The sequence below is a fragment of the Girardinichthys multiradiatus genome, chromosome 12 (assembly GCF_021462225.1).
Source record: "Girardinichthys multiradiatus isolate DD_20200921_A chromosome 12, DD_fGirMul_XY1, whole genome shotgun sequence".
NCBI lineage: Eukaryota > Metazoa > Chordata > Actinopteri > Cyprinodontiformes > Goodeidae > Girardinichthys > Girardinichthys multiradiatus.
Window position 1 is genome coordinate 10,037,051 of NC_061805.1, and position 144,179 is coordinate 10,181,229.

The window sequence follows — 144,179 nt, forward strand, 5'->3', positions numbered from 1 at the left end:
TGTATTAAGCACAAGAAACCATTTGAAGGAAAATATTGTTCTGGAACAGAAATTAGCTAAGAACTTAAAATGAGTCCAGAGCATGACCTTAACCAGGTTGTTCATGTTCAAAAACCCCTTAATCAGCTCAGTGGTGAAATCCAGCTTTTATCAACTTAGACAACTGGCAAAGGTGAAACATATTCTTTTAAAATAGGACTTTGAATCTGTGATCCACGCTTTTATCACAACATGCCTCGACTACTGCAACTCTCTGCATTATGGGGTATCGCAGACAGCCCTGTCTCGTCTCCAGCTGGTGCAGAATGCACCTTTAACTGGTACACGAAAGAGAGAGCACATAACTCCTGTTTTAGCCTCATTGCACTGGTTGTCTGTTTAGTTTAGGGTTCATTTTAAAATTCTTTCATTTGTTTTCAAATCTTTAAATTGTCTGCCCTCCTTGCTCCCATTACACATCAGTCAGGCCTCTTCACCATCTGTATTTTTAAATCTGCTCTGAAAACCCATTTTTTCTCATCAGCTTTTGATGTAGCATGACAGAGCTCACCTTATTCATTTCATTCCATTTTCTTATAATATCCTTTACGTGTTTTATATTGTGTTTTATTCAAGTTTACTGTAAACTGTGTAGGATTCTAGTTCTGTGTTTGTATTACAGGGATGATTGCAAAAGCAAAAAGTACTGCAACCATCTTGTTAGGTTTTTTTTGTTGTTTTTTTTTCAAATATTGCAGTGGAGACAGATGTTAGGCGATTGAAATAGACTACAGGAATATAGAGAGCAAAATACTGTGACAGATTAGAGAGCTATCTTTTCATGGCTTGATTGTGTGGTTTTTTAATATAGTTTCACTTTTTTTTGCCTGTTTATTTATTTATGTATTTATTTATCTTTGTTTAAACATCAAACCATGTTGTTTTTATTTTTGGGAAATAGACCAAACATAATTTAGACCTATTCTGATAAAGTGGTAAAGCAAGAGTTATTAAATTACTTCTGGAAGATTATTACAATTACTTCTGGAAGATTAGAGTACAGTTTTACAGGATTTCATTTTAATGGCCCTCATCCAATAAAGGATTGCAGACCTTTTGGACCAAACCAGAGTTTTAACATCCATCTAATGTAGAAATCTCCCACGAATGAAGATTTGTGGTACAACTTTGCTGCCATGCAGGCAACATCTCTCTGATAAAATTATTTAACATGCATGCATGAAAAAAGCTGCCCATATTTATGTATGTCTGTGTAAACTAGAGCCAGAGGAAAAAGACCAGCACTGTTTGTGACACAGTGTCAAATATAAGCCTTTGGCTTCAAGGTGGTGGTAACTAAAAAAGAAAACAGGAAATAAAGCAACATACTGCAATCCTGCCTTCATACAATATGAAAAGAATGTACAAATGTTTTTTTCAGTCTCCAAATTCTATCAAAAAATGTTTAATTAGTCCAGCAAATTCATGATTTGTGTAAATGTATGTAATAATTGTACAGTTAGGTAATTTCTGATGCCAATGCTTTTATCTCTCAGTAATTCAAGTAAAAGGATGAATTATTCCACTAATAGAAACATCTGGACCTGAAACTTGCTGTGTATAAATATTTCTGTCTCTCTGTCACTGATGTGCCTGCCTGCTGTAGCTGATGGCTTGTTTAGATTTGGAAGTGAGAACAATTGCTATGTGAAACTAAAGTAGCAGACTGCTGAACATAGTAGGTGACTTCGCATTGATGTATAATTATTGTTACTTGTTTTGTTAATAATATACTAAGACTGAGCAGATAGCAGGAAAAGATGTGCAAAATTAAAAACGAATACATGTTGTAGCGCAATGTTAGTGGATCAGAGCCAGTTTATTCAGGTTTAGGTAGCCCTTTCAGGCTCTGTCCTCTGCTTCATTGCATCCGTCAGAAAGCAGAACACAGGTTTGAGATTGTGGCTCAAGGTTTTGTGGGCATTTTGCTTATTTTTAATCCTTTGAAGGAATGTACAAATTGTTCACAAAGTTGACACAAAAATCCACACAAAAGGCCAATATTTTGCAGATTATCGCTTCAGTAAACATGCATTAACAGTCATGTTGTCATATCCCAGGTGTTTGTTCACATTAACACAGTTCTCTGTTTCTTTTTATTTGATATGATTGAAGGTGTGTAGTTTATAATCCTGATTACAGTGACAAATTCACAGTAAATGAAGAAACACAAATATGAATGCATATCACATTTTCACTGAGAAAGTGTTGGGGGGGGGTCATTTTAAATGTGTCATTTTATGTGCAAAATATGCATCATGCTTGTTACACTCATGGTCAAAGTTAAAGATACACTCTATGAGTTGGAAGATTATACATTTTAAGAATAAGAATTATACATTAGGGTCTCCATAGGATATACAGAAATTGAGCAGTCGTCTGGTACTGCATATTATTGCACCTAATGATTGATAATCAACAAGCATAAGGCTACAGTATTTGGTGGTGTGGGACATTTAGGTTTGGAGAAAAACAATGCCAGGAAGTAAAGACATCAGCAATGGTCTCAGATGGAAGGAGTTGTTGCTGCCCATCAGTCTTGGAGAAATTTGTAGCACATGATGCTAGAGGAAGAAAGGCTATTCAAAGTTTCTCAACAGCCTGAAGATGCTTTGAGGCGAGATTTCCTGAAAAGTAGCCAATCACAGTTACTTTCTCCAGTGGGTATCACACTCAAAATGACCAAGTTAACATGAGCGAGCAGAGACAGGTCCACACGCGAGTAAGACAGAGGCTACGGGTGCGTGCAAGGCTAGCCATGAGCACGCAGAGAAAGAGCATTATAGATGTGTTATATTGAGGCGTAAAACCTTCAAAATGTGCATGGAGAGAAGTTTATGTGCGTGTGAATTACATAAAACTGCTCATGTGAGTATTGCGTGTGTGCATTTTGACAGAATTCTAGCTTCATAAAAAAGCTGGTTTCCAAGAACCAATGTCCCATTTTCTAAATCAAATTGTTAAGTAAAATAAAATATGATAAAAGCACATAAATAGTGTATTTGTTTGCCATGCTATGCTGTTATCATACCAAGCTTGTATGTACATGTGTGACATGGAATTAACTACAGTACTGAGGGTACTTGTAGGACAAATAACAATTGTCCATCATGACTCATCTTTCTTGGGACCAAGACTGTATCTTGCAAATGTCCTTAAAAGCTGATGTCAGTACATGCTTATCAAAACCTGTCACAATAAATTAGAAAGGGGTCAAATAAATCACCAGGCAAAAATTCAAACATGACCCCTTTAATGATTTGTATATGAATTTAATTGATTTATTTATATTTTAGTGGCAACAGTTGAATAAAAATGGGTGGGAGAGTAAAGGGGAGTTAATAGAAAAGAAGACCGCACTTTTCAGATTTTTAGTTGTAAAAACCTTCAAAAAACATGGATTCTTTTTTTTTCACTTTGTAATACTTTGTGTTAATCCATGATGTAAAATCCCAATGAAGCCCATTGAAGTTTGTGGTTCTAACATGACACAATGTGGAAAAGTTAAAGAGAGGAATACATTCGCAGGCCATGTAAAATCTTTGAGTGGAGCTTTGGATTAATTTTGTGGGTTCACTGTGTTGCACAGGTTTTTGTCGAATGGCAACTACTGTGATGTTAATTATTTACAGATAGTACCTGTGTCACTATATACAGAATAGTCATTTTCTATCAAAGCATAAAACAGACCTATATTGTCATCGGTTTCTCATTATTAAAATCAGCTCAATGTCAAAACGTTTACATGACAAAACTGTCTGTCTGTATTTAAAATGAACGTATGCTTACTGCTGTGTCATAGACAAAGAATGTTTAAACCACAGTGGGCTTTGGTTTTGTTATTATCACTGTTGAATTTTCGTGAATTTATTATTGATGTCAAAATAGTCGTTTCATTTTACTTCTCTGGTGAGTCAGTGTTACCTGATGGAGTCTGTGTCTGTGACTTAAAATGCAAACCTTGACAGTGTGTACTGTGTTCCCTGAGCATTCTTGTGTTGTAAAACGTGTGTATAGTTTGCACTTCTGATTATATTTGTCTCAAACAATTCAACCTATGTGGTTTTCTCAGTGTTGCCAACAAGCTCCTTTTGTTAATCTTTGGGGTCATTGTTTTGCTTTGATGACAAATGCATTGAAGAACAAACGTTTCTTGACAAGCTGCAACGTTAAATAATACAGCGATGTTGACTTTGATTTAATTGTGCTTTAAAGTGAAACCTCCCTTACACACACACACACAAAATATCTGGCTACAGTACACAAGAACAGGAGCATCTCTACTTCTTCATTGTACCATCTTTTATGCTTTGTTGTGCACTAAAAGTTTTTAATCTGGACGTTCTCCTTTTGAAGCATGCTGCTATAATAAGAGCAGAATGCACATTTGTGTTGATTTGCATAAATGAACAAGGCCATGTTTGTGGCAGCATTCAGTATGTCACATCAAAGCCTGTGTATGTCTTTCAGCATTGTTGACGCCTTTACAGATGTTCAAGTAAGTCATGTGATGTGCTTTGCTGCATCCGCAAGCTATCACTGCTGAAATGTGTGAAGATAACAAGCCAGTTGGTCTTGCGACAGAATCCATGAATTTTAAATGCTGATTCTTCAGACCAAAGGATTTTTTCACTTTCCATCAGAGCTGCTTTCCAAACATTTCCTCTTACAAATCTGAAAGTTCGAGATAACATTTACCTGTGTAAAAGATAACACAGGTTATGAAACCTCCAAATAATACCAAGCATACTTTGAACCACGAGCACCTGGAAAGAGGCTACATCAAACAACTTACGTCAGAAACAAGTTTGCAGTATCAGTGGTCAGCATCAAATCCTTTGGGTTGGACGTATCCGGGATCAATTTCCTACAGTGAATATGTTGGTTAGATGAGACAACTAAGTAGCCTCAAACTTTTTTTTTAATTCTCCACTTAAAGGGTTTGAAGCTCTATTCAGACCAAAGGTCAGGGTGAAACAAGTCCAGAACAAGGATGGGAACTCAGTGTGCGAGAGGTTACAAGGGTGCTAAAAGTGTGGCCAGGGAGCCATATGTTCATTCATATAAAAGGGAAATTAAGGTATAAGCATTGTTTGACTTTTTCTCTGAGGCCTGCAGAAGCAAACTGTGTTCCAGAGAATTCCCTGCAGAGACGCTGTCTCTACGAAGCCAAGTGGAGCAGTTTTCCCAGTTTGGAAAGAGGACAACAGAGACCGCATCACCGTAGTAACGTGCAGCTTGGTCGGCCCGACAGCGCGTCACATTGCAAAATGGAAACAACATTCCTGTATTAATTATTTTTGGAATATGATGGCACTGAAAAACCGGAATGAGTTTTAAAAAGATGCTGATCTGATAACAAAAATGGAATGTCATTAGTTTATGCTGCTTGTAATAAAAGAAAGATCAAAGCCAAGAATTACAGCTTTATTGTCTGGATTATTTTTGATCTGGAGATGTTTTCCTTCACCTTCTCTCTTAAAGTGGTAAAGCTTTCTCCAGCTGTGATCCTGAAAAGATTCTATCTGTTGCCAATTAACTTGCATAACACATAGCTGCAAAATCACTTCAACTGTAACACCTGAGGAAGCAGCACAGTGATGTAACGAAATTCAAAATTAGTATTCTGTTAAAGTTTTTCACTTTTGTTGCATAAGCATATATGCTTTCATACTGCTACAGTAGTTTAAATTGATCAAATCACCAAACATTACATTGCAGTTCCTAATCTTTCTTGGAAATTGCTGATTAGTTACTTGGAATGTAAATGGAAAAAGCATCTCCACTTTTTCACTTTACAGTGCAATCATTCTTCTTCTCTAAGAGATAAGACAGGATGAGCAGCCGAAACATTCACTTTCAGCTAAAAGGATTTTAAAACATAATTGTTTTTGCAGTGTGGCACGCTTTCTGACCCACATGGAGAGCCAGCTCTGATTGTTTCAAAACTTCTCATGGTTCTGCAATGCAGCATGGTTCAACTTAGCATTCATACCTGTTGCTGGCCGTCATTAAAGCTCTATCAGAGAAGTTCTTTGTGCCCCCTCTCACGATGGCTGTCTTGGTAGCCTGCCGGAAATCATTTGATTTGGTTTTGAGGATACACTTCACCCAGAAAATCTCTCACTCCATCAGACATGGCAGATGTATTGAGAAATGTTTGTGCATAATTAGGGCACACCAACACTGCCAGCTCATTGCTTGAAGCAGTGCAGTGAAAGGCATGAGCCAGAATAGGAGCACTTAGAAAGCATCACTTCATCTACGTTTTTAAAGGCTCCTTGAGCTGCACATGTTTTCTTGTTCTCATGGAAATGAGTTGGTCTCCTGTTGCTCGGTCTCAAAGCATCTTACAGGGTGAGTAGATCATCAACTGATTAAGGATAATAGAAAAACATGACTCATGTGAAAGTAAACAATGAGATATTAAGAGTTGTGTTTGTAAAGAAAAGTGCAGGTAAACAATTATATTTCAAGCTGAATATGTGGTCATATATGTATATATATATATATATATATATATATATATATATATACATATATATATATATATATATTATGAATGCCAAGAGTGCGTGGAGCAGTAATCAAAGCAAAAGGTGGCTACTTTGAAGAACCTAGAATATAAGACATATTTTCATTTGTTTCACATTTTTTGTTCAGTATATAATTCCAAATGTGTTAATTCATAGTTTTGATGCCTTCAGTGTGAAGCTACAATATTCATAGTCATAAAAATAAAGAAAACTCTTTGAATGAGAAGGTGTGTCCAAACTTTTGGTCTGTACTGTAGTGTGAGAGGGGGCACATTTTGTATATATATATACATATAATGTGCCCCCTCTCACAATATATCATTATATATATATATATATATATATATATATACACTGCTCAAAAAAATAAAGGGAACACTCAAATAACACATCCTACATCTGACTGAATAAAATATTCTCATTGAATACTTTGTTCTGTACAAAGTTGAATGTGCTGACAACAAAATCACACAAAAATCATAAATGAAATCAAATTTATTAACCAATGGAGGCCTGGATTTGGAGTCACACACAAAATTAAAGTGGAAAAACACACTAGAGGCTGATCCAACTTTGATGTAACGTCCTTAAAACAAGTCAAAATGAGGCTCAGTATTGTGTGTGGCCTCCATGTGCCTGTATGACCTCCCTACAATGCCTGGGCATGCTCCTGATGAGACGGAGGATGATCTCCTGAGGGATCTCCTCCCAGACCTGGACTAAAGCATCCATCAACTCCTGGACAGTCTGTGGTGCAACGTGACGTTGGTGGATGGAGCGAGACATGATGTCCCAGATGTGCTCAATTGGATTCAGGTCTGGGGAACAGGCGGGCCAGTCCATGGCTTCAATGTCTTCATCTTGCAGGAACTGCTGACACACTCCAGCCACATGAGGTCTAACATTGTCCTGCATTAGGAGGAACCCAGGGCCAACCGCACCAGCATATGGTCTCACAAGGGGTCTGAGGATCTCATCTCGGTACCTAATGGCAGTCAGGCTACCTCTGGCAGTCAGGCTACCTCTGGCAGTCAGGCTACCTCTGGCGAGTACATGGAGGACCATGCGGCCCTCCAAAGAAATGCCACCCCACACCATTACTGACCCACTGCCAAACCGGTCATGCTGAAGGATGTTGCAGGCATCAGATCGCTCTCCACGGTGTCTCCAGACTCTGTCACGTCTGTCACATGTGCTCAGTGTGAACCTGCTTTCATCTGTGAAGAACACAGGGTGCCAATGGCGAATTTGCCAATTCTGGTGTTCTCTGGGAAATGCCAAGCGTCCTGCACGGTGTTGGGCTGTGAGCACAACCCTCATTTGTGGACGTCGGGTCCTCATACCATCCTCATGGAGTCGGTTTCTAACCGTTTGTGCAGACACATGCACATTTGTGGCCTGCTGGAGGTCATTTTGCAGGGCTCTGGCAGTGCTCCTCCTGTTCCTCCTTGCACAAAGGTGGAGGTAGTGGTCCTGCTGCTGGGTTGTTGCCCTCCTACAGCCTCCTCCACGTCTCCTGGTGTACTGGCCTGTCTCCTGGTAGCGCCTCCAGGCTCTGGACACTACACTGACAGACACAGCAAACCTTCTTGCCACAGCTCGCATTGATGTGCCATCCTGGATGAGCTGCACTACCTGAGCCACTTGTGTGGGTTGTAGAGTCCGTCTCATGCTACCACGAGTGTGAAAGCACCACCAACATTCAAAGGTGACCAAAACATCAGCCTGAAAGCAAATGTACTAAGAAGTGGTCTGTGGTCCTCACCTGCAGAACCACTCCTTTATTGAGTGTGTCTTGCTAATCGCCAAAGATTTCCCCCTGTTGTCTATTCCATTTGTACAACATCATGTGAAATTGATTGTTAATCAGTGTTGCTTCCTAAGTGGACAGTTTGATTTCACAGAAGTTTGATTTACTTGGAGTTATATCGTGTTGTTTAAGTGTTCCCTTTATTTTTTTGAGCAGTATATATATATATGTATATATAAATAAATTAGAAATTTTGACTGATTTTGTATGACAATGAATAAATGTAGGGGATGCCCCAATCTGATACCAGATCATAGTCCCCATAAAGCAATTTTTTGAATTATCAGAGTCCTTGACAAAAACTCGACACATGATGGACCTGTTGTTGGTCCACTGCCTGTAGGTATCTCAGCTGCACCCCCAGTAAGCCCAGTAGCCAATTTTTGCTTGGAATTTTCAACAATCATAACAATGTGCATTTTTTTGTTGAGCCCACAAATCTGAATTTAACATAATCTAAGTGTTTTTCTAACTTTGAAATGACCCTGATAATGAAAAAAAAGACTGCTGCCACTCTCAGTCTGTTTGTATCAGGTGACCTGCTTTGAGTGCTGAGCTCAGATATACCAAGCTGTCCTTGCCCCGCCCCCCTCTAGGTCAAAGAGTGTTCCACTTTAAACCGTTCAGCCATTTGTTTTGTTTGATAGCAGAGATACAGTAATCGAGCAAGACAAAAATGGCAAAAACAATGCAAAACTGTTAATGTAATAATACTGTTCAAAACACGCAGTATGGTTATGTCCTCAAGGAGCTAAAAACGAGAACAAAGCGCTAACATAAGCAGAAGGAACGATGCTACTATCACAATGGCCAGGACATCATATCAACACATAATAAATTCATGTCTAAAATAAAGTTTGTTATTTTAGTGTAATTTGAAGCTTACTGCTTTGCTGTGTCCATCGTTTCCAAAGACAGAAGGAACTGACCCCTTTAACAGATTAAGTCTTTCAGCAAATCCTTCTTGATACTGGAGGTTGCTGAAGGTTTTTGTCCTTGAAGTGGGGGAAAGAGGAATTTCCCACTTATGTGTGTAGATTTACAAGAAAAATAACATTTTAACAGGCGCTTTAAAGAGATTCTGATGCTGGGGGACGGTGGATTGTGTGGGTTAATACACCCGACAACTGATCATTTAGACTTATCAACTTGGGGCGTCAGTATACTTGAGCTTGGACTACTACTTGGACTACAAAATCCCAGCAAGAAATAAATAAAGACGTAACAGTTCAAAAAATGTAAATATAGAGAAAACTGAACAGACTGAAAAATATGACCCAAACAGAATATAAAGATATCTACGCAGAACCTGGAGAGACTAAATTAAACTTTTCTGCACTCCTACAGATTTTCCATTAAATGTCCCCTTTAAAGCTGCTACAGCTGCAGAACTTGGACCTCTGTGCAAAAGCATACAAGCAAATGGTTTTGGCAAATATAGTAAATGTTTAGAAATCAATTATACCCAAGGTGACCTTTCAGAAAATCATAGCTAAAATAACCAGCGCTGAAGTAGCATATTGAGGCTAAACATTATTTGTTGTTGGGACAAAATACCTGGGGCTGTCAAGAAAAACATACTGCAGCATCTGGAAGGTCACTGGTCAGTGAGTGCTACATGATCACAATACTAATGTAGATCATACACTATATGATGTTATTATATGATGGAACACAGTGGGTCATTTTACTGCATGTGCATGGAATTGATTTTACTGAAGCATCAAACTGAGACTGTATCTATAAATCCCTATTCTGAAATGACTTGGATCAGTGACAGGGACAAACATCCCTGATACTGATCCCCAATAACGTCACAAATAAGGTTCTAAAATCACCTCTCTAAAAAATCAATCAATCAATCAAAGACCACATTGCGTTAGTCATTGTATCTTTTTGGGTAGCCTAAGAAAGCAATGCCCAGAACACAGATGGTCATTTGGACCATGACAATCAGCAAACTTCATATGAATCTAACTTTACATTACTCTGTTTGATAAAGAAAGATTAAATAAGTAAATTTCCATAAATCTTTCTTATTCAGGTGATTTTAACAATGTTTAGAGGATGTACATAGATTCTACCAATAGAATCAAATAGGATTTAAAGCCTGTATGATTTATATTGGAATGATAAGTCATTGGGTTAAGATGATCCTGACTGGGGCCTTCTGACACAACACTAACAGAAAGACCAAATAGGTGGTTGGCAGCTTCTAATGTTAATCCACAATTTAGAAAAAGTTGGTAAAACAAAAAAAAGAAAAAGTTGTTATAGGCTGAAGTATAGGGGTTGGACAATGAAACTGAAACACCTGTCATTTTAGTGTGGGAGGTTTCATGGCTAAATTGGACCAGCCTGGTAGCCAGTCTTCATTGATTGCACATTGCACCAGTAAGAGCAGAGTGTGAAGGTTCAATTAGCAGGGTAAGAGCACAGTTTTGCTCAAAATATTGAAATGCACACAACATTATGGGTGACATACCAGAGTTCAAAAGAGGACAAATTGTTGGTGCACGTCTTGCTGGCGCATCTGTGACCAAGACAGCAAGTCTTTGTGATGTATCAAGAGCCATGGTATTCAGGGTAATGTCAGCATACCATCAAGAAGGACGAACCACATCCAACAGGATTAACTGTGGACGCAAGAGGAAGGCGTCTGAAAGGGATGTTTGGGTGCTAACCCAGATGGTATCCAAAAAACATAAAACCACGGCTGCCCAAATCACGGCAGAATTAAATGTGCACCTCAACTCTGCTGTTTCCACCAGAACTGTCCGTCGGGAGCTCCACAGGGTCAATATACACGGCCGGGCTGCTATAGCCAAACCTTTGGTCACTCATGCCAATGCCAAACGTCGGTTTCAATGGTGCAAGGAGCGCAAATCTTGGGCTGTGGACAATGTGAAACATGTATTGTCCTCTGATGAGTCCACCTTTACTGTTTTCCCCACATCCGGGAGAGTTACGGTGTGGAGAAGCCCCAAAGAAGCGTACCACCCAGACTGTTGCATGCCCAGAGTGAAGCATGGGGGTGGATCAGTGATGGTTTGAGCTGCCATATCATGGCATTCTCTTGGCCCAATACTTGTGCTAGATGGGCGCATCACTGCCAAGGACTACCGAACCATTCTTCAGGACCATGTGCATCCAATGGTTCAAACATTGTATCCTGAAGGCGTTGCCGTGTATCAGGATGACAATGCACCAATACACACAGCAAGACTGGTGAAAGATTGGTTTGATGAACATGAAAGTGAAGTTGAACATCTCCCATGGTCTGCACAGTCACCAGATCTAAATATTATTGAGCCACTTTGGGGTGTTTTGGAGGAGCGAGTCAGGAAACCTTTTCCTCCACCAGGATCACGTAGTGACCTGGCCAAGAAGAATGGCTTAAAATCCCTCTGACCACTGTGCAGGACTTGTATATGTCATTCCCAAGACGAATTGATGCTGTATTGGCCGCAAAAGGAGGCCCTACACCATACTGATAGGTGTTTCAGTTTCATTGTCCAACCCCTGTATTTCATTTGATCTTGGGCATTTTTTTTTTTTTATGGAGTTGACCCTAGCAGATAAAAACATTCAACCGTTTCTTGGCTCTTCTTGCTGCTCATTGGTTGTCTTCACAGCAGCAGGTTGGGGCAGGAAGAAAAATAGTTCTAAATGGCCTTATTGTTTTTAAGGGGATGATTTGGTGAATTGCTAAGAATTGAGAAGGGAGAATATAGTATACTCTATTTTAGTAATGTCAGCAGAAATTTTAACTGGTTTCACAGAGGAATGTGTGAAAAGGAATTTTTAAGCTTGAAAATATTTTTTTCAATGCAGCCAGGCTTGTTAAGTGCAAATCAGTCTGCCTTTTAAGGCACAATAACTCCTCCATGCTCAGTCAAACATTTGCTGCATGACAGATGGATAAAAGTATGACCTTTGGAGCCATGTTTATGATAATTGTGGTAATGGACCTCCATTACCATGAAACCCTCCTACTTGATTATTTGAATAGGAAAAAAAATAAATAAGAGGTTGTGCTTTTACGTTAGTGTAACATTTAATAATGAATTCAACTTTAAACGTAAAAAAATGAAAATGTTAAAACTCCAACACACTCATTTCTAAACAGTGAATAACTACCTGACACACCCATGTCTACAGTCCCCCTCAGAACTCCACACACCTTTAACGTCATCTGTTTTTCAATATTCATCTTAAAGATTCTGTCTAATGAGGTTCAGCATTTTATCATCCAACCATGGCTGCAGGCTGCAGTGGGCTTCAGTGATGGTCAGAGCTACACACTGAAAGCACCAACAGAAGATTAGGGGTGATGCTTTTATTAGGATTTTTACAGAATGCCAAAATTGTCTTAACTTCCTGTTTAGCTTTGGGTTTGCAGACAGCAACGTGTCAGAGTAACTCAGTGGCCAGGGGCACACTGATGAGAGGCATCTCAGTAATTTAATCGTCGGCTGCTGTCCTTGTGTGGCAAATGCCATTCAAAGGACCAAAGGCTCATTACAGAGGGTCTGTGCAATGACAATGAGTCAGAAAAGCCAAGTACATTAACACTAATTAGACTGCATGTTATGCAAATGCACAGTTGACATTTGTTAGCTGAGGGGAAATACTAACCACATTGTGTGTGGCCATACTGCTCTTTAAATGCTTGATGCATCTCTCTGTGAAGCGTAGCGCACTTAAAGCTGCATGGCTTTGGGGTCATTTTTACTTTTCTGCTGCTTACAGAGGTTATAAACTACAGATTCAGAGGATATTAAAGACATTTTTTTCTTTTTAAATTTAATCTGAAATGGATGCTGTGCTTTTTACAAAACATCTGAAGGAATAAAAAATTACCTCTGAATGGGTAAATAGTGAAAGCTGTGAATTTTTTCCAGACATCATGAAACTGATCACTGACTGAAACATGATCACTTCAAGTCCACTTCTGTTGCTTTAGTTCAATCTTCCACTGAATATTAGATGCAGCTTGTTTAATACAGGTCCTTCTCAAAATATTAGCATATTGTGATAAAGTTCATTATTTTTCATAATGTCATGATGAAAATTTTACATTCATATATTTTAGATTCATTGCACACTAACTAAAATATTTCAGGTCTTTTATTGTCTTAATACGGATGATTTTGGCATACAGCACATGAAAACCCAAAATTCCTATCTCACAAAATTAGCATATCATTAAAAGGGTCTCTAAACGAGCTATGAACCTAATCATCTGAATCAACGAGTTAACTCTAAAAACCTGCAAAAGATTCCTGAGGCCTTTAAAACTCCCAGCCTGGTTCATCACTCAAAACCCCAATCATGGGTAAGACTGCCGACCTGACTGCTGTCCAGAAGGCCACTATTGACACCCTCAAGCAAGAGGGTAAGACACAGAAAGACATTTCTGAACGAATAGGCTGTTCCCAGAGTGCTGTATCAAGGCACCTCAGTGGGAAGTCTGTGGGAAGGAAAAAGTGTGGCAGAAAACGCTGCACAACGAGAAGAGGTGACCGGACCCTGAGGAAGATTGTGGAGAAGGGCCGATTCCAGACCTTGGGGGACCTGCGGAAGCAGTGGACTGAGTCTGGAGTAAAAACATCCAGAGCCACCGTGCACAGGTGTGTGCAGGAAATGGGCTACGGGTGCCGCATTCCCCAGGTCAAGCCACTTTTGAACCAGAAACAGCGGCAGAAGCGCCTGACCTGGGCTACAGAGAAGCAGCACTGGACTGTTGCTCAGTGGTCCAAAGTACTTTTTTCGGATGAAAGCAAATTCTGCATGTCATTCGGAAATCAAGGTGCCAGAGTCTGGGGGAAGACTGGGGAGAAGGAAATGCCAAAATGCCAGAAGTCCAGTGTCAAGTACCCACAGTCAGTGATGGTCTGGGGTGCCGTGTCAGCTGCTGGTGTTGGTCCACTGTGTTTTATCAAGGGCAGGGTCAATGCAGCTAGCTATCAGGAGATTTTGGAGCACTTCATGCTTCCATCTGCTGAAAAGCTTTATGGAGATGAAGATTTCATTTTTCAGCACGACCTGGCACCTGCTCACAGTGCCAAAACCACTGGTAAATGGTTTACTGACCATGGTATCACTGTGCTCAATTGGCCTGCCAACTCTCCTGACCTGAACCCCATAGAGAATCTGTGGGATATTGTGAAGAGAACGTTGAGAGACTCAAGACCCAACACTCTGGATGAGCTAAAGGCCGCTATCGAAGCATCCTGGGCCTCCATAAGACCTCAGCAGTGCCACAGGCTGATTGCCTCCATGCCACGCTGCATTGAAGCAGTCATTTCTGCAAAAGGATTCCCGACCAAGTATTGAGTGCATAACTGTACATGATTATTTGAAGGTTGACGTTTTTTGTATTAAAAACACTTTTCTTTTATTGGTCGGATGAAATATGCTAATTTTGTGAGATAGGAATTTTGGGTTTTCATGAGCTGTATGCCACAATCATCCGTATTAAGACAATAAAAGACCTGAAATATTTCAGTTAGTGTGCAATGAATCTAAAATATATGAATGTTAAATTTTCATCATGACATTATGGAAAATAATGAACTTTATCACAATATGCTAATATTTTGAGAAGGACCTGTATTTCTTACGGGTCTCAACAGAAACAGATGAAGTGGAAGAAAACAATCATCGTTTTCTAAATCTGGTACTTAAAGCAGAAGAACAAAAGGGAACACTGGTCAGGGCTTTGATGTAAAAGTTTCATTTCCACCCACAGCTTTTATGATGTGTTGTAACATTTCTTGCAAACAGGCTTTGATGAACATTTCTAGTGGTTTGCTATGAGCCTGTTGATCAGCGCAGCCCATCTGTGAACCCGGACCAACAGCTGATGTTTGTAGGCTTGCAGATACCCTAATGTAAAAATAACACAAGGCTAGACAGTGACCCGCTGGTCTCCACGGCGATACATAAACAGTAAAAAAAAAAAAAAAAACAACAAAAATATGGCTGGGCAAAATTTATTCTGTTGGGTTTGGTTTGAAGAAAACAATAACACACTTTCCATGTGTTCAGGGTATTTCCCTTGTAAAAACATAAAATACATTTTGTGTTCAGAAAAATATTAATTCAACTGACAGGTCCAATAATTTAGGTGCAGATTGTTTTCATTCTCATCTTTATTGTCTCCACCTCCCAGCAACAAGTGTGTCCATGTTGGGATCATCTCGGTTTTCTTCCCTTTCAGGAAAGAAAGTAAAGACCCCATGTGATTTCTCACTCTATTTGGAGTTGTTTAGGACAGAGCATCAGAATAGGCTTGCAGCAATCAGTGCAGCACAGTTGGAATGATTTCTACTTCCAGTTATTTGCAGCCTCCTCAAAGATTCACAGTTTTCTATAGTTTTAAAACAGTTTTGGTTTTCAGAACATGTTTTCAATGTGTGGCTAATGTTAACATTTTAAACATACAAATATACCCATACAATGGTTTAAAAAACATTTCATTACAAGTTTTGATACTTTCTAAAGTTTTCTGTAACAAAATGACATTCCTTTAAAACTTTAAATAAAAATACTAATAATAATTAGATACCTGTTGCTTCATTGACCTGCTGCATGTCATGATTCTTCTGTCTTTGGTCTATCAATGTGTTTTTCTAGACTTGCCAGACTGTTAATGTGTGAGAAGTTCAACTATTCACAAGATTGACTTAAAATAGAACTGAAATCGGGGTATAAACATAAAAGACAATGAGGGAGTGTAAAACAATGAAGGCCTCACTGAAGGTGTAGGTTCATTACCACACACAGCCAGCAGAAATGTGATTTCTGAGCTTAATTTGCACCCAACCGAACCTCCGTGACAGCATCCCTTCATACCATAAAACACAGATACCCATATGTGCATAAACATACATAAAATAAAACTACAGACTACAGAATGATGACTGACTGCACAGTATGTGTTGACCCAAAGGAAGAAATTCTCTGCAGCTCTGCTCACGTCCTATGGATTCACTGCAGCTTCTCACTCTTGAACCTACAGGCCACGGCTGTGATAAGCGCTGCTCCTTTCCCACTGCCATCCTCTGACTTGAGGAAAGTCACCTCACACTGAGGGGCCAAATCCTGCAGGGTTTCCTGCATGATGCTCGAGAAGCTTCAGAATAAAGGAATGAGCAGAGAACAGAAAACACATTAGACTTTACAGAAGAGGTGGGAAACCTTGGTCCACGACGGCCAGTGTCCTGCAGGTTTTAGATGCATTAATTCCCCCTAGACCTGTCCAGTCAGGTGTGTTTCAAGTCAGGAAACATTGAAAAAAATGCAGGATACCAACCCTTGAGGACTAGAGCTGCCCATATTCAGAGCATATTATATAAATAACGAGCAGTGAGCTGATGTATCCAGCTCACAAAATAAAACAATTCTAAATATTTAGCTCGCAAGAACAAGATGAGATTTTAGAATCCCTTTCCTGCACTAACAAAATAAATGTCTCATACTCTTAAACTGTGTTTTAAAGAACATTTCTTGAGTGTAGAATAAGGCTACAAAGCATATTGCTAATTAAGAGTGATTGGGATTTAATGAGCAATATTGTAAAAACTGCTTGGATAGCAATAACTATAAGCTAACTGTATAAATGCAATCTCTTCCTGCTCTGTATTCCAGTATTATATCTAACGATGCTTGTTGTCTAAAGAGGGTGTTCAAATATTTTGCCCATCAAACTGTAGTGCCATGACAGTTTTTTACTGCCATTACAGCAGCTGCAATCAGATACAAGTTTTACAATAATGTCATATTGGAACAGAAAATATGCATTCAATTTTTTCCATTATGTAGACGGACTCACGCTACGAAGCAGATGGCAGCTTTAGCATTGTTAGCACGTTTACAATCATTTGTCTCTTGGATGTTTTTACTGAGCACCCAACATGTTGCCAGGTAAACATGTACAAAAGGTTTCCTTAATGCTTTTGGGTTGTTGACAGCTTGTTTTCCCAAATGCAACTAAAACATGTTCAACTGAGGTGAGACATGATTCATTCCATGGCCAATCAACAGCTGCATAAAAGCTTAAAGTTACTTAATCAGATGAAGTAACATGCTGAAAGCAGCTGGATAGCAAAACGCCAGGCAGACTATAACGTTTTAATATCTTGTAACACCTGAAAATATCTTCCTTCTACTTTTAGTAAATGTTGCAGATAATGTGCAATAACATACTGGCATATGCAAAACTTTAAGGTAAAAACATAAAAAATAAAACGGCAACAAAAACAGTGACATTAATCCTAATTCTACCTCGTTGAACACACGAGAGCGAAATAAACTGTTCCTTACTGAGGGTGTGTCTTGTAAAGGGTGCCGTCCACTCCCACAGTGATGGAGAGCTGGTTCAGGTTGCGGTTCTGCCGGATCTTGTCAACAAGAGCAGCTAAACCAGCGCCACAGAGCTGGGCTGCACGGCGAGCGACGACGCTGCACACCTCCTTCACCAGAACGCTGTCGTCACACGTGGAGCCGGCGAGGCCCAGGTGCTGCAGGATGGAGCGGACCTGACGCATGGCCAGGCGGTCGCTGTGGGAGCAGGAACAATCACACGTTCATGGACAGATTTAGGCATATTTATTCATTTTAGCTCCATAACAACATGACTTCTTGCTACAACCCTTGTTGTAAAGAAGCAGAAGAGAGACATTTGGAGGTTTCACCAACCTGTTGAGTTTTTAGTTGCAAAAACTAAAACTGTGTCAAATCAATTCTTTTTTTCATAATTGAACATGTATATTGTCATATACAATATGTAATAAATTATATCTAATATACATGAAAAACACAACCCTACATTTTTTATGTGCTATTTATATTAATACAAGAAAATAAAAAATGTATTCACGTTGTAAATTAAATTTAAACTTATTGAAAGACTTTAAACAGTACAATAAATATATAACCTGTTCTCAGTCAACTTGATCTACAGTTTATAACAAGTACAAAGAAAAACGAAAGACGATAAAAAGGGAAACGGGTAGAAAAAAAGACTTTGCTGGGATTGTAGTTTAGTAACAGTAAAATGAAACTGAAAGATGTCTGTGTAAAGAAAATATGCCCATTTTCTACCAGTTATCAAGGAAATAAGTAAAGAAATGCACAGTGGGGGAGACAGTGGTATCTACCTCAACAGTAAGTGTTCAGGTCAATAGTAAAATAGTGGCCACATTACTCAGTGTATGAGCTGAATGTACGTTCAGTGCGGTTTCATTTATTTTCAGGATCATAAGCCACCTTGCCATTGCATGAATTACTGTTTAACTCTCTTCAGGAGAGATGTATAAACTCACTACTGTGTCCATCAAACACCCAGATCTCAGGTGGACTGAAAAAATAAAGTAGAAACTGGAAAAAAGTCAGATCTGTTCAATAATCTGTTAGTAGCAAGGCTTCCTGACTAAGGTAGTGGTTTTTTTTCTTCCTTTTTTAGTTATTTATTTTATGAAACCTTTTTCAAAGGTGACACCTTTAGCTGTTAAATTATTGAATTTGTTTTAAATCTAAAATAAATATGCCAAAAATGCTAATGGACTAATGTTGGGCATATATGCCACACCAGTACCGCTTCCAGTTGCAGGAATAAAACAGACAACTAGAAAATACCCTTACAGGTTTAAGTCCATCCAGGGATAAAACGCTTTGGAATATTATTCCAACCCTTTGATCTTTTCAATTGTGTCACATTACAATAAAAAAAAACTCTATATACTTTATTGGGATTTTGTGTAATAGACCAACAAAGCATGAAGAAAAATAATAAATGGTTTAAAAAAAAAAAAAAAATTCTGAAAAGTGTGGTGTGCATTAGTGTTTAATCTTTTAGAATACACCTTTACCAGTTTCACACATCCATACACTGAAATTTTTAACCAGTTTTTGCAAAACAACATCAGTTCAGTGTGACTGGAGGGAGGGCGTCTGTGAACAGTCTTGCCACTGCTTCTTAAACAGACTGATGTATGAGCTTTGGACCATATTAACACATGGATATGCTATGATCTAAAGCATCCCATTGTACCTCTGGTTATATATTTAGTGTAATTGTGCTGTAGGAAGTCAGGCCCAGTCTCAAAACCTTTGCAGTCAGGAACAAGTCCTCTAGTTTTTATGGTGCTGGATTCCTTCCAGGATCCCTCTCCTCTGCATTTAGCTCCACGCATCTTCCCATTAACTCAGACCAGGTTTCCTGTCTCTACTTAAGAAAAGCATCCCCACCAAAGCACCTTTTTCCAAACATTTGCTGCGTCTCCTACATGGTTTGCAACAAACTGCAAACATTACTTTTCATTCTTTTTTTCCAACTACAACTTTCTTCTTGCCAATCTAATAGACCAGTCGTGTTCCAATGGGACCACCTCACTGACACCAACCTGACCCACCATGTTTTTCGGAAGCGAAATGATTAATGTGACCTTAAGACACCATCCCTGCTGTCCAGCATGGAGGTACAAACTGTATGCTTTGGGTCTATTTCTCAGCTAAGGCTACATAATGACTTTACCACACTTACCAAGTCTTAAGTACTGTTTTAATGAAAATAATGAAATACTAACCTCACTCCGTAAATGATTAAACTCAATGTGATGTTTTTCCAGGAATATTGACTGATGATCTGTAATTTTTATGAAACTAGGATTGGATTGTAAGATTGTTTTGCAGGAGCTACACAAATAAAATCTCATGTTTTAACTTTGACACATGCCCACAGAACTCAAAAGTGTGACTATGTTGATCACGCCAGCAACCAAAAATCTGTCAAGTGTTTTAATCAGAGCAGTTTGTATTTATGTCTTCAGTATTGACTGTCCTCCCACACCTGCAGTCTGTCGCACAGCACATCACTGATCATCTGCTGTACAAGATATCCTTCCCTGCTCCTCTGTGGACTCCAGCTGGAAACGCTGATGGCTAGTTAGGATCTGATGGAACATCTGATGTTCAGTAAGTGTTTCGGCCACTTTGGCTCACCCATTTTCCACTTTGTACCTGACCCTAGCGATGTGCATTTGCTTATGTACAGTCATATGAAAGATTTGGACATATTCAATTCTATTTCACATTGATGTAAATCTCTGGATAAGAAAGTGATTTAATTGGACTTAAAACCAAAAATCAACCTTGTTTTACTCATCAACAGCAATGTGTTTTCCAAGGAAAATGTTAGGACACCATGTCACCTCTTAGCTAGTCCTTTCCCTTTTGGCTGAAACACGTCTGTGAGATGCTTCGTGTTGCCATTTACCAGCATCTGAGGAAAGTCTGCCTCACTCCTCACTTTCAGATAGGCCATGTTTCATCTACAGTCACTGCACAGCAGAGGTGGGTAGTAACTACTAAAAAACATTTATCACTACTCTTAACTAGTACAAATTCTGGGTACTTTACCCACTTCTAGTTACTTCACTAAAAGAAGAACAAGCAGGTTTGAACAACAAATGCTCCAGATATAGACACACACTTACAGTTTGTGTTAGTCTTATTAGAAGACACAAGTTTTATTGTTTAAATGTTATTTTCTTTCTGCTGAACCATTTGAAGGTCCAGTGAATTTATTGTAAAGAGTACATAATGTTACTAGAACTACTTTATACTCTAACATAGATACATTACCTACTGTAAGTATTGGTTTCAAAAGGTTTATGGAGGGAAAAATCAATTTTGGACATACATGTTTCTTCTGCCTGGATTTATTATTATTTAACAATGCTAATTGTTTTTACTCAGAATTTGCACATAACTACAGGTACATCTCAAAAGGTTTGAATATTGCATGAAAAAGCCATTTTTTTTTGCCAGTCATCTTAGAAACTTAAACTAATACAGAATATTACAAATTAAGATGTATTCCAAGCCTTCCTTTCTTCTAATTTGGATGATTATGGCTTACAGGTCATGAAAACCCAAAATAATTAAGTGTCTCAGAAAATTAGAATACTGTGACATATCACCTTAGTCATCTAGTTAACTCAAAACTCCTTGAAAGGTTTCCTGAGCCTTTAAACGCTCTCTTATTCTGTGTCATAGGTTACACAATCATGGGGAAAACTGCTGACTTGACAGATGTCCAGAACAGTTATCAACAGCCTTCACAAGGAGGATACGCCACGGAAACTCATTGCTGAAGAAGCTGGTTGTTCACAGAGTTCTGTATACAAGCATATTAACAGAAAATTGAGAGGAAGGAAGAAGTGTGATAGAAAAAGTTGCACCAGCAACAGGGAGAACCGCAGCGTTGAGAGGACTCTCAAGTAAAATCCATTCAAGGATTTGGGGGAGCTTTACAAGGAGCGGATTGAGGCTGGAGTTGGTGCATTAAGAGCCACCAAACACAGATGAATACTAGACATGGGCTACAAATGTTGCATCCTCGTGTCAAGCCTCCTAAAACAGAGACAATGTCAGAAACGTCTTGCCTGAGCTAAGGAGAAAAGGAACTGGACTGTTGCTCAATCGTCCAAAGTTCTGTTTTCAGATGAAATTAAATTCTGCATTTTATTTGGAAATCAAAGTCCTAGAGGCTGGAGCAAGAGTGGAGAGGCACAGAATCCAAGCTGCTTGAACTGCAGTGTAAAGTTTCCACAGTCAGTAATCGTTTAGGGGCCATGTCATCTGGTTCTGGTCCACTGAGTTTCCTGAAGTCCACAGTCAACGCAGCCATCTAACCAGGAAATTCTAGAGCACTTCATGCTTCCTTCTGCTGACAAGCTGGATGGAGATAATATTATTTTCCAGCAGGACTTGGCACCTACCCACACTACCAAAGGTCCCGAAAAATGGTTCAATGATCATGTTGTTCCTGTTCTTGATTGGCCAGCAAACATCATAGACTATCTATGGGCTGTTGTCAAGAGGAAGATTAGAGACACCAGACCCAACATTGCAGATGACCTGAAGGCAGCTATCAAAACATTTTGGGCTTCCATTAGAACTACGCAGGCTGATCGCTTCTATGCTCCGGCGCATTGATGAAGTAATTCATGCAAGACGAGGACCAACCAAGTACTGAAAGAATAGAAATGAGAATACTCTGTAGAAGCTGGAAATTTGTGCTTAAATCATCCTGTTTTGATTAGTCTAATGTGATATTCAAATTTTTGGATAGGTTTTGCTATCAATTTAATCATCAACATTACAAGGAATAAAAGCTTGAAATGTTTTACTCTATGTGTTTTATTTGATTACCTTAATATAATTTTTTGTATTATTGATAATAATTATCCAGTCTATCCAAATATGTTGGCTGAAAAACGTACTGGCTTTGATATGGTGTCCATATATTTTCACATGACTGCATTGTGCTATGCTTGAGAACTATATGCTGGCTGTAAACACTGCTGGCACCTTGTTTGAGCATATCAGCAGGTGCCAGGTCAGCTTCAGTTTAGAGAAAGCTATTTTCAGCAGATTCATTTTGGAAGTGGGTACGGGTTATAACATTTGGTGGTCCTGCTTCCACTGTGCATTGTTCTGTTGTATTATATTGTGCTCCTAATACTATTCTCATGTGAAAGATGAAACAAGGCAGCAATCACTGCAATACAGGTCCTTCTCAAAATATTAGCATATTGTGATAAAGTTAATTATTTTCCATAATGTCATGATGAAAATTTTACATTCATATATTTTAGATTCATTGCACACTAACTGAAATATTTCTGGTATTTTATTGTCTTAATACGGATGATTTTGGCATACAGCTCATGAAAACCCAAAATTCCTATCTCACAAAATTAGCATATCATTAAAAGGGTCTCTAAACGAGCTATGAACCTAATCATCTGAATCAACGAGTTAACTCTAAACACCTGCAAAAGATTCCTGAGGTCTTTAAAACTCCCAGCCTGGTTCATCACTCAAAACCCCAATCATGGGTAAGACTGCCGACCTGACTGCTGTCCAGAAGGCCACTATTGACACCCTCAAGCAAGAGGGTAAGACACAGAAAGAAATTTCTGAACGAATAGGCTGTTCCCAGAGTGCTGTATCACGGCACCTCAGTGGGAAGTCTGTGGGAAGGAAAAAGTGTGGCAGAAAACGCTGCACAACGAGAAGAGGTGACCGGACCCTGAGGAAGATTGTGGAGAAGGGCCGATTCCAGACCTTGGGGGACCTGCGGAAGCAGTGGACTGAGACTGGAGTAGAAACATCCAGAGCCACCGTGCACAGGCGTGTGCAGGAAATGGGCTACAGGTGCCGCATTCCCCAGGTCAAGCCACTTTTGAACCAGAAACAGCGGCAGAAGCGCCTGACCTGGGCTACAGAGAAGCAGCACTGGACTGTTGCTCAGTGGTCCAAAGTACTTTTTTCGGATGAAAGCAAATTCTGCATGTCATTCGGAAATCAAGGTGCCAGAATCTGGAGGAAGACTGGGGAGAAGGAAATGCCAAAATGCCAGAAGTCCAGTGTCAAGTACCCACAGTCAGTGATGGTCTGGGGTGCCGTGTCAGCTGCTGGTGTTGGTCCAATGTGTTTTATCAAGGGCAGGGTCAATGCAGTTAGCTATCAGGAGATTTTGGAGCACTTCATGCTTCCATCTGCTGAAAAGCTTTATAGAGATGAAGATTTCATTTTTCAGCACGACCTGGCACCTGCTCACAGTGCCAAAACCACTGGTAAATGGTTTACTGACCATGGTATCACTGTGCTCAATTGGCCTGCCAACTCTCCTGACCTGAACCCCATAGAGAATCTGTGGGATATTGTGAAGAGAACGTTGAGAGATTCAAGACCCAACACTCTGGATGAGCTAAAGGCCGCTATCGAAGCATCCTGGGCCTCCATAAGACCTCAGCAGTGCCACAGGCTGATTGCCTCCATGCCACGCCGCATTGAAGCAGTCATTTCTGCCAAAGGATTCCCGACTAAGTATTGAGTGCATAACTACACATGATTATTTGAAGGTTGACGTTTTTTGTATTTAAAACACTTTTCTTTTATTGGTCGGATGAAATATGCTAATTTTGTGAGATAGGAATTTTGGGTTTTCATGAGCTGTATGTCAAAATCATCCGTATTAAGACAATAAAAGACCTGAGTTAGTGTGCAATGAATCTAAAATATATGAATGTTAAATTTTCATCATGACATTATGGAAAATAATGAACTTTATCACAATATGCTAATATTTTGAGAAGGACCTGTATAATAAAAACAAACAAGAACAGCCTCAAATAAAGCAATTCTGTCCACAGGTTATACTTATGAAGGTGGCACCCAAAAACCACAACAGAGCAACAGAGTTACTAAACTAGAAGCTACCTCCTCTGTATTGAATATGTAGCTCTATGAACTACACGGCCTCACAACTACCTTGAGACACGGGTCTGAGCAAAGGAAACAGAGTGAGACTGTTCGTTTATTTGGAGCACTCACCTTTCAATCTGCGACAGAAACTTGGTCTCAAAGATGCCCCGGGTCTTCAGCCGCTCTGATACTTTGCCTCTGAACAGCAGGCCCTTAGCAGTGTAATCCATTAGCACATTCCTCACTATCTCTCCGAGGTACATGCCACCAATCATCTTCTCATACCTTCAAAAAAAAGACATACATTAACAGACGTTTCACGCCTGCACAACATTATTATGTAGTCAGACATTTTTCTTCACAGTCATATTTTCCCACTGTCTGCTGAAACAGAAACAGAAGCATCCTTTATGTTAAAAATGGCAAAGGTGAGTTTAAACTGTTATTTATTAATTTCAGAGGAGTTAGTGCAGCACACAGATGTTCAGTTTTCAAAGTCAGGTAGGATTTTTGACCCATGAGCGCAGCTTATCAAGGCTTACACCAGCCCCGCCTGAAGAGCAAAGCTTCACCATCTGAAATAACACAGACCTTTAATAACAGAGATCCAAGCGAGTATTAGAAGCAAATGCTGCAGAGGTTTCTAACAGGTATTTACCTTATTATTGCACGTGTGTTTTATCATGACTGACACTTTCTGTAACTGACACCACACAAATCTGACAACAGATTAAGTTGATTAAGTTGATTAAGTAAAAAACTCGAATCATGATTGTTATGGTAAACACTGAAATTATTATTAATTTAAAACAATTACCAAGTAAAAAAATAAAGAATCTACTGAAGTTAAAGACAGGACAGAATTTGTCACAAAATTTCCTTGAACAGGAAACTTTTCCTGATGCTTTCTTGTCAAACCTCCTCTCAAAATAACTGTATTTATTCAAATGTAGGATATTAGCTAAAAATAATAACTGGAAATCAAAATGTAGTGTTCTTCAATGGCCACTGAAAGACAACATATTCAATTACTAAAAAGAATTTAAATAAATAAATATAAAAAATGTATATTATATATACATTATATGTCTATACATTTAAGTACATATATATATATGTATAAAATGAATAATGGGGTTAAAAAGTAAAGGTAACTGAAATACGTAAAGTAACTACAAAATAAAAGTGTCACAAAATAAAACTGCATTATAAAATAAATAATTAATATTTAAGTAAAGTAAATAAATCTTTAAGTAAATTAAATAAATCTTGACATGAATTAAATAAAATAAGATGAAAATTTCTTTTAACATAATTATTTTGTTTTACTTCATGGGGATATTTATTTATTTCATGGAATATTTATTAATAATTTATCAATAGCAGTATTTATTTAATTTTGAATGAAACAGCTCTCCATATATATACATGTCTTATAACAAATTATTTATTATATTATAAAAATATTTATATTTATTAATAATAAATAAGAAAAATATATTTTGACTAAACAAGTTTGCTAACATTTAAGTGCACTACTCCACTGAAAGAACATTTCCATGTATTTAAATCAGGCAAATTCTATTCAATAAATTTTCTATATTAGTTGAACAAAGGTAATTTCTTGTTTAACTTTCATGTAGTTTAACTCATTTGATGTTTTAACACAACAGAGTAGCACATCTAGCTAATCATGTGTTTTGGGGCTTAGAATCCAAAGGGTTTCCAGATCAACAAACTGAATCTATGTTTCTTGTTTCCTAAATGCTTCCTCTATTCCTGCTTCTCTTATTCTCCATCTTTTTGCCATCTTTACTAGCGCTGACATTTCAAACTATACCTGCAGGGCGCATGTGAGGTCAGTCTTTGAAAGCGGGGGTAACAGCAATCGCTCAATAGACAATGCAAACTGAGAGCATTATTACACAGTAGACCACCAGTTTTTTTTAGTTGCATTGTTTTGCAATTGTTTGGAGTCACAATTAAACTACAATCTGATTAACTGCCCAGCCCTACCTGACAAACGTACACATGTATTGTTGCAATGTATTTCTTTCAGATCATAACAAACTACAGTGTGGTTTTATTTACTCATGTGCAGAGAAAACCTACAGAAAAAAAACTTCTCCAGTTCTCCAGTTTCTAAAACATTGTGCTTTGCTTTGAATGTCAAACATGTTCCTGCTGCACTGCTGCCCAGCTCTCCTCTACAGACATTTGTCTGGGAACTACAGCGCAGAACAAACCAGATGATAAATACACAGGAAGCTGTAGCAGCCAATACCACTTTGTCTCTTTGTCATTGTAAAGGGTGAAAAACACCTAAATTATTTCCGGGCAGTGTACATAACTTTTCAAATTGAGGCCGCACGGCTCCCAGCGGCTGTGCTTGACATTTTATCTATGCCAACTTTGGCCCTGGCATGTGAAGTATTTCTACTCATAGGCTACCTAACTTCAACACCTTACTTCTGTAAAGTGTAAGCTTCATAACAGTTACTGTTGACAGGTTTTAGAGATCCACTGAAAACACTTTTAGCTTTTAAGCCAATTCTTGTTAATTATTATATATATACAGTGGGGAGTATTTGATACACTGCCGATTTTGCAGTTTTTCCAACTTGCAAAGCATGTAGAAGTAATTAATTTTTATCATAGGTACTCTTCAACTGTGAGTGACAGAATCTAAAACAAAAATGCCGAAAATCATATTGGGTGTTTTTTAAGTAATTATTTAGCATTTTATTGCATGACATAAGTATTTGATCACCTAATAACCAGAAAGTATCCCGGCTCTCACAGGCCCGTTAGTTCTTCATTAAGAAGCCCTCCTGTTCTCCACTCATTACCTGTATTACCTTGAATTCCTTATCTGTATAAAAGACATCTGTCCACACACTACAAGAAAATAGCCAAGCAGCTTGGTGGGAAAGCAACCACTGTTGGCGCCATTATAAGAAAATGGAAGAAGTTCAAGATGATGGTCAATCTGCGGCTCCATGAAAGATCTCATCTCATGGGGCATCAATGATCATAAGGAAGGTGAGGGATCAACCCAAAACAACAGGACCTAGTCAATGACCTGAAGAGAGCTGGGACCACAGTTTCAAAAAGGACCAATAGTAACACACTACGTCGCCATGGATTAAAATCCTGCAGCACACGCAAGGTCCCCCTGCTTAAGCCAGCGCAAGTCCAGGCCCGTCTAAAGTTTGCCAATTACCATCAGGATAATCCAGAGGAGAAATGGGAGAAGGGCATGTGATCTGATGAAACAAAAATAGAGCTTTTTGGTTTCCACTCGCAATGTTAGGAGGAAGAAGGATGAGTACAACCCCAAGAACACCATCACTACCGTGAAGCATGGAGGTGGAAACATTATTCTTTGGGGATGCTTCTCTGCAAAGGGGACAGGACGACTGCACCGTATTGAGGGGAGGATGGATGGGGACATGTATCAGAAGATCTTAGCCAACATATAATAAAATTTCCCATTGTGAAAGGTTTGTTGTGGACAGCAAAATGTTTGAATATCAATGGTGTAAACATACAATATGCCAGCTGCAAAGACAGAACTCTTTAAGTTGTTCGGCTGCTTAAGAAAGAAGCTGAAGTGAGTATTTGCTTTTTTTTTCCTGGATTGGTTCCTATTCTGATTGGTTGACATAACATGTTGATACCTCTGTTTCCCAGGGTAGTTGGAGCATTCATCGACAGCACGATCAAACTCTGTGCAAAAGTCATCCAGTTCACCATTTTCGCCAAATGCTCCCCACTCCACATTGACACACATGCGGCCCTCATTTCCCTCCACCGTTTCAATGTTGTGCAATTCCTCCATGTAGCAGGCATTGGTCCCTGTGCCTAAGGTAAGGACAGGGGTGTTAAAAAAATGCAGTTAAAAAAATGCAGATGATAGTAAAACATCAAGTTTAGAAGGTGAAAACACAAGAGAAACAGGCCACAGTGAACACTTGGAGTTTTGAAAATCAAAGAAGAAAGAACAGGAACAGACAGACTTACCAACAATAAGGCCCAGCTCACATTTGGGGTCCTCATAGGCACAGGTCATCATGGTCCCCACTGTGTCATTTACCACCGCCACAAAGTTCAGGTCAAATCTCTGGATGTAGAAACACAAAACCAATTTAAAGCTATGAACAACAAAAATAAAGAATGAAACTAAATGTTTCAAAAAGTAAAATCCCAATTAAGCCAAACAATTTGTGCAAAAATAAAGAGAATTAAATAATTAAGGTTGAATTGAGTTTTATACACTGCTCAAATAAATAAAGGGAACACTTAAACAACAACTCCAAGTAAATCAAACTGTCCACTTAGGAAGCAACACTGATTGACAATCAATTTCACATGATGTTGTACAAATGGAATAGACAACAGGGGGAAATATTTGGCGATTAGCAAGACACTCAATAAAGGAGTGGTTCTGCAGGTGGGGACCACAGACCACTTCTCAGTACCTATGCTTTCGGCTGATGTTTTGGTCACTTTTGAATGTTGGTGGTGCTTTCACACTCGTGGAAGCACCAGCAGGACCGCTACCTCCGCCTTTATGCAAGGAGGAACAGGAGGAGCACTGCCAGAGCCCTGCAAAATGACCTCCAGCAGGCCACAAATGTGGCTCCATGAGGATAGTATGAGGGCCCGACGTCCACAAATGGGGGTTGTGCTCACAGCCCAACACCGTGCAGGATGCTTGGCATTTGCCAGAGAACACCAGGATTGGCAAATTCGCCATTGACACCCTGTGCTCATTACAGATGAAAGCAGGTTCACACTGAGCACATGTGACAGACGTGACACAGTATGGAGACACCGTGGAGAACGATCTGCTGCCTGCAACATCCTTCAGCATGACTGGTTTGGCAGTGGGTCAGTAATGGTGGGGGGTGATATTTCTTTTGGGGGCTGCATGGCCCTCCATGTTCTCGCCAGAGGTAGCCTGACTGCCATTAGGTACCGAGATGAGATCCTCAGACCCCTTGTGAGACCATATGCCGGTGCGGTTGGCCCTGGATTCCTCCTAATGCAGGACAATGGTAGACCTCATGTGGCTGGAGTGTGTCAGCAGTTCCTGCAAGATGAAGACATTGAAACTATGGACTGGCCCGCCCGTTCCCCAGACCTGAATCCGATTGAGCACATCTGGGACATCAGGTCTCGCTCCATCCACCGACGTCACGTTGCACCACAGACTGTCCAGGAGTTGGCGGATGCTTTAGTCCAGGTCTGGGAGGAGATCCCTTAGGACACCATCCGCCGTCTCATCAGGAGCATGCCCAGACGTTGTAGGGAGGTCATACAGACACGTGGAGGCCACACACAATACTGAGCCTCATTTTGACTTGTTTTAAGGACATTAAAACGAATAATCAGGACTGCAGAGAGAATAATCAGGGCTGACCTTCCCTCCATCCAGAACTTATACAGGTCTAGGGTCAGGAAAAGAGCTGCTAAAATCTCTGCAGACCCCACACACCCTGCACATAAACTGTTCAGAGCTTTACCTTCAGGCCGTCGCTACAGAGCACTGTTTACTAAAACCAGCCGCCACAGAGACAGTTTCTTCCCCCAGGCTGTTTCTCTGTTGAACATTCAATAGAGTACAAAACAACAGCATACAGATGTTGCAAATGTACCTTTTTATTATATATGTGTATATTGTACATTGTAAATTTGTATATTCTGTAATGCAAAAACAAACCAAAGAGCAAACTGTACCGGAGTCAAATTCCTTGTTTGTATGTCCGAACTTGGCAATAAAGCTGATTCTGATTACATCAAAGTTGGATCAGCCTGTAGCGGGTAGTATTTTGTGTGTGACTCCAAATCCAGGCCTCCATTGGTTAATAAATTTGATTTCCATTGATGATTTTTGTGTGATTTCGTTGTCAGCACATTCAACTTTGTACAGAACAAAGCAATCAATGAGAATATTTCATTCATTCAGATTTAGGATGTGTTATTTGAGTGTTCCCTTTATTTTTTTGAGCAGTGTATAAAGCACACAATTAAGCACAAACGTACTAAATCCAGAAAAAAAAGAACCTTATCAGGCATTTGAAATTCAAGAAAAGGTTTAGTGTGTCTGAGTTGCTTATTGATGATATTCACGGATGCTTAAGCTACCTTCCACAAAGAAGGGCAGAGATTGCAGTCTCTTAATGTGAAAAGCTGGTAGAGGCATATCCAAAAATATTCACAGCTGTAATTGCAACAAAAGATGGTTCTAAAAAGTATTGAAACGTGTATCATTTTTCCTCCACTCTATCATGAGTTTGTGGTTATAATATGACAAAATGTGAACTAGTTCAAGAGGTTTAGCTGCTTTAGTTACCACAAGGCGAAATCTTTTCCAGCAGTCTACTGAAAAATAATCACATCAAGTATGGCTAAGCAGACTTTTAAAGAGGTAAACAACAACAGTGGGGTTACTCACTACAGGGTCCTTTTCAAAACTCCTTTTTGTCTTTTGCCGTTTCTTCCTTCTCTTCTGTTTCTTCTCTCACCGTTTCTTGTTTTTTTCATTTTGAATCTCAACTTACAACCAATGCAAATACCTGTAGCTTTTTCCCACTCTTAGCCTTTTGATCACAGTGTTATATTTCAAAAAGTTTAGGATTGAGACTCGGCATTTCCAAAAGCCTTTTCGTAAATGACATGGATTGATATTGAAACAAAAAATCTCATCCAGAAACTGCAGACCGACACTGAATTCAAGGGCAAGGCCACATGAAAAAAATCAAGTTTCAGCTGGTGAGTAAAAACAAGTTCGACGCTTCTTTTCTCGTTTAATCTTGATCATTTTTCTATACTTTAACCAGGTATTAGCTGGGGACTCCATTGCACCTCCACATGCTTCAGCTGCTCATTGCTGAAAAAAAAGGCATGAAAAACTTTTTCCCTGTACTCACCTCCAAACAATCACTACTTGTTATATTCTGCACCAACCTTAAAAAACAAACTGTTAACAATTTAACTCTTAAAGAGATAGTGCCCTGCTAACGGTCTCCAGGTCAAAGTTTTAGACAAAAGGTTAACAGATCTTTCATTAGATTTCATATTTTATAAATCTCTGTGCCTGGCTGCAGAAATCCAGATTAAAATCAAGCTGGCATCTCCTCTATGTGTAAGCTATCAGCAATGTTCAAGATGTTGTGGTGGCCTGAACATCCAACAGACTGAACTCTTGCTTCTTGTGAAGCACTTTAAAGCTTTAGGAGGAGGTCAAACTGGTCAAACTCTCTGCCATAGTTAAAGCCACTACTTTGGAGAGTAACAGAAGGCACGTTTCCCTTGCAGACTACTGTGTTGCAACAACATGAGTAGTTACCTGCTTCTTAAAAGAATGAAAGGGGACTGAAAGTGTTGGGACCACCGAAACGTTTCCCAGGTATAAACAAATAACACCAGTTGATTGACCATATTAAACCAAGTGGAAATGTGCTTGCTGCAGTAATGAAAATGTAAACAATAAACCCTGACATGGCTCTAAAAACTAGGTGGTTTAAACATGGCATGAGTAACAAAACAGAAGTCTGCGACTGCTCAGGCAGCGATATAGATACTAAGCAGAAAAGACTGCTTGTTTGTTTCCACAAAATGGTGAGATTAAAGTTGTTTAAGCAGAAATCCAAGCACACCGTGTGGTCTGTTAAGACAGAAGTAAATAAGACCAGAAGAAAAACGTGTGCCTTTTGCGGACACCTTTTTTACTGGGAATGCAACAAATCACCTCATAGTGTTTGGATTAATAAAAGCTTATCCAAATTCTGCTCCTCCAATTATTACATTTTAACTGACTGAAGTCAAACTGCCGGTGGCCCTACCCATTACAGTATGCTCCAATTAAAATTCAGAGCTGCCGCATGACAGAAAGACGTGGCATAAAAAAATCTCAAATAATCCTCACACTGTGGAGTCTAACAGGAACAAATAATGAAAAATAACATTTCTGAGTTGAGTTCATGAGGTTCCAGAAAGGTGAGTGGAAATAATAATAATTATAGAAAGACAGAGGTCAGTTTGAAATACTGATTACAGTTGGTAAGTTTGCAGTAACAGTTAGGCACATTGGAGAGATGACATTTACAATGAAACCATACATCTTCAGATATAATAAACTACAAGGGTGAGTATACACAGCGTCATATCACGGCGTTCTTCCTGGTAGCTGCTAAGCACAAATTGGGTGACGATCATTCCATTAATGGCGAGGAGCAAAATTACGGGCCTGCAGCCAGTACTAGCACTGTGTCAGTCATAGACAAAGACGTAATTTCTGCTGTTGGAGGGTTTAACAAGAAGAAGAAACAGGGGTCTGGCATTGATCCAGCATGGAAAGAAGCCTTACAATGACTGGAAATAACCACTGATGAAGCTGGTAGGCCTTCACATCGGGTTATTTGCGCTCACTTTTGAACCTTTGATTTTACTTAATGTTGCCTAGTCAGCAAATATAAATAAACTATCTCCGACTGTGTGCTGCCTCTTCAATCTAAGACTGCAGACTTGGTGATAGTTCCTAGAGGTTCTGAAAGTATAATGACAGATCTTCAAGTTACGACTCGGTGGAATCAGCTCCCAGTTTTTGTCTGTGAGGCAGACACTGTCTTCTTTTAAGAACAGGCTTTAAACCTTCCTTTATAGCAAAGTTTATAGAGTGGCTTTGATTCTCCTGAGCTATCGCTAGTTATGCTAGCATAGGCTTAGGCTGCTGGAGAACATAATGACCACTTTTTTCACTCTGCTACATTGTCCTACTACTCTCTGACTATGCAATATTTGCATATTTTAGCTTTTAACTTGTTGTATGTTCTCAATGTTTTTTCACTTAATAAAAACTACATTTGGGCCAGAGTTCTGTTTAGTTGTTACAGCTTCCTAGAGGGGGCCATTAGATGGGCTATTTCTGTCTATACCTTCATGTTCTTTTTCGATAGATGATACAGCTGACCTTATCTTTCTGTGTTTAACTCTTTCTCTCACCTTTACAAAGCTATTGAAGAAGCTATTGCTGTTACTATATGGTTGCCTTTAAGTTGATTCACTCAGCACAAAACAATGGGATATCATGCCACTGTAAGTCCTGGTTGAAACCACTTAATATCATGCCGTCTAGGCATATGATGCGATGACAGGACCGCCTGCACTATATACATGTCTGTCATCGTCATTAATCAGTTCTTATGCCCTAAGAACACCCTCAGAGGCTAGAAAGCTGCTGCTGGTTCGCTCTGTGTTTTGTGAGGCTAGTTGGAGTTAGCTTAACTACTTTTGTTAGAGCTGGTAAGCATGTCTGTCCTTGAGGCACTCATTTCAAGTATTCCGGTCTGGCTTTTGTGGTTCAGGATGAGCACGAAGCTAAAACAAATGAAGCAGAACTCTTCCCTGTCCTCAGGGGTGGGGCTTTTCACTTTATGACCAGAACGAGCACGAGGCTTGTCCTGTCTGTCTGGGGGACATTCACACTTGGAGAACGTTGGTGGAGCCTGTAGTGTGTTTACTCTGTCGCCAGCTTTGTCGCTTGACCCTAGTGAGGTGGGTGAAGAAAGTGTTGGCAGAGGCTGCTGTCTCACAGGAAGACCCACTACTCTCCACGTCAGAAAACCCGGTTTTCCCCAAGTCCGATGAGGGCGGCTTTTTGGTCCGAGTCCCCAATATCAGCTGGGCAGACCACACGAAACATGAGGAGGATGCTCGGTCTCAGCTTCAACTGCAACCCCTTCAGGGAGAGGAGGACATGCTGGACATCACCAAAGACATTCGTGGCATGTCGGAGGAGCAGGATGACAGGTCTTGTTTCTCTTTTTACGGGCGTGCACCTGAAAAAAACTGGATACGGCCCTCTTCCACTCCTGCTGAGAAACTGTCACGGTTCACATGTATTATCTCCCTGAGGAGATAGCTGCGGTCTGTTCCCAGACTTGGTCTTGAAACTTACGTTCTCGTAGAACAAGCCACTGTCCACTCGCATGATGATGCTTGGCTATGGACAGTATCTGGATTTGGAAGGTGCTAAACAAGTGAATATTCTGCCCAAGGTCCCTGGCAGTGTATTTGGCTCTGTCCCACAACCATGGTGTGGGTGGCCCTTCCATTTAAGACTTTCTGCCGCTCAGCTGGAAAAAAAATGTGCAGAGATTAAGCAACCGCTGCTTGTGCCCTGAGCTCCATCATCATGCTCCAGATGTACCAAGCAAGGCGCCTGGAGGAGCTCGGAACTCAGACACCACCGAAGAGCCCTTTGATACCGCTCTTAAATGAGGACAGTATCACATCCTTGATTTGCCCCGCTGTGCAGCGCTCAGTGAACTTTCAGAAAAGCTCGCTGACCCAGCAGGTTTCATTTCTTGGGCTCCATGATGAGCAGAGCACATATTTCACATATTTAACCGCTGCCTCATTCAGCTCAGTTGGGAAACTACGCTTCCAGACCATCTTAAAAACTGATATTGCGTGATGGCATCTATGATTGCAGTGGTACAATTGAGGGGTGGGTGCTCTAGCCTGCCCACTGCCCAGTGTACTCCTGATGCATTTCCCCCAGTGGAAATGATACTGCCTGTACTAAAGAGGGTGTGCAAACAGGGTTTGTCCCTGATTTTGGCCTTTGGCCAGTAAAGTCATGGTACGCTGAGAAAATAAGTCTGATGGTAGCAGAGCCCTGGCAACACCCTGACCTGTGGAAGCAGCATTCCTATCTGCTGAGAGTCCGGGATGTTGGCAAATGGTCTTCACCCTGCTGTGGTGGCAGCAATCCAGAACTCAAGCAAATCCTCCACTAGAGGCTTTTATGCCTACAATTGACAAGCTTTTGTGAGGAGAATCACATTGTTCCATTTTATGGCTCAATGGTGGATGTTTCAACTTTTCTACAGGAACTGCTTGATAAAGGTCTTTCCTTTCCGACAATTAAAGTATACCCGGCTGCTATTTCTTCCTGCCATGTTAGTTTTAATGGGGTGATTACAAGTGTTCAGACTCATGATTAAGCCCAGTATCCCTTCCTGGAATCTCACAGTGGTGGTTAAGGCTCTTTGGGACCCTCCATTTGAACCTTTGGAGTCAGATATAAAGTTATTTTTTTACAAGGTTGTTCTGCTTGTTGCTCTGACAACTGCAAAGGTGGTTGGGGACCTCCATGCTCTGTCTGTGAATCACACCCGAATACAGTTTTCATCTATTGGCTCCAAGGTCATCCTGCAACCCAATGCATCTTCCTGAGGTTATACCTTCGGAATACAGCCGTACTACAGAGCTCTAGTTTTTGTCCACCTCCTGTTACAACTAAGGAGCAAAGGAGATCCCACTCAGTGTGCCCTTTACATGCACTATGCATTTACATTGAACACGCACAGAATGTGAGGTTTTGTGATAAGTTGTTGTTGTGTGTTGCACACCCAGGCAAGAGGAAGGGTCTGTCCAAACAAAGACTCCCACTGGACAGTGGAGCCCATTTCTCTAGCTTACAACAGCAGCTGTATTCCAATGCCTAATGGTGTAAGAGCTCACTCCACCAGGGGTGTAGAGACCTCCCGGGCCCGTCTGAAGGGGTGCCCATGAGTGACAGTTGTGCTGCGCCCAGCTGGTCTTTGCACACATTTGTTTAGTTTTTTTGTTTCTGTATGACTTTGTTTCTCCTATTATTGTAGAAGGATTATCTCCCACTCTTCCTCTGGGAAAAGTTGCTTTAATTTTGTGGCTCACTCTGTTCTTTCTGCTGGGACTATGGTGCTGCACTAGCGTGCTGTGCTTGAACCAAGTTCGATGGCAGCTCCGCAGGGCTGTCTTGTACTAACTGAATCAGCTGAAAGGAAGTGTAATGTTGTGCATATAACTACTGTTCCCCGAAGGAGAGGAACAAGGTACAACACATGGCTGTCCTGCTGCTTAGCTGGGCTCGGCTGAGAGCAACTATCGAACCGTCTCCAAGAGGTGTTCTTAGAGCATAAGAACTGAGTAAAGACAGTGATGACAGATGGGTATATAGTGCAGGCGGGCCTGTCACTTGTAGTCATCCCGTAATTTGCCTAGAGGGCATGATTAGAGGTGGCTTTAGCCAGGACAAGCACGGGTTTGATATGCCATATTTCATGTGTAGTACCGCGTTCCTGTCCTTCAGGTAACAGTAGTTAAATGCACAACATTACATTTTCATCATATTTAGGTGTTTCTCTCCTTGATGTAGCCACTAAAGGAGCTTCTGCCATTACTCTTTTTTTTTTCTTGAACATAGAAAGTAGCCCTGGACCAGTTGTTTTGTGTCCGAATTGTCTTCTCAAACCCCAAGTCAGTCACGGCAGACAGCCACTCAAACTGAGCCAGATTTTACTGGTGGTCTCTTCCTGGATCCCATTATCACTGTCACCACACACATGCTCAGTGTGAGGGATTTCTAGAAAGTTAACGATTCCACGCTGTCAGCTGGAGTTTCTATAATAGAAAACCTTTTACCAAGAAGAACCCTGCAGTCAATTGAACTTGACTGCAGGGTTTTATCAGGGTTTGAATTGGTCTATATGTAAATAACTTTGAATCTGTCTATATAAATGCATTGAATTTATTATGTATTTCTGAATATAAACCTGATCTTTTTTTTACTGCAAATTCACTCTAAGGTAAGGCTGCAATGACCAGACAAACTGGAAGAAAAAAAACACAACAGCTCCATGTCAGACTGTCTTTAGTCCAATGTGCGAGGTAAGGTCTGTCAATTGAAACTTGGCTTAAATTAGACCACGGAACAGGACAGTGATCCACAAAAAAAAAAAAAAAGAAAATCTATAGAAAAATTGTGGAAAAAGAAAACAAAATTAAGAGTGAAAGGCCAAGTCAAGGTTTAGACCTCTTAGACCTCTAATCCATTGAAAATATGTGGTGGAATCTAGAAAGATCTGTGAGGAAACAAATGTGTATAAACCACAATAAAATAAGGCAAATAAAATAAAGCAATATTTTAGTGGGAGAAAATTCTTCTACAATGATAAGCGAAACAAAGTCTTAAAGAAAATTTCTGCTTTACATTATTCCTGCAACAGCTGGTTCTACAACCTACTGAAATTTAAGGGCTAAACGTACTTTTTCCCAAAACTGTATTGGAATATAGTTTATCTGCTCATGTCCAGTGGAAGTTGTGAAAGAGTTCACACATTCATGTTCACACAAACATGTTAGGTGGGAGGCGAAGCCTCTGTGTCAGTAATTACACTCTGGATGCTTAATAAAATAACACTTTTACAACCAATACTTCCTAACTTATGTTTTTACCTGGAACGTCTGGCTCAAACAGAGGTAGCCTGGACTATTTGGTTGCTCAGTGTTCAATACACATATGAAAACTATTTAGATAGATTAAATGCATTAAATGTGAATACTTTTTCTAAAGACATAAGCCTTTTCTTGCTAATTCATTTCAAATGTACAGACCTTTTTGCGCTGGACAGCCTCTTTAAGCAACATCACAACGTTTTTTCCCTCACAACCACTGGCTTTGAAACCCTTTGTCCACTTCAGAAGAATGCCCTGCACAAATGACAAAGGATTTATGAGAAATTGTGTCGCTCTACATGCTGAGCATTCCATGAAAAAGACATTTAGGGAAGAAAACAGCCCTGGAAACGTACAGAAATAACATAAAATGAGAATGTGAACTCTGTGGCAATTATTTTTCTTTTTTAAAGAAAATCCTCTCAGAAGCACCATGAAAAATTTTATTATTTTGTCGAGGTAAAAAAAAAAAATCTTACTCTTGTGGCAAACAACTAGCTAGGTCATATGGATTAATTAGAAGTGGTGGTTGGCTGTATAGTAAAAAGTCAAAAACACAATTTGTAATTTTAAATTGAAATCTCTAGTTCCCTTAATTGAAACATAGACCTTACGGAGGGCTGCACGGTGGCACAGTTGGTAGCACTGTTGCCTTGCAGCAAGAAGGTCCTGGGTTCGATTCCCGGCCTGGGGTCTTTCTGCATGGAGTTTGCATGTTCTCCCCGTGCATGCGTGGGTTCTCACCGGGTACTCCGGCTTCCTCCCACAGTCCAAAGACTGTTAGGTTAATTGGTAACTCTAAATTGCCCTTAGGTGTATGAATGAGTGTGTGCATGGTTGTTTGTGTGTTGCCCTGCGATGGACTGGCGATCTGTCCAGGGTGTACCCTGCCTCTCGCCCATAGACTGCTGGAGATAGGCACCAGCTCTCCCACGACCCACTATGGAATAAGCGGTAGAAAATGACTGACTGACCTTACGGAAAGACTAGAGTATTTAGACCAAATAACATCTCTTAAACACAATCTAATCAGTTTGTGAAATTCAGCTGGCACTAAAGTGTGTTAACATTTATTTGTTTATTTATTTGAAGCATATTTTTTATCAGACCTTACTCGAAGGGTGCATTTTTTATTTAAGAAGTGGAGCACAACATTTCTCAAAGTGCATTCTTACAAAGTAAAAGCTAGTTTTTCATTTCAGGTGGTTTTAAAAGTTTCCTTTTTTAGCCATTTTTAGCCAAAGTCATAAAACTGAAAAGAGCAAGCTAGAAAATGTGCTGCAGTCACTTAACGGTCACCTAGTGAAACAAACTGGTTATATTCTAAATACAGGCATACAGATGACAGACTTCTCTTGTAACTTCATCCTGTAGTTTGGTTAATTAATGTTTTCAGCTAAGCTGATTAGCTTAGCACCTAATCAGGCAACTGATTTTCAAGTCAAAGTACAATGATAAGGTTAAAAAGCTTTTTACATTTGCATCACATGTACTGGCCTCATGTGAACAATTCATTGCTCTGACAAGTTAGAGCCATGAGTTCCCCAGGCCTGGCCACACACTTTCCTTAAAAACAACAAACAGAAACATGTGATGGCTGTAAAAAGCACGACCGCTTGTTTTGATCTCTATGGGCCTATGTGCTTGTCCAACACTTAGTCTCTCTATCCATAAACTGGTTGTTCTTAGCTAACAAAAACACAATTCTTATTTTCACATGACTTAATACATGATGGAAAGTTGGAAGTTTTTCCATCAAAGCACAAGCTAAATGGTAAACATTAGGGTTCTGAACAACCACAGAATTTCTGATGAGTTTTCCAAACAAATCTTAAATCGTTTCTGACCTTTAATTTTTATGCAGAATATTGTCTTCAACAACTTATATAATCTCTCCACCAAAATGCTAGATTGTGTTTCTTTATATTTAGTTTGAGACTCTGTACGAATGATACCCTATTTTAGACATATTGTTTACAGACAGTGACACAGAGTTTACTTTTATTCTGTGGGGCTTCTAAATGTCGTCATCAGCTAAACGGCACCTCCCACAGTCCACTGATTGTTCAGGCTTCCAGCTGCGATGAATGATGGATTGGTAAGCACTTCTGTTTCAAGGTAATATGTTGTGGAAACTAAGCCTCTGTGAGGCTGGCTCTCTGTTCTCCCCCACCATTGTGTGATAGGCTTTTAAAACACAGCAATTCAGACTAACATCAGCCTGCTATAATCCTACTTTTGTGAGCAATAAAAAGGTGTTTTTTTTAATGCAATTTAATAACAAATTATCACCTTGTTCAGCAAAAAGCTCAACATAAATTCATGTTTTAAACCTTCAGCATACACATAATGCAACCAATATTTTAGGAAACAATTTAAAACACAGACAAACTTATTCGAATTCAACAAAAAAATACTTTATTAATCCAAAAAGGAAATTAAATAACCATACTTTGTGCAAAAGGTTTGGGTAACGATTATGATATGCAAGTAAAATCTAAAGAAAATGTTACCTCATCCAGTTTGGTTTGATCACATGGGAAGGAGAATGTAAATCCCAGAGGTAAGGATGCCCCTCTCATGCCCATGTAGTCCAAAAAGTCAGCAATGCAGTACACAATATGGTCGAAGAGCTAGGACACAGATAACAGAGTGAAATGAAAATAATTACTACAATATCCATTTTTGGATATAAAAAATTTACAAATGTTTTAAGAACAGCTTAAACACAAAGAATATGCATGAAAAAGCTTTAAATGGCTGGTGCAGGAAACGGCATAATTGCCCTGTAAGACAACCTAAGCAAGGACTGAGATTAAAACTTATACCACTGTCACACTATTGCACCTCTGAAAGCTTTTCAATAATATGACAGAGGTGCAATAGTGGGACAGTGCAAAGCTTTTCAACTGCACAGAAAAATAGGTTGCTTTAGGTAAATAATGTTGCTCTATGCATCCATCTTTCCTTTCCTTTCTACAGGCGAGCACATGCGGTTTAACATGCTTAGATACAAATGATCAGTTAAAATAATAATGGAAGTCCCAAAACATTGAGACGCCATAAACATTTACAGGTCCTTCTCAAAATATTAGCATATTGTGATAAAGTTCATTATTTTCCATAATGTAACGCTGAAAATTTAACATTCATATATTTTAGATTCATTGCACACTAACTGAAATATTTCAGGTCTTTTATTGTCTTAATACGGATGATTTTGGCATACAGCTCATGAAAACCCAAAATTCCTATCTCACAAAATTAGCATATTTCATCCGACCAATAAAAGAAAAGTGTTTTTAATACAAAAAACGTCAACCTTCAAATAATCATGTACAGTTATGCACTCAATACTTGGTCGGGAATCCTTTTGCAGAAATGACTGCTTCAATGCGGCGTGGCATGGAGGCAATCAGCCTGTGGCACTGCTGAGGTCTTATGGAGGCCCAGGATGCTTCGATAGCGGCCTTTAGCTCATCCAGAGTGTTGGGTCTTGAGTCTCTCAACGTTCTCTTCACAATATCCCACAGATTCTCTATGGGGTTCAGGTCAGGAGAGTTGGCAGGCCAATTGAGCACAGTGATACCATGGTCAGTAAACCATTTACCAGTGGTTTTGGCACTGTGAGCAGGTGCCAGGTCGTGCTGAAAAATGAAATCTTCATCTCCATAAAGCTTTTCAGCAGATGGAAGCATGAAGTGCTCCAAAATCTCCTGATAGCTAGCTGCATTGACCCTGCCCTTGATAAAACACAGTGGACCAACACCAGCAGCTGACACGGCACCCCAGACCATCACTGACTGTCGGTACTTGACACATGACTTCTGGCATTTTGGCATTTCCTTCTCCCCAGTCTTCCTCCAGACTCTGGCACCTTGATTTCCAAATGACATGCAGAATTTGCTTTCATCCGAAAAAAGTACTTTGGACCACTGAGCAACAGTCCAGTGCTGCTTCTCTGTAGCCCAGGTCAGGCGCTTCTGCCGCTGTTTCTGGTTCAAAAGTGGCTTGACCTGGGGAATGCGGCACCTGTAGCCCATTTCCTGCACACGCCTGTGCACGGTGGCTCTGGATGTTTCTACTCCAGACTCAGTCCACTGCTTCCGCAGGTCCCCCAAGGTCTGGAATCGGCCCTTCTCCACAATCTTCCTCAGGGTCCGGTCACCTCTTCTCGTTGTGCAGCGTTTTCTGCCACACGTTTTCCTTCTCACAGACTTCCCACTGAGGTGCCTTGATACAGCACTCTGGGAACAGTCTATTCGTTCAGAAATGTCTTTCTGTGTCTTACCCTCTTGCTTGAGGGTGTCAATAGTGGCCTTCTGGACAGCAGTCAGGTCGGCAGTATTACCCATGATTGGGGTTTTGAGTGATGAACCAGGCTGGGAGCTTTAAAGGCCTCAGGAATCTTTTGCAGGTGTTTAGAGTTAACTCGTTGATTCAGATGATTAGGTTCATAGCTCGTTTAGAGACCCTTTTAATGATATGCTAATTTTGTGAGATAGGAATTTTGGGTTTTCATGAGCTGTATGCCAAAATCATCCGTATTAAGACAATAAAAGACCTGAAATATTTCAGTTAGTGTGCAATGAATCTAAAATATATGAATGTTAAATTTTCATCATGACATTATGGAAAATAATTAACTTTATCACAACATGCTAATATTTTGAGAAGGACCTGTACTTCTCAGCCCTCTGCCCTCATTTTACATAATAACCAAAATTAATACAAATTATACAGTGCAACATATAAATCTGTGTTGCAAAGGTGGTTGGCTGCTCAGTCAGCTCAATCTACCTGTTGTGGCAGGTCAGACATGCACTGCTGCAGCCCCTCATCTGTCCAGACAACAGTATTAAAATTATCTTATTCGCTACAGGTTGGTCTTGAAAGAAAGCTATTATATGCTGCCGTGTTTACAGCTAGTGTTCCTCCCACTTCGCTGCCCCATGTCAGTGACCACAGTGACATACGTGTTTGACTTTTTCCATTTCCATTTGTCATATGTTTGTTAAATTCTTTCAGAACCGATGCATTAACTGTTTATAGTCAAAGCCTCATTCTTTCATCGAAATTTCCTACATACTTCATCTCCACACAAATGCATGGAGATGCATGGAGCAGCATACATACGTTATAGGGTTGAAAGAACTTAATGTTCCAGAAAATGCACTCTATTCTGATTCACTTAAAAATCCAAAGGTTTTAATCCCAAATGACATGTTACCTCCTCCCCTGTGCCTTGCATGGTCTCCTGATCAATCCTGTAGATCTTCTGGTGCATATCCACTTTCTGCTTCTTTTCACTTTTCAGCTTAACAAGAAGAACACGAAAACTGGAACCCCCAAGGTCCAAAGCCAAGAAATCTCCTTGTTCTAATAAAAAACAAAAAAAACACATATAACATAATTAAGATGTCCTATTTGAGCATGAGGTTACGGACATCTTTTCTCTTAAACCTACCTGTTCCGTTCAGGGTGGACTGAACATATGTTGGAAGCATCTTGACGCTTGTTTGGTCATGCGTTTGTTTTGACAGGCCTCGTGCCATCTCCTCGGTCATTCTCCTCTTCACCTCAAACAGTTGTTCACGACTCAAACGCAAGGTGTCAAGAATGCGCTGCCGCTCGGTGTGCTGAGCGGCGAGACGGTAGGCCACTGCTGTAACCATCGCCGCACCTTTCCCGCTGCCGCACTGTGACTGCAAAAAGCGCACGTCACAGTCTGGCACAAGGCGCCGCACCATTTTGTTGAGCCTCCTGGAAAATCTTCAGGAAAAAGACTAATTTTAATAAAGATTGTGTGAAACATAATCAGATTTATCGAATAGTCAATTGTTAAACAAGAATTTTCAATGTATGGTAACTGCTGCCTCAAACAAAATGCCTCTTTTTAAGATTGGTTGCTCTGATTTCCCAAAACACAAGATTAGAAATTATGCGTATAGTTTTTCTGTGGATTAGAGCCTTAGTCTCTGTTTGGGTCTTTGGGAGAGAAGAAGACGTTCACATTCCTAAAACTGATGAGCAGATTTGTGTTTACCAAAATCCATTTTGTTTCCCTACACACTCAAAGATAAAGGCTGACATTTCCCCCAGATACCACATCATCCCAACCTTTTACAGGACAATTATCTATTAACCCTTTTGTTGCACCAGCTTTGGTTTCAAGATTTGTTGAACTTTCAATGCACATGATGAAGAATGGAAACACATTGTCTAAGCTTTGCCTTCCTGCCCCATCCTTTTTTATAATATTTTCTGCAACTTACAAAAAATCTCCACAAATTTTGTGAAATATATATTATATATATATATATATATGTATATATATATTTGCTTGTGCCTGTGTGTATCAGTGAGGATAATCACGGCATGTTCAGTGGACTTGCCCAAAGCCTGTAGTTTAAATTCATTACCAAAGAATGCCTCGCATGTGTGTGACTGCGTGGCACGTGTCCTGTTATATTTTACTACACGATCACCAGGCTGGACAAATATTTTTGAAAGACATGGAAGTGTAGCAGGCAAATAAACAACTTTGTGAATTCTGACTCAAAGTCAGTCAGGCAAACACTGATGACAAGGGACAATAAATCCCCACTGTGTGATTGAGCTTTAAATATGTAAAGAGAGCTTAAACAACAAACATGTGGAGATTGTGCGTCTTTGTTGGAACAATTCAAATCCATTCTAGCTCAAATACACTGAGGTACATGCAGAAACACTGACAGATTAGTGAAGAAACACTCCCAATGCTCAATCCTATATGATCACTTTACCTTTCTTAATATTCTGTTTAGAATCTAGATTGAACATTTAAAGAGTGAGAGATAAACATGTAGGTGCTCTGGATCACTTACTCTGGATGATTCTTGTAAACCGATCCGTCTACTCCAATGGTGATACGCAACTTTTCAGCCGCTTTGTTGTCCCGGATTTGTCGCATTACCGCTGCCAGGGTGGAGGCACATAAGTGTGCGGCCCGAGTGGACACGATCTGACAAATCCTCCGAGTAGCTGCGCAGTCGTCAGCAGTCGGGTCCAGACCAAGGCTGCGGAGAACCTTCTCAGAACTTGCCAGACCTTCTTCATCGCTGCATGCAAAGCACAAAATGTACAATCAATCTCTACAGCTATAAGTATTCCTTATTAATTTCTGAACAGGTTTCACAGTCAGGTGCAACAATTTTTGTTCTTTAATTTGTGCTTAAATGTCCAAGATAATTGAACCTCCAACAAAACAACTGAAAGTGCTATTAAGGAGCACTTTTCCTCATCTTTGGTGTAATCATTAAATGCACTATAACACTATTTAAATAAAAAAGATTAGGACAAATATTAAGTCTACAGTACGCCTTTCTATTTAGTGTTTATTATAAAATTAAATAAAAACATTAAGACCAGTTTCCTCAAATCTTATAAAGAATAATCAAACAGGATTTATTAGCAAAAGACTCAGGATAATATTAGACGTGCCTTACACATAATGAGTTACATACAAAAACATAAAAGCAATGATTATTAGCTTAGACACCAAAAAGGCTCTCAGACTCAGTTAACTGGACCTACCTGTTTAAAGTGCTAAATACATTTCAAATAGGTGATTTAATAATAGATTATGGTTAGGCCCTTTACCCCCATCCGACATCCAACATAAGGACAACTACCTAAACAACTATCTAAAAGAGTCCCATTAGAGAGAGGAGTAAGACATGAGTGTACCTGGTGTACCTCTTTTTCGTAATGTATCTGGAACTATTAACCACCCAACATATTAGACAAACAAAAACAATCAGGGGTATCATAATGAATGGAATGGAACACAATCGCATGCTATGCAGATGACATAATCTTATTTTTTATCAGAACCCGAAAGCTCATTACCAGAACTGATGCATAATCTGGGAAAACTTGGCTCTATGACGGGTTACAAATTAAATATTGAAAAAAAAAAAAAAAACCCAGAAATTCCTGAAGATTAATCCTGTTAAATTTAATGTAAAATCTTTAAAATATCTAGGAGTAATATTACAAAAAGATATAATGGAAATTATGAATAAAAATAACCACCTTTACGTAAAGGTGAAAAATGGAACCAGATTCCACACTTACCTTTAACAGCAAGGGTCAAAAAATAGAAAAAATGTATATTATACCTAGATTCCTCTATTTATTCCAACCTCTACCAATATCCCTCACAAACTACCTTTTCACAGAATGGGACAAGACAATTTCCAGATTTAAATGTTACAAAACATTACAATTATCAAAGGAAAAAGGTGGTTGTAAAAACCTGGAGAGAAGTGGTAAACACAAATAAACTAAGCAAAGAAATGAAAACACCAAGTTGGTTTATATGTTAAAAGCTTTTTACCAAATACTATCGACTACAGATTTAAGACCTGGATAAAAGAAAAAGGTATAAAATTTAATTTTTCAGATTGTAAAAGAGAATCAAATGGAAAGCTTTGACAAATTACAGGAAAGGTTTAATTTAGAAAAAGAAGATTTCGATAAATACCAACGATTAAGAAATTATTCTAATAAGGAAATCAAACATAACACAGACCAATATAATCCACTGATTGAACTAATAAAACCTTATAGATCAAAACTTGCAGAAGGAATAATAAACAAGTTTATTGCCAATTTTAATACCTACTCAACTAGATATATCAAGGGTGAGTGGGAAAATGAAGCAGGACTTGTTACTGATGAAGAATGGAAACAAATATGTGCATCACTTTGGAGGTGCACAAAATCTTATATCTTGAAAGAATTCTGCTGGAAAAGTGTATCACGCTATTTTAATACCACCACATCAAAGTGCTAATTTTTTTTACAAGGAAACAGCTAATGCTGGAGAACTGTAGATGCCAGAGTGAACATCACTATCATGTATTCTGGGGCTGCCATATTATCCAAAACGTTTGGAAGGATATTAACAATACAGTTAAACATATTTTCTAACTTCTTTTTCATATTTTCCCTATCTATATCCCACTATATTTTCAAATCTGAGCCTGTTTCTGGGCTATAAACTCAAATAATGCAATCAATAGATGGTTATCTTTGGAATATACTTTTAGCAGCCAGGAAAAAAGCAATTACAAAAACGTGGAGGGTACAGAAGGAACCGACCATCCAGGAATGGGTTCATTTAGTAGCGGATTGAAAGACAAACATATTCTTTAAACACTGGAATAAATGGGAAAAGTATGCAGAACAAAAGATGCCGGAAATGATACTGAATACTTGTATTAAATGAATAAGAATAATACGCATAGACAGGATGCACTTAGAGTTGGGGTTTATAACTTATTAAGTTCTAATATGTCTCCTTGTTGAACCGTATCTTTATATAATGCTGTATCTAATATAGTTCACCTCTGTGGCTGTTCATTTGTTGTCTTGTCATATAAATAAAAATAAGAGAGAGAGACAGATGAAATTTTGTGTAAACTGTAAACACATACACATTTTAGTCTGTATTTTACTTCAACAGATTTGCTTGTACTGTTGTATCCATTGAATGGCTTACAAGAAATGTAAATGTCTCTATAAAAAAAAAAAAAAAAAGAACAAGAAACCCAGTTTCCTGAGACACGTGACCTGAAGAGGCATTAAATATAGTTTAATGGGACAAATAATATTATGAGATTTATTTAAAAACATTATCAACGATAAATAAAAAAGATAATTATACTTATATATGTTTATACATATCTTCCCAAGACCCTGAAACCAAGTCACATGACCAAATAAGTTTACGTGGTGCTTTGTGAGGCCTTTATTGTAGCTGTGCTCTGTGGTTTTGTTTCTATCCATTTTTAACCTTAATTAATTTACTAATACAGTGAAATACTGGTAATATTTGGCTGTGATCAGATGATTGGGGCACAGATTTTTCAACCATCTGAGGTCGGGATATGAAGGCCACTGTTCCAGGAGGAAAACTCAGATACTTCTCTTCCCAAAAACCCTCTTCAGCTCATTCAGCTCATGGTCTCCTTTCAGTGGGATGTAAAAACATGAAATGTATCAGGTACAACCAGAACAAAGTCTAATAAGGACAATAACTGAGGAGATTTAAAAAATGTTTTAATTGTCAAATAATTACACTTGTCATTGTTCTTTACTCAGGTTGCACCGTATTGTTCTTCTACTGAAAGGGTGTGCAGTGTATAAAAAGGATTATTGTAGGAAAACCACTATTAGGTTAGCTAGCACAAACTGACTGATTCATCTTTGTTGCCAAAAATATTTTTTTCTTTGCATGCAAACAACTTTATTATTACTGTTCTAAAATATATGATTGGACATTTTAGGTTATTTTAGGCCAATAGTCATAATTTTTCTCTTCTTTAATAAAAGTAAAAAATATTTACCCAATTTGTTGGGAAATCTTGTATATAGATACGTGATCAGACCACAGAACTTGGAAACTAGAGACAGAAGTTAAATGATGTTGAATAAACTTTGGAGGCCAAATGTTCAGCTCATCGCAGTGTTGTATGTTTTAAAGATAAGTCGTTCCAGACCTTTTCTTTTCATCAGACTGCCATGGTTTGATCTGTCAAAAGAATGGTGTTCCAGAACTGCCTTCTGCATTTCATGTCATTCCCTCCCCTATTTATAGTAGGCTGGGATAATGATGTGTCAGTCTCCTGGGAAGTATTCTTCACTTAGCGGGAAGTTTCTCACCAACACGTCATGTTTTTCTCAGCACATACCAAACTGTTTCATTGGCCTCTCCAGTCGTTTGCACTGCTTCACAGATAGATTAGTTGTGGTTTTGGTCTGGAACAGATGGCACATTTAATCTGAAACACAAACTCCTCCACTGCACTCTGTCTGTTAATACTAACAAGTTCAACATTTTTATTTCACACTTCGAACCTAATTTAAATATAATAATTGTTGAACTGCAGAGGAAATAATCAAGAAAAGCTGCGATTGGAAACTTTCCTCTTACTTCCTGTCAGATAAAGCTGAGTTGAAATTTGTATGCCAAAGTCACTGTGTAATGATGATGTTTAAAGAAAAAAGGAAAGTCGATGTCACATTGTTCACAAAGGTATCTTGTCCAAGCCAAATGCTGAAACGCTCACAATCTTTCTGTTTTCAGTCCTAAGGCAAAACTTTGGATTCTTCGTTTAGCAGCTCAGTACCATTAGAGCATTCAAAAATATTTCTTGCTTGTGACAGGAGGTTCCTGGTGCGTGTACCCACATTACAGCTTTTGGAAAGTCTAATTTGAGGAAAAGGGTTCCTAACAATTAATCTGGAAGTTAGAGTCGTTTTTTTAACAAACAGAATCCTCACTGTTTATTGAAAACAGAATTAAGAAGGAAAACTAGCTAAGCATTAGTGTTGGGAAGTAAAACGGTGTTTTTCTTTTGGCTAGCATAGATGTTGTTTTGATCTCACCAGTGTAATCTTTCATTTAGAAGAATAAGACCAGAGAATATGCTGTGCAGGATTAAACAGATAACAGCCACGAGCCCCTTTCAGATCACACCTAGCCACTAACCCTCCTTTATGGGTCATTTAGTCAATCCCTTTATCAAGTCAATCCACTCAGATTATTGGACCTGTGCACTTAACGTGGGACAGAAAAACCTATGACAAAAATCTAGATTTACACATCAGGAAGTTGAAGAAATAAAAGCAAAGTTTGGTAGATATTGGAGGAAACCTACAAACCGAAAGAAGTGTTTTTTAACTGGTGATGCAGTAGAGGTAGGTAAAACGGCAGAGGAAAAAGCAGAGTTGACTGTGTTTCATGGAGATATACCACTTGCCTTCTCTGGTTTGTTCAAGTGTTTAGTTAGAACGTTCGTAACCTGCTGCATCCTGAGCTCTAATCCAACACCAGTAAACTAGTAGTCAAAATTTAAGCAACAATATCTCTACAGATATGTTGATTGTGTAGCCTTAATGAACTTTTGAACTTTTGTGTTTGAGCCCTTATCTTTTTATTTATTGCTCAGTTAATTTTGTTCAGTGATAAAACTGCAATAACAAAAAAGCTCTGTCTTACATCTTTATTGCATGAGAGAGATTTGAAAGATTCATTGGAGAACGCCCTAAATTACATGTGGTAATAATACAGCATCATAAGCTTGTCTAAGCTTGAGATGTTGTTACTGCAGTGTGATCAGTGTGACAGAAATCCTGTGGTTCTCCAGCAGGATAGCAGAACCAACTGACCTGTCAGAGGCAGCTGCAGAAATCTGCATGAGCTGCCACTAGACCACTGCAAATGTTATTATCAGTAGAACAAGAACTGAATAGTAAAGTGGTGTTACCTTCATGGTGTGAAGCAGTTTCACAAGAGCAGCTAGGAGAGTGACCTAAAGGTTGTTCTTTAATTCTGGACAGCAGATGTAAAAATGGTGAGTTGCATGTATGGCTGATTTCCGATAACAGCGATGAGACAATGTTTTAGTCCCAATGTTGGGAACACATGCAGGTCACATCCTTGTCATTCAGTACTTTTGTTTTTTCTTCTGTCATTTCTTATTTAGTGTTTTCGGATATTTTAGACCCGTTTCAGACTATAAATAGATGCTGTAGTCTATTCATAGTCTGAAGCAAGCAAATGTGGTCATACGATTCCTCCAAATAATCTCTTCAGGATTTCACTCAGTTACTTTGGTATGGTTAGGGGTCATAACCTGACATATAACATAAGAGTAACCTTGGATTAAACTGATAATCAACAGAAACATGGTGTAAAATAGAAGTCTTAATTAATCTAAAATAATTCAATACTGAATTAAATCCTACAGTAGATTTTAATTTGGATATGACACTAAAAATACTTAAACTATTTGTACCTGTGTATTTAACTTTATTTTACTTTACAGGTAGGAAGTGGCAACACGCCATCAGCATGTTTAACCACACAAGGATGGATTGTTACATTACTTTGATAGTAAAGTTGTATTTACAGAATTAAGAATGACTCACCATAATATCTTTTGATTTTGATTTTTGTAACCAAGACACATATTACACAAAATGACGTTAGAAAGAATTACTGGCTTGAAATTTAAGAGTCACTACTCTCATTCGTTCACGTCAACCCCAATCATCATGCCGGATGTTTTATGGTTCTTTTAATTGGACATCATTTATGTGCATATAACAGAAATACTAACTTGTCACTCTCAATGGTGAAGATGTGGTTGGTGCTGAAGCATCCAGTGGTAAGAAGCTCTGGCGTAGTCTTGCCCTGGAACAACAGTTGATCTCTGGCCATCTTCACCAAGATGAGACGCACCAGCTCACCCATGTACATCCCACTTATCATCTTCTCAAACCTAGGAACAATAAAAAGGATCAACTTGATGACACCAAACCTTCTGTACTTTTCACTGTGTCCCCACATGCACTTTAATTGAAATTCAGCTTCCAAAAAGGCAGACTCTGCTTTGTAAGTCCCATTTTGAATCAGAAATATTTTATTGATGACACATGCTGCTATACATCTGCCTAGAAGGTTTTTAATAAGATCAGAGAATAAATGAAGATATGAGAACACAAAAATACCATCTGGATGAAATGTCTTGTCTGGATGAAATGATTAATTAAAACTTGTGCTTAATTTAAGGAGTGCTGTAGATTCACACGTACAAATTGCGATGGGGCACACAGGCCATGTCTTCATATCCATCCCAAGCTTGTTAGTCTACAAATCATCAGCCCTATTTCTGGTAAAAATAATTTAAATCAGCATTAAAGCTGCATGTTTCTCATGTTTCTTTTTTAATATAATACCAATTTTGAATTCCTTGCTTGTTTTACGTACTTTGGATACTTTTTAATCTCTAAGCCTGTGTGCAATTAATAAAATATTTTTTTATTTTAATTTGGGCTCCAAATGATCCCAGAAACAATAGTTTTTCTATCGATGTTTTGACATTTTTTCTCGTTTTATAATTTGTCTGATTCACACCAAAATTGACCTAAAACTAACAGAGAGTATGAGGTAAGACTTACAAACTGATGTTTGCAGAGCCTAACAGACTTATCAACCTCAGCTGGGCTTGTCTAGTCTCTAGACTGCAAAGCTGCTAAAAACTAAACCCAAAAGATTTACATCTGCAGTGTCCTGTACCCAAATCCACCCACTTCCTTATTATGACACTCAGAAGGGATGAATAAAAAACATGTTTACACACTTTTCAGATTCATATGAAAAAAAATTGTAAACCATTTTCCTTCTACTTCACAATAATCAAATTCACAACAGTCAATTTTATATCATAGAAAATCCTCCAATTTTATCCACACCTTAATTAATTTCAATTTTAATCCAAACAGACTAAAATGCAACAATTAGAAAATTTAGGAAAAGTTCAAATAAATACACTAAAAAGAAAACAATTAAAAGTGTTGGAACTGTACATTCATATACTTGTTGATGTGGTAAGATATTTGAAACTAAAACATATCTGAAATTTTTTATAATGATTAGCAAACATAATACACTTTAACTTTCACATTACAGCAATTATTCTATCATTAAAAAATTACCTGAGGAAATATTTTGATTATTCAGGGGAGCAGTTTCAACGTCTTTGTTTATAAGCATAAACAACATTTACTTTAGCACTGCCCCTGTTTAAGGGGTGGGGACACCCTAAAGGGTTAAGATCTAAGAGTGAGGGGCAAGGAGTGAAATGGGATTAAACTCAAATAATAAAAAAAACCTCACTGGGTTCTGAAGTTAAAACATGTGAAGATCAAAACTTTCTAACCGTTCCCTCAAGTAAAACGTTATCTCTGCTTCGCTTAATTTACTTGTAATGTGCGATAAGGATTATTGAGAATTGAGTGTCAGAGGTCCTTTCCAGGATGGAGCAGGTAGCATCATCAGTGTATCATATTCAGCTGGAGGAACTAGGAACATCTACACCAGCCTGAGGGACAGGGTCAGATGATAACAAGCCATGAACAGTTTCTAAGCACTGAAGCAGAGGCCTACAACACACACAACCCTCTAACCGAGAATTAACACCACAGACCTCTAAACAAGCTGCTGATTAACCATCCAAACACAAATTTACGAGACACAGTAACTCACTAATGTTTTGACCTCAGCAGCCAATAATATTACAGAGGAGGACCATGAGAAGAATAGTATCTGGGACTGAAGTGACTATGTTAATAGGAAAAGCAGTCAATACAGTTTGTAAGCCTAAAACCTGTAGAAGATGTCATCAAAACATGACAAGGGAGCAAATAAACAGTAGGGCAACGGAAAATAATAAATATAAATTATATTTATTATATCATAATAAATTATTAATCCACACTTATAAACAGTGGATTCTGGAAATGAACATTCAAATTACGTATATTTATTCTGCAGACAACACCAAGAAACTTATGACACTCACAACTGCTTGCCAGGGTTCAACGAGCCTGCATCAATTTCCCGGTCAATGTCCGTGCGCACGTCCTCCAGGCCGCCATCATCTCCAAAAGCTCCCCACTCTGTATTTACACACATCTGCCCCTCATCTCCATCCAGCAGCTGAAGGTTCCTCATCTGCTCCATGTAACAAGCATTGGTGCCCGTTCCTGGAGGGAAGTGGTTTTGCCAACATTGTTACAGATCAACAACATAATATACCTGAGGATAACATAAAGATCACTGCCTTCATTTACAGTAACTCCGACATGGTTGGAGCTCTATTTTCTGAACAGTTCTTAGTTGTGTCTGGACATAATAAGATACTTTTTGTTTAAATGTGGTTATTTTTTTATCTTTAGTGTGATCAGAAACTCAGATCAACACAGAGTTTTATTTTTTCTCCAGTCCTGGACTTGGGCCGGATATACCTTCACACTCATCTGCCAGTGTAGTTATGAAGTCAAAGCTAAAGGTTTAGGAGTGACAGAAATACTGTGTTTTGTGACTTTACATAACCAAGACATGTAAAAAGATTTTAGCTTTTATCGCAGTATCATATTTTCACTCAAGACACACAAACAAAAACAAAAATGTAGAAAATGCCAAATTCACATAATCCTAACTAAAGCACTTCATCAGTTTACTTCATAGATCAAACTAACTAGGAATTTTTAATTAGTTATGCGTGACTTCCTGTGTCCCTGAGGCATATAATGATCTCACACAGTGGCTCACTTTAAACCCCCTCCTAAGTTTATAAAGAGGTATATAATGAGTTAACACAATACAGGTACAAAGTGAATTGTCACTAAAAATTAGCTTGAAAAGCTTAAAGTTTACAGAACCCATCTTCTGTGTTACCTCCAAGGTTTTTGACTGGGACTCTACTTGATAAACATTTTAGAGCTCATAAAAAAACTACCAAGGGGAAAACAGTAAGATTATTCTTTTGATGAGAAAGTTTTTTGGGTAAAAGCTGTAAAGGCGGAAGTTAAGTGTGATGCTAACTGCAAAGAGTTGGTTAATTGATGACATTATGGAAAGCTAATGTTTCCCTTTTGTTACAATAGGATACAAATGCTCATAGACATACAGTACAAGGATAAATGGCCCAAGGTTTGTCATAAATGACCTGAAGCTGGGGCACTGGGTTTGATAGTGGAGCAGCCGGTATACCTGGGTTGATTAGAAACCGCACACTTAGATTAAGTATGGACACCGGTTACTACACAATCTAACAGATAGACACCACAATGGTGACACATAGTCTACTGATAATCACTCAAGGAGAGCACATCCATTGCATCGGAGTGCCAAATATAAAACTATATGTGACCTTCTATCGAGGCTCTTCGTCATCCTCTAACAGACTGCGACAGTCCGAGACGGGAGCCTCAGCGCTGATCTCTGTAATCATTCCTCTGCATTAATTTAGATTAAAAGAGCTAAAAGTTAGAAACTGTTTGAGAGTCGTTCATTTAAGAGTCAAAGTTAGATATAGTGTGTGATCGCTTCTGGGGTTCAAGTACCGAAGGAGCTCCAAGGCATCTGACCGCCAACAGGGTGTGGTAGGTCGGACAAATTGGTGTTCCCGCCAGCGCCCCGGAAGCGGAAACCACTTTTGGATAGGACAGAGTTGCCATGGAAGGACAACACATCACAACAGCGGTCGCAAACAGAGAAGGTAGGGAGATCCTATTAAAAAATCTCCAGTGTTTTTCCTGTAAAAACACTCTGGCTGTGTTGCTAGTTCTGAGTGAGTGGTTTTTGTAATTCTTGGAGGCAGAGAAATGGTTCAGAATAATTTTTGCGTACGCATTAATAAGTGATAAGACGTGTTAATAAGTGGTGCGATTTTAACGGTGACAGCCCAGGAAGAACGGTACACTCTTCCAAACTTAGGCTAAAATCTAAGGGTGTAGGTTTGAAGTTCCTTTATTGCATGCAAGGAAAGATAGTTTTCCCTCGCACACAATATAAAAGCGACCCCCTGAATGAGGCACGCAAACTCGGTTAGGGTCTGTCGGGTCCAGACGGTTCCATAAGAACGGTCAAAAGATACCACAGAGGGGAAGTATTAGGTTTCGATAGCTCCTTGGACTTCTTAAAAATCCTGAAAGCGGCTTACTTCCTTTTGAGTAAAACACGCAGAGATAGATGCGCATCCTCGGCATGGTTTAAAGGTCCTGCGGTTTTCTAAAATAACCCAAAAGCGGCGCAGAGAGGGGGTCTTGAGTTTCGATAGCTCTCTAATTTTTCCCTAAGAAAAATTTAAAAGTGGCTGGCTCCTTTTGAATAAACAGTTGTATAAATATAAAAGTGTAACATCAAACGGCCAGTATGAATGGGTGTGAGTCTATAACAGTGAGCGAAAGGAAGTGACGGGGGACATATTACACTGACGGACCTTGACTGCTACATGCTAAGCTAACAGACCCAAGCTCACTGAATAAACTCTGCTGTGAATAAACTTTGGTGTCTGAGAGATAACAGAATAGGCTCTTATGTGGACCAGTAAACGGTGCTGTACCGCCTGGTTGGCCAGAGTGTGTGAAAGTGTGTGAAGTGAGAGAATGACTGAGACGTCACTAGAAAATGAGCTCCCCGCTTGTTCTCTTGGAGCAATGCTTGGAGACAGGGAGGAGAAATATATTAGCAAGTTTCAACCACAAAAATGCTTTAACAAGTTAAAACAACAGTTTGATAGAGCTTGTTTGGGTCCTGGAAATAATTGTCAAGTCACCAGAAAAGGTTAAGAAATAATTTTAACCATTAAGTAACACAAAGTGGTTCCATTCTAAAATGCTGTATTTACAGGGTAATCAAATTGTTCATGTGGCCAATGTCTGTCCATTTTGTCTGTCTGTTTTTGTGAAATGAATGTCTGTTTCATGTTATGTAAAAATTAGGGTATATGTGGCAGGATACATTTAATTTAAATTGTTTTCTGATATGAAACTAATTGGAATTTTGAGTTTTTAGGTCTGGAGAAGCAGTCCTGACCATGGACCGCCTGCTTGAAAGGTAAAAACATTTTAAACTATCTGACACACTGATCCTCAGCAGTACCATAATAATATTAGGTCGGTTCTTTATAACACCAGAAAGGGACAACCTCTCCCCTCAAAACATGATTTTAACAGATGGTTTGACTTTTTCCGGTCAGAATGATCAAATAAGACTCAAATTTAACACAAGATGAAATGCACCTTAACAGAATTACTGGACTGGACTGAAATGGAGAAAACTTGAGTTAACTGAAACAAACTTTAGTTACTTGAAATAAATACAAAGTGTAATTTATAGCTGACTGAAACTATAGGGTGTGTTTATAAAACTGGGTAAGACAAACTAAGATTATAAGACACAACACGCGGAAGAAAAATAGAACATTCAGTAGAATAGAACATTCAGAGCCATTATAATCTTGCTGATGAATACCACAAAAATTGTTATGGAACCAGATGATTACAAGAGAGCAGCTTTATCAGGGCCAAACAGAAACATTTGCAGGGAAGATCCAATGTCCTTCGACCTGATTTTGACTTTATTTAACCCTATCGTGGCACATATTATGTATGGAAAGAAATAAAAGGTATAATTGGCAGCACTGACACCTGATTATTTCAAGGGTAACCCCTTGAGATGCACCATCTCATTTTTGAGAGGATCCTTGCAGAACAGGAAGGTAAACAACAGTAATACGACGTTCTCAAAGACCCACAAACACACACTCTCACAACCACAGAGTCACACACACTCTCACAACCACCAGCATAGCAAGTGCATGGCACATAGACTTAACATCAAGACACAAAATAAGACAACACATACAGATGCAGAGTTCATGTTCATATCTCTGTGAGGATTAAGTCCAGAATAAATGAACCTTATTCTTACTGAATGCAACAAAAAGATGTATTACAATAAAGTAAATATGAATAGCAGTGATACAGCAAGTAAGTAAGTGAGGCAAAGTATTCCAAGCTGATGAAGCTTTAAACTGAAATGCAAAACATAAAATTTTTTCTAATTCTTGGTGTAAAACACAAAAACATAACTGATCAGTATTGTGAATTAAATTGGATTAAGTATTTCTAAAAACGGAGTATTTCAAAGTTTGAGGGGATGAAGATTAGTTTCTGTGGCATGGCCATAAATAACATTGGCGTGTTCTAGGATTGGCAGCACCAGTTGTGGAAAACTCTTTTACGAGCTGGAAAGAAAAAACATTCTCAGAATGATAATGTGACAATTTTAAGGCAACAGGCTTTCAAACAATATTAAATTTAGGATTTTAGCTCGACCAGTTAGACTCAGATTTTATCTGACTCCAAAAGATTAGTTTTTCTCTAATGTCGGTATTCTCTATATGTGTTCAGATGCTCACAAGTTGGAACAATTTTCTGGGTTTTAGTTTCAGAGAGTGAAAACTTCAATTTCTTATGAATTTTCTTGAGGTGAAATTGGATCTAAATTCTCTTTGGGACGGGAACAGAACAGGACCTTCAAGATGGCGCCGACGATGGAAGCCTCAGAGCTTCGCTCTCTCTTTGTTTTTGTATTTTGTGTGTTTTTATGTTTTTTGAGCCACAATCCTGTGGTCTCATTCAGTAGAGAGGAACTTCTCAACATCAGAGAGTCCTCTCTTGGGTTTTTTTCACCATCTTTCATCGATCCGAGGTTCACTGAGCTCCTGGCAAGCGGAGCTGCGGCACTATACGGGATTCTGCGCCGAAAGCTAAAAGGGGAAAGCGCGCTGGCAAAGCTCCGCAAAAGAGGACTTCGCACACCACTGCCTTCAATCCACCTGGCAAATGTCCGCTCTCTAAACAACAACAACTCCGCGGATCAGCGGTTCTCTGCTTCACCGAGACATGGCTGAGCGAAAACATCTCCCACTGACCTAAACCAACTAACTGTTGTGGTGACATCATACATCAGTTTCTGTGAGGACATGTGTGTGCAAACCAAGACCTTCTGCACCTTTGGGAATAACAAGCCACGGTTTACTCCACACCTCAGGAATCTGGGCAGGGAAAAGGAAGAAGCTCACAGCAGTGGAGATTGGGCACGGTACAGGCAGGCCAGGAACAGACTAACAAAGGAGATCAAAGCAGCCAAGAGAAGCTACAATGAGAAGCTTAAGAACAGCCTTTCTACTGGTGACACTTCAGCTGTATGGACCGGTCTGAGAAACCTGACTGCCTATAGGAGCCCCCACACCCATCCTGAACAGAGTCGTCTCCTGGCCAACCGTCTGAATGGCTTCCACGGCAGACATGACAAGAAGCCATTCAACCCATCCCATTCACATCCCATTCAGAAACAAATTCCTCCCACAAAGCTACCAACCCCCTACCTTCAGATCCTCTGCCTGCACTAAAGATCTCCAAAGAAGATGTAAATAGGCTTGTTAGGGTTTGAAAACTTTTGTATTGTTTATCACTCATGTCTGCTCTAAGTGTCTTACATGTCACAGAAAGGGAGATGGTGAGAGGAATGAGTTATGCTTTTATCAGCAACATCTAGGGACTGGTACCGAGTCCGCACTCTCTCTCTCTCTGTTTATAATCAAGACACATGAACCCTAACCTTTCTGACCCCACACACACACACACACACACACACACACACATCCGTGTTTTACTATCTGTATAAGGACTTTTCAGTTACTTCCATTGACTTCCATTCATTTTCCTTGATTTGTAGTGCCTAACCCTGACCCTAACACTAACCCTAACCAGCTAATACCTAACCCTAACCCTAACAATAACTCTATTCATACCCTAGTCCTAAACCTAACCCCTGTCCCAAGAACGGAATTTGAAAAAGTGAGGACCAGGAAAATGTCCTCACTTTGCGATAAAAATACGAAAAATGGTTCTCACTCAGCAACAAGTACAAGAACACACACACACACACACACACCCTGAATGTTTGTTGAACTGTGTGTGAACCAGCATGTATAAATAAAGAGACAGGGGTGCCAACACTTTGTAGTCTGTACTGCAGAGCTACCCTTGCAAGTAAATTGACTGTATCGTTCTTTCCTCTGAGTTGACTAAATAATACCTAACATTAACTTGGTCCTTCGAAGCCGGATATTATAAGAACTAAACTGATCTTATTTTTCTTTGTAGTGACTGGCGGATCTCCGGGAACAGCCTGACGTCGAGTTAAGTGCTGCCGCACAGCCGCACCTAGGCCTGGTGCCTGAAAGTCCCGGTGTGTGACATTCGCATCTGGCCGGTGGGTTATGGTCTTGCTCGACGCCGGGTGACTCCGGGAGGTCCGACAGAGTCACCTAGAAGTCAACTCCGAGGTGAGATAGCTTTAAAATACAGTACATGAGATAAGAGTAAGTGCTATATAAATAAAAGAAGAAAAGTACTTAAAAGTCGTTGGTAGTGTGTCGCCGGTAAGGACACTGCATCGGATAGGTTTTATTTCGCCGCAAGGAAATAGCGATAAATTTAGGTAGGATCTCGCCGCAATGAGATCAGAAATGACTAGGTAATTTCGCCGTAAGGTAACTGGATAATTTGGTTGGTAACATTTCGCCGGAAGGAAATTAAATTAAATGTTGAATAATAAGGGAGCTCATAAACTAAGCTAGGTCGACCATATATATTGCTGAAGGGACATAAATATGTTAAAATACTAACTGTGTGAATGCTGTTGTGTGCGTTTGGAGGACCGAGCATTTTTGGAAGAATCATAGCAAGATTCTGTTGGTCCTGTTTTCTTTTGCCCAGAATAAAAAAACCTTTTATCTGGGACATTCATACTCTACAAATATATCTGGGTGAGAAGTTGCTCTGTATTATTATTATTTTTTATTATTATTATTATTACACATTAACCATCATCTCCTAAAACATTGAAGGAAAAAGTGGGGATGATTGTGTTAAATGTGCTTTAACTTGGGAAGATAAGTTTGGTTTTTCACAGAGTGGATGTTTGAGTGTAAATAAGTTAAATAGTTTCAAATAAAACAGTTGATGGATGGAGATGAGAAAAATAAAAATACATAAGAAAAAGATTAAAAAGCACAGAGTACATCAATTAAGGTGTTAAAGAGTTAAAACTTTCCTGCAGGAAGTTTCGTTTGTCTTAAATATTGCGATCAGTCAGAAAAGAAAGGAGTATAGTGCATGTTATGGTGGACAACTGACTGACTGATAATATTTCTGTGTGCAAAATCTGAACCGATACTAAACTTTTTCATCTGCCTCTCTCCCACACATACACACATGTATGCCAGCCAGCCAGCCAGCCAGCCAGCCAGCCTGCCTGCCTGCCTGTCTGCCTGTCTGCAAATCACAGTGTGAGTTTCCACCAGAACGAAACTCAGAAGAAGTCTGGCCCCAAACCCACTGAGATGGACAACTATCCATGCTGTTTGCCAGAGCCAGAAGAGCGATCCACTGGATTTATATTGAAAGCACATCTTATGCGGGCAGAAGAGAAACAGGCCGGAGCAAAGTTTCTTCTTTCTCCCTCCTGGAGAAGTTAAAGTGGACAAGGAGTGAATGTCCCACCAACAGACCTGAAAGGCTTGGGTTGTTTTTGGACTGATAGAGGACTGTGTGCCTGACAGTCTGACTGGAGCGATTTAGAAACTGATGGGGGTAACGTTCAAACACACACATATTTGCATAAATCTTTTCCTATTTTCTGCAACGAAGAACGCTTATTAACAGCTGCTCATGTGACACGCTGGCTTGACGTTGACAGATATAGCGGGTTAAAATATTATTTTAGGGTTAGAAAAGTATCGTCAAAAAGGTTGATAACGTAACTCATTTGATACTTTCCAGTTAATTCTTTTAGAGAAACAAGTTCGCTTTCGTCGTGGAATATTCAGGGTCAATTATTCTAGTTATTAAGTTATTAAAAAGCAGAGGAAGTGACAACATCTCCAAAATTCAGCAGTACCCATGTGTTTCTATGTCATTTTCAGGACAGATCTCATGAAGGAGCATTTTCAAAACCCATTGCATGTGTAATGCCTGATGGGCTTCTCTTTCAGGCATTATTTGCTATTGTCAGAGTTTGTATCGCATAAATCTAATGGTTAGAGACCTCATCAAAACTACTGCAGATGGTCTTCATACAGTCTCTGACACAGTACTTACAGTGGGGTGCAGTTTTTGTCCGTAAGTGCTGACGCTTGTGGAAGGTACAAATTCATCGTTTTTCACAGCAGCTGCTGGGAAGAGGTTATATTACTTTTTTTCTTTCCTCTTCTAATTCATGCAGCGTGTTGATTTACACTGTACCTTATCAGGTCCTGAAAAAAACTATGACAGGCTTGGTTCTGCAGGTTCTTTTTTCTCCCTTTGGGGAAGGAAAGGAAACCTAATCAGTTCTGTGCTACACAGAAATAATAAAACAATTGTTTTCTAAGATATCACCAGCTAAAACTTTTAAAACTTTTGAGAGTAATTGGTTTTGTTAAACACATTTTCCTTGGTAAAACAAACCTTTAAAATGAGAATGGGAAAAATTGGGTTTTGAAGATAAGAAAGAATCTGATTGGACAGTGGTACCACACAGAAATATTAAAACAGTTCTAAGCCAATGATAGGTTCCAGTCATTCGGTGGCTTTGAAATGCAATAATACTCAAAATTTCTACTCTGGGGAACACAGATTGGGGTTGAAGAGTTTTGTTTTGGAACCAAGGTTAGGATTTTTATAACGGAATAAAGAAAATCCTTCATTTTAGGAAAATAAAGGAAATAAAGGCTCTCTCAAAACTAAAGAGGATGGTAGGCTCAAACTCCAGTCTCCTTGTTTGATTTCTTAGGGTTTAAAGATTAAAAGAATACATGGGAGTACAAAGGTACACAAGGTAATTTCAGATTACTAAATCATAAAATATTGGAACATTTATCAGCATTTGGATTATTAAAGAGGGGTTCTAGTAATAATTTTCTCCCCAACTCACAAAATGTAAATAGCCAAATTAAGGAAAATTATATGTGTCCACCCTTTGAAACACTATGTGGACAAAAGTCCAGTTTGGAGTCAAGTTTCTTATCTTAATTTCTGATTAAGTCAAACACTGCAGTTTTTGTTTTGTTTGGGTAGACCATAAAAATGTCAACGCCGACTTAAAATACTTCTTTGCATTTAAACTGAGCAGAGAAATTCTTGAATGCAGCTGCGATCAAATTGAGCAAAACAAAAAGAGAATTATAACAATAACTCTCAGGATTGTAGTTATTATTATTACAGAGTTACAGTACAAAGAATTGGCAAAAGGTTTCAGCATCAGTAAATTTGGATTAATTTAAGAGGAAACTGTTGCTGTGCTTCTAAATAGTTTGAGATCTCTTTGGATTATGTGCACTCATCTTAAAAAGGATCCTGAAGATTGTCATAACAAGATTGATCAATTACAGCATTAAAAGATATGGCTGAGAAAACATATTCTGAAAAGAGATTGTTAAAAATTTATTTGAATTCTTGAAGCTTCAAATTTGGCCATTTGTCTGTCTTTGATGTTTTGTCTTTGTTTTGTTGGAATGAATGTTTGTTTATATGTTGCATGAAACAATAATCCATGTTTAGAATAATGTTTCTAAATCCCAGATTGATTAAAACTTTGAGTTTTCAGGAGAGTTAAGAAGCAGCTTGTTTCTGAGGTAGGTGCATGTTAACAGTTTTGCAGTTTAAGGTACACTAAGATGGATTGGAATGAAGAAACTGTGGGTCCGCCCATAGGCTGTCCATCAAAGGTTAATTCTGCCTGACTCCGCCCACCTACCAGGTTGGTTCATGTCTTCACTTTCATGGAAATGTTCAGCAACTCCCTTCCTGAGTTTTAACACTGTTTAAGAGACAATAGAATCAAAATGCTTGTAGTGATTGTTGCATTAAAAACATGTTTTTTGTATAATAATTAAGGATGTATCATGACATTTAGATTTGTGTGTTTTACTATTAAAAGGTTAATGAAATAGTTTAAACTAATTTGAAGAATTAGTTTTGCATGCAGAATCATTGGTGATTTATTAGATTGAAAGTTTTCCCTGGTGCCATTAAGCTAGCTGACAGTTCAAGACATGCCAAAAGTAAGGAATATATTCTTGACAAAGAATCAGAGTTATGATTTTATACTTGACAGGAATTACTTATTAGATAAAATTTGTAGATTGTATGCATCAACATTACATTGAATTTCCATTAATCTAATACTTATCTTCATACAAGACAAATCAGGATGATATGTGACTTATTTCTAAGTGAAATATTGATGAACTGTACAACGACTGAAGTTTGTGTTTTGTTGTTAATGGAACTGAGTTACAGTTAAAAACATCTGGATTTTATTTATGTTGCTTTCGTTAAATTCATAGAGACACATAGTTGTGTCAGAATTCATTTCTTTGGTTCTATGTAATGTGATCTTGGTTACTAGAATATTCTTGTTTAAACCTTTTGCTGGATTGTCGCATGTGTTGGACTCTGCGCCAGAATGTCAGAATAAAGTAACATGGGGATACTGCCAAGATCAATTTTTTCCACATCTTTGTGTGAAGATAAGATGTTGTTTTACAGTCAAAACCTGTCCACTGTGTTTTCTCAAGTTTCACAGACAGTGAAGGCTGCATTTCTAGAAACAGCCACTTCCACCCTCCAGTCTTTTATTCCTGGCGACTGGATTCTGATCGGAGATTCTGATCAGAATCCAGATTCTGATCTAAGGTAAAACTGTGTGAATAATGAACACAGTTTTATCTCACTGATTACTTAAATTATAAAGCTAAGAGGTTACATAAAAATACCCACAAGGAAGTAATTTAGGTTCCATTTAAAAGTATCCTCGATGGCAGCATTACTGCAGAAAACTAAATGTTTTGTCTCTGAAAGAAGAGGGTACAGCTACTGGTCCTGTCCTCATGCTGTCCTTATCTGGCCCAAAGAGAAGGGGTGTGGAGAGAAAGAGTGTGGTGGTGGCTACTGTAGCCATCAGGCTACTAGTGAGGGCAGAAAGTGGAAAGGTGTAAAAGCTAAAGCAGAAGAAAAGCTTGATGCTAAGGAATGCTCGTCCACTTTGTAATCAGCCACAAAATGTTTAGAGACAAATCTTTTGAATCATATTTCAATCCTTTTCATTTATTTCATTGCATGTTTAATTTTGAAAAAAAAAATCAAAGGAAAAGTGTTGAAGAAATAGAAAAGTCCATCACCCGGTTACGGGTGATGGACTTTGACAAATTATCTATAATCTTGCTAAATGCTGATATTATAAAGTCAATACAAACAGAACACTTGAAGCAAAATAGAGTGACCTGAATGCCTCCAAATGATTTTCTTTTGTTGAAAAATTGCCTTGGCCTTCCTTTCCGATTTTAACTTTCTTAACTCAAATTGCACTTACCCACAATAAGGCCAATTTCACAGTGACGATCATCATAGCCACAGGTCATCATGGTACCCACTGTGTCACTGATCACTGCCATGATGTCAGTATCAATGTCCTGCAATGAAAGTTTGTTTACAAAGAACAAGAAACATCTTCAAGTGAAATCTGTACACTTGAATAAAAAAATAAAAAAATTGAACTCATCTTGCTAAACAAAATTGAACTAACAGATCCAACCCCTTGACTTTCCAAACATTATTTTGCTGCCTTTGATGTAAATTTGGTAAACCTCATTCAGTTATGTGCCATCTGAAGCTGGAGTGATCGCTGACTGGGTTCCCAGCAGGCATTAGACTGGTCATCAGCCACCTGAACAGGATGCATGCAGAGACAGACCTCCTTCAGCTGTCAACACCGCTTGACTTTCACAAAAAATTTGCTTCGAATTTGTTCAGAATAAATCTACAGCCATTTAACCCCTGAGGTGACAGCTGTTCTGCATCTAATTTTGCTTTCTTCACAAATTTGAAGACATACCTCTACATTCATCTGTCAGGTTTGATGGCAGTATAGACCGAAAGCAAACAGCATGACTCGGACCCCGAGGCTCTCAGAGCTCGAACATTTGGTATGCCGTTGGATTGCTTGCTTTTCACTACATGGCTCTGTTCTGGAGTTTTCCAAGTTCAAAAGAAGTTCAAAGTCATTTCAGTGTGCTGCTCCACAGAGAATCTACATGGATGTAAAAAGTATACATACCCCTGGGAAAATGACTGTTTTGTGATGTTATTAAACTTAGAGCGAGATCTATAATGTCCACACTTTCAGCGATCTATAACCCTTACAAGAAAACTGGAAAACAAACTGAAATCTTTCAGGGGGGAAAAACTAAAGTTATGTGGTTGAATATTATCACTGGACCTGTGGCTGTATTCAGAGTTAACTGCCACTTTCAAACCTATGTTAGGAGCCTGTACACACTCACGTAAAGTCTTCAAATAAAGTTCAGGTGTTCTGGTAGGCTTTTCCTGACATTTCTTTAGTTACATCTTACACCCAAAGTCATGATTTGCAGAGAGCTGCCGAGCATCAGAGGGATTTCATTGTCTAAAGGTATCGGCCAGTAGGGGGATACTAACTAATTCCCAAACCATTAGTTATATAATGGAGCACAGTGAAGGCATCAAGTGGAGAAAAACAGTGACATCACTAAAACCTAAAAATCTCTAAAGGACTGATGAAAACACATGAAAATAACTGCTCAGGGAGACTGCCAAGAGGCCTACAGCAACATTAAGGGAGCTGTAAGGATTTAATACTGACTATGTTGTACATAAGACAACAACCCCCATATTCTTCATATGTCCAGGCTATGGGTTTGGGTGGCCAGACAGAAGGGTTATTCTTATGAAGAAAATCATCCAGGCACAGGTATTTTTAGCAAAAGCACATCTGAAGTCTCCCAAAATCAAATCATCTGGCAAAATGTGTTTTGTTCTGATGACACCAAGTTTGAACTTTAAGATTATAAAAGCTTAGATTTAAAAGCTCTCTGTGGCACAAAACATTACCACCATCATCGACCTGTCACTTGTGTCTTTTTGGTGGTGGCTCTCTCCTGACGGTTTCAACACTGTACATTATCAAAACAACAGCATACCTTCAGTGATGCATGGAGGTGGCAGCGTCATGCTTTGTGGGTGTTCTTCTTCAGCTAGAACTGGGGCTTTAGGGATGGAGGGAATCGTGAACATTTCCATTTAACAGTCAATGTTGGTGCAAAATGATGCAAAAATGAAGATTAAAGTTTTGGAAAACCTAAGACCGACACCAGACCTGAATTTGACTGAAAATCTGAGGGTTGATCTAAAAAGGGCGGCACTTACAGTCTAACAGATTTGGAGCGCTTTTGCAAAGAAACGTGGAAAGTCAAGATGTGTCATTCTAATGGACCCCAACCCAAACTCCAACCTTTCGTAACCAGTTTCTTTTAGATTGTTTATTATTTTCACCTTAAAACACTTCACTTTGTTCTATAATTAAGCAGTACAGGTTATAATTAACATTAAAGGTGAACAAAAATGATTTCTCTTGGTCCTTTTTTTACACATCACAAAAACAGGTATTTAAGCATGAGGGTGTTGGTTTTTATATTCACCATCACGATGAAACAGACGTGGTCAATAATACCCTGATACATAGTGTTTATAATGACTAACAGTTTGTGTACAAAAATGTCATTTTTTCTTTTTTTACCCCTCGTTTTTTGATAGACTTCCTCAGAAGGCTGACCACATCCTTTCCTTCCACTCCACTCAACCTGAAGCCTTTGGTCCAAGATATCAAAATGCTCTAAAGAAAAAAATAAAGGCAAAGCAGATTCAAGAGTCATTCAACCTTGCTTGAAACAACCTACACAATCAAGTGGTTGAACAGTAAACCTAAAGGATAACTCTTCTGTAAATATTTTCTTATATGTTTTAATGGGACAACACTGAAAATATGATAATTTGATATAATGTAGTCAGTGTACAGCTTGCATGACAGTGTAAATTTAAGTTGACCTTATAAATAACTCCACACACAGCCATTAACATCTGAACTGCTTAACTCTGATACTACTAAATAAAATCAAGTGCAACCAAGACAGGTCAGGGACAAAGTTGTGGAGAAGTTATAAAGAAGAAGTTATAGCAGGGTAAGGTTAAAGCTGTTTAAAGTTTTCCAAAGTGGCAAGAAGTGTAGCATAACTGCAAACATTCCAAGTCATAAACTGGCAGGCCAGGTAAAAAACAGCCAAAAGAGCCTTGAAAACTCTGAAGGAGCTGCAGTGATGCACTGCTCAGGTGGTGGATTCTGTTGAGAGGACAATAGTTAGCACTCCAAAAAGAGGAAAGCCATTGTTGAAAGAAAGCCATAAAAGTCTAATTTGCAGTTTGCCATATATGGAGAACCAATCCTGCCATAATTAAGAATAAATACAGAAAAGTAGCTAGAAATTAGTGTGCTATTAAATGCAACAAAATAATAAAAAGAAGAGATTTATTCAATTATTCATCAATTAATCTGATATAAATATACACTGCTCAAAAAATAAAAGGAACAATTAAAAAACACAATATAACTTCAAATAAATCAAACTTCTGTGAAATCAAACTGTCCACTTAGGAAGCAACACGGATTTGACAATCAATTTCACAGCTGTTGTGTAAATGGAATAGACAACAGGGAGAAATCTTTGGCGATTAGCAAGACACACTCAATAAAGGAGTGGTTCTGCAGGTGAGGACCACAGACCACTTCTCAGTACCTATGCTTTCTGGCTGATGTTTTGGTCACTTTTAAATGTTGGTGGTGCTTTCACACTCGTGGTAGCATGAGACGGACTCTACAACCCACACAAGTGGCTCAGGTAGTGCAGCTCATCCAGGATGGCACATCAATGCGAGTTGTGGCAGGAAGGATTGCTGTGTCTGTCAGCGTAGTGTCCAGAGTCTGGCGGCGCTACCAGGAGACAGGGCAGTACACCAGGAGACGTGGAGGAGGCCGTAGGAGGGCAACAACCCAGCAGCAGGACCACTACCTCCACCTTTGTGCAAGGAGGAACAGGAGGAGCACTGCCAGAGCCCTGCAAAATGACCTCCAGCAGGCCACAAATGTGCATGTGTCTGCACAAACGGTTAGAAACCGACTCCATGAGGATGGTATGAGGGCCCGACGTCCACAAATGAGGGTTGTGCTCACAGCCCAACACCGTGCAGGACGCTTGGCATATGCCAGAGAACACCAGGATTGGCAAATTTGCCACTGGCACCCTGTGCTCTTCACAGATGAAAGCAGGTTCACACTGAGCACATGTGACAGACATGACAGAGTCTGGAGACACCGTGGGGAGCGATCTGCTGCCTGCAACATCCTTCAGCATGACTGGTTTGGCAGTGGGTCAGTAATGGTGTGGGGTGGCATTTCTTTCGAGGGCCGCACGGCCGTCCATGTGCTCGCCAGAGGTAGCCTGACTGCCATTAGGTACTGAGATGAGACCCTCAGACCCCTTGTGAGACCATATGAGGAGATCCCTCAGGAGACCATCCGCCGTCTCATCAGGAGCATGCCCAGGCGTTGTAGGGAAGTCATACAGGCACATGGAGGCCACACACAATACTGAGCCTCATTTTGACTTATTTTAAGGACATTACATCAAAGTTGGATCAGCCTGTAGTGTGTTTTTCCACTTTAATTTTGTGTGTGACTCCAAATCCAGGCCTCCTTTGGTTAATAAATTTGATTTCCATTGATGATTTTTGTGTGATTTTGTTGTCAGCACGTTCAACTTTGTACAGAACAAAGTATTCAATGAGAATATTTCATTCATTCAGATCTAGGATGTGTTATTTGAGTGTTCCCTTTATTTTTTTGAGCAGTGTATATATTTCTATTTTAATGCATTATTTGTATTGAAACCACTAATTTTCAAATCTTATTTTATTATTATTATTTATTTTGTTTATTTAATACAAGTGGATTTCTTGCCGTTTTATTTTTCCTACTCCTTTAATTTCTTTCAAATTTATTACCTTATTTAAAACATTATGTTTTTCTTTAAAAATATATTACATTTCAAATTATTTTACTGTCCTTTCATTTCTTGACCACTGATATATTTTCCCCTCTAATATACTCCGGTTGTATGTTCTTACCGAATGGATTTCCCTGAGCCCATTTATTTCCATCTTTCTTTTTTCCATTAGTTGGTCGCTGTATTGTGTTTTCCTCCTCAACATGAGGAAGAGATGTAAATACAAACAGGGCGGGACAGAGACAGAGGGGGCGGTGTTTGGACCAGTGTGTGTAGTATGAATGACACAGCAACATGCGGATGAAGGTGATTTGTTTGTTTTGGCTTAAATGCAAAATGTTTTGTCTGAAGGAAAACTAATACTGCACATTATTAAGTCTCCTAATGGCCTTTCGCCAGCGTATTTGTCCAACCTGCTGCACCCCTTTGTCCCATATTGTTCTCTCAGGTCAGCTGACCTGATGCTGCAGATGGTTCTTAAATCACAGAGGAAACTGAGAGGTGATCGAGCATTTTCTGTTGTGGCTCCAAAGCTCTGGAAAGAGATTCCTCTGCACATAAGACAGGGTTCCTCAGTTAATGTTTTTATATCTTACTTGCAAACACACTTTTACTCTTTGGCTTTGAACACAATGATTACACTGTTTAGTCAGATTTTATTGTGCTATGTTAGTGTTTTTAGGATTTAATGTTTTTTATCTCTGTCTTGTGTTTTATTTGTGCAGCACATTGATCAACCATGTGTGTTTTGTTTTTTTAACAAGTGCTATATAAATAAACATGGTTGGTGCAGCTATGGTATGGTACACTGACCCTAAACATACAGCCCAACAATGGAATGGGTCAGATTATAAACATATTCATGTGTTCAAATTCCATACCTAAATAAAATTAAGAATTGGCGGCAATACATGAAAACTGATTTTCAGAGATGTTGTCAATCCAAGCTTTTTTGCAAATAAACTGGGCAACCATTTTAGTTTCTAGCTGTGCAGAGCGGGTAGAAACATATCCCAAAAAGACTTGCAGCATGTAGAAAAAGTAGTAGTCAAAGGGGTTGATTTTAATTCATGCCACAGTTTTAAGATTTAATTTTTCTTTATAAAACATGTTAAACCATGTGCCATTTTCGTTCTACTTTAAAACTATCCACTACTTTGTGTTGGTCTACCACATAAAATCCCTACAAAATAGATTAAGGTTTGCAGTTGTAGAGTGAAAAAATGTGGAAAGGTTCTATTGGTAGGAATGCTTTTTAAAGAACTGTATGTGATCCTTGCCCTTTCTTTATTAGTGTGTTAGCAGGATTAAACTGCAATATTGTCAAAGCAAAATTCCTAGAATTCATCAGCAAAACTGTAAAACCGGAGAAAAAAAGCCTCTGCCGTATTTTGTTTATACATAAGAAAGATGTTTACAATTAGCCTTCAGGTTTAGTTTCGCTCTTTATTTTTCTTCGACTTAGAATCCTCCAGCATCTCTTGCTGTTTGGGTTTTGTAGAAAGAGATGCAACAACAATCAGATTTTACTGCAGAAAACATTCAGACACATTAGTGAAAAGCGTTCCCAGACATGACACGACGGGATGTGTTGACATACTTCAGGATATGGACTACAATAACCTAGCAACATCAACACCTTTAGACAACATAATCTTTTGACTTAATTTGTTTGATTTTCTTAAAACTTCTTGACTAAAATTACATCTGTTTTCTCCAAATGTTGTGTGTGTGTGGAGAGTCAAATTTCTGAAGCAGTATGTGTGTGTGTTTGTTTTTGTGACATGATGAGGCTCCTTTCCTGAAAATATACTAGGTCGTGAGGACCCACTACTCCTTGTGGGGACAAAAACCTGTTCCCCACAGGGGAAAATGTTGATGTTGGATTAGGTTTAGGACTAAGTTGTAAATGAACTTTAGGTTAGGTTTATGTACTAGTAATGGTTAGGGTGAGTTTAGGGTAAAGGTCAGGGTTAGGCCATATAACTGAATGAAAAATGAATGGAAGTCAATGCAAAGTCCCCATAGGGATAGAAAAACCCAAGCGGGTGTGGGAGTGAGTGTGTATGTGTGAATATGTGTGAGTGTGCCTTTTAGGCTACGTTCACACAGCAGGTCTTAATGCTCAGATGCGATTTTTTCATACATTTTTTTTTTGTGATATTGTTCACATTACTTTGAAAATGTTGCGGCTCCAAACTGACCCGCATGTGCATAAGAACAATATGAGCGTCGTCATTAAACACGGAGAAATATGTGTTATGGTTTAAGTGCACAATAGAAGCAATTTGCTGTCAGCGGGTGCTGTGTGGGAAACACTTGAATAAAAGGAGAGTGAAACTCTTTATTGTGCAGTTTTAGGAAGATCTGACTGCCAATTCAGTACAACAAACTTTGGATGCGGAGACACAGCCAGCAATGGTGGGGCAGGGATGTTAACAACTTTACAGAGACCGAGTTTATTCAGAACTTTGACATGACGAGGGCAACTTTTAATCATATATGTCAGCGCCTCTCCTCTCAACTCCACAGGCAGAAGACTTGATGCAATCCAGTGTATCAGTGCAGCAGGGGCAGATCATCACATGCTCGGTAACCTCGACAGCAATTTAAAGTCCTCGGTTTGAACGGTTGTTTACGAATTTTACAACACAAACTATGTCCAAGTCACATCTAATCCGCCTTGGTCTTTCCCACTGGAGTCACATTCCAAAAGATCGGATACGAGTCGGATTCAGGACCACATATGAATGTGGCTCAAATTTAACATGAAAAAGTCAGATATGGGCCAGATATGAGCGTTCCCACTTGCTTTAAGCAGCCTGAAGAAAAAATATCAGATTTAGACCACATTTGCCTGCAGTGTGAATGGGGCCTAAGTGAGCCAAGTTCGGCTTTTGTCATTGGCTGGATGGAGCATCTGATGACTCCTGAATGAGTTTCAGTTTTCAAAAGCTGAAGTGGTCAAAAGTATGGAAGCAGTTCAAGTTAGGCAACAATAATCAGAGGACGGGACACACCAAGTTTCGCCATGAACTGCAGCAGCACAGGTACCACGAATACCTACAAACACCTACAAACACCAGCCCTGGGGCTGCTGAGGAGCCAGAAACAAAAAACACAACTAGAATTATTTTAAAGTTGCTTAATGCGCTTGGAGGTCAAAAAAATTGTCTATGCTACTTTTCCTCTATTCGTTTGACTTATTAGCTCCCCGCCTGTGTGTGTTAACGTGCAGACCTTGTGAAGATGTCCGAATGAAATTTATTTGTGTAGATCATGCACATATCTAAATGAATTAGATTTAAGCGAGACTAATTCCTATATATTACAAACAGTCATTTTAAATTTAGCCTCTCATTACTTTTTGATAAAAAGGTATATCAGAAACCCTATTTTATGACTGCCAGTTAATTCTTATATTTCACACTCTACTCAGCCTCTTTTATCTGTAAATATGTAGATATCAAGGGTTTTATTTTATTTCCCTTTGACAGTGTCACTTTCTACATATATTGTATACTTTCAGGTACAAAACCGTTCATAGCGGTTTTGATTTTGGCAACAAAAGATCACACAATCAACATAATCCTCTGAAAAAATGTTCCATGGGAACTCTTTAGATTTAAAAAGAAAAGAGCTCAAAAACACTAGATGAACAGGATTTGATACTTGTTGCTCATTTGATCTAGGTTCATTTTAATATATGTTATCAGGTATTTTAAGGAAAGAGCCAAAACGTTTTAGGGAACAACATCATGTTTCAAAGAAATAGATTGTTGTCCATGTAAAATAAATCTATTAATTTTCCATACCCGATATACCGTTTTAAATAATCGTGATTTCAATACTGACTAAAACAATTGTGATCTATATGTTTTCCATGCTCAAGTGGCCTTATTCCAGTGATGCATTTTTCTGTCAGCAACAAATGTACATTGACAATAAAAACACAGCTTGGTACGGATATAAGGTATGGATTTTCACAACAGGATTTCAGAAAATACCAAGAAAATGCTAATTTTGTATTTTAGTTGATGACATCACAGAAGGCACAATAAACATTAAGGTGGACAAACGACTTTTGACAGCTTTCTAGATAGACTGCCAAAGTATTTAAGCTATATTTTAGCACAACCTTATGTGTTTGACTACAAAGACCCCATAGACATATCCTGCAAAATCCACATTTTTGGCCCTTAAATACATTTTGTTGTGTACTTGGAGTCTGTAGAGTACAGAAAAGTTGAATTCAGTCTCTCCAAGTGCTGCATAGATATCTTTATATTCTGTTTGGGTCATATTTTTCAATCCGTTCAGCTTTCTCTATTCTCTGTTGCAATTTTTGAATTATTATGTCACAGTATTTGCTGCAGAACTGCTAAACAAGGTCATGGACTTCCATCTGATCAATACGCCTATCCGTCATTTTTATTTCTTGGAGCAATTTTGTAGTCCAAGCTCAAATATGCCGAAGCTGCAAGTGGATAAGTCTAAACGTTCAATTGTTGGGTGTAATAGCCCATTCATTACACCTTCCCCCAGCATCAGAACCTCTTCAAAGTTTCAGCTAAAATTAAATTTTTCATGGAAATGTTCTCACATCAGTGGAGAAATTCCTCTTTGTTTGCATGAAGCACTTCTAGGAAAAGTCCCCTTAGCAACCTCCACCAGTGTCAAGAAAGATTTGCTAAAGATTTCATCTGATTAAGTGGTCAGTTCCTTCTGTCTCTGGAAACGATGGACTCAGCAAAGTTGTAAGCTGCAAATAAAGCTAACATGAGAACAAACTTTATTCAAGACATGAATTTATTGTGTGTTGATATGACACCGTGGCCATTGTTTTGATAGCAGTAGCATTGTGCCTTCTGCTTATCTTAGCGCTGTGTGCTGCTTTTAGCTCAGTAAGGATATCACCTTACTGCGTGTTTTGAATAGTATTATTACAGCTTTGCATTGTTTTTGCCGTTTTGGTCTTGTCTCTGCGCTGCTAGATAATTGTATCTATGTTATCAAACCACAAAAATGGCCGAACGGCGTGGAGCGGAACGCTCTTTGACCTTTAGAGAGGCAGGGTTTGAATTACCTGGATAGCATTTAAAGAGTCTAGTCTGCACTTCAGACTAGGGCTAAAAGAAGGGCCTGAGGAGCTACAATAACAAGAAATTCAGACCAAAGCATTGAAGATCCATTTTATATAGACCAGAACTGAATGATTTTAGTGTGAAGTATTTAAAAGTATATGTTCTGTCTGCTTTAATATTGCTGAAATTCCTGCAGAATTCTGAAATATGATTAAGATATTTCTCTGCAGTCATAAAGAATACAAGTAAACACCTTTGAAAGAAGAAATAAATTAAAAACCACCCTTGAACCGCCACCTTAACATGGTGGAGGGGTTTGAGTGCTCAAATGATCCTAGAGGCTATGTTGTCTGGGGCTTAAATGCCCCTGGTAGGGTCTCCCATGGCAAACAGGCTTTAGGTGACGGGTCAGACAAAGAGCGGTTCAAGAACCCCTTAAGACGACTACAAAATCGAGGCACGTGACGCCGCCCGGTACGGCGGAGCCGGGGTCCCACCCAGGAACCAGGCCTGGAGTCGGGACTCGCTGGAGAGCGCCTGGTGGCTGGGTTGCTCCTAGTGGGACCCGGCCGGGCCAAGCCCAAACGAGAAACGCGAGACCATCCCCCAGTGGGCCCATCACCTGCAGGGGGAACCGTGAGGGACCGGTGCAAAGAGGATTGGGCGGCGGACGAAGGTGGAGACCTCGGCGGCCCGATCCCCAGATGGTTAGGCTGGCTCTAGGGACGTGGAATGTCACCTCGCTGGGGGGGAAAGAGCCTGAGCTTATGCGGGAGGTCGAGAGATATCGACTAGAAATAGTCGGGCTCGCCTCCACACACAGCGTGGGCTCTGGAACCCATCTCCTCGAGAGGGGCTGCACTCTCTTCTACTATGGAGTGGCCAACGGGGAGAGGCGGCGGGCTGGGGTGGGTTTCCTTGTCGCCCCCCAGCTCAGCCGTCTCGTGTTGGGGTTTACCCCGGTGGATGAGAGGGTCACATCCCTGCGCCTTCGGGTTGGGGAGAGGTCTCTGACTATCATTTCAGCCTACGGGCCGAGTGGTAGTGCGGAGTACCCGGCCTTCTTGGCGTCCCTGTCGGGGGTGCTGGATAGTGCCCCTCGTGGGGACTCTATTCTGCTGGGGGACTTCAACGCCCACGTGGGAAACGACAGTGACACCTGGAGAGGCGTGATCGGGAGGAATGGCCTCCCCAATCTGAATCCGAGCGGTGTTTTGTTATTAGACTTCTGTGCTAGTCACGGATTGTCCATAATGAACACCATGTTCAAACATAAGGGTGTCCATCAGTGCACTTGGCACCAGGATACCCTAGGCAGGAGGTAAATGATCAACTTTGTTGTCGTATCATCAGACCTTCGGCCGCATGTTTTGGACACTCGGGTGAAGAGAGGGGCTTAGCTGTCCACTGATCACCACCTGGTGGTGAGTTGGATCCGCTGGGGGAGGAGAAAGCCGGACAGACCTGGCAGGCCCAAGCGCATAGTGAGGGTCTGCTGGGAACGTCTGGCGGACCCCTTGGCCAGGGATGTATTCAACTCTCACCTCCGGGAGAGCTTTGACCAGATTCCGAGGGATGTTGGAGATATAGAGTCTGAGTGGACCATGTTCTCCGCATCTATTGTCGATGCTGCTGCCCGTACCTGCGGCCGTAAGGTCTGCGGTGCCTGTCGCGGCGGCAATCCCCAAACCCGGTGGTGGACACCGGCAGTAAGGGACGCTGTCAAGCTGAAGAAGGAGTCCTATCGGCTGTGGTTGGTTTGTGGGACTCCCGAGGCGGCTGACGGGTACCGTGGGGCCAAGCGTGCCGCGGCCCGGGCGGTGGCAGAGGCAAAAACTCGGACCTGGGAGGAGTTCGGTGAGGCCATGGAGAAGGACTACCGGTAGGCCCCGAAGCGATTCTGGCAAACCGTCCAGCGCCTCAGGAGGGGGGAGCAGAGGCTGGGGACTCGGGGTTGGATTCTTTCATCACCCAGGCTGAAGTCACCGATGTGGTTAAAAAGCTCCGCGGTGGCAGGGCTTCGGGGGTGGATGAGATCCGCCGTGAGTACCTCAAGTCTTTGGATGTTGTGGGGCTGTCATGGTTGACACGCCTCTTCAACATTCAAGATCCATTTTATATAGACCAGAACTGAATGATTTTAGTGTGAAGTATTTAAAAGCATATGTTCTGTCTGCTATAATATTCCTGAAATTCCTGCAGAATTCTGAAATATGATTAAGATATTTCTCTGCAGTCATAAAGAATACTAGTAAACACCTTTGAAAGAAGAAATAAATTAAAAACATTTGAACAAAAAAAAAAGAAAAATTCAAAACTACAGTACAAATACTAGCATCAAAAGATCTCAGATCTTCTGCCTTATTTATACCTAATGTGCTGTCAGCAGAGACATTTCTGCAGGGATTCTTGTTTTGTGGATCTTTTATCTTGTTAAAAAAATCTAACAATTTATAGCAAAAGAAATACAAAACCATGACCATGACACGTCTATAGGTAACAAACTACTATATCTATAGTAAGTTTGATTGATTTTACAGAAAAGTCAGGTTAGTAGCTGTAAGGATTACTTTTAAATTATTCGTTTTTGTTTCTTCAGGTAGATTACGTCACGTTCAGGTGCTTTTTATGCCTAAGTGGTTTAAAAAAAAAACACCTCCCCTGAAAACAGCCATTCAGACTCTGAATAAAAAAAGCAGCTAGGGTACAAAAAAAAGAAAACTTAAGAGAAGAACATTTTCAAATTGAAAGAAAGTCTGGCTGCTTTGAAGCAAAATCTAGATGGTACATAGACTTTTAGGCATAGCTAAAATGTTGAATAGGGTATGATGGTCACTTAAAATGACAAAAAAGGAGTGTAAAATGTCTCACCTCATCCAATTTGGTCTGCTGGCAGGGAAAAGAGAAGGTGAAACCCAGAGGGAGCTTTTTATCCTTTATCCCCATCTTCTCCAGAAAATTAGCCAGACAGTCAGCGATGTGGTCAAATAACTACAGGAGAGAAAAAGTTGTTCTCATTAAGCATGAGAGGAATCTGTTTGTAGGGCTGTAATTAACAACATTTTAGACTGCAAGGACCCCTGGGACAGTTTTATTCACTGTGAGCTTTAATAATGCATGAGTAAACAGAATAACACAGAGGAAAAGTATTAACTTATTTCTGAAATACAGGAACCAAATTACTTCTCATTAATAGAAAACACATCGCAAGGACAACACATGGTAGATGTTGCTGCTCAAGAAGATTCAAGCTGGCAAACCTCAAGGGACGTTGACTGACCTCTGCACACCAAGATCACAGAACCTGAGCTTAAGTTTGGTAATTTAAAACAGATGCACAATACATCTCATACAACATACAACTCATAACATGCATTAACCCCTACTTGTTTAGTTTTCTAACTAATACATTTACACAGCTAATTTAACATATAATACAGATAATGACAATGACACTGCTTACAAATGAGGAAGTTTTGGTCCCACAGAAAAAAAAATATGGAAATGCTTGATTTAAATTGGTCAGCACAAACCCGCTCTTCTTATATGGATACAAAAAAAAAAAAGGATTGACCAATAGCTGATTGTCTTTAAAGCAACACAATTCTGTCCCTGATTTTACCTATGATTCCCTGTCAAGAAAAGTCTGCATCAGTCTGCAGGAATTGGGGTTATTCAGCAGGGTGGGTTTGCACAAAAATGTGTTGACGTAAGATGGGATCTGAAATTTTGCAAGGGGAACAGACCCGTTCCAATCTCCAACTGGACAAACAAACACCTTTAAACTTTCTAGCCAAACCGGGACATAGTTGGGCATTGTGATCTGATCACTGACCCAACTGAAAACAACCAGGAATAGAGGCTGGGATGACATGTCCTTTTTTTTATTGTTTTGAAAACGTTATTTGAAAATATACAATTTTATAACCATAATGACAGAACAGCAATGGGTAGAATACAAAGTATCAAGTAATGACATTACAATTTCAGAATGAGCAGAACACATGCACATAAAAAAGAAGCCGGAAAATAAATAAAAACACATCATTGCCTCAGTGTTTTAGTTTGGGTTTTGTTTTAAAGCTAAATTTATGGATGAAATATTTTCCAATTAGAAGGAAGTTTTTAAGTCTGTTAAGGTGGAAATATTTTGTGGATAAAGCCTTTATTGAAAGTTGTTCCATAACCCAATCAACTCACTTAAAAAAGAAATGTTTACAAATTTTAATTTGATAAAGTCACAGGTGGAAATATTTCTGAAAAGTCCTGTTATCCCATATTTTTCATTTCAGGGCAAGCGCAGAAGAAATATAGCCTTTACAAATTCATTACCACCAGTTGGTAGCTTTGCCCTAGCGAGAGTTTGATGCGCTCTATCGCCTTGAGTAGGTTTAACAGACCCTGCAGTCTGTGATCCTTCAGCAGGTAAAGTCATAAAGTCTTTCAGTGGTGAAACAAAAATCTGCTGTAAATTCCAAGTCTTTTCAAATTCTATGAAGACTGTATAATAATGACCAACTATGAAGAAATATAATACTCTGAACTACTATAAAGTACAAAAAAATAAAGTATATATAGATATGAAACCATATCACTACATTTAGGTACAACGCTGTTCCCAAGTCATTGTTTCCAAGTCCAAGTCAAATCTCAATGTTTTTGACCCAAGTCAGAGTCAAGTCTGCAATGAACAAAATAAACATTTTCTCATATAATCCACAACATATAGAGCCCCTCTAACTCTGCATCGCTGTAGGTTAGAGATCCAAACCTGGACTAAATTATTACATGAACATTTGATACTTAAATCTATTCATATTTATTAAGTTATCTTTATAACTTATAATATTTAATTCACTATCCAAAAAGAAAAATGCCTCAATGCTGTTTTATATTATTTTGAAAATTGATCAAATGTATTATTTGCCTAATCAGAAATATAAATAGGCATATATGCTTCAAGAAAAATCATGGAAAAAAATTAAAACCTATTACTGTTGAGTCTATGAATAAATTCCACAAGTCCTTTTTATGTCTCTGGAATGACAAAGTTACCACCTGTTTATCCCTGTCTTCATATTATTCACTCATTCATTGCACTAAATTTGGTTTGGAGGGTTTTCTTTTCTTCACTCTGAGGTGGAAATGTTTTTAATAATATTTGGAAACAATTTTCTAAAACATTTCTCAATTTTAAATATTAAAGATGTTAAAATCTAAGGTAAGAACAATTAATGAGACAAGTGTAATAAGTAAATAAATGAGTCTGATACTTCTGAACGAACAGAACAGAAAGTTTCTTTTAGTTGGATAATATCAACCAAAAAGATCCTTTTAATGTCGCAGTTGGCTACACAGTGAGAAAATGTCGAAGGTAAGATTTGTATTAAAATCGTTTTGCATTTCAGAGAGTTCAGAGGATAATTCACCTGTAAATAGCACCCTTCCCATATCTGCCCTGCTTCAGCTCTGTGTCTTGTCTTTTTTTTGGAGCCTCTTTTTGCACATCTTCCAAATTCTTCCAAAATATGGATTTGGTCAGCTGGTCTCTCAATGCAATTGATAAAATTTTCTCGACGAGAAGACAGGGGTCGGGAGAGCACACTTGCCCGGACGGGACATTTTTCTCCGGATACACAATGGACTCCTGGCAGAAGTGGAGGATTGTGTGTCTGTCGATAATGTCAGTCGAGGATGTGGAAGATGTGTATATAATTGGATGTTTGATATCAGGATTTCTGCTTTTTGGAGTCAGCGGTTACCTGGCATATCGAGAAATTCTGAGAATGTCAGCAGCTGTTCTGGCCATTGTAAGGCTGCTTGGCATGTGTGATGGGATCTTCAGAGCGATCAACACTCAGACTGAGATGTTACGTGAGCTGAATCGCAGACTGGATGTGGGCCTTACACAGGATCGCAGGCAGGTTGCGGTTCCTGGACTCAGGGGTGAAATGGGATAAATCTTGGAGAAAGTTGTTTGCTCGGATCTGGCAGAAAGACCAGGAATTTGGCTGTTTGGATTTGCCTTTGAGAAGCACCAGTGAGACTCTCAAGGCTGACGGAAAATTAAGAGTCAGCCTAACCCAAATAAGTATTGTTTTTCTGAATCTGGCTCCCCTGCGCGGCCTTGATGGCTGGCTATCTTCAACTTCTCCTGGAAGTTATGTAAACATGACGCTCTGCTCCCTCTGCCCCCTCCCTTCCCTGAGGACACCTGTGGACCTGCTCAGAACTTGGCCGGTTGATGTACATTCCAACGAACCATCAAGGACAATGGCCTCTGTGACAGTGTTTCATGGACTTACTTGCACACACTCACTTGCACACACACACATGCTCAAGATAAACATTTTGCACTCCTCACACCACCTTCACCGTTCCCGGCATGTTTTGTAGATTTGTTGCTCCTTTGTGCTGAGGTTTTTTGCAATCTCAAACTGTATCCTGCTAAGGATAAAGTGTGAAATATGATTTTTTTCCCCTCTACTTACCTAATGTGGCCTCTTTTCTCATCTAGCAAGGGCAGCACCTGTGAGTGGGCAGCAAAGCCTCGGTGACCCGTCCCCCCATTATCTTGTGTCATGATGTATGTTCGGATGGGTTGTACTGGAATTCTAACTTCCCCTCGTGGATCAATAAAGTATCTTTGAATTGAATTGAATTGAATTGAATAGGTCCCCAGACTCTTTAGAAAAGATTTTTTTAATTTGTGGTGGTAGGCTGACGGGAGTGGAGGTACGTCGTGCTATTTAAAACGTATTTGAAACATTACGCATTAAGGTAAAAGATATATTAATTAACTACATTACTGTCATTCAAATGCAACATACACTCACCGGCCACTTTATTAGGTACACCTGTCCAACTGCTCGTTAACGCAAATTTCTAATCAGCCAATCACATGGCAGACACTCAATGCATGTAGGCAGGTAGACATAGTCAAGACGATCTGCAGCAGTTCAAACCGAGCATCAGAATGGGGAAGAAAGGTGATTTAAGTGACTTTGAACATGGCATGGTTGTTGGTGCCAGACTGAGTATTTCAGAAACTGCTGATCTACTGGGATTTTCCAGCAGGTAACTTCCAGTAGGCTAACACGCCATGTCATAAAGCACGAATCATCTCAGACTGGTTTCTTGAACATGACAATGAGTTTACTGTACTCAAATGGCCTCCACAATCACCAGATCTCAATCCAATAGAGCACCTTTGGGATGTGGTGGAATGGGAGATTCACATCATGGATGTGCAGCCGACAAATCTACAGCATCTGTGTGATGCTATCATGTCAATATGGACCAAACTCTCTGAGGAATGTTTCCACTATCTTGTTGAATCTATGCCACAAAGATTAAGGGAGTTCTGAAGGCAAAAGGGGGTCCAACCCGGTACTAGCAAGGCGTACCTAATAAAGTGGCCGGTGAGTGTATGTCCGCTGCATGTTACTTGGAGCCCGAAGAAAGCATGCACAAGAGGTATATTGGCTGACCCGGCAGGAGCAAGACAGACTGGAATGGAACAGAAAATTGGAGTTTTCCGTAATTTGATGGCGAACAATGGAGACCAGGTCCGTCGACGGTGACGTTCGGAGTAGTCACAGAGAATGTGGAACCGTTCTCGTTAATTAACATAACAACAGAACTGCATTTTACTAAATACTAAATTCTAGAAATTCACTGCTCCAAGGTGGCAGCAGGTAGGAGTGGCTCTGTTAATTTTCATTCTGATTAATTCTTTTTAAGAACTCAAATTCCTGTTGTGGTGGATAAAAATGTATTTTTTGGACGAGTATCCTTTCTGCTATTCAGATGTTTTTTTACTTTTGGACATTTGCTATGATGCATCAACATGGCAATGGGGTTGTTTTTTTTACAACCAGGAGCAGCTGATTAATGTCTCAAAAGCTCAAATAATACTTCAACTACAACCCCAAATACCTGATGAGTTGAAAAGGAGGCGCCATGGATGCAGAGCAGGAGCAAAGAGAAGAGAGAGAAGGAGGAAGTTCAAACCATCTCTTCTATCAATTACGATGGGCAATGTGAGATTGTTGGGAAACAAGTTGGATGAACTCCAAGCCCTACAAAGGACCCAGCCAGAGTATTGGGAATGCAGTATTATGTGCTCACTGAGACATGGTTGCAGGATCATATCCCTGACTTCTGCGTCTCTCTGCCAGGTTTTCTGACCATATAGGCAGACAGAGATTTAATTCACTTTAAATTCAACTGAAAAATACTTTATTAATCCCAAAGCTAAATTAAATTATTATTGAATCTTTATTCGATTTAAAGAGGAGTGGCAAACGCAAAGGAGGTGGTCTAGCAGTACTTGTGAACAACAGATGGTGTCATCCAGGACATGTTACTGTGAAGTGTCGTCTCTGTGGTCCAGATATTGAACTGTTAGCAGTAAGTTTTCGTCCATATTATATACCCAGAGAGTTCACCAGTGTTATTTTGGCAACAGTTTACTTTCCACCTTCAGCTGTTGACACTGCATGTGACGTCATCAGCTCAGTTGTTGCTAAGCTACAGAAACAACACCCCAATGCGTTTGTGGTAATATCTGATGATTTTAACCATGCTTCATTCTCTGCTACACTTTCAACGTTTCAACAGTTTGTCAGCTGCTCTACCATAGAAAACAAAATGTTGGATTTATTTTATGCAAATGTCAAGGACTCATACATACTGATGGATGTCTGGACAGAACCAATGACCTAAACACATTCTTCAATAGATTCAGTTAAGAAACAAGCTCAGCATCCTCCTCTCCTGCTCACAGCCAAACAGACGACCCACAGCTTTTCTGTCACACCTCAAATGTTTTATCTTCCACCTCAGCCGTGGATCCTTCTGCTTCTACATGTTTACTTTCAACCAAATCAGAAGATTCAATTCAATTCAAAGATACTTTATATATCCCCGAGGGGAAATTAGAATTCCAGTACAACCCATCCAAACATACATCATGACACAAGACAAGGGGGGGACGGGTCACCGAGGCTTTGCTGCCCACTCACAGGTGCTGCCCTTGCTAGATGAGAAAAGAGGCCACATTAGGTAAGTAGAGGGAAAAAATCATATTTCACACTTTATCCTTAGCAGGATACAGTTTGAGATTGCAAAAAACCTCAGAACAAAGAAGCAACAAGTTTACAAAACATCATCATGCTGGGAACAGTGAAGGTGGTGTGAGGGGGTGCATATGTTTATCTTGAGCATGTGTGTGTGTGCAAGTGAGTGTGTACAAGTAAGTCCATGAAACACGGTCACAGAGGCCATTGTCCTTGATGGTACGTTGGAATGTTCATCTACTGGCCACAAAGTTCTGAGCAGGTCCACAGATGTCCTCAGGGAAGGGAGGGGGCAGAGGGAGCAGAGCGTCATGTTTACATAACTTCCAGGAGAGGTTGAAGATAGCCAGCCATCAAGGCCAACACACAATCCTCCACTTCTGCCAGGAGTCCATTGTGTATCCAGAGAAAAACGTCCAGTCTGGACAAGTGGGCTCTCCTTCACCCTGTCTTCTTGTCGAGAAAATTTGATCAATTGCATTGAGAGACCAGCTGACCAAATCCATAACTCAGATGCTAGTGCTGACCTTCTTCAGCTTGCTTATTGCTGTGGAGTTGGATTGAAGATGACATCATTCACCTGCTTCAACAAACCCACTGTTTTCTGGACAAATCCAGCAGCACTGTGTTCTTTGATTTGTCCAGTGCATTTAACACAATTCAATCTGATTTGCTTTGTCAGAAAGTCCAGTCAGGTGGAGACCTCAGCAATCTCCTAAATCAAACACTACCTGACAAACAGAACACAGTTTGTGAGACTGAAGGGTTGTGTGTCTAACCAAGTGGTTAGCAGCACAGGAGCACCACAGGGGACTGTACTGTTGCCATTCCTTTTCACTCAGTACTCCTCAGACTTCCAGTACAAGACAGACATCTGTCATCTGCAGTAATACTCAGATGATTCTGCAGTCGTGGGGTGGATCAGAGATGGACAAGTAGCTAAGTACGGTGAGCTGGTGGACCGCTTTGCAGCATGGTGTTGAAACAATCATCTCATCTTGAACGTGAATAAAACAAAGAAGATGATCATATGCTGGGGTAGCAGCATCAGAGCCAGAGACTTAAATGCTCAACAAGCTGGCCCTGTTCTAGGTACTCCTCTGGAACCTCTGGAGATCAAATGAAGAACATTATGGAGAACCCTGAGCATCCTCTTCATGAGACTGTTGTACAACAACAGAGTGTCATCAGTCAGAGGCTTCTTCAGATCTGCTGTAAGACAGACCGCTACAGGTGATCCTTCCTGCCCACAGCCATCAGCATCAAATGGCTCTTTCAAGAAACCTGCATAATATGAACTACAACAATATTCAATTTCCCTTTGGGATGAATATTTATGAATTTAATTTAATTTGACTGACTTGGTAAAAGCATTCAAAATTTTACATGAGAAAAATAAACCCTCCCTCACTGTGCGTTTCCTTGAGCAAAAATCCTTGCATTAGCCAAAATCTGAAGAATAATAAATAACTGATAAAAAATAAGTGTAAACTAAAGTTGAAATGTGTCAAATTTTATAATTATTACATGCAGTCTACAAGTGCATCTCAAAAAACTAGAGAGATGTACCTCTATGTGGTATATTCCACATAGAGTGGTATATTCCACCTGCATTAAAACTTTATTTACACTGAACCTATAATACCTTTAAAGGGTGTTGTGCTACTAAAGTAAACCTATGGGACAGATTAGGCAAAATAAGTCAAGTGCTGCATATTGCTCCTCCCTCAGTACTGTACTCCTGTGTTGCTTTGGACTGCTGCTCAGAGTAAGAAACTATACAACAGCCACTATAATTCTTCTGCAGATTTATATTTGTTTATTTCCATTTATACAGCAGGAACTCTCAATGTTTGCAGACAATAAAACATGAAGGAGACAAAAAACACAGATCCAGGTATTAAAATGAAGCCATGGAATAAAACAGGTAAATGAATCAGCAACATTAACGTGTACGACTCAAAGAGGAAGGACATGTGGAAATTTTAAATTATCTAACCGACATAGACTTTACAATTAACTCACCAGTGTTTTAGAGTAATAAAACATTACCTTCAGATTTTTTTACTGCTCTAACACATGTTCTTGTGCACAAGTATTAAAGTATTAAAATGCTCCATTTTCTGTTTTAACAAATAGAATACAAGTTTCATAAATCTCAAAAAGCGTTTTAAGAAATTTCGGTTCAGCGTAAATTATCCAGTTCTGGTTTGGTTTAGATATTAAACTAGAGTCCTAGCACAATAAAACAATTAAATAGCCCTTTAATGTAGCACAATATGCTCCCATACCAACTTCAGCGTAATTAGCAGCTAACAGTTGGCTTGCTGCAACATTCACAGAGTGCTTCATGTCCAGTCTGTAACTCAATCATTGTTACTGTTTTCTACAGGGTACCAAAAGGCTGTCAGACAACAAATTAAAACTGTCGGGAGCATGAGGGCTTCTTCACTGCTTAAGTGACAGGGGTTTTTGGCTGGCCCAACAAGCATTGTAAGCAGACTGTCAATACAACTTCAAAATAAAAGTCTCAAACACAGATTCAACTGGCTTTCAAGTTAAAATACACTCTCCTTTAAACCTGGGACTCAATAATCTCTTCAAATTATTTTAAGAGATAAAAATTATGTCCTGACAGCAACTAAATAGCGCTTTTCGAGAGATACCTTACATTGACTAGAAATATTGTGTTTCAACATTAATCTCATAGTACAAGATCTAACCACAAACCCAATTTATAATGAGATTAAATGACACAGAGGAGGACTCTGCTATTTAGGTGGCGTTTGAAGGCAATTGCCTCCACTTTATTTTATTGGGGAGTAGCAAAGTAAAGGGGGCTGAAGACAAATACAACCCACACTTTTCAGATTTATTTTTGTTGAAACATTATTAGAAACCTTTATTCTGTTCTAATCACACAGAATTGTGATTACGGTAAACATATTACAGGTTGTTATTTTGTGTTACAAAAATATGAAAAAGTTAAAGTCATATAAGCAGCGTTTCCCCTACCATTACCCTGCAAGAAAACCAGGACATGTAATAAATTAATAAACTTCTGTACGTGTTAAAATGTTACTAATTTACTGGGCAGGAGAGGAAATATACTGTTTCTAATAGTTGCCCGGCACTAATAGTTCTAGATAGATGAAGACAGATAGATGAAGCTAGAAAACTGAAGACGAACAAACAGATGGAGAGAAACAGATACAAATGGAAAGATTAAGTTAAATATATAGATATATACATGGACAGATACATAAAGGAGTGTTTGTTCAATAGCTCTTAAATTATATTTAACAGTTAAAAGACCAAAATGTGATGCATACATTTCTCACTTGTCTGAACTGGAGCAGAGCTGGGTTTACCTGCCTTTGAGGAAAAGTAAGCTGCTCATACTATGCAGAACAGCAGGATAAAATACCACAGTGTCTGATGTCACCTGGAATTGTGGCATGAAAGTGACAAACTGAAAACTACAGTGCTACCTTCTTCTTTTCTTTTACAGACATATCTAAATGAAGCCCTGGTTAACATGCATATGGCAGCATTGACTGAAAGGTGTCTCTTCAAGAGTCTGTTGAAGTCATTAAATTTACACACCTCATGTCTGGAAGGCGCTTAAATGTTAGAGATCATTGGCCATCAGTGACCATCTAAAGCCTTTTGGTACATTATGCGTAGGACTGTTTTTTCCTCTCTGGCTCTGTCAGTGAGAGACATTGTTTTGACAGGTTGTTCAGCATTGCACATTATTGCTAAAAAATGAGAAAAAAGAAAGCGACACTAACTCAACATGTCAGAAATTTTATGTTCGATTGATAGTGTCACATCTTTTAAACAAGCTGGAATTCTTCAAAGAAAGATGCTGAGAGAAGAAACTGAACATTTTAAGGAAAAGGGAAACTGTTGCTTTATTAGCAAGATGTCATCAAGAATAGCATACGTCCTCTTGTGCAGGGGGGAGATTGGTCACGAAGAGCCAAAGGACAAGGCCACAGCCACATGTCATAACATCAATTAATTATCATCCCAGAGGCAAACATGTAACCCGAGGAGATGGGCAACGCTCAGACGTAACAGCCAAAATAACCAACACAGGACAGGAAAGAGCTGGTCAGACAACATTTGAGGGCTTACCTCAGAGCCGCTGCCTCTCATGACAAGCTCAGGAATGTCATAAATCTGGCTTTCCATCTCCACCTTTTGCTCGCCATTGCCCTTAACCTTGACCAGGAGAACTCTGAAATTAGATCCACCGAGGTCAAGTGCCAGGAATTCTCCTTGTTCTATGAACACAAAAACAATTGCATTCAAATGATGCATAGTGTATCATCAACTACATTTAATTTGGAATAAAATAAATATTTTACCAGATACTTTGGTTTATTTTTGCCACCTGTAAATGTTACTTTATTGGCCAAAATTGAGTGCACAAAAACATAATTTGACTTTGGTTTCACCAACGTACAGCGTACAGACATTAACCATTAATATATACTGCACAAAATAAATTATAGGAACACTTTGAAAACACATCAGATTCTAATTAAGGGGAAAAATCATGTTGGACATACAAACAGATATGGAATGGGTAATGTGTTAGGAACAAAAGGATGCCACATCATTTGATGAAAATCAAAATTATCAACCCACAGAGTGGTCCCTTTGTAGGGCTCTGGCAATACTCATACTGTTCCTCCTTGCACAATGGAGCAGATACGGGTACTGCTGATGGGTTAAGGCCCAAGTAAATGCCTGTCTCCTGGAATCTCCTCCATGCTTTTGAGGCTATGCTGGGAGACACCGCAAACCTTTGGGCAATGGCACGTATTGATGTGCCATCCTGGTGGAATTGGACTGCCTGTACTATCTCTGTAGGGTCCAGGTATCCCCTCATGCTACCGGTGGGGAAACTAATGAAAAGCAGTCAATAAAATAAGGAATGAGAATGGACTAAATGTCTGTGGCCTCCACCTGCAAAACCATTCCCATTTTTGGGGTTGTCTCACTGTTGCCCCATTAGTGCATCTGTTGTTAGTTTCATTAATCAGAGTCAGCTGTTTTAGGGTTAACGGTCCCCTATACTCCTCAACCAGCCAGATCAATATTCCAAAAGTTTAACTGACTTGTCAATATATAGTATACTTTGAATTTTTTGAGCAGTGTATAAACTTCAGAGAAATAAAAAAAAAGATAAAAATACAGTGTGTACATATATACACACACATGTATGTACGTCAAATAATGTTTTTAAATCATTTAGTTTACTTTGTCAGTTTGTGATCTCCACAAAACATTTTGTCAAAATAATACAAGGATCTACCATCTACCAGCTCTGCACATCTTTGTTTAATAGTTTCAGCTTAGTCAGACTGAATGGAGACCATCAATAAAAAGCAATGTTTAAATCTTGTCACACATTCCTAAATGGATTCTGGTCTGGACTTTGACTGGGTCCCTTTCAAAAGAATATGCTTTCACCTAAACCAATCCATTGTAGCTTAGGGTTTAGGGTTGTTGCCCCTCTAGAAGGTAAATCTCAGCCTCAAGTCTTTTTCAGCAAATTTTCTTCCTGAATAGATGTTTTTAGCTCCCTCCATCCTACCATCAACTGCCACCACCATCCCTTTCTCCGCTGAATCAAAGCATTCCCACAGCATGACAGTGCTGCCACCACCACGTAATTAGGGTAATGTGCATTGTTAGTTTTCTGACAAACAATGTATTTTGCATGCAACCCAAAACGTTCTGACCAAATTCTACTAGTTTTATTTTAAATTTACATTTTAAATTTTAGTAGTAAAAATTTAAATGTATACTTTATATTTGACTTGACAACAATACTTAACTATGTGTTGGTCTATCAAATAAAATCCCAATAAAATCCAATGAAGTTTGCAGCTGTAATGCGACACAATGAGAAAACTTTCAAGACGTATGAATGCTTTTGCAAGGCATCATACCTGCTTCTGGACTTGAAAGAATGGAATTACAGTCACTTGCATTGACTACTCTATGCAGGCCTTCACCAAATGTATGTTTTATGATGCAAACTAAATAGTGATGTAGTGAATGAAGGAGCTCGTTAATATGTGAGCATTTGAAATACAGTGTTAGGCTGCTACTTGGCACATGCTTATTTTGTATTTGAGACCAAAATAATAAAGAGGGATGCATCATTTCAGTCTGGGTTTCTTTTTTTTTTTATATGAAATTGTATTTTAGCTGCATTTCAGATCTGAAGGCAACAAGGTGCAAGGCAGGCTAAATGAGGCAAAGATAAAGTCATCTATTGTGTTTTTTCCCACAAAAGCAAATCAAATGGCAAAAGAAAAAAAAACAGGTTCACCAAAGGGAGGAAGGAGGAAGTCAGTATGTCACTCAATGTTTTAAAACCCTGAAGGTGAGGAAATCCATTTCATTCAATTTGTTGGGTTACTAATGACACTTTAAGTTTGACATTTCTCACTTTCTTACAATGTAAACCACCGATTCAAATAGTTCTCAAAGAACTCTGTCATCTGACCTGTCATGGCAGCTGTAAATATCTTTTTTCACATACATGTGAATTTATCTTTTTGGTTGTTGTCCTGCTTGAACATGAACTTTTGTCTCAATTCAATTACAAAACACTTGATTAATCCCAAAGGCAAATGTCTCAAATCTTTTCCAGTCTCTAACTGACTTTATTCCAGGATTGACATGTATTTAGCTCCGTTATTCTTAGCAGATCAACACATTTCAGCTTGTGGATCCTTACCAGAGTCGTAAAACAAAATAGTTTGTGTTTAAATAAAAAATAAGAGAGAGTCTTTACCTCACCAGATTTTTGTCCCTCTTTATGCACCTTGGGGAGTCTGTAAAGTTGTGCCAAAAACTTTTGGATCGCTCCATTTTTTCCCATTACCACTGACCAGCTTCCCTGGCCAGGTACCACAGAACATCTTTCACATTACAATGCTCAATCAGTGGCCAATGCCCGTGTTGTATCAAGCCAGATGTTATCATCAAGACTTCCTCCTGAGAGTCCGCATAGATTCTTACAGCTGTTTTAACGCTGTGGTGCATTCAAGTCAAATCGTACACCAGATTATCTATACTGAAATATTCCAAAATAAATGTGAAATTATTCAGCACATCCTAAATAAAATCTTTGAACACTTTCAGTTCATTTTACTTTTGTACAATAGTTTTGTTAATTGATAAATTATCATCAAATTTCCAGTCACATCTATGATTACCACTGCTGCAATGCAATAAAATCAAAGTATCAAATCAAATCAATATCTGTGGGGGAGGGGATTTGTGGCATTTGGGTTCGGGGGCATGTGTTCGATATTGGTGTCCTTGTTGGGGGTGACCCTGTGGGGAGGTTCTTGTTGGGGTTCTCGTGGGGTTGGGATCGGAGCTCATTGGGGGGTCGGGACTGCTTCATCCTGGGGCGGCTCCGGTTGGTGGGCTGGTTTGAGCCATGTGGACCCCTCTTTTGTACATAGCCCCCTCTCCGGAGGTGGATGAGGGTTGTTGGGGACTGGGTTCGGGGCAGTAGCCGGGCTGTCTGCCTGTCTCTGCCCCAGGAGGGAAGGGGACCACCTCCTGTGTCCAGGGGCTGGTTGCCCCAAGGGTGTACCGGCGCCTGGACCTGGGAGTATAGAGTATGCACGGGGAGTGTGATTGAGTGTTTGGCGTCCATTGTTGTTCGTCTTTACGATGGGTGCGAGTGATTTTATGTGTATGCATGAAGGTGGGAGTGGGTTATTGTGACTGTGTATGCCTGTTGGAGTCTCTGCCCGCTGGTGTACTTGTGGTTCTAGGTGTCCGGGGCCGGGTGCTTTGGTGTGTGATGGCTCACTCCCGGTGGCTGCTTGCCGGGGCCTGGCCCCCTGGGCTCTGTCGGGCCTCTGCTTGGGGGGTGGTGTGTCCCGGGGTCTTGGGCATCTGGGTCCATGGCTGGATCTGCTCGGGTGTGGATGGCTGCCGGCGGGGCCTGTGGGCTCGTTGCTGCAGCTCCCTGGGGCTTCTGCACTGTCGCTGCTGGGTGGTTCCCCTGGGACTCTCCACTGCTCTTCTCTGGGGGGGTTGCGGTAGTCCCGGCGGTGGTTCTCCTGGGGTTCCTGTGCTTTGGGGGGCCTTTGGATGTCTGTGGCTCGGATCTCCTCAGTGTCCGTCCAGGGACCATGGGGCAGGTCTGTGGGTCTTCACACTCGCTATTGCATATTTTTGTGGAGAAACCTTGTATACAAAAGCGCGTCCACACTCATACTCACAGGTTGTTAAGCTTCAGGAGTCGACAGATACACAGATGTTCTATCTTGGGCTGCACCTCTTACGAAGTACATTTTACATTCATAATTACCGTGTACTATTTTGTTAAAAAAAAAAAAAAGAAAACAGCTGCAGGTGTATAAGCAAGCAGGGTGTAATCTTGTATTCTTTTCATCCTTCTTTCTCTCCTCCAATCTTTCCTCCTTTTCTGCCCTCTTTCCCTTTTGCTCCATCTCTTTCTTTTTTGAGCTTCTTTTTTCCTTTTCATTTCAGTCTCCGTGTCCATAACAATTGAAATATTCCCAAAGAAGTTTATAATAAAATTTATTTTATAAATATCAAGCAGAGCTTTAAAGCATTCGCTGTGATGCTCTGCTTGTGAAAGTAAATCTGTTGGGCAATTTCTTGTCACTCAGACAACAATTCTGAGCGCTAAAAAATTAAAATCAAAGTATCAGAAAATGTCAATACAGTCTTAAACAAAGATATAGAGGATGGAAGAGTCAGAAAGAGACAACTGATGTGTGTGGAACAACTTTATAAGCTTGTGGACTTTCTGGAAGCAGCCTTGTTGTTACAGGTATCAGATTCATTGCAAAGGCTACATAAGTCCCTTTAATTACAGAGGTCTGGGTCGTGTCTGGGCAGATAATCAGTAGCAGCTGTTAAAAGGTGCTTTTAAAGTGAAAACGTTTCCAACATATTCCAGCAAATAACAGAACACGGAGTGTAGCCACAATTGATTGAGAACGAAACAGGAGCAGTAAAGCGAAGCACAGCATCTTCTGAAGAGAGGATCTTGTTAGCTGAATCAGAGGCTCTAATCACAAAATCACTGATTGAAAGCAACACCCGTAGTCTGGAGTGGTAGAGAAGCAGCACATGTGGAGCTTCGTATTTCTAACTACCTTAAAGAATTCATATTCGGCTGGAGGATCGGCAGTTCACTTCTCACTTTTAGCTGAAGCTGACCTGAAATAATTGTTTCATTTTTGGGTAAAAGCTTATTAGCAAATAGAGTTGCTAATATTATTAGTATTACTAATAATATTACTAGTACTTTACTTGTAGGCCAAAGAGTTTAGTTTTAGTTTCATCTGACCAGAGCATCTTCTGCTACACGTCTGCAGTGACCCCTACATAGCTTGCGGCATTTCTGATGACTTCCAATCAACAATAAATTTCTTATTGTCATGTTTTTATAAAAGGCCAAATTTGAAGTGCAGTGCACAACTTTCTGACCAGTCTTGCAGTGTTCCATGGTCCTTATAATATAGTTTTTTGAGCAATGTTCTGTAACCAACCTCGGAGGCTTTCACAGGACAGCTGCATTTTTAATGAGAAAAACAATGAGTTACCAGTTAGGTGACTTCTGAAGGATATTGGTTTCATCAGATTTTGTTTAGGGGTATTAGAGCAAAAGGGGGTGGAGACAAATGCATATCACACTTTTCAGGTATTTATTAGCAAGATTTAAGAAAAAAAAACCTATGCATCGTTTTTCTTTTCACATCAAAGTTATGCATTGCTTTGTGTTGGTGCAACATATAAAATCCCAATAAAACACAATAAAGTTTTGGCTTCAAATGTCAGAAGACAGGAAAAAGTGAAGATGATTAGGAATAAACTGTAGATGCTAGATGGGATTTTAAAACAGGCTGCACACAGTGCTTGAAAACATGCATTAAAATCATTTGAAGTCACCTGTTATGTGTAAACATTCCTTTGGTTCATCTCCTGAATTTAAATTAATGAAATTATTTACAGATAAATGGTGCAGTAAAAATGATCTTCTCAAGATGCTTAGCTACATTGAGTGAACAAACTAAGGAAAAACAGTCAGTGCTCAATGAAAAACTGAGAGCCTTTGGAAAATCCTGAAATGCATTGACTCAAATGTACTTGCACACTTCTGTACTATGTGCTCCATTATAAATCCATAAAACATTTGCCAGCTCTAAAATGACTTTTTTTGTTTCGGACTAAAGCTAAAACTTTCAAAGGCCTTTTTCCATTATTCTTCACATTCAGGATGGATTTGGCAGTATTGTGGGCCAGTTCTCTCCAAAAGAACTAAAGGTTTGATATGGACTAAGCTTGTGTTGAGAGGAGATATTTGAGAAAAAAACAACAAAAAAGAAACAGATTTGCTAAATAGGAAGACGTACCTGTTCCATCAGGAGTGGAGCGCACAAATGTTGGCAGCATCTTGACAGTGGCTGTGGGATTTGTGTCCCTGCATAAGCCTTTGTCCATCTCTCGCCGAAATCTCAAAGACAACTCCATTAAAGTCTTGTCTGACAGCTTGAACTGGTGCAGGTAATTGTCCACCTAAAAAACAAATAAAAAAACCAATAACTGGAAATGTATGGTAAACAAAAAATAAAAATGCATTAAAGACCTAATCTCACCACTATGCCCCTCTTTCAATGCCTTGTGTACTTTTGGCCCAAGAATAATATTTTGGCACTAGTTAAATGAGTTGGTGCATCGGGGGACAGTGTAGCAGGAGGAAGACAGCCAAGCTGTACACACGGCTGCACAATGGCTTTCTGCCTAAAAGGTAGAAATGGGAAAACTACAGCTAGGATACAGCAAGGATCTCGTTCCAAGACAGACCAGAGTGATTAATAGGATGTTAATTCTACGGCTTGGACAAACACAAGGTTATATGAGCCACAAAACCGGGATGATTGAGCTGACTGAGCAGCTGAAAGAACTCCTGATGCCTGGATGATCCAGATTGGCATGTTGTGCCATTTGTTGATATTTTGGTTATATGAGAGAGTAAGTGAGCATTTTGCAGGTGTTTAACAAAGAAATTTATTTTCTGTGGCATCTTCAATCCTAGAGACTTCATTAATATTTTAATTGATCCCTTTCCAATAAAACATGCTACTGTAAAAAAAAAAAAAACTATACAGCAGTCTACTAGAGCAGCTGTGGTGTTTACATGCTTCTAAACGTTGTCCTTTATGAATAAAAATCTGACAGGAATGTGAGAATGTATTTTGGAACAGTACAACTGCTGGCCTTGATTCTTCTCTCAGCTACACTTCTGCTGTTAGAAATCTTGGCATGCCCTTTGACTCAAAATTCAAACTTGACAAACAAATAAACAATGAGGTTAGGACAAGCTTCTTTAACCTATGGCTGCTAGCCAAAGCCAAAAGGTTTTAAAATTGTAATGACCTTGAAAAGGCTGTCAACACTTTTATAACTTCGCGTCTGGACTACTATAACTATTTGTATTTTGGTATAAACCAGTCTTTATTGAGTTGCCTCAAAACCATCCAGAATGCTGCTGCCCGTCTTATAACAAGCACTAGGAAACAGGACCACATCACACTGATACTTACATCCCTTAATTGGCTCCCCATTAGGTTTAGGATTAAATTTAAACCTTTAATGCTTGCTTTTAAAGTTCTAAATGGTTGGCTCCATTGTGTGATCTTTTAACTGTTTGTGTGCATGGTCGAGTCTTGAGTGCCTCAAACCAGCGCCTGTTGGAAGAGCCCAGGTCTAAATATAAGCACTGGGGTGATCAAGCTTTTTCTGTGGTAGCCTCTAGACTTTGTAATAAACTCCCAACCAAATTAAGACTTATGTCTGACCTGGGCTTCTTCAAGGCAAGACTTAAGACACATCAATTTAAGATGGCTTTAACACTTATTAGTGTGACACTTTTTACACAATCTTTGTTTCTTTTGTTGTTTGTTTTAGTTTTTACTCTAGTGCTGTTTTATTGATTGTGTGCGAGTTACAATTAAACTTACTTTCACCTTTCTTTTTTCCCACTTTGGTCCTCGCTTGCAAAATCCAAAAGGAAAAAGCGTGCTGTCGGAGGAGCGTGGTCTTCCAAAGTGCTTGTTGTTTAAGCCCTTCTCTCATGCCGTCATCATTATTTTGGTGCAGTCAGCATCTGTAAAGGCCTTAATTTGGGTCGAGAATCTGTCTTTTTCTTTATAAACCCTTTGGTACATATGTTTTTGAGGTCTAAGATTTTGTCCCAACCTATCAGAATGCCTCAAGAAATGTTATATGAGCCCATAAACAAGAGGCCTTGTTTATGCATCTGAACAATACAGCCATGTGGTATTTTGCCTTTGCCATTAGAGGGTCAGGACAACGTGAATCCCTGCTCTGACAGAAAAACCACAAGAATGCCAGGCTTATGCAAAGATTTTGACTTTTTAAGGCTATGCTCTTAAACAGTCACCAACACCCTGTTTTCATTTAATACGGTTTATAAACATTTCCGTACTATGTTCCTTTTGTCCCTTGCGACTTTTCTATTTTGAAGCTTTATTTACAACCTGCTTATGCTCCACCAGCATGAAATGCGAATAATTGTTTTTTCTTTCTGGTGTGAAGACTTGGATCCTAAGTTCATAAAATTTACTTTAGGTGTATTCACACTTGCCACTTTTGGTCCGCTTTAAATGGACCAGAGTTCGTTTCCCCCGTTGGTCCGGTCCTTTTGTGCAGGTGTGACCAAAAAACTGGGCCGAGACCCACTTTTTGAGGTGGTCTCAGTCCGCTTCTAATCGGACTCTGGTGCGGTTCGCTTATGGTCTGAATACAAACCGGCCCCGATCCGAACCAACTACAAAAAGCGTATGTCTCTTTGGACATAAAAAGCCACCGTAGCCGGTACCAAAGATGTGTGTTGTAAGGTAATCATACCTGATAAGCTGTGTTGCTTAGCAACGCTACTGGCTTGTTGTGGGACAAGGCACGTAGAGAACGTCGGCATTCAGCACGCATTCTCCGACGGGGTTCCACAATTATAAATGGAACGTCTCAAAGTCCGTGTTGAATGAGCTGCTCTTGAGTCTCACAATAATATTACAGCTGTAATAACGGCATAAATATGCAGAACACAGGTGCTGCACGCAGCACGTCTACAGCTGTTGTCCTAGTGTCTGTCCAGTGGGAACAATGATCGTCACCCGCGTGGCTTTGTTTACAAGTAATAGTTCACTTGCAAAAAGTACAATGTGAAAACAAAACGAACCAAATGAAAAAAATAAAGTTCGCTTTTGGTCCGGACCAAACAAGTGGACCAAAGGACTTTCCTGGTGTGAATACACCCTTAGTTGAACAATCTAAGCAACCTTTAAAGTCTGAATAAATGAGGGGTAAACAACAAACATGGAAAAAAAAAAGTCCACCAACTGTCTTTAATACCAAATCTCACTGACAGATGTATCAAACCTTTGACCAGTGTGCTTAATTTTACAAATCACTCAAACATTCCTGTTGTTTCAACTTGATGGACGTGCAGAAATATGGCAGAAAAGCATCGTGTTCTTATAGTTTCCTATAAGAACACAAAGCTTTCTGCCTTAATGACATTTTGAACTGTACATGTATCTGAATGATCAAAACCAGAACTTTTTCTGGACTCCTGCTAAAAGGGCACAAATGTATTAATTATGTAGAGGAGGTTCTGTGGCTCTTATGTCATGACTCACTTCAGCCTTTCACAGTTTCTGACCCTAAGGAACAGCTGCCATGAAAGATTCAGTTCTATCCTGTCACAAACACATCTGATTAAAATGAATGAGTCAAATTGTACTTGCAGTCAAGCTTAATGTCAAGCTGACAGCTGACCAGTCATTTAAATAGCATATTTTGGAATCTGCGAGCTTCTACAATATTCATCGCAGGGGGCCCCTGGAACAAAGACTGAGCAATTCTACAAGGACATTTATTGAAAAAAATATTATTTGAAGTTCAAAGTTTCACAGTGCTTGTTATTCTGTGACAAGCCATAACACCTGCTGTCAAAAGGGTCCATTAGATCCAATCAAATATGGACAATGGGATTCAAAATTAAGTTGAAATAAGTGTCATTACACTGCCCTGCTAACTGTACTGAAAATAATTCAACTGACTTAGATTTATTACAACAGAAGCAGGAACCTGAGCCCTAGTCTAGCAGCCAAATGATCTTGAGCTGTATCTACCATGGTTTACCAGGGGTCCGTAATGCCAGCTACTGTCCTGCAACTTTTGGATGCGCCAACATGGTTCAACAGCTAACAATTATCTTAGTAATTGAGTATTTTATCCATTATTCTGACAATTAATTGGATTTAAAAAATTGGCACATTCTGCAGATTTTTCATTTAACTTCTTAAGCTTATGAGTAATAGAAATACATAAAAGAGAAACTTCAAGGACCTCCTCAATCCTGCCATCACGCATTCCCTGGTGGAAGCAGAGGCTGGGGACTCGGGGTTAGACTCTTTCATCACCCAGGCTGAAGTCACCGAGGTGGTTAAAAAGCTCCGCGGTGGCAGGGCTTCGGGGGTGGATGAGATCCGCCCTGAGTACCTCAAGTCTCTGGATGTTGTGGGGCTGTCATGGTTGACACGCCTCTTCAACATTGCGTGGCAGTCGGGGACAGTGCCTCTGGACTGGCAGACTGGGGTGGTGGTCCCCTTCATAAGAAGGGTGACCGGAGGATGTGCTCAGCTTCCCTGGTAAGGCCTACGCCAGGAAATTGGAGAAGAGAGAGCGGCCGATAGTCTAACCGCGGCTTCAGGAGGAGCAGTGTAGTTTTCCTGGCCGTGGGACACTGGGTGTGCTCCAGGAGTATGGAATCGGGGGCCCTTTATTAGGGGCCATCCGGTCTCTGTACAAGTGGAGCAAGAGTTTGGTCCGCATTGCCGACACTAAGTCGGACCTGTTCCCGGTGCATGTTGGACTCCGGCAGGGCTGCCCTTTGTCACCGGTCCTGTTCATAACTTTTATGGACAGAATTTCTAGGCGTAGCCAAGGGCCGGAGGGGGTCTGGTTTGGGAACCAGTGGATTTTTCTCTTCTTTTTGCAGATGACGTGGTCCTGCTGGCCCCCTCAAGCCAAGACCTACAGCATGCACTAGGGCGGTTCTCAGCCAAGTGTGAAGCGGCTAGGATGAAGATCAGCTTCTCCAAGTCAGAGGCCATGGTTCTCGACCGGAAAAGGGTGGCTTGTCCTCTTCAGGTTGGAGGGGAATTCCTGCCACAAATGGAGGAGTTCAAGTATCTTGGGCTCTTGTTCACGAGTGAGGGAAGAATGGAGCGGGAGATCGACAGACGGATCGGTGTGGCTGCCGCAATAATGGGGGCGCTGTGCCGGACCACTGTGGTGAAGAGAGAGCTGAGCCGAAAAGCGAAACTCTCTATTTACCGGTCAGTCTATGTTCCTACCCTCACCTATAGCCATGAACGTTGGGTCATGACCCAAAGAACGAGATCCCGGATACAAGCGGTTGAAATGAGCTTCCTCCGTAGGGTGGCCGGGCACTCCCTTAGAGATAGGGTTAGGAGCTCGGCCATCCAGGAGGGGCTCGGAGTAGAGCCGCTGATCCTCCACATCAAGAGGAGCCAGTTGAGGTGGCTCGGGCATCTATACCGGATGCCTCCTGGATGCCTTACTCGGGAGGAGGCCATGGGTTCCTCCAGGAGGGGCTGGAGGAGGTGTCTGGGGAGAGGGACATCTGGATGTCTCTGCTGAGTCAGCTGCCCCCCGTGGCCCGGTCCCGGAGAAAGCGAAAGATGACGAGTATGAGTACGAGACAATGCAAGTTAACATATTTCTATTACTTTTTTTTTGTTTGTTTAATTGCAATAACAGAATTTCTAGTGCACACATAAACATTTGTAGCAAAGTATGCATCTGCAGCTAAAACAAGGTTCTAACATCATCATTTCAAAAGCTCAGCCCTGGATGACATACAGTGCTGCTAGCTGCCACTGCACGGAAAATTGTCACAAACAAAAAAACAGCATACAGTGTTTCTTGCATATTGCATTCTGGATTTTTAAAGAGATTTGTTAACATTAAAAAGCATAATGTTATCCAGGTAAAACTGAAACCTGGTAGTGAATTTAAGTGCCAAGTTACACTCCTTGTGCTTTGTTTTTTTTTTAAAGAAAAATCCAATGCCTTTGCAGTGGATGTTTTCTGCTCAGGTGTTGCAACATCAAGGACGTGCTACTATGGAATGCCTAGTCAGATTTGCAGTACATGCACTAAGCTTCGTTTTCTGTTAAGTTTAAAGTGATCCCACACTTTTGATGCTTTTTGTTGTTTTTTTTTCAGCACTTCTTTTCCTCCTCGCCATCTCCCTCCATAGCTGATAACCGTTCGGCATCCACATCCACAAGAGGAAGTAAGGGCATTGCGCCACACAGATAATAGCCCAGCCGCAACACAGTGCACTGAATAGTTCAACAGATTTTTAGTAATCGAGTTACTGGAATTATTCGAGGAATCGTTTCAGCTCTGCTCCAACACACACGCTTTATTGTGGGAAGCTGGGAGATAATCAAGGGGTTTCCCTCGGTAAGAAAGACAAGCCCAAATAAGCAGCTTCACATTCAAAAACAAGTCCAAAAGACACAACCCGCAATTCATGGGATTTGCTAACGACTTTAGAGGTAAACAAGCCCAAAGTCACTTATAATAAGCGGACCTGGCAACACTGACAGACATCCTTTTAACATTTGGGGTTAGGGTTTTAAATTGTGGCCCTTTGTGCCTTTATGTTATCCTACACGAACAAAGTTTTTGTCCCTCATTTTGTTTATTTGTATCTGGTCTTTATCTCACTGTGCCTTCAGCTAAAGTACGGAGCCTGCGGAGGGGACATTGGGGAATCTTTCTTTTGCGTCCCCACGCAATACTTTTGCGTTCACCGCAAACGTTTTCAATCACCTTGAGAAACTGTGTATTTTGGAACAGCAGCACAGATAACAAACTGCTCACAAAACAAACAACACTGATATGGCATTGGTATGGTTTATTTATCATATGCAGGTTAACATGCAGTCAACAATGTGATTAAATGGTTAAGATAAAAAGAAGTGTTCAAATCACGATAAAAACAAAAGCACTAATGGCGTCCAAAAAAAAAAAAAATACACATCATGCAGCAGCAATACACAAATAAAGTGTCACAGATGTGGTTTTGTGCAGTATTATTGTCCAGAGTTCAGTAGTTTGACAGCTTGTGGATAATAACTGTCTTTAAGTCTGATTGAAGATCCTTTTATTTAAGTCCGATTTCAAAATAAAACTCAATGAATCTCAAAAACGGGTGTAGTGTTTGTTCCATTTTTGCAGTTATCTGGTTTGGAAACTATCCCACAAAGTATTGCGAGATAACGCAAAGACTATTGCGTGGGAACGCAAAAAGTATTGCGTGGGAACGCAAAGACTATTGCGTGGGAACGCAAAAAGTATTGCGAGCAAAGACAAAAGTATTGCGTGGGGACGCAAAAGTATTGCGTGCAAACGCAAAAGTATTGCATGGTTGACGCAAAAGAAAAAAACTTCCCCCATGTCCCCTTGCGTACTCCGTAGCTAAAGGTCCATCTCATAGGGTTAAGATTTCACCAGATTTAGAATCAAAGTAACCATTTTTGTTTTTTTAACATGTCTCTTCTGACTAGAACCAGCCAGAGTCCTGATTTGAATCTGATAAAGAATCTGTGAATGGATTTACAGATTAGGGTGATGGCAAGAAGGCCTTTCAACCTCAAAGACTTGGAGATCATCACTAAAGATAAATCATCAAAATACCAGTGGAAACATGTAAAAAACTGGTCAGCAATCACAAGAAGACTTTGATTGCTATTATGCCAATAAAGGTTCTTATTATTGGATTATTGAGAAGGGCATACATTTTTTTGAAAGCTATTTTTTGTTCAAATATAAACAAAAACAAAATTTTTTTTATATTTTAAAAGTAATACCCCTTGTAACCCTAACCCTTAAGGTCTTAAACGAGTTGCCAGTGACCTTTCCTATCAGAAACAAGCTTCTTGATTGAATAAAATAACTTTTTACATATAAATCTACCACGGGTATTAATGATTCACTCAAAATAAAGTAGCTACGTAGCTTTATATTTTTAAGTTTAAGAGTTGTCCCGTCCTTCGTGTTGCTGCTCCTATGACTTTCTGGCCTTACAGGTCTTATTGACATTGTGTCAACAAACACTACAGTAAAATCATGCTAGCATTCGGGCGACCTTATTGACCCGATTTCATCTCCCAGCAGCGGGAAACGAATTCTCAGATTACAACATATTACTTACACTTCCGGTCCCCACAAATCTCACACAGTGGAGTTATTATTTCAACCGGTACTTACTTTTTGTGCGTGGTCATCGTGGAGCTCAGGGAGACTTGATGCTAACATCTTCAGATGAGTGATGTGTAAACTTTGCGTCCTGCCCCCTTACGCCTTTCGCAACACGGACACGAAAAAGTTTCTTACCAACAAAAGACTGCAGGTTTGAAATTTGGTTAACAAAAGAGCCGAACTCTAGGAAACAAGAAACTTCCAGCTTCCTGAACTGGGTGGTTAGATGACGTCGTTCAACAGTAATGGCACCGATTGGCTGTTGAAGAAGCGCGACGTGTTCCGTTGTACGTAAAATGAGCAGCTTTTCCTCTAAATGACTTTTATGTGTTGATATTCGTAATATTTTTCAACCATTAACCGAGACATTGGTTTTCAGCCTTTTTATAACAAGTAGATCCTCAGAAGGTTAATTTCTAAGTTTTCTATCTACTTTTATGAGAACAGGTATTTTAAAATTGCAGTACAACAGGACATGGACGTAATAAATTTGTTGGATTTTGTCATAAAAAGTACGAAAAAGAAAAGAAGTCATATTAATAGGCACTGAGTGTTAGGTTGAAGGATGCAGTTTAAACCTTTAATAATAGCTGCCATAATAAACTATTTATTTGCATTTCCATTGGTTTGTGAAATCAGCTTTAACTCATACTACTATGGAATTTCTAAATTATTGACTGTGTTGCTTCAGCATATAAACGTAGAAAACGCACAGAAATACATTGTTACAGTCTTGTTGAGTTAAGTAAACTTAGATCAGCAAACCCAACTGGGTTTTCAACTTGCTACTGGAACATGGTTATGCAGGATGTGATGTCATTCAAACGTCAACGTTTTGATTAAGCTAAATTAAACCAGCATAAATGGACCGACAGGGCTTGCTTCTTGGTCTGTGCTTGTTTTTAAAGTTGGTTGTTTTCATCAGAAAATAGGAATGAAAAAAAGGAGTGGTTATTTGATTTTTTATTTTAAAATATAAAAAATCAAACTGAAATACAAGTAATTTTTCTTTTTTTTCTATTCAAACATGGGTGAGTAGAATTTTAAATTTGATTTGATTTTCTGATCATGTTAAAATTATAAAGAAATCAACCTATCTGCAGATAAGGGAATCAAAAAGGATTTTAACTATATTGCCATGCAGTCACCTAATTCTGCAACCATTGGAAACTGAATATAGGGGTGTTTTTGACTCTGAATACCTCATAGTTGTTGTGCAGTATAATTAAAAAAGAAAACAAAACAGATGAGCAAGATAATAACCTGAAATAAACGAATATTTAAACATTTAGCAGAATTTGGAAAAGGATAAGTATTGTTTTTTTTTTAAATTGGTGTATTTTTTAATTGTGAGACTAAACACTCACGCTAACACAAGTTGATGTGTGGAGAGTTAAAAAAATATGTGAAAATAGGTTAATTTGTCATTTGTCTGTGGTTTTGTGTTTTTATAATTTTAAATATCAAAGAAAGCTGCTTCACTGTCAACAGCTTAAGCTGGGATTCTCAAAATATTTAGGTTGAGCATATTCATTAAAAATAGTTCTTCTCAGAACCACTTAAGGCAGCTTAGGTACCACATGTGGCAGCTGTACATATGTACAGGTCCTTCTCAAAATATTAGCATATTGTGATAAAGTTCATTATTTTTCATAATGTCATGATGAAAATTTAACGTTCATATATTTTAGATTCATTGCACACTAACTGAAATGTTTCAGGTCTTTTATTGTCTTAATACGGATGATTTTGGCATACAGCTCATGAAAACCCCAAATTCCTATCTCACAAAATTAGCATATCATTAAAAGGGTCTCTAAATTAGCTATGAACCTAATCATCTGAATCAACGAGTTAACTCTAAACACCTGCAAAAGATTCCTGAGGCCTTTAAAACTCCCAGCCTGGTTCATCACTCAAAACCCCAATCATGGGTAAGACTGCCGACCTGACTGCTGTCCAGAAGGCCACTATTGACACCCTCAAGCAAGAGGGTAAGACACAGAAAGAAATTTCTGAACGAATAGGCTGTTCCCAGAGTGCTGTATCAAGGCACCTCAGTGGGAAGTCTGTGGGAAGGAAAACGTGTGGCAGAAAACGCTGCACAACGAGAAGAGGTGACCGGACCCTGAGGAAGATTGTGGAGAAGGGCCGATTCCAGACCTTGGGGGACCTGCGGAAGCAGTGGACTGAGTCTGGAGTAGAAACATCCAGAGCCACCGTGCACAGGCGTGTGCAGGAAATGGGCTACAGGTGCCGCATTCCCCAGGTCAAGCCACTTTTGAACCAGAAACAGCGGCAGAAGCGCCTGACCTGGGCTACAGAGAAGCAGCACTGGACTGTTGCTCAGTGGTCCAAAGTACTTTTTTCGGATGAAAGCAAATTCTGCATGTCATTCGGAAATCAAGGTGCCAGAGTCTGGAGGAAGACTGGGGAGAAGGAAATGCCAAATGCCAGAAGTCCAGTGTCAAGTACCCACAGTCAGTGATGGTCTGGGGTGCCGTGTCAGCTGCTGGTGTTGGTCCACTGTGTTTTATCAAGGGCAGGGTCAATGCAGCTAGCTATCAGGAGATTTTGGAGCACTTCATGCTTCCATCTGCTGAAAAGCTTTATGGAGATGAAGATTTCATTTTTCAGCACGACCTGGCACCTGCTCACAGTGCCAAAACCACTGGTAAATGGTTTACTGACCATGGTATCACTGTGCTCAATTGGCCTGCCAACTCTCCTGACCTGAACCCCATAGAGAATCTGTGGGATATTGTGAAGAGAACGTTGAGAGACTCAAGACCCAACACTCTGGATGAGCTAAAGGCAGCTATCGAAGCATCCTGGGCCTCCATAAGACCTCAGCAGTGCCACAGGCTGATTGCCTCCATGCCACGCCGCATTGAAGCAGTCATTTCTGCCAAAGGATTCCCGACCAAGTATTGAGTGCATAACTGTACATGATTATTTGAAGGTTGACGTTTTTTGTATTAAAAACACTTTTCTTTTATTGGTCGGATGAAATATGCTAATTGTGTGAGATAGGAATTTTGGGTTTTCATGAGCTGTATGCCAAAATCATCCATATTAAGACAATAAAAGACCTGAAATATTTCAGTTAGTGTGCAATGAATCTAAAATATATGAATGTTAAATTTTCATCATTACATTATGGAAAATAATGAACTTTATCACAATATGCTAATATTTTGAGAAGGACCTGTACTACATTCATGGTGGCAAAAAAAAAAGACACCCTCTTTCAATACTGGGGTTTCACCCATCAGGGTGTATTAAAAATTATCTAATCTTTATCAGGTGTACAAGTTTCTTCAAAAAGCAAAACAGATTCCATATTGTTATTAATATTTGAAACATTTAAAATGGCAAAAAGCTGTGTGAAAATTTGGATTTAAGTGGGAAAACAGAAGCCAGGGCCCATTGAATCAAATGCAGTTTATAAATATTAAATGTTACTGTAGTACAATATGAAAAAGATTGAAAAGGAGCCTCTAGGAGAAATCCACCCCCATGTAATTAATATGGCAGCACAACTTAAGTTTGCACCTGAGGGAACCTAAACGGTTTCTCTTTGGGCAAATAATAAAACAAAAATAAAGATTTTCAGCCATAATCGAAAGAGCTATGTTTGCTGAAAACCAATAACAGCACACCAGCAAAAACAGCTCATACAAACTGTAAAGCAAGGTGGTGGAGGAGGAATGATTGCTTTTGGAGGCACAGGGCCTGGAGACCTTGAGGTCACAGAGTTCACTGTGTACTCTGTACAATAGGAAATCTCAAGTAAAATATGATCAATGAAGCTTGGCTTAAAGTGAGCAATGGAGCAATGTTGTATATATACACCTCTCATCACAATGTAGTGAGGGACTAAGGAAGTCTTACAGAAAATGACAGGTTACAGGTTATAGCTGGTGAAGAGGGTTGTTCTACAAGCCGTTAAAACTTGAACTGTTTCAGTTTCTCTGATGTAGAGTTTCCATTTAGGCTTAACCATCATTTTATAAAATAAATGGCAATGTGAAATCTGAAGTGAGCTTTAGTATGCTTAGGGTTATATATTTTGAAAATATTAGAACCTCGATCATTTTTATCATGCCTTGTTATGCAACTCTAGAGAGATGAGTCTGTAATTTATTTTTCTTGCTATTATAGAGTTATGCTCATTGCTAATGACGAGTTAATCTTCAATTCATAGATGGAGACATTGAAGGATCTTCTATCCACAGAAGAAATGTGGTAGAACCTCTACAATCTACCTGCCTGTAACATGTGTCGGGGGGGGTGGTCGACGACTAATTACACAATGCAGTTTTCCAACTGTGATTAGCCACATATTTGGCATCACCCCCCCAAAACCCCAGGCTGGATTACAGTCAGAATCAAGTTGAAATTTAAACAGAACCTTTCTGACGACATGAAGCAGGCTAAAAGATTTTAAAAAGCAACACATTATGCCTCAATCTAAAGACATTACAAAACGGACGGGAAGCAAATTAATTTATATCTCTCAGTCTAGAACTATTTAGGTGTGCGTTACAAAAATATTTATATACACCTATATATATATATATACAGGTCCTTCTCAAAATATTAGCATATTGTGATAAAGTTCATTATTTTCCATAATGTCATGATGAAAATTTAACATTCATATATTTTAGATTCATTGCACACTAACTGAAATATTTCAGGTCTTTTATTGTCTTAATACGGATGATTGTGGCATACAGCTCATGAAAACCCAAAATTCCTATCTCACAAAATTAGCATATCATTAAAAGGGTCTCTAAACGAGCTATGAACCTAATCATCTGAATCAACGAGTTAACTCTAAACACCTGCAAAAGATTCCTGAGGCCTTTAAAACTCCCAGCCTGGTTCATCACTCAAAACCCCAATCATGGGTAAGACTGCCGACCTGACTGCTGTCCAGAAGGCCACTATTGACACCCTCAAGCAAGAGGGTAAGACACAGAAAGAAATTTTTGAACGAATAGGCTGTTCCCAGAGTGCTGTATCAAGGCACCTCAGTGGGAAGTCTGTGGGAAGGAAAAAGTGTGGCAGAAAACGCTGCACAACGAGAAGAGGTGACCGGACCCTGAGGAAGATTGTGGAGAAGGGCCGATTCCAGACCTTGGGGGACCTGCGGAAGCAGTGGACTGAGTCTGGAGTAGAAACATCCAGAGCCACCGTGCACAGGCGTGTGCAGGAAATGGGCTACAGGTGCCGCATTCCCCAGGTCAAGCCACTTTTGAACCAGAAACAGCGGCAGAAGCGCCTGACCTGGGCTACAGAGAAGCAGCACTGGACTGTTGCTCAGTGGTCCAAAGTACTTTTTTCGGATGAAAGCAAATTCTGCATGTCATTCGAAAATCAAGATGCCAGAGTCTGGAGGAAGACTGGGGAGAAGGAAATGCCAAAATGCCAGAAGTCCAGTGTCAAGTACCCACAGTCAGTGATGGTCTGGGGTGCCGTGTCAGCTGCTGGTGTTGGTCCACTGTGTTTTATCAAGGGCAGGGTCAATGCAGCCAGCTATCAGGAGATTTTGAAGCACTTCATGCTTCCATCTGCTGAAAAGCTTTATGGAGATGAAGATTTCATTTTTCAGCACGACTTGGCACCTGCTCACAGTGCCAAAACCACTGGTAAATGGTTTACTGACCATGGTATCACTGTGCTCAATTGGCCTGCCAACTCTCCTGACCTGAACCCCATAGAGAATCTGTGGGATATTGTGAAGAGAACGTTGAGAGACTCAAGACCCAACACTCTGGATGAGCTAAAGGCCGCTATCGAAGCATCCTGGGCCTCCATAAGACCTCAGCAGTGCCACAGGCTGATTGCCTCCATGCCACGCCGCATTGAAGCAGTCATTTCTGCAAAAGGATTCCCGACCAAGTATTGAGTGCATAACTGTACATGATTATTTGAAGGTTGACGTTTTTTGTATTAAAAACACTTTTCTTTTATTGGTCGGATGAAATATGCTAATTTTGTGAGATAGGAATTTTGAGTTTTCATGAGCTGTATGCCAAAATCATCCGTATTAAGACAATAAAAGACCTGAAATATTTCAGTTAGTGTGCAATGAATCTAAAATATGAATGTTAAATTTTCATCATGACATTATGGAAAATAATTAACTTTATCACAATATGCTAATATTTTGAGAAGGACCTGTAGCTTTGTACTCTGTTGTAGTTAGATGTACCAGGAAGGTGTGGTTTCTGAATATTGGACTATAGTGGAGAACTTAATATAATGAGTTGAATCATCTGCCCTCATGGAGCAACATAAAAAAATTTTATGCTAATATTTTGAGAAGGACCTGTATATATATATATATAAAAGTATATAGGACCAGGAATGGAAAGCCATAAATATGGCAGAGAGAGAAGGCAACAAAGAACATGAAGTCAAAGGAAGAAGCCAGCAAAGAAAAATGAGAACTAGCAAGTACATGTACTGAGACAGGGGAGGAAACATAGCAAGTAAACCAGAAGAGCAATCAGAGAAGATGTGGACAGCTGTGGGAGGGGGAAAACTGTTTAGCTAAAGTAGGCAGAGTAGTTAACACAGATGAGCTAAACAGAGATATAAGAAAACTATAAATCAGTTGGGGAAAGATAAACAAAGATCTAAAAGGAAGAATAATTAATGTAAAAAGTGAAAAAAAATAAAATAGACTGAACTAATAAGTTCACCTAACTATGAGAGAGCAATGTAAGGATTATGATTATTGATTAATGAATATTGATCAAAAATTATAAATAAAAATCATAATTCAGAAAAAGTATTTTCTTAACCAAAAATCATTGCTTACAAATAGAAATCAGAAATGTCCTCTGATGTTGTGAATATGGGCTCAAAGCACTTAATGATTACAATTAGTTGATTATCATTAATAACTGATAATTATTAACCAAAACCACATTAAATGTCATTGTTTAATCAGCTGCTTCACCTATCGGTGGGGGAACTTTGAACTTATTTTGACAGATAAATCACTCTTGCACGAAATAAACAAACGATTATCTTTATATATGTGAACATTTATTGAAACCATATAGTCAAGACAAGTCAAGTTTATTTTCAGCAACAAGGCACTCAAGGCGTTGTACATAAGGAAAAACATTACAATGATACAGAAAGTCAAACAACAGAAGTAAATAAAAAATAAAGAGAATAGAATGATGGATAAGAAAATGAAAGGAAAATTGGACTGAAAACTTAACTAATAATGTTTAGATAACACATACAAAGGCCACTCTAAACAAATAAGATTTTAATCTTGATTTGAAGCAACTTAGGGTTTCAGCGCTTTTACAGTTTTCTGGGAGTTTATTCCAGATTAGTGGAACATAAGAACTAAAAGCTGCTTCTCCATGTTTGGTTTTGGTTCTGGGTATGCAGAGTAGATTTGAGCCAGAAGACCTGAGAGGTCTTGGTGGTTGACAACAAGTCAAGCTTTGGAATGATCTTCCTTTGGGCATAAGACAGGCCTCTTCACTCACTGTTTTTAAGTCACTCCTTAAGACCCATCTTATTTCTTTGGCGTTTGGCAAAATCTGAGATGTCTTTACTTGTTTTATTGTGTCTGTACGTTAATATGTATTTTATATTCAATATTTTTCCATTTTGCATTGTTTTTATGATTGTGTACAGCACTTTGGTCCTGTCGGTGTATAAAGTGCTTTCTTAAATAAAGTTGGTATGGTATGGTAACAAGTCTGTAATGTATTTTGGTGCTAAGCCATTCAGTGATTTATAGACTCACAGAAGTCACACCTTGACAAGAGCAGTCTCTGTACTGGTAAGCAGGAAGCCTGACTGGAAGACATCGAAGCGGTTGGTCACTGTTAGGAAGTTGTTTAACTGTTGAAACACAGCTTTTTCAATTATCTTACCGATGAAGGGGAGGTTTGAGATAGGCCTGTAGTTCTGTAGTAGCAGCTCCTCCAAGTTGCTCTTTTTCAATAGAGGTTTGATAATTGTTGTTTTTAGAGCCTGAGGGAAAACACCTGACAAAAGGGATGTATCAATTATTTGAGTTAAATCATTAGACATTATGACAGGCAAAACTTTCTTATGGAAAGCTGTGGGTGAAACATCGAGACAGCAGGAAGAAGAGCTTATTTGGTGAACGATTTCTTCTAAGTTTTTGTAGTTTACTTGGTGAAATTAGGAAACTTTGTCAAAATCAGTTCTAGTTGGAGATAACTTTGGTAACTTTGGAGGGTTTGTTAACCTGTCGACCGTGGTAAATAATGCACGAGCATTGTTAATGTTTTTGCTGATGATCTCAGAAAAGAAACATTCCCTTGCATTTTTCAGTTGTAGGTTATACACATGTGGACAAAATTGTTGGTACCCCTCAGTTAATGAAAGAAAAACCCAAAATGGTCACAGAAATAACTTGAATCTGACAAAGGTAATAATGAATAAAAATTCTATGAGAATGAACAAATGAAAGTCAGACATTATTCTTCAAACATGCTTCAACAGAATTATTGAAAAAAATAAACTCATGAAACAGGTCTGGACAAAAATTATGGTACCCCTGAAAACAATGTCACCAAAGGGACATGTTAAATCTAGGTGTGTCCATTAATTAGCATCACAGGTGTTTACAATCTTGCAATCAGTCAGTGGGCCTATATATAGGGCTACAGGTTGTCACTGTGCTATTTGGTGACATGGTGTGTACCACACTCAACATGGACCAGAGGAAGCAAAAGAAAGAGCTGTTTCTGGAGATTAGAAAGAAAATTATAGACAAGCATGTAAAAGGTAAAGGTTATAAGACCATCTCCAAGCAGTTTCATGTTCCTGTGACTACAGTTGCACATATTATTCAGAAACCTCCCTGGACGTGGCCACAGGAGGAAAATTGATGACAAAACAAAGAGACGGATAATACGAACGGTAACAAAAGAGCCCGGAAAAACTTCTGAAGAGTTTAAAGGTAAATTTCAAGCTCAAGGAACATCAGTGTCAGATCACACCATCCGACGTTGTTTGAGGCAAAGTGGACTTAATGGGAGACGACCAATATAGAACACCATTGTTGAAAACAAATCATAAAAAAGCCAGACTGGAATTTGCCAAACTACATGTTGACGAGCCACAAAGCTTCTGGGAGAATGTCCTATGGACAGATGAGGCAAAAATTTAATTTTTTGCAAGTCACATCAGCTCTATGTTCACAGATGGAAAAATGAAGCATATGAAGAAAAGAACACTGTCCCTACTGTGAAACATGGAGGAGGCTCTGTTATGTTCTGGGGCTCCTTTGCTGCATCTGGCACAGGGTGTCTTGAACCTGTGCAGGGTATAATGAAATCTCAAGACTATCAAGGGATTCTAGAGAGAAATGTGCTGCCCAGTGTCAGAAAGCTTGGTCTCAGTCGGAGGTCATGGGTCTTGCAACAGGATAATGACCCAAAACACACAGCTAAAAACACCCAAGAATGGCTAAGAGGAAAACATTAGTCTATTCTGACTTCTATGAGCCCTGACCCAAATCCTATTGAGCATCTTTGGAAGGAGCTGAAACATGGCATCTGGAAAAGGCACCCTTCAAACCTGAGACAACTGGAGCAGTTTGCTCATGAGGAGTGGGCCAAAATACCTGCTGAGAGGTGCAGAAGTCTCATTGACAGTTATAGGAATCGTTTGATTGCAGTGATTGCCTCAAAAGGTTGTGCGACAAAATATTAAGTTAAAGGTACCATCATTTTTGTCCAGGCCTGTTTTCTGAGTTTATTTTTTAACATAATTCTGTTGAAGTATCTTTGAAAAGTAATGTCTGACTTTCATTTGTTCATTTTGATAGAATATTTATTCATTATTAACTTTGTCAGATTCAAGTTTTTCAAGTTTTTTTTGTGACCATTGTGGGTTTTTCTTTCATTAACTGAGGGGTACCAACAATTTTGTCCGCGTGTGTAACTAATAATAAAACGAAACATATGCACATCGAGTGTCTATGAAGATCAAATCAGCAGTTATGGACAAAATGTGCAATTTGGGTTTACTTGGAATGAGAAGCCCTCCAGGTGTGCTGATGTCTCAATAGCGGCTATCGGCTGGTAGACGGTGGGCTGCGCCCTTAGCCACTAGCAAATGCTTACTTTTTCAGAGTTTAAGTATATAGAGTTTTTTTTTTTTACACTGTGGAGTTTTTTAGACAACAGAAAACACAGGTGACTGTGGCTCAGTAGGAAGAGTAGTTGTCTTGCAATTGGAAGGTTGTGGGTTTGATTCCAGCTTCCTCCTACTGTATGTCGATGTGCCCCTGGGCAAGGCACTTAATCTCAAGTTGCCTACCGATCTGTGTATCGGTGTATGAATGTGTGAGTGTTAGTGAGTGCAATTGGGTGAATGTGGCTCTAGTGTAAAGCGCTTTGAGCGGTCTGTATGACTGGAAAAGTGCTATATAAGTTCAGTCCATTTACCATTACCATTTAGGTAAGTACATTGGCAGTTATGTATGTACGTTTTAAGCAAATTTGAAGCAAATGTTAGTGACATCAGCTGACATTAGTTAAGTAAACGTACTGCTGCAGAAGCTAAATGTCATTCAAGGAAGATGGACCAATTTATCCGTTGTAGTTGAAGATTGTGCCAAGGAGATAGTCAGACACCATTATTCTCCCCACAGTTTTTCTCAAAAGCTGCACTTCCAGTTCCCTCCATGTTGTGTTCGCTGTGTTTGCCCTTTTCGCCTGCTCCCTCTCCTGTTGCTCTCAAAATCCAGCACTGGCTGGATTAGTATTCCCGCCTTTAGTGGCTTCTTGTGTGACTTGGACTCCTTAAGAGGACCAGTCATAGCCAATATAACGCAATAAAATCCACAATCCCTCCCCAGTTGGCCTACATCCTCCAAGCTTTTGAAAAACTTGCTATGCTATTTTGATCAGAACCGTGGAGTTATTTCCCACCACAGTACCAAATTTTGTAAGCATGCTTTTTCCTTTATTTTAAAACAGATCTGTGTTTTTGTTTTGTTCTGGGTTTTTTTTAGCATAATGTTTGTCTGAAGCTTCTTTTGAACTGGGTGAGGAGCAAATATGATGTGGGGTAAATTAGGAGCTGTGAACAAGTAATTTTTAAAACCAGAAATAATACACTAATAGGTCTGGGGATATTAAGCCAATCCTTCAATTTCTGCAGAAAGGTAACATCTTTGTTCAATGCAGTAGTACTCAACCTGTGGTTCCTGGACTCCTGAAGCCCGTGAGCCATAGATTTTGGGTCCATAAAATTATAATACTTAAATAAAGGTAGACCGATTACCTATTAAAACAGATTTAAGCCAATGATGGGTTCCAGTCATTTGGTGGCTTTGAAATGCAATAATACTCAAAATTTCTACTCTGGGGAACACAGATTGTGGCTGAATAGTTTTGTTTTGGAGCCAAGGCTAGGATTCTTTATAATGGAATAAAGAGAAGTAAAATCTTTTATTTTAGGAAAAGAAAAGAAATAAAGGCTCTCTCAGCACTAAAGAGGATGGTCGGCTCAAACTCCAGTCTCCTTGTTTGATTTCTTAGGGTTTTAAAGATTTAAAGAATACCTAGGAGAACAAAGGTACACAAGGTAATTTCAGATTACTAAGACATAAAATATTGGAACATTTATCAACATTTAGATTATAAAAGAGGGGTTCTAGTAATAATTTCTCCCCAACTCTCAAAATTTAAATAGCCCAAATTACAGAAAATTATGTTTGTTCTCCTTTTGAAACACTATGTTGGAACACAGTCCAGTTTGGAGTCAAGCTTCTTAGCTTCATTTCTGGTTAAGTTTAACACTGCATAAAAATGTCAATGCCGACTTAAAATTGTAGGATTGTAGTTATTATTATTACACAGTTACAGTACAAAGAATTGGCAAAGGGTTTCAGCATCAATAAATTTGGATTCATGTTAAAGAAAATTGTTGCTGTGCTTCTAAATAGTTTGAGATCTCTTTGGACTATATGCACTCATCTTAAAAAAGGATCCTGAAGATTGTCATAACAATATTGATCAATTACAGCATTAAGAGATATGGCTGAGAAAACATATTTTGAAAAGAGATTGTGTCACGATGTGGTTTTGGATCGGACCAAATTGCAGACAAGAGCTCAGCTGGATCATCTTTATGATTCATCGGTTTATTTACAAGATTCAAAAAAACGTAGCAAAAAACACTACAGGACTGAACTTATATAGCACTTTTCCAGTCATACAGACTGCTCAAAGCACTTTACACTAGAGCCACATTCACCTGATCGCACTCACAAACGCTCACACATTCATACACCGATACGCAGATTGGTGGGCAACTTGAGGTTAAGTCCCTTGCCCAGGGGAACATTGACATATGGCAGGAGGAAGCTGGAATCAAACCCACAACCTTCTGATTGCAAGACGACTACTCTTCCTACTGAGCCACAGTCGCCTCAGAGACCAATTACAAAAAAACTCACAAAATCACCGCAGGTAACAAGGCAAGACGTAGCATAGGTTTTCCAAGGCGAGGCAAGGCGTAGCATGAGCATGGGCGAGAACGAAGTATGACAAACACAAGGAACCAGCAACGAACAAAGACACAAAACCAACTTATATATGGTGAGATAACAAAGGCAGATAATCAACGGAACAGGGAACAGGTGCAACAAGGAGGCAGGGAAGCAGAAGGAACAGGTGAAGACAAATACAAAGGCTGAGCATGGGCAAAGTAACTAATAAACAATAAACAGAAACACAGACCCAGCAAACCTATAGACAAAGATAAATAATCAAATGGGGAGTAAGAAAACTAGAATAATCATGACTAAAATAAACAGAAAAACTAGAGGGAACATAGGAACAACAATAACAACCTAAGAACAAACAAAGAACCCATAAAGAAAACCTGAATACAAAAGTAAACAAACCTAACCACACTGACTGAAATAACTGGAAAGGAAACCGAAAATAAACTAGTAAACAAGAAGAGTGCAAAGGAACAAATTATAAAACACAATTAAACACAAAGATTCTAAAGAGAAATAAAACTAGAGAATCCAGGGAAGATCAAGAACTATAATAATTACAATAATAATAATAAACCATACCAAGTAATAAGAAAACAACCATAAAATAACTTAATGAGGGAGGAGAAAAACAAAACACCAGGAAGCAGTAGACGGAGCAAAACAAACTAATAAACTTAATAGAAACATCTAGACAAAATAAACCATCACAGGAAACCATAAAACAAAGTCCAAAATGTCACTCCGTGACAGATTGTTAAACATTTCTTTGAATTCTTGAAGCTTCAAATTTGGCCATTTGTCTGTCTTTGATGTTTTGTGTTTGTTTTGTTTGAATGGATGTTTATGTGTTGCATGACACAATAATCTATGTTTAGAATAATGTTTCTAAATCCCAGATTGATTAAAACCTCGAGTTTTCAGGAGAAGTTAAGAAGCAGCTTGTTTCTGAGGTAGGTGCATGTTAACAGTTTTGCAGTTAACTAGGATGGGTTGGAATGAAGAAACTGTGGGTCCACCCATAGGCTGGCCATCAGAGGTTAGTTCTGCCTGACTCCGCCCACCTATCAGGTTGGTTCATGCCTTTGCTCCCATGGAAATGCTCAGCAACTCCCTTCCTGAGTTTTAACACTGTTTAAGAGACAATAGAATCAAAAGGCTTGTAGTGATTGTTGCCTTAAAAACATGTTTTTTGTATAATAATTAAGGATGTAGCATGACATTTAGATGTATGTGTTTTACTATTAAAAGGTTAATGAAATAGTTTAAACTAGTTTGAAGAATTAGTTTTGCATGCAGAATCATTGGTGATTCATTAGATTGAAAGTTTTCCCTGGTGCCATTAAGCTAGCTGACAGTTCAAGTTATGCCAAAAGTAAGGAATATATTTTTGATAAAGAATCTGAATCATGATTTCATACTTGGTGGGAATTATTTATTAGATTAAATCTGTAGAGTGTGTGCATCAAAATTACATTAGATTTCCATTAATCTAATACTCATCTTCATACAAGACAAATCAGGATGATGTGTGACTTATTTCTAGGTGAGACATTGATGAACTGAATAACTAAAGTTTGTGTTTTGTTGTTAATGGAACTGAATTGCAGTTAATAACAACTGTATTTTATTTATGTTGCTTTTGGTAATTTCATAGTGACACATAGTTATGTCAGAATTCATTTCTTTAGTTTTTTGTAATGTGATCCTGGCTCCTAGAACTTTTTTTTACACTTTTTGCTGGATTGTCGCATGGGTTGGACCCTGCGCCAGAAGAGGGGAATGTCAGAATAAAGTAACATGAGGTTACAGAAGTTTTAGCACTCATGGGAAAAAGGGTAGCTCATATCTCCAGTAAGGACTTAGTGACAATGCGAAAGAGACGTTGTACTTTGTTTATATAAATGGTGCATAGCTCCCTAAGACCACATTCTGAAAACCTGTCTGAAAGTATGGTGTTAAGTCTTTTGTGAAATTTTACATCTCCACCGATTAGACCATTTTTGAAATTTCCTTTGGATATTCTGAAACTATGGAAATAATGACCTGTAATCAGGCCTTCCTCAAACATCATATGTCACATTTTTAATATTCAGAATATTTAGCTGATGGTCACTGCTAGTATACTAGGTGGAGTCAGAAGATTGATTCTCTTTGATTTTGCTGGATGTTTTGATGAAGTTCATGTAATTAAGCACCTAGGCTTGAGAATGGGACTTTGAAATTAAAAATTAGCCAAGTGTTGTGAAGGCTCTGCTTATTGTTTTCACTTACGATTGAGACTTTTGAAGTGCTGTTTGGCAGGTCTCCTAATTTGGGCATGGAGATATTGCTAAGATCTCTGCCTTCCACATCTTTGTGTGAAGAGAGGATGTTGTTTTACTGTCAAAACATGTCCACTGTGCTTTCTCAAGTTTCACAGATTGTGAAGGCTGCATTACTGGAAAAAGCACCTTCCAAACTCCACTCCTTGGTTCCAGGAGAAAACACTTGAAGTCCAGATGCTGGAACGGCCCATATCAAATCCTACTAGTCACCCACACCACTGTCAAGGTAGCAGAGCATGTTACCTGGCTCTATGCTACACTGCAAGGTGTTCACAGGAACACCACCTGACCAGCATCCTGGTTCTGAACCCCCTGCCTAGAGGGGCTTCCAACGACCCCCCACCTTTACCAGATTGGTAAAAGGGAAGCTTGAAGTGCAGAAGCCACTCAAGAAAGGCAGCAGGATTTAAAAATGTTGTTGATGTTTTGTTTTCTCTGAAAAGGGAAAAAAAACTTTTTGCTTTCAGTACCAGAAGAAAGGACATTCCACTTCAAGGTCACAATGCAGCTATATGGAAGATGGTCTGTTCTGATGCTGGTGATTGGTATTGCAAGATCTGGAGCTTGAACAGCAGCCAGCCTTAGTGGGATCCGAGGAACCTGCCAGGAAGGTAACGCGGACTGGATCAGAACCGATGTCTCCTCCCGAACCAGGAGATAAGGTGCAGAGAACCTAGGAGGATCACACAGGAGGTGAGTGCAAGAAACTTTGATGTCTAGGAAATCACAACACAGAGTAATTCTCAGGGGGCCAGACTAGTTATCACTTAAGGCAAACACTCAGGCGAAGAAGTGCAGGCTGCATCTCCCTCTTAAAGCTCCAGAGAAGATTGCAGATGGGAAACACCTGTGCCCACCACACCAAGGTCCTTGGCTCCACCTAGTGACTGAATGGTTAATGACAAGTGACAGGAGAGAAATCCCCCAGAACCCTGACATTACCCCCCCTGAAAGTCCCGGGCGGGTGGAGGGGGGTTCGTTTGGAGGGCATAACGAGCTTGTGAAGACCGGCTTTATCTGAGACATATGAAAGGTTCGATGAATGCACATAGTAGAAGGAAGACGGAGATGGACAGTGGTAGGGCTGATAACAGAATCAATGGAGTAAGGGCCAATGAAACGGGGAGAGAGTTTTCTGGACATAGCCTTAAGAGGAATGTCCCTGGATGAAAGCCAGACCCTTTGGCCTGGAGTGTACCGGGGGGGCAGGTCTATGTCTCCTATCTGCGAAGGGCTTATTTTGAGCCGCTGTCCTGCGGAGTGCCTGGACCGTGGCGTCCCAGATGCACCTACAACAGCGAATGTGGTGTCGCACTGTGGGAACAGCAATCTCCTTCTCATCTGAGGGAAAAATCGGGGGCTGATAGCCCAGAGACACTTCAAAAGGAGGTAAACCGGTAGCAACTGAGGTGTGAGCATTGTGAGAATATTCCATCCACGGCAGAAACTTACTCCAGTCAGCAGGGTTAGTGGATGTTAAGCAATGGAGGGCCATCTCGAGCTCCTGGTTCATCCTTTTGGACTGGCCATTGGACTGAGGATGAAAACCGGAAGTTAAAGAGACCTTGGCATCTAATGCTAGACAAAAATGTTTCCATACTTGTGATGTGAACTGCGGACCTCGGTCAGAAAGGATGTCCTGAGGGATGCCGTGGAGTCGAAAAACATGTTTAACAAGTAGCTGGGCTATCTGGAACGGAGATGGTAGTTTTCTGAGTGGAATAAGGTGGCATGCTTTAGAAAAACGGTCAATGATAGTGAGAATGGTGGTCATACCTTCAGATCTGGAAAGGCCTGTGACGAAGTCGAGGGAGATGTGGGACCATGGGCAATGAGGTATCCTAAGGGTTGAAGCAGACCCATAGGAGGTTGATTCGAGGACTTATTTCGAGCGCAGACTGCACATGCTTGAATGTAATCTCTGTCCTCTTTATGCAAGGACGGCCACCAGAACTTTCTGGAGATCAAAGCCACTGTGCGACTGATGCCTGGGTGAACAGAGAACTTAGCAGTGTGGAACCAGTGAATGACTTGTGACCGTAGTTTTGAGGGAACGAAAGTTCGATTCTTGGGACCAGTTCTGGGGTCTGGTTCATCCTGCTGGGCATGTTTTACTCTTTCCTCAATCTCTCAGGTGAGAACTCCCACAATACAACATGGAGGAAGAAGGGGATCAGGCTGACAGTCTAGATCGTCTGAGGCAAACTGTCTGGAGAGAGCATCTGGCTTAATGTTCTTACACCCTGGTCTGTAAGAGATGTGCAGGCGAAAATGGGAAAAGAACAGAGACCAGCGAGACTGAATTAAGGCGTTTGGCTGTCTGTAAATAAGCTAGATTCTTGTGATCAGTCCATACCAGAATTGGGTGAGCAGCCCCCTCGAGCCAGTGCCTCCATTCCTCCAAGGCAAGTTTGATGGCCAATAACTCCCGGGCCCCGACGTCATAAATGCATTCAGTCTGCGTCAGTCTGTGGGAAAAGAAAGCACAAGGGTCAAGTTTATTATCCGATTCGGCTCTTTGAGACAGTACAGCTCCTACACTGGTTTCCGAGGCATCAACCTCTAACACAAACTGTTTAGAGGTGTCAGGATGAACTAGGATCGGGGCTTTGGAGAACAGTTCCTTAAGTGAATTGAAAGCTTGGTTGGACTCGGGTGTCCAGTTGAAGGTGGTTTTGGTGGAAGTAAGTACAGTGAGGGGGGCAGCAGTCTGACTGTAGTTCCTGATGAACCTACGGTAGAAGTTTGAAAAGCCCAGGAAACGTTGAGGCTTCTTGCGTGTGTCTGGAGTGGGCCAATTCAGAATGGCTCTGATTTTCTCCGGGTCTGAACGAACCTGCCCACCCTCGAGGATGAATCCCAGGAAGGTTACTGATGTCTTGTGAAACTCGCTTTTCTCTGCCTTAACAAAAAGGCGATTCTCCAGGAGACGTTGGAGGACGTAGTCCCAGGAAACATTTCGATGGTGCAGTCATAAGGTCTGTGAGGTGGCAGGGACAGGGCGCGAGACTTACTAAACACCGTTTGCAGGTCATGGTACTCAGAGGGAACCGATGAAAGATCTGGAGGCTCCTCCTGCTCCCCCTCTGTGGCGACTGCTTGAGGTGAAACAGCTGACTGTAAACAATGAGAGTAACAATTAGTTGACTGTTGGATGGGTGCAAAAACTTGTTATCACTCATGTAAAAACCTTGTGTTGCAAGGCACCTGCACTATGCCTTCCTCCCTGTGTGTGTGAGATCTTTGTTATCTCTGTGTGAACCAGCCTCCTTTCCGTCTCACACACACACACACCCTGTCTGAACTGTCTGTTGAACTGTGCATATAAATAAAGAGATAGGGTGTCAAAAACTTTGTAGTTTCACTGCAAAGTGGGCTACCCTTGTCACAAGTAACTCTGACTGTATCGTTCTTACCTCTGAGTTGACTAAATAATACCTAACATTTATTGGTCCTTCGAGCCGGATTAATTCAATAACCTTATTTTTCTTTGCTTTAACAGTGACTCTGCGATCCGTGGGGGAAGCCTGACGTCGAGCGAAGCACCGCTGCACAGCCTCCATTAGCCGGAGTGGCGGAAAGTCCCGGTGTGTGTGAATTCACACCTGGCCAGTGGGTAATTGCCTTCCTCGGCACGGGTGACTCTCACAGGGTCCAGAGAGTCACCAAGAAGTCAACTCCGAGGTGAGACAGTTTTAAAATACAGTTCATAGGAAAAGTACTTAACAGTCGTTGGTAGTGCGTCGCCGGTAAGGACGCTGCATTAGGATGGTTTTATTCCACCGTGAAAGGAATAGTGACAAATTTGGTACAATCCCGCCGTGAAGGGGATTAAAGAAAACGACTGAGGATTATTCACCTGCGAGGGAATAGAGTAAGCGCTATATAAATAAAAGAAGAAAAGTACTTAAAAGTCGTTGGTAGTGCGTCGCCGGTAAGGACGCTGCATTGGGATGGTTTTATTCCACCGTGAAAGGAATAGTGACAAATTAAGGTAGGGCCCCGCCAAGAAGGGGGCCAAATAAAACGACTAAGGGTTATTCCCCTGCGAGGGAATAGAATAAGCGCTATAAAAGTAAAAAGAACGGAGTAAATTGAGCTCATAAAATAACACCAAGTTAACTTAGAAAAATTACAAGGTACCTGAAACTAACTGTGTGACTGTGTTGTGTGTGTTTGGAGGACTAAGCATTTTAATAGAATCAGCAGGATTCTGCTAGTCCTGTGTTTTCTTTTGCCCAGATTAAAACTACGTACTGGTGACTTTGGAGATTCAGGTCGGATTTCATTCCAGAAAATTAACACCGCTGCGAATTAGTCGCAGTAGAAGGGCGTGTTAATGTCCTCTCCTTAAAGTCTCATGCCAGTGACCTTTTATCTGGGACATTTATACTACAATTAAACTAACATAAAACATAATGGGGAAGAAACAAAGTAAACTAATTGACTTAGAAGGGGAGGTAAAGTTTATGGAGAACTATGTAAAAGGAGCAGGTATGATCTGTCATAGATGGAATAAAAAATAAAAAACATGGGTTTTTGGGCAAATTAGATACAAAGGATGTCTTAAAATTACAAGGGGATCTAAAATTAGAAATAATGAAAACTAAAAAGAGAAAAATAACAAAGAACAATGGGGAAAGAACAGAGAAAAATCTCTGATTTAACAGAAATATGTACACGATGGCATAAAAATACGGATTTTCAGGTAACTTAATTATCACTGAAATCCTAAAACTACACGGGGATCTTAAACTGGAGATTATGCATTCAAAAGATTCAAGAGACAATAAAAAACCTTGCCAGATTATAATTTCAAAGGGGACTTTTCAGTCCCTGAGTGCTCACAGTTGATAAACAGATTAAAACAAAAAGATTAATTAAAAAAACAACAATAAGAGCAGCTTTTAACTGACATAGCCATAATACTGAGGCCTTAAGAAAAGCACAGGAAAAAACTTTCAGCTTAACTGAAAACAAATAAAGGGGGGCGGACTGCCACCCATCCCAGGTTAGAATACCAAGGTAGCCCCAAATTATAAAGACTAAGAGATGGTTTTAGAGGACGTGGTAAAATAAGTTAAAAGAGGAGGTGACAATGTGGACAACATGGAAACTGTCCAACTGGACAACCCAGTGAACAATGACTAGAGTTGTTAAAGAAGTAATCTGAGAGTAAAAGATTTTGTAGGCAAGTATTAGTGAGAAACAGGTGCTTTAAAAATCATTCTATGGTGTTATACTACCAACAATATCATGATAAAATGCAAAAGATTCATTTTACAGGGAAATAATTCCATATTTGGCTCAGATTGTGTGCATTCTTGATTTTTCCTCTTTGAGAGAAGTTAAATTTCAGCTCTGTGAAACGACCTTGACAAAGAGATGCAGCTGCCTGAAAACAAAGATAAAACTTCTGCAAACAGCAGAAGCCTGTCTCTGCTGAAAGGTCTGAAAAAAATTGTAACTCTACCTCTGCATGTGTCAAACTCAAGGTCCGCGGGCCAAAACCGGACCTCAGAAGTTTAGTGATTCTCTAGAAGTAGAGCCTTTTAATATGGTGATTGTGTGCTTGAATGTTATTTTGTCAATCAATAAGCAGTTTTGTCTACATTCTGCCACAATCTGCCTTTTGAAAATGTTTTGAATCTTGCTCTTTATGTATAAAAAAAAAAAGAAAGAAAAGAAAAATTGGCTAAAGTCTGCAGACACAAAATGAACCTGGATTGAAGCTCTAACTATGTTTATTTAATCTGAGATCCTCTCCAAATGCAACAGTATATGTCAGTCTACATGAGATACTAACAACTTCACCTACTGGTATAATATAAAGATCTGATTGAATATGTGAAACAAACAATGATGAAAGTTTTTCAACAGGTGATGCTCATCCAGGAGGAAGACAGTGTTCCTAGGAAATGCAGCTCATTCATTGACAATCAATTTTTCTCTTATAGGTGGAAGTTTTGCTGACTAATCATAGGCTGGATCTATGAAACATTATGTGCACAGAACAAATGACCAAGGTTCTGACTGACTTATGAACCTCACTGACCTGACAATGATAACATGACACCCAACAGATAACACCTTTAAGGTGGACCCCACTAAGACCACCTTATTTATTCTTGGTGAATAAAAAAAAAAAGAATTGAAGCGTTCAAAACAGACCTTGTGGAAACAAAAGGGGTTATGAGGAAACAATGTGCATTTTAAGAATAATAGAAGTCAAATTATGTTAACATTTTTGCAAATAAAATTACTCTGACAGAGAAATAAGTAAGTAGTGTGTGAATGTGTGTGAATGGGAATGACTGATTTCATTGTAATGCATCTTTGAGGGACCTTAAAAGCGCTAATAAAGGTCTGATGTTCTGATGATCTTTGCCAAATTTATATCTTAATAAGGTTTCCAGAATCTTTTTCGAAAAATCATTTAAAGATGGCAAAGGTTCTACCTGTATTGAAAATACTGATAACCATAAGAAAGTTCATAGACCCATCTTCAATTTTTCACAATTATTTTACAAACAGGTTATTTAAGCTTTCATGTGGCCAAATGTCTGTATTTGACTTTCTGTTTTTGTGAAATAAATGTCTGTTTCATGTTATGTAAAAATTAGAGTCCTCAACATTACCATAATAATATCAGGTCAGTTCTCTATGGTAAAACAAAAAGATTTTAACAGACGTTTAGACTTTTTCCAGTCAGGTTCAAAATGATTGAATTAGACTCAAACTTAACATAAGATGAAATGAACCTTAACAGAATTACTGGACTGGACTGAAATAGAGAAAACTTTAGTTAATTGAAATAAACTTTAGTTACTTGAACTAAATACAAAGCTGACTGAAACTGTATGTTGTATCTATAAAACTGGGTAAGATAAACTAAGATTATAAGATATAATATGCCCTTCATTTTTTGTGTTCATCAGTGAGTGAGTTTTTATTTTTTATTTTTAATAAGAACTAAACCAAGCATTATTTATAATAATAGCAACTACCAAAAATAGTGATCTCATTTTTAAATGTAATAAGGACTTACTTTATAAAATATGATAAAAAAGAATAATAAGAATTTGGAAAAACAGAGGCTTTAAACCTCTGCAGGAACAGCACTGACACTGTCAAAAGTGGATCCTAATACAGGAATCTGGAAGCTCATTCTGGCGTGGATAGTCAAAGTCCATCTAAGGATACATTTAGATGAGGCAGAGGGACAAATACAGGGCTTAGCTGAGAGCAAAGAGAGCAACATGCATCCTGCCCTAGCTGCTGTCCCACCTGAACTGTGGTCCCAATCATCAACTGATGTAGGGCTTATAAAGGGGTTCCCACCATACAAGGTTAAACTAATATCTGAAAAAAGGCCATTAGTCCGCCAAAACCCCTTAAAGCCAGAAGCTGAAGAAGATACTAAGCCAGTAATACAAGATATGTTGAAGTCAGGAATATTAAGAGAAGCACCTGACGCTACATGCAAGGCATATCACACTGACATCGCTATTATTATCACAGCCAAACATGACTCTAAAAATATGTGCCCTTTAAATCCAAGTACTCTAATACCTACTGCAGAAGATGGAAAACCACATTCTTATAAAGCAAAAGTTGAAGAAGACACCAAACCCAGACAAGACATTTCTCAAACTCTTATACCAGATTCATGTGTTGTGTTTGTAGATGGCTCAGCATCTAAAGATGAATATGGAAAGAATAGAGTTGGTTATGCAATAACAACCATCGATAGGATAATAGAAGCTAAATCTCTACCCAATACATGCTCAGCCCAAACAGCAGAATTATATGCTGTAGTAAGAGCATGTGAATTACATGAGGGACAAATACTTACTATATACACAGACAGCCAATACGTTTTCGGATCAGTACATCACCATGCTAAGATTTGGCAAAATAGAGGTTTTAAAACATCATCAGGGACAGAACTAACTCATTTCAACCTATTAAAGAGAAAATGTCAGATCTGCTATTTATAGACACGGATGTGCTGAAAGACGCCCAACAGTCAGCACCCAAGACAGAAATAAAGGCCTGGCTAAAGAGTGGAGCACAGAAAAAAGATGACATCTATCAGATAGAAGATAAACCAATCCTCCCAAAACATTTATACAACACAGCGGCTACAGTGACACATTGGGAAGACCCACGTGTCAAGGGGGGAATATGTCACATCTGGTAAAGCATTAATGCTACACTATAAATATTTCTGACTATGCAAATCATTTTTGCAGATCATGCATAATTTGTTGCAAACACGGGGGAAGAAATATTGCCTAGTTGTAATAGATGAACCTAGTGACACATTTCTTCCCCACATATGGTATCCCACAGATTATAAGGTCAGATAATGGAACTCATTTTGTAAATAAATTAATAGAACTAAGTTCTAATGCATTAGGGTTTCAGTTAAAGATTAAGGAAAACAATGGAAGAAACAGGGAGGCCATGGCCCGGATGCCTATCCCTGGTTAAATTATGGATGAGAATAACTCCAAATCAAACTGGTCTTACTCCATTTGCCACCTACTGTACATCATTGTATAACTCCACCCACTATATTCTGAGCCTGAGATCACGTGACACCAAGTTGCTGATGTGAATTTGTATTCTCAAAGAAATAGTACATGGCAGACCGTTTTCTCTGCCCTCTGACATGAATGAAATAGAGATAGCACAACAGGAACCTTCATTAGCTGAGTGGATGAATAAAATGTTGCAGACAAAAGAAGAACAAATGTCCAATGGTCTGCCGATAATCTCTGCTCCTATCCCACAGAATGAGGCCTGGAGACCTGGTCCTGATTAAGACACTCCACCGGAAGGATTGGAGCACTCCTCGGTGGAAAGGGCCGTTTCAAATACTCTTGACAATGCCCACAGCTCTGAAAATAGCAGAGAGGCCTTCCTGGATCCATAAAAGCCACTGTAAGCCAGTTTTGCCGTTACAGGAGCCAGATCAACCGACGGGGTAGCAGAGGAAGTCCGGGTTCAAAGATGGCCCAGCGTCTCAAACCGGTGAAGAAAACAGCTGATCTGCGCCCAATTATAAAATGGCTCTCTGTAACATGTGGACAGGACTGATAAGCCTGAGCTTAATTCTGGTAGCAGGACTCTTTCTCTATCTAAAGCAGGATCCACAGGAGGTGATACCGAACCAGAAGAGATGGACATCAGACGGGACCCATCTCAGAACACTGACGGAAGAACATGACGCACATCCATTCCTACAGAATTTCTGGTATTGTTCATGGTGGCATATGCAACACTGAACTAGGTAGAAATGCACGAAAATGAAGGGGACGATTATGATGACATGTTGTAAATAAATCACATCAAAAGCCTGAGTGTACTCATACATTGTATTTCATAAAATAACCTTACAGCAGAAAATCGGAAGAAGTTGTTGCTTAAGTGAAATGAGAAAAAGTACAATGATGACATAAACAGGGCAGATTTTTTAATTCTTTTATTTTTATGATTTCAAGTATTATTCTTTTATTTTTATGATTTCAAGTATTATTCTTTTATTTTTATGATTTCAAGTATTATTCTTTTATTTTTATGATTTCAAGTATTATTCTTTTATTTTTATGATTTCAAGTATTATTCTTTTATTTTTATGATTTCAAGTATTATTCTTTTATTTTTATGATTTCAAGTATCATTCTTTTATTTTTATGATTTCAAGTATTAATCAACATTTAACTTTTAATGGTCGCCGAGGGTGGCGGGGCCGTATGAGTATTTCCCACAAAATATAATCTGTTTACCGTCCGTGGGTTTTCGCTCATACAAAGTATTTTTCTTACTCGTTTTTATATTAAATGTTTTTACTTGTGATAAAAGGAGGGACTGTTGGATGGGTGCAAAAACTTGTTATCACTCATGTAAAAACCTTGTGTTGCAAGGCACCTGCACTATGCCTTCCTCCCTGTGTGTGTGAGATCATTGTTATCTCTGTGTGAACCAGCCTCCTTTCCGTCTCACACACACACACACCCTGTCTGAACTGTCTGTTGAACTGTGCATATAAATAAAGAGATAGGGTGTCAAAAACTTTGTAGTTTCACTGCAAAGTGGGCTACCCTTGTCACAAGTAACTCTGACTGTATCGTTCTTACCTCTGAGTTGACTAAATAATACCTAACATTGACCAAGCCTCCAGCCGTTTCTCAGCCCAATTGAAGTGGGGATTATGTTGTTTCAACCAGGGGAAACTTAAAACTAGAGGATTATGTGTTACTGGAAAAACAAAAAAAACAAGAGAGAATCAGTTCGAGAAGTTTGGTGCGATGACTTATTTTATGAAGCACTCTCCCGTCCAGGACCACAACTTGTTGGGGAGAAGGGAGTGGTTGAGTCTCAATGACTGCTTGTTTAACTAGAGATTGATTGATAAAATTTTGCTCAGAACCAGAGTTTATTAATGCAGAAATCTCCAAGGCTTCCATGTTGAATAGCAGGGTGGCTGGAAGAACTAGTCAATGCGTCTCAGTGGGTATGTTTTGGTCCACCGGCTCTCCCACTAGAGAGGGTATGAAATGTTCAGATGAACCACAATAGAGATATAAATTTAACTGTCTCCTTTTTAAACGTTCCTCCGGAGTCAATCTGGTTCCCCCCACCTGCATGGTTCAGGTTCAGAATGGGGAAGAACATCAGTAGGTTGTCCTGCAGGTTGGACCCTGGCTCACTGGGCAGGTCTTAGCACAGCTCTAAACCTGTGTCTCTCCCTGATTCTTCCATCTATTCTTGCCGACAAAGCAATATAGGCGTTTAATGTTTTGGGTTCTTCAAGAACAGCTAATTCGTCCTTTAAAGATTCGTCCAGTGACTGGAAGAATGCTGCCTTAAGGGCTTCTTCGTTCCAGCCAGAGGCCGTGGCTAAAGTGCGAAATTCTATGGCGTGCTCAGGCAAGGGCCGATTTCTCTGTTTCAAAGTCCATATTTTTTTGGGAAACGTTAGTCTGATCTAATTCTGTGGAGAAGGTTTGGCGAAACTCCTGAATAAATTGGTCAAAGGTGTATCCAAACTGGTTATAATTGGTGAAACGCGCCTCAGCCCATCTTAAAGCTTTACCTGTGAGGAGGCCAAGAATAAATTAGATTTTAATGTCATCGTGGGGAATGAATTCGGTGAACAGTTGAAAACTAAAGTACACTGTAACAAAAAACCAGCACAGTTATTTCCCTCACCGGAAAATTTATCCAGATTAGGTGAAATGACGTCACGTGAGTGAGGAAGTTGTTGGGTTGCTGCAGAGCTAGCATCGCCCCCTAAAGGGGAGGAGGAGGAATTGCCGAGGGTATGCTGTAACACGGAAGCCATTTGGTCAATCTGTTGGTTTGTTTGTTTCTGTTGTTTGAGAACAGAGCGCAGGAGGTTTTTGTGGGACTGTCTAAACACCTGTGCCCACCTCACCAAGGTCCTTGGGTCCATATCATTGGTGACTTTCACCAGTGCTGTTTCAGTGCTATGATGAGCTCTGAAATCTTGCTGAAACTCTTCAAACAGATCATTGCTGTGTAAATGCTCACACACTTGAGTAGCCACTATTTTCTCAAGAATTTTAGATAAGAACGGAAGACTGGATATAGGTCTGTAATTTAGGAAATTATCTTGATCAAACCAAAGTTTCTTTAGTAAAGGTTTTATTAAAGCGTTGTAGCTATTAATTGGTCTGGGACTGATCAATAAATCGGACTGAAAGATCGTTGCTACTCCTCCTCCGTGCCCAGTATTTCGAGATATGTGCACATTTTAATAATTAGAAGAAGTTGACTCATTATAGTAATAATCCTCATGCTGCGGCTTGGTTTCTGTGAGACAAAATAAATCAATCTGATTGTCACAAATGAAGTCATTAACTAACAAAGTATTTCAAGAGAGAGATCTTATGTTTAGTAAGCCACATTTAATTGTTTTATTTTTCTTTTCAGTCTGAATTGTATTTATTTTTATTATATTTTCATTGTTTCCTCCTTTTAGATAATTTTTTTATCTTTTTGAATTTGGCCTTGGACAAGATAGTGTCCTAACAGGGTTTTGAGCAGGTAAAATTACAGAAGCTGCTGAGAGAGTTGTTGAACTATGACCCTGCGTCCTGGTGTTGTGATTATTATAATGAATATATTATGTAATATTAATATTTCAAAATTTTATTAAATAATAATTTGGTCTGTTAAGGGTTGTCCTGTGAATATCAGCCCAATAAGGCGGTGGTATTAAGACAATAGTGAAAGGGGTGAGCCAAGCTCTGACAGCAAAACTCTGGACACACATGGAATAAATTCACACAATTTTTTTTTAAATACAAGAATTTATTAACAAAAATAAGTCAACTCAAAGTCAAACATATTTCAATCAACAAACTCTTTACTATACTAGAATGATCCAACTAAACTACCAAGCAAAATTAAAGTATAAGAAAGACCAACTATTTACAATATGAACAAGTAAATCAAAGATGGTTGAAAGCCATGGCCAAAAAAGTGATGCAACATTACCATTCAATGTTATTTATGTTTGAGAACCAAGGATTATCTTGAGGAATCTGAAAATGAAATTAAGTTAATCTTAGAACTAACTTAGGCAATAATTAGCATGCCTTCAAACCACCAATCACAATGCAACATCAAATAAAACATTATTTTAATAAGAATATATAAAAACAAATGATCTGACGAATAAAACCAACCTTCTGGATTACTAATTCTCAATGGGGTTTAATTAGCTGCCTTTATTTAGTACAATAATATTTAAGGAAATATTATTTAGAAGAAGAATCAAATCTTTCTCGATAAATGATTCTTAATGGTGTTTAATTAGCTATCACACTTGGTAAAATAATATTTAGGGAAATACTATTTTCCTAGATTGGAAACTAACAACCTTTCTGGATAAATGACTCTTAATAGATTCATAAAATGATGGTCATAAGTCACATGTTACCTTAGCCATTAGTGGTTAAAGCTGAGAAAAGAATCTTATAGCTTGTACCATTCATTTAGAATCAAACATGTACCTATAAAATACCATTAGTAAAAGGATCAAAATGCATAAATGTTGATGGCACGTTATGGCCGATCTGTGTTTTAAAACCACCCTTTAAATAAAGTTTGTCTTAACTTTAAAAACACAACACAAAACACATCATTAGCGGAGCAGCAAGTCTGCTAGCACTTAGATGAGTTTTCTCAACACAAACAAAAACCAAATGTCATTAAACAAACATTATTTAGATTATTTCATTCTAAACTAATCTTCTCTGCCGAAACACTACCTCTTACGTGAACTGTGCTGAAGACAGGGTTTCCTGGACAACGAGTTGAAAAGTGAAACTGTCCCGGCTTTAAAGGGACTAGCAGTGCAGCTAATCTCCGTAGTTGTAAGGGGTCGGCTGTTTAGCTGGCCCAGCCAAACTGTATGACAAAGGCACATTGCGTCAACTTCAGTAGGAGTAGCTCTTGCTACCTGGACATGCACGCAGAAAGGCATGCAATGCTGTGGTCCCGATGACTTCTTCAGGGCCGTGGAAGGAAATCCGCTTCAATTAGAGCTGCTTCTGGAGCCCTCTGAAGAAAAGTCAAGCCACGCTTGTCTTATTACACCCTTTTTATGAATGAATGGTGGGTACTTGAACAGCAAAATCATTACTTAACTTTGTTGAATACAATTGGCGTGATCGTAGTCACTTTTGGATCCAAGGATTCTTTGAAATAGAAGCCATACTCGCCTGCGAGTTTCAAGGCTTTCAGCTGATGTGTGCTCTGGTCCCTCCATTAGCCGCTGTCCATGGCCGGAATGAGACAAAGGGGAACTCGTGCCCTTGTCAGAGATTCCAGCTCTTATTCCTACTCTTCCTGTGCTGTGTTAGGAATAGGTGTTAGGAATGGGATTTTGAAAGGTACAGAGATTCATTATGGCCTTCGATGATGTATATTTCAGAGTCCATGTTCATCCATGTTTCACTTCATGTTCACTTCATGGCTGGGGGTCCCAACATGTTTCTTTTCCTACTATAGACCATCTCATTAAAATAGTTTGAAAGCATGCAAATTTCTTATGCTGGTGAAAAAGTGGTTCACACTGGAAGCACACATTCCACTGGCAAAAGTAGATGGCAAAAATGAGTAAATAACTGCCAAAGGCCTCATGCTAAGGACTATTATAGACAGGCAATATTTTTATACAGTGTTATATCTAATTATCTGTCTGACAGAATCCAGTTTGTTCATGTAAATGATAAATCATCTTTAAACTCCAGGGTTAATTGTGGAGTACCACAGGGCTCAGTACTTGGCTCGATTTACTATATATATGCTTCCAATAGGTCAAATTATTAGGCAGCATGGGATAAATTTTCACTGTTACGCTGATGATACTCAGCTTTACTTATCCATAAATCCTGATGAGCTCAACCAGTTAGATAGACTACAAGCATGTTAAAAAGATATAAAAACTTGGATGACGTTAAATTTTTTTGCTTCTAAATTCAGACAAGACAGAAGTTGTCGTCTTTGGACCGGAGTCTTTAAAAAAGAAACTGCTTAGTCAATCACTTAACCTGGATGGCATTAAATTGACCTCTGATAATAAAGTAAAAAACCTTGGTGTTATTTTTGACCAGGACATGTCATTTAAATCCCATATTAAACAGGTTTCTAGGATTTCCTTCTTTCATCTCCGGAACATTGCCAAAATTAGAAATATCCTATCTAGGAGTGACACTGAAAAACTAGTCCATGCATTTGTTACTTCAAGGCTGGATTATTGTAATTCGTTACTATCAGGATGTCCACAAAATGCAGTTAAAAGCCTTCGGCTGATTCAAAATGCTGCAGCAAGAGTTCTGATGAAAATTAAAAAGAGAGATCATATTTCTCCTATTTTAGCTTCCCTTCATTGGCTCCCTGTTAAGTCCAGAATAGAATTTAAAATTCTCCTCCTCACATATAAAGCCCTTAATGATCTAGCTCCATCATACATCAGAGATCTGATTGTTCCATATGTTCCTAACAGAGCACTTCGTTCTCAGACTGCAGGTTTACTGGTGGTTCCTAGAGTCTCTAGAAGTAGAGTGGGAGGCAGATCCTTTAGTTATCAGGCTCCTCTCCTGTGGAGCCAGCTCCCAGCTTTAGTCCATGAGGCAGACACCCTGTCTACTTTTAAGGCTAGGCTTAAAACTTTCCTTTTTGATAAAGCTTATAGCTAGAGTGGCTTAGTTTATCCTGAGCTATCTTCCTTATTTTTTACCTCCGTCTTCTTCCCTCTCTGTTGGTTGGAGTAAGGGGGAGTCAGGTTTAGCCTAAACCGGCTCAGTTATGGTTGAGGTGCAAACACACCCTCCATTTCTGCTACCTGTATGACCCCTTCTCTTTTCCAATGGTTATAATCAGTCTGACAGAGGGAGGTATCCCAATCATTGTGTAGTTTTTAGGATAACAATGACCATCAGTGGGACCCTTTGTGAGGTGCCTTGAGACGACATTGTTGTAAAAAAGCGCCGCTTAACTAAATAATCTGAACTGAAACTATCTGTGTAGTTATGCTGCTATAGGCTGAGGCTGCTGGAGGACATAACGACCACTTTCACCCTCTTCGCTACATTCTCACACTACTCTCCAATTTTGCATTATTTGCTGTTATTTCAGCTTTTAACCTTGTTCTCTCTTTTCTCTTCCTAGAAGCTACACCTGGCCTGGCTCTGTGTCTGCCCGTGACACCTTTCTGGAGAGGGGAATTGTCCGAGCTTCTGCTGGCAACAACTTAATGCTCACCCTCTACAGATGATCCACATAGCCCTGTCTTTTAGTGTTTAACCCTTTCTCTCTCCTAGACATGGAAATTGACTGAGCTTTTACTGTAACTAATTATATGTGCTCTCTTTCAGACTCTAACCTTGAAAACTGGCTCAGAGTTTATCTGTTCTTTCTTTCTAGGTGAAACGACTAAAGGAGCTACATCCATTAACATTTACTTTTCCTTCCCATAGAAAGTACTTCTGGATCAGTGCTTCTGTGTTCTTTTTGTGTCTCTGCTCTGTTCTCTCAAACCCCAGTCGGTCATGGCAGATGGCCGCTCACACTGAGCCTGGTTTTGCTGGAGGTTTCTTCCTGTTAAAAAGGAGTTTTTCCTCTCCGCTGTTGCTACATGCATGCTCAGTATGAGGGATTGCTGCAAAGTCAACGCCAGTGACTGTCCACTGCCTCTACATGCTCATCCGGGAGGAGGGAATGCAGCAAGTCACTGACTGGATGCAATCTGCTGGGTTTCCTTAGATAGAAAAACTTTTTATCCAATTTGAATAAAACGCTAACTCCGACTGCACTGTTCAATTGTTAGGATTAATTGGAATGTATGTACCTGACTGTTGTGAAGTGCCTTGAGACAACATGTGTTGTGAATTGGCGCTATATAAATAAAACTGAATTTAATTGAATATAAAACTGTATAAAATATACAATAGTCTAATTCAGTCAATTGTTTCAATAGTTTAATTGGCATTATGAAATTGTTAGATTTTAGCATTTTTAATGTAGAATTAAAAAGAAAATGAAATCATTCATTTTAACTTCAAATGACTTATTTAGTATAGTATCCAGATTATGCAGGTCATGGGTTATTCTTTTCACCAGCATCTCCCCATATATTATCCAGGACTGGGTTGACAAATTACCCAAATTGGGTTGCTATAAGCCCCGCAGCTTTTAGTGTGAAAAGACAAAAGAAATCATTTTCCATGGTATGGAAACATAAGAATGGTTACAAGTTTAAAAACTGTGACAATTCTGTTAGACGGTTTCCCGTGGATAAGGCAGTTCCTGTGTTTTAGATACATTGATTTTTATCTTAGTTGTTACACCATCTTTGAAGAGCCTTCATCTGTTCTATATAAAAACTCTCCACCAAACGCCTTATCAAAGCGATCAATTGTTTTTGCAGCAGGCTGATAAGTGATCATATTTAGTTAGTGGTGCTGTTAAGAGCATTGTCACATATAGAAAACGGCAGGTGAAAGAACATCACCTTGAGGGCAACCTAAGCTTGAAGTGAGCACACATCCGGTTCCAGTAATTGTTGGGACACGTCTAATTAAGGCGGCATGCAGCACAGGTGTGTTTCTCCGCTACCCCGGATGTCAACTCGGGACATATATTTAATTGAAGTCATTGCGCAGACTGACATAAAGTGAAGGGAGGGTTTTCAGCGACTGAAAGCTGCTACAATGAAGGTTCCAGAAGCAGAGCTAATGAGTGATATTCTGAAGCGGTTTACCGGAGAGTCTGCTCTGCCTCTTTACTGCAGCATAGAGAAATTTAAACGAGGCAGAGACGGGTTGTACTTTGTTGCCGAGGAATTCTGCGAAACTGTTAAGAAGAGAGAGCTAGTCAACGCCAAGGAACGACTTAGAGTGGGTATTACTCAAAATTATATTGTGTGAATTTTCGTAAAAAAAAAAAAAAAAGGAAAATTAAAATGAACCCAAGTTTAGTTCTCATGAGCTAGGCTGTTCACATTATAACACGCTTGGTATTTGGCTTGTCCCATCCATTATTTACTAATTTAACGTGAAACTTATATTAATTTGTTTCACAGCGATATATTTTTGTTAATCATAATGATCACGATTTAGGCCCTACAACTAAAGAAAACGTAGGTCATCGGAAAGCTTAAATATTGCTGGATACCACAAAAATTATTTTTAATATAGTAATATTAAGTTATGTGATGTAATTGGGAAGACTGCTGTCTTGTGGATCGAATCCTATTGAAATGTTTTGTGAAAGGAAAAAGTTGAGATAGCGCACACACATGATTGTGTTTGTGTTGCTGTACCTCTAAATTGTAGCTTAAACATCACTAAGAATATTTCCTCTCGGACTGTTTTTAATAACCTAACAAGCACCACAGACTTGCTCCCTCTCAAAAGCTTCTGAACTGAAGACTTGACTAAATTCCTCTTATTTTAAGTTGCAATTGTTATTGAAATTATAACAGAATACCTGTATTAATGCATCTAAAGAAAGCTCAGTTAACTTATTCTTACAGAAATGTTATCCATCACTAAATGGGCTGCTTGGTGCAGCAGTTGGTAGCACTGTTGCCTTGCAGCAAGAAGGTTCTGGGTGTCAATCCAAGCCTGGAGTCTTTCTGCATAGATTTCGCATGAGTTCTCTCCAGGTTCCTCCCACAGTCCAAAAATATGACTGTTGGAATAGTCTCCTCAGTCCCCCATGACCCTGTCAGTACAAGCAGGTATTCACAATGACAACTTTAATCTTCTGGCATAGTCTCTCCAAAGACCTAACCTCAACCATATTATGTTAACTAGGAAAAACCTTGTAGTCAACTTACTGTTTGCTTATTTAATTAAAAGGTATATTGTTTTATCATTGAACATTAAAAATTGAACAGTTTAAAAACAGTTTCTTTATGTCAATGAGTGTATGTAAACTTCTAAACATTGCAGATGTGATATAACGAATGGATGGATGACTGCAGTGTAAAGTGCTTTCAAGTCTCTGGAGACTTGATAAAGTGCTAAACAAGTGCAGGATATTTACCATTTTGATCAGTACTGTAGGCTAAAATACTCTGCAATAAAGATTGCTTGTTTCAAATATTTCTCTTCATGAATAATTGTGTATCACTGAGATGTCCTTTTGGGACTGAATAAAGCTATCAAACTTTAAGTAGTTAATTTTCATCAATCAATTACTGCTGTCCTAATTAAAATATGTTTTGTAGTTCAGGGGTCTTAAATTCTTTCTTCAGGTTATAGAACTGAAAAATGCTGGTACTTCAGCAGAAATGTTCAGTTTAATCCATTTGCTGCAGATTTAACAACATTCTTGTCATGTTATTTTTTTATTTATATGTAACCTTTTTTGTGTGTAGATCAGGAACCTGAATGCCATGTTCTCGCGTTTGAAACGCATGGTTCCACTGATGCGGCCAGACAGAAAGCCTAGTAAAGTCGATACACTTAAAGCAGCCACTGAATACATTCGATTGCTTCTTGCTGTTTTGCACGATACTGAAAATGTAAGCACTTGATTCAGGTACATTCATTTCATGCAGCACAAGTCTGTTGTCTCAAAGGGCAGTATTGTGATTGGCTTTGAAATTATTTTTCTTTTCCCTAGAATGATGGCATGGGGACTGATTTCCTAAAGAATGCAATCACTTATGGTCAGACTGAAGGCCTAGGCAATGACTTATGGAGAATGGATGATGTAAGTGTTTTATTTTCAGGTAATTTTATCCACGCTTCAACTGTAATGCTACAAACCATTTCAAATATTAGTGTTAGCCCACATGAACCTGCAAATAGGTGCGAGCCTCCTATTGGATAATTACTACATGGGCGATTGTGTTTCAGCTGGAAACAAGTTATTTAACCCCGACTGCAATGAGTTGCTTCTCATTTCTTAAACAACCATGATGAAAGACACATCCCGTGGTCGTGGAAAAGATGTCAGTCTGTTTCATAAGGGACAAATCATTGGCATGCATCGAGCAGAGAAAACATCTAAGGTGATTGCAGAAACTGCCAAAATTGGGTTAAGAACTGTCCAACGCATTATTAAAACTGGAAGGATAGTGGGGACCCATCATCTTCGAGGAAGAAATGTGGCTGGAAAAAAATCCTGAATGATCATGATCGTCGAGCACTTAAACGTTTGGTGACATCAAATCGAAGAAAAACAACAGTAGAACTCCGCGCTATGTTTAATAATGAAATAAGAGCATTTCCACACGCACAATGCGAAGGGAACCCAAGGGATTGGGACTGAACAGCTGTGTAGCCTTAAGAAAACCACTAATCAGTAAGGCTAACCGGGGGAAAAAAGGCTTCAATTTGCTAGGGAAAATAAAGATTGGACTCTGCAGCAATGGAAGAAGGTCTGATGAGTCGAGATTTACCCTGTTCTACAGTGATGGGCGCATCAGGGTAAAAAGAGAGGCAGGTGAAGTGATGCACCCATCATGCCTAGTGCCTACTGTCACTGCCTGTGGGGGCAGTGCTATGATCTGGGGTTGCTGCAGTCGGTCAGGTCAGGGTTCAACAACAGTATGTGTTCAAAGAATGAGGTCAGCTGACTACCTGAATATACTGAATGACCAGGTTATTCCATCAATGGATTTTTTCTTCCCTGATGGCACAGGCATATTCCAAGTTGACAATGCCAGGAGTCATCGGGCTTGAATTGTGAAAGAGTGGTTCAGGGAGCATGAGACATCATTCTCACACATGGATTGGCCACCACAGAGCCCAGACCTTAAACCCATTGAGAATCTTTGGGATGTGCTGGAGAAGGCTTTGTGCAGCAGTCAGACTCTATCTTCAATGCAAGATCTTGGTGAAAAATTAATGCAACACTGGGTGTAAATAAATCTTGTGACATTGCAGAAGCTTATCGAAACAATGCCACAACGAATGCGTGTTGTAATCAAAGCTAAAGGTGGTCCAACGAAATATTAGTGTGACTTTTGTTTTTTGTTTTTTTTGGTGGTGACTTTTTTTTTGACCAGGTAGTGTACAGGTCCTTCTCAAAATATTAGCATATTGTGATAAAGTTCATTATTTTCCATAATGTCATGATGAAAACTTAACATTCATATATTTTAGATTCATTGCACACTAACTGAGTTATTTCAGGTCTTTTATTGTCTTAATACGGATGATTGTGGCATACAGCTCATGAAAACCCAAAATTCCTATCTCACAAAATTAGCATATTTCATCCGACCAATAAAAGAAAAGTGTTTTTAATACAAAAAACGTCAACCTTCAAATAATCATGTACAGTTATGCACTCAATACTTGGTCGGGAATCCTTTGGCAGAAATGACTGCTTCAATGCGGCGTGGCATGGAGGCAATCAGCCTGTGGCACTGCTGAGGTCTTATGGAGGCCCAGGATGCTTCGATAGCGGCCTTTAGCTCATCCAGAGTGTTGGGTCTTGAGTCTCTCAACGTTCTCATCACAATATCCCACAGATTCTCTATGGGGTTCAGGTCAGGAGAGTTGGCAGGCCAATTGAGCACAGTGATACCATGGTCAGTAAACCATTTACCAGTGGTTTTGGCACTGTGAGCAGGTGCCAGGTCGCGCTGAAAAATGAAATCTTCATCTCCATAAAGCTTTTCAGCAGATGGAAGCATGAAGTGCTCCAAAATCTCCTGATAGCTAGCTGCATTGACCCTGCCCTTGATAAAACACAGTGGACCAACACCAGCAGCTGACACGGCACCCCAGACCATCACTGACTGTGGGTACGTGACACTGGACTTCTGGCATTTTGGCATTTCCTTCTCCCCAGTCTTCCTCCAGACTCTGGCACCTTGATTTCTGAATGACATGCAGAATTTGCTTTCATCCGGAAAAAGTACTTTGGACCACTGAGCAACAGTCCAGTGCTGCTTCTCTGTAGCCCAGGTCAGGCGCTTCTGCTGCTGTTTCAAGTGGCTTGACCTGGGGAATGCGGCACCTGTAGCCCATTTCCTGCACACGCCTGTGCACGGTGGCTCTGGATGTTTCTACTCCAGACTCAGTCCACTGCTTCCGCAGGTCCCCCAAGGTCTGGAATCGGCCCTTCTCCACAATCTTCCTCAGGGTCCGGTCACCTCTTCTCGTTGTGCAGCGTTTTCTGCCACACTTTTTCCTTCTCACAGACTTCCCACTGAGGTGCCTTGATACAGCACTCTGGGAACAGCCTATTCGTTCAGAAATTTCTTTCTGTGTCTTGCCCTCTTGCTTGAGGGTGTCAATAGTGGCCTTCTGGACAGCAGTCAGGTCGGCAGTCTTACCCATGATTGGGGTTTTGTGTGATGAACCAGGCTGGGAGTTTTAAAGGCCTCAGGAATCTTTTGCAGGTGTTTAGAGTTAACTCATTGATTCAGATGATTAGGTTCATAGCTCGTTTAGAGACCCTTTTAATGATATGCTAATTTTGTGAGATAGGAATTTTGGGTTTTCATGAGCTGTATGCCACAATCATCCGTATTAAGACAATAAAAGACCTGAAATATTTCAGTTAGTGTGCAATGAATCTAAAATATATGAATGTTAAATTTTCATCATTACATTATGGAAAATAATGAACTTTATCACAATATGCTAATATTTTGAGAAGGACCTGTATTTGCTTTCCCAAAATCAATGCAATAGCACCATTTGGTTTAGCAGAAACCAGGAGATACTAATAGAGGTGCTAAGAAACTTCAAAGAAATGTAGAGAGCCAGATGTTTCTAAAATATTGAGGTAAATTATCTATTCCATGTTACAATGAACATATCCAGAGTAAGTGCTCAGCACATGTGGTCAGAACACAAGTTTTATAATTAAACATGCACAGACACTCAGACAAGTGGTTAGATATGACCACCACACTTGAGCCCTCCATCAATATTCTTGTGTATGAAGCTGTCATTGTTTTGTAAATTGCATAGATCACATTTTTTAATACTACACTGCTCAAAAAAATAAAGAGAATACTCAAATAACACATACTAGATCTGAATGAATGAAATATTCTCATTGAATACTTTGTTCTGTACAAAGTTGAATGTGCTGACAACAAAATCACACAAAAATCATCAATGGAATTCAAATTTATGAACCAATGGAGGCCTGGATTTGGAGTCACACACAAAATTAAAGTGGAAAAACCCACTACAGGCTGATCCAATTTTGATGTAATGTCCTTAAAACAAGTGAAAATGAGGCTCAGTATTGTGTGTGGCCTCCACGTGCCTGTATGACCTCCCTACAACGCCTGGGCATGCTCCTGATGAGACGGAGGATGATCTCTTGAGGGATCTCCTCCCAGACCTGGACTAAAGCATCCATCAACTCCCGGGCGGGCCAGTCCATAGCTTCAATGTCTTCATCTTGCAGGAACTGCTGACGCACTCCAGCCACATGAGGTCTACCATTGTCCTGCATTAGGAGGAACCCAGGGTCAACCGCACCAGCATATGGTCTCACAAGGGGTCTGAGGATCTCATCTCGGTACCTAATGGCAGTCAGGCTACCTCTGGCGAGCACATGGAGAACCATGCGGCCCTCCAAAGAAATGCCACCCCACACCATTACTGACCCACTGCCAAACCAGTCATGCTGAAGAATGTTGCAGGCATCAGATCGCTCTCCACCGTGTCTCCAGACACTGTCACGTCTGTCTCGTGTGCTCAGTGTGAACCTGTTTTCATTTGTGAAGAGCACAGGGTGCCAATGGCGAATTTGCCAATCCTGGTCTTCTCTGGCAAATGCCAAGCGTCCTGCACGGTGTTGGGCTGTGAGCACAACCCCCATTTGTGGATATCGGGTCCTCATACCATCTTCATGGAGTCGGTTTCTAACAGTTTGTGCAGACACATGCACATTTGTGGCCTGCTGGAGGTCATTTTGCAGGGCTCTGGCAGTGCTCCTCCTGTTCCTCCTTACACAAAGGCGGAGGTAGTGGTCCTGCTGCTGGGTTGTTGCCCTCCTACGGCCTCCTCCACGTCTCCTGGTGTACTGGCCTGTCTCCTGGTAGCGCCTCCAGGCTCTGGACACTACACTGACAGACACAGCAAACCTTCTTACCACAGCTCACATTGATGTGCCATCCTGGATGAGCTGCACTACCTGAGCCACTTGTGTGGGTTGTAGAGTCCGTCTCATGCTACCACGAGTGTGAAAGCACCACCAACATTCAAAAGTGACCAAAACATCAGCCTGAAAGCATAGGTACTGAGAAGTGGTCTGTGGTCCTCACCTGCAGAACCACTCCTTTATTGAGTGAGTCTTGCTAATCGCCAAATATTTCCCCCTGTTGTCTATTCCATTTACACAACAGCTGTGAAATTGATTGTCAATCAGTGTTGCTTCCTAAGTGGACAGTTTGATTTCACAGAAGTGAGATTTACTTGGAGTTATATTGTGTTGTTTAAGTGTTCCCTTTTTTTGTGAGCAGTATATATATGTGTCTTTGGTGTTTCCTGAGTTCTAAATTTTATTTTAGCTAATTTGTTTTATTTACTTAGCCTTGCATTTTTTTCGTGTGACTAACTGTTTGAGTGTTTTCTTTTAACTTCTGTATAACCAACTTGTGTTGAATTTTTGTACAACCCCAATTCCAATGAAGTTGGGACATTGTGCAAAACCTAAATGAAAACAGAATAACATGCAAATTTTGTCAAATCTATGTACAATTTGAGTACATTACAAAGACCAGATATTTAAAATTCAAACTAATAAACTTTATTTCTTTTGTGCAAATATTGTGTCGTTTTGAAATTTTATGTTTGCAGCACTTTCCAAAAAAGATGGGGCAGGGTCATGTTTACTACAATACTCAATAAGTGTTTGGGAACTAAGGATACTCATTGTTGAAGCTTTGTAGGTGCATTTTTCCCATTCTGGCTTGATGCACAACTTTAGTTGTTCAACAGTTCAGGGTCTCTGTTGTATTTTGCACTTCATAATGCGCCACACATTTTCAATGGGAGACGGGTCTGGACTGCAGGTAGGCCAGTTTAGGAACCACTCTTTTTTTTCTTTTTTTTTTTCTTTTTTTTTTTTTCTTTTTTCTTTCAGCGAAGACCTTGTGTTGTAACGCCTGCAGAATGTGGCTTTGCATTGTCAGGCTGAAATGAGCAGGGATGTCCCTGGAAAACATGTTGCTTGGATGGCAGCATATGTTGCTCCAACAAATCTCCATCAGAACCAAATCCAAACTCCATCTGAACCTGGCAAAATGCTCCATCAGTACCAGAAAAAAATCTTCATCAGAACCAGGTGCAAACCTGTATCAGAATCAGGTCCAAACTCCATCAGAACCTGGCAAAAAGCTCCATCAGAGCCAAAAAAAAAAATCTGTTGAACCTTCTAAAAAATTTTCATCAAGATCAGGTCCAAACTCTATCAGGACCAGGAAGAAACATCCATCGGGACCTGGTTTGATTAAGGTTTCTTCCAAGTTCTAACTCCACCAGAACCTGGCAATAATCTCCATAAGAAGCTTGAACAAATGTACACCAGAACAATGTACAAGCATCCATCAGAAACAGGTCCAAACTCTATCAGAACCAGGTACAAATCTTCATCAGGTCCAGGAGGAACCCTCTATCACAATCGGGAACAAACCCCTATCAGAACCAGGTCCAATCTCTATCAGAACTAGAATGAAACCACTACTCTGTGACTTATGATGATAAGACCATCTTCATAGGTCCCAGTGGAGCATCAAAACAGCGACCATTTGATGTCAGCTACTTAAACAGCTTCTACTGCTGTTCCAACACCTGAACAAGAGTGAATCATTTTAAAGGGCAATTTCATAGACTTTTGAATATAGGGTGTAGTAAGCATTAGCATTTTAGCTAATTTTAGCTTATACATTGCTTTTTGCATAGTAGATGGGGTAAATTAATGTCAGCCTTCATGCTAGTGATAACCAATATGCTAATGTTAGCATTTTAGCTTCTCTTTCTCCTCTCTTCTCTCTTAGCTGAAGAACACAATTGCCTTTTTTAGGCAATTTCTCATTTGTTTTTTGTTTTTTTTGTTGTTGTTTTTTTCAGCGTATTTGTTGTTAGTTCATTCTTTTTCTGAATTTTGTCATTTAAAAAAAAAATATTTTAGCGCTGACTTCAACTTCTTAGGCTATATTTTTGCTTCCGTCTATGCTTTTTTTTCAGCTCATCTATGGGCAGCTCTTTCCTGTTTAAAGTTTGTCAGTTCTTGCATTTCAACAACTGTTTCAACAAGTAGTTTTGAGGTAACTTCACCTTGTTCCGCTGTTTTATAGCTAATAGTCTTCCTGCTTAAACAGAGCAGATGACAGTTTTTCTTTGCTAATGTTTCTGCTATTTCTACTAATTTGTCAAATTTCAGCTGATATTCTGCTGTCAACATTAGCAACTTTCGGCCAGCTTTCAACAGGAATTTAGCATTTCTGTTTTCTTATTTTTCACATTTCAGCAAATTTTCTGCAATCAGTTTCAGCTTGTTTCTGCCAGCTTTCAGCTAACAAATTAGCTTACAGCATTCACACTACTTTTTCTAATTTTTGAGCATTCCTCAACTTTCCCCAGACTTTGGTTGCCCAGCTTTTTTGGAACATGTTTCAAGCATCAAATTCAAAATGAGTGTATATTTGCAAAAAAATCAAGTTTATCAGTTTGTACAAGAAATGTTTTGTTTATAGTGTATTCATTTGCATATAGGTTGAACAGGATTTGCAAATCACTGTATTGTTTTTGGAGCTTTACACAAAGTCCCACCTTTATTGGAATTGGGGTTGTGTGAAAAATGCTCGGTAAAGTCCTACTTTTATTGTTTGAACTTTCCAAACCAAATTGAGTGAAAATGTAAAGTAGGACAGTGGGCTGCTAAAACCGTAGACCCCCAGACGCAGTCAAATAGTAAATGTTTCTCTTAAAGGCCCACTTTATATGTTCCTTATTAAAAGACTTTGTAACTTTTTTTTTTTTAAGTAGAAAGAATTCCTGTCATTAATTTTTATTTTTCCTCTTTAAAGCTGCTGAACATAGACGAGCACCTGGATGATGGATTCACGATGCCCCCAGAACCAGCAACAGAGGACAGTGATATGCCCAGACTGGTGTTGCAACACTGTGTGATGCCTGCATACCAGTTCATCATCCAAGTTGCACCTGATCAAGCTGCGGTATTTTTTTCACTTTTCCAAATGCTAGTTTTTTTAATTTTGTGAAGGGTGGCAGATGGTCAGTGAAAATGAGGATGGGCTCCTGTTTTAATTTGAATCGAAACACTTTCTGGATTTTATTAAGGCAATACAATTTTTAGGGATCATACTTTCCTGTTGCTTGTGAAAACGTATCCCATAAAATAAATGCACGTGAAAATGATCCCTCTTCTATCTATTAAATCCTATACCAGTGAAGTAAAGCAATAGGCAGAAATCAGGAATCTGAGTTAAGTCCTGCATGTTCTAAATAATAAAAATAATAATAAAAATACATTCACATCACCTTTATTCGATGTTTCAGCCATTCCTTGTCCACGGTCAAGTTTAGTATAAATGCTACTGTAGTTTTCCTAAAAAAACAAAACAAAAAAAGGTGGACATTGTTATAATCAGACCTGGACAATTGGGGCTAAAACCATGGATCTCTTTTTAAATAGCCCTGGATCTCCTAATGGAAGAAACCTGGTGTACATTTCTACTAGTTATGCACTTAGCCCCTAAAACACTTCTTTGTTTACATGAAATATAGGCGGACTCTCTTGAATATTATTCTGTATTTTATATACGGGAATTGTTTGTTTCACATAACCTTAAACTATAAATGTCTGTGCTAAAGACTGATGTATATTGCGCATATGTGCTA

At 39.5% G+C, this 144,179-nt stretch overlaps 2 protein-coding genes across 3 annotated transcripts in view; one reads left to right on the forward strand and one right to left on the reverse strand.

The window, feature by feature from the left end:
* Nucleotides 1–15,367: 15,367 nt before the first annotated feature.
* On the reverse strand, nucleotides 15,368–102,168 carry hk2 (hexokinase 2). The gene is made up of 18 exons (XM_047381579.1): nucleotides 101,932–102,168; nucleotides 93,951–94,113; nucleotides 87,655–87,803; nucleotides 77,303–77,422; nucleotides 67,028–67,123; nucleotides 64,787–64,886; nucleotides 53,376–53,559; nucleotides 51,132–51,293; nucleotides 44,826–45,059; nucleotides 43,427–43,731; nucleotides 43,190–43,338; nucleotides 40,473–40,592; nucleotides 38,119–38,214; nucleotides 28,693–28,792; nucleotides 28,350–28,533; nucleotides 24,799–24,954; nucleotides 17,716–17,952; nucleotides 15,368–16,525 (listed from the first exon to the last, which is right to left on the reverse strand). Exons 1-18 carry the CDS (start codon nucleotides 101,977–101,979, stop codon nucleotides 16,381–16,383), a joined length of 2,748 nt encoding a protein of 915 aa, XP_047237535.1. The 5' UTR covers nucleotides 101,980–102,168; the 3' UTR covers nucleotides 15,368–16,380.
* Nucleotides 102,169–133,934: 31,766 nt separating this feature from the next.
* figla (folliculogenesis specific bHLH transcription factor) overlaps nucleotides 133,935–144,179 on the forward strand; it is a 14,657-nt gene continuing 4,412 nt past the window's right edge. The window contains exons 1-4 of one of the 2 annotated variants that reach the window (XM_047382069.1): nucleotides 133,935–134,222; nucleotides 135,710–135,856; nucleotides 135,958–136,047; nucleotides 143,345–143,494. In XM_047382069.1, coding sequence (XP_047238025.1) covers nucleotides 134,037–134,222; nucleotides 135,710–135,856; nucleotides 135,958–136,047; nucleotides 143,345–143,494 — 573 coding nt within the window. In that variant the 5' untranslated portion in view covers nucleotides 133,935–134,036. The remainder of the gene's footprint in view (nucleotides 134,223–135,709; nucleotides 135,857–135,957; nucleotides 136,048–143,344; nucleotides 143,495–144,179) is intronic. The other variant, XM_047382070.1, reaches the window with a different exon arrangement.

Coding starts and splice junctions, on each gene's coding strand:
- hk2 (XM_047381579.1), bottom strand. CDS start 101,979: ATGTTAGCATCAAGTCTCCCTGAGCTCCACGATGACCACGCACAAAAA. Junction 77,423..87,654: donor TGAGAGGCAGCGGCTCTGAG/GTAAGCCCTCAA, acceptor TCTCTCCTGTAG/TTATTTGACCACATCGCTGA. Junction 67,124..77,302: donor AGCAGACCAAATTGGATGAG/GTGAGACATTTT, acceptor TTTTTTCTTTAG/AGCATTTTGATATCTTGGAC.